This window comes from Macaca mulatta, chromosome 5, assembly GCF_049350105.2.
Source record: "Macaca mulatta isolate MMU2019108-1 chromosome 5, T2T-MMU8v2.0, whole genome shotgun sequence".
Classification (NCBI taxonomy): Eukaryota; Metazoa; Chordata; class Mammalia; order Primates; family Cercopithecidae; genus Macaca; species Macaca mulatta.
This window is the reverse complement of record NC_133410.1, coordinates 64,743,715-64,887,893: the sequence shown is the minus strand read 5'-3', so window position 1 is coordinate 64,887,893 and position 144,179 is coordinate 64,743,715. Positions and strand designations below refer to the sequence as shown.

The 144,179-nt window shown below is 36.2% G+C and overlaps 2 protein-coding genes, 3 long non-coding RNA genes and 1 pseudogene across 6 annotated transcripts; 3 read left to right on the top strand and 3 right to left on the bottom strand.

Annotated features, from left to right (window-relative positions):
• Window positions 1-6,544: 6,544 nt before the first annotated feature.
• LOC708989 (UDP-glucuronosyltransferase 2B18) lies at window positions 6,545-34,686 on the bottom strand. Its single transcript, XM_028848543.2, has 6 exons — window positions 33,866-34,686; window positions 32,414-32,562; window positions 15,898-16,029; window positions 12,306-12,393; window positions 11,249-11,468; window positions 6,545-7,079 (listed from the first exon to the last, which is right to left on the bottom strand). The coding sequence occupies exons 1-6, from the start codon at window positions 34,584-34,586 to the stop codon at window positions 6,800-6,802; spliced, it is 1,590 nt and encodes a 529-aa protein (XP_028704376.1). The 5' UTR covers window positions 34,587-34,686; the 3' UTR covers window positions 6,545-6,799.
• On the top strand, window positions 24,840-25,297 carry LOC144341198 (18S ribosomal RNA; annotated as a pseudogene).
• Window positions 34,687-40,455: 5,769 nt separating the features above from the next.
• Window positions 40,456-42,367, bottom strand: LOC144341175 (uncharacterized). The gene is made up of 3 exons (XR_013417959.1): window positions 42,159-42,367; window positions 41,465-41,596; window positions 40,456-41,165 (listed from the first exon to the last, which is right to left on the bottom strand). It is a non-coding gene; the product is annotated as an uncharacterized LOC144341175 (long non-coding RNA).
• A 37,202-nt stretch (window positions 42,368-79,569) lies between these two features.
• On the top strand, window positions 79,570-84,450 carry LOC144341174 (uncharacterized). Of its 2 annotated transcripts, none has more exons than XR_013417958.1 (2): window positions 79,570-80,639; window positions 82,621-84,450. It is a non-coding gene; the product is annotated as an uncharacterized LOC144341174 (long non-coding RNA). The 2 variants fall into 2 exon arrangements; XR_013417957.1 differs by having other exon boundaries at window positions 82,582-84,450.
• Window positions 84,451-96,620: 12,170 nt separating this feature from the next.
• On the bottom strand, window positions 96,621-119,700 carry UGT2B9*2 (UDP Glucuronosyltransferase 2 family, polypeptide B9*2; the record flags this gene model as incomplete). The annotated part of the gene is given in 6 exon segments (NM_001033027.1): window positions 96,621-96,918; window positions 106,823-107,042; window positions 107,877-107,964; window positions 112,228-112,359; window positions 117,526-117,674; window positions 118,960-119,700. Coding segments are annotated over 6 exon segments (1,590 nt in total). The 3' UTR covers window positions 96,621-96,638.
• Window positions 97,351-107,683, top strand: LOC144341173 (uncharacterized). Its single transcript, XR_013417955.1, has 2 exons — window positions 97,351-97,412; window positions 107,166-107,683. It is a non-coding gene; the product is annotated as an uncharacterized LOC144341173 (long non-coding RNA).
• Window positions 119,701-144,179: the final 24,479 nt, after the last annotated feature.

Sequence of the window (144,179 nt, the reverse complement as noted above, 5' to 3'; positions counted from 1 at the left end):
GAATGGGAGAATGTGACATGACTATCTAATGGGTACAAATCTTCCTTTTGAAGTGAAAAAAATTACTTTGGATCTAGATAGTAGTGGTAGTGGCAAATGTGTTAAATGCCAATGAATCATACACACTAAATGGTTTAAGTGTATAATTTTGTGGTGTGAAATTCCTATATCAATTATTCTTTAAATAAACAAGTGGCTGACCGGATTTGACCAAGAAGCCATAGTTTGTCAGCCCTTGGTTTATGCTACAAATTTAATTCCCATATGCTTGAAATAGTAAATGCTGTCATTTTTATCATTTACATTAGAAACATAGTATGTTTTGAAACTAATATATTATGCAATTATATGAACACTAAAATTATTACCGTGGAAATTTTTTAATTTAATTATAATAGTGCCAATTTTATTTTGCTGTACACACAATTGTTAGTGCTTTGCAATATTAATGATTTCATTCTTTCAGCAATCCCATGATACTGATAATGCAATGACAACCATTTCCATTTCATTGGTGAGGAAGCTGAGGCAAATAAAGTCCCCATAACTTGTCGAACCCCACGTCATTATATAGTGATTTCTAAGACTTGAATAAAGGCCATCTTGATCCAGAGTGCCAGCTCTCAACTACCATGTTATGTTGACTCTCTTACTCTGGGTGCAGATATTTTCAAAGTGTAGGTATTAGGTGGGCTCAGTTGTGTGTTCCTTCCACAGTTTCTTATTTCCTATGGTGCCTGGGTCTTTAATTATCTGAAGATCATTCACTTAACATACTTAGTGATTCGTGTTGAAAAGCTGAGAGTGCTAGTGGGCTACCAGGATTTCTTAGGCATATATTTATGTCTCTACAAAATTGTCATTTGTTATGGGGACTACAGATTGAGTTGTTGTGTAATAGTGAGAGAAAAAAAGACAAGAAAGGAAGAAACTGAAAGAGAGAAAGAGAAACAGAAAGAGAACGTGCTGTGTTTCCACCAGAGCTTTGAAAGTTTAGCTGCATTATTTCCATTACATTCTTTGTGTTGAGACAGCTAGAAAGTTTGCCAGACTTCAAAGGGAGGGGATATTACTTGATTGGAAAATTGTCAATGTATTTATAGTCATGTCTCAAAATAACAACAAATAAAACCTTTCGAAGAAGGCAGCAGAAGTTATTTATTTATTTATTATTTTTATTTTTTTTTTTTGAGACGGAGTCTCTCTCTGTCACCCAGGCTGGAGTGCAGTGGCCACCTCGCCCGGCTAGTTTTTTGTATTTTTTTTTTAGTAGAGACGGCGGCGTTTCACCGTGTGTTAGCCAGGATGGTCTCGATCTCCTGACTTCGTGATCCACCCGTCTCGGCCTCCCAAAGTGCTGGGACCACAGGCTTGAGCCACCGCTCCCGGCCCGGCAGCAGAAGTTATTAAACTATTGTATGATTCATAAAATATTAAAAATAGTTATAGAAAAAATATTAAAATTACATGAATTTAGATTTCTACAATTATTGCAATTTTTAAACATTGTATCAGTTATTCATACATATTTTTTAAAATAGAACAAACGTCCTAAAAACAAGCTACAAGTGGATAAAATAGATGATATATGAGAAACATTATCAAGTTTTTGAATGACACTAGTGAATTAATAACATGATGCTACATTTTGGAACTTCTTGTCCTGAATTGATGTGTTTATTTCACTAATTAAATTTTAAATCTCATAATTAATACATGAAAACTTTGTGGAAAGTTAAACATTGCAGAATTGTATGGAATAGAAATTTAAATTATCATCCTTGGAATTACATGTATTTTTTGAGATTCTTTCTTCTTCATACTAGCTTACGTATATTTTATTTCATTGCAAAAACTACTTTTTTGTTTTTCTGGAAACTTCTTTTTCTGTTTAGTAATGTGATAATCAGCCTGTTATCTGCAGTGGCTACATTCAAACACTTGTTGGAGGTACATGTGTTCATTGACTGAAAGCCATTTAAGTGCTGGAGAAATTTGGTTCATTCATGTGCTTGTATGCAAGGATTTCTACATGATAAATTTCTAGATGTAAAACTTCAGTTTCAAATGGCATATTTACATTTTATTTAAGAGTGTTGGCTCAAATTATACTCCCTCAAAAATAGATTTCTCAGGTTTTTATGGGGTGCAAATCTTCTCTATGGCATTAATTTGTTGGCATTAGTTCTATTTTTATGAGCATGAGTAAATTTTTAGTCTTTTATATCTTATTGGCCATTTTGAATTACTTCTTTATATTTTCATCAATTTTTTATTAGATTGTTAGTCTCTTTTCGTTGGTGATTTGTAGTTCTCACTGAACAATGGATACCAATCTTTTGTTATGTGTGTTATAAGATAGGTTTTATGTGAAATAATTCAGGTTTATAATCATGATAAAACATTAATCTTTGGCACTATATAAGTTCTGTTTATCTTTATACCTGTATTAATTCCTGGATGATTTGTATGAAATTTTGTATAGTTTCTCTATCTCATTAATGTTTTAGTGCATACGTGTCTATAGATTACATTATTTATCTATGTGTATACAATTATAAACATGCATATATATCTGTTTTTAATCACACCTTACCCTGGAGAATATTTTTTTTGTGAGAATTAGTTAATGGTAAGACATTTAAGTGATAAAGACAAGTAGATTTCTGTCAATCTGGGCTAGTTTGATCATAAAGTGCTTCCCTGATGTGTAGATTAAAGGAGGGTTATGACTTGATTTAGCTATTTTCCACAAAATTTATAAACTTTTTAATTCTTTGTATATATTTTTTGACATGCTAAAAAGTTTATATTTCCATATTATATTCATAGGAGAGATGAATCAAAAGACTGTGGAAAATAAGAAAAAAGATACGATTATTTAAAGTATAGTTATGTGGAATAATAATAAGTATTTCAAGCTGTCTTCAAAATACAAATTGAATTTCACAACATATCTGTTAGCTAGTTAATTGATGATGTGTCTTGTTTAAAAGAAATGGGCATGTATATGTACATGCATGTTTAGCAAGATAGAAAATTCACTAAGTCCCTTTAGAGTGCAATTTCTATATGATCATAATCTAAAATTAAGGACTTAACGATTGTTATTAAAGGTCAAAAATGATAATAAAACCCATATGAAATTTAGGATTGTTTTTTCTCGTTTTATTAAGAATGATGATGGTATTTTAATGAGAATTGAATTAGATTTATAGATTTCTTTTGGCAAATGCTCATTTTCACAAAATTGATTCTACCCATCCATGAGCATGGGCTGTATTACCGTTTGTTTATGTCATCTATGACTTTTTTCGCAATGTTTTGTAGTTTTCTTTGTAGAGATCTTTCACCTTCTTGGTGAGATATATTCATGAAATTTTCTATAATTTCTCTATCTCATCAATGTTTTAGTGTGTATGTGTCTATAGATTACATGATTTATCTATGTGTATAAAATTATAAATATACATATATATATATATCTGTTTTTAATCACACCTTAAGCTGGAGAATATTCTTTTGTGAGAATTGGTTAATGGTAAGACATTTAAGTGACAAAGACAAGTAGATTTCTGTCAATCTGGACTAGTTTGATCATAAAGTACTTCCCTCATGTGTAGATTAAAGGAGGGTTAAAGGTAGATTAAAGGTGAGAAAAAAGTGTTTTTTCTTTTTTTTTTTACAGCTATTGTGAAAATGGATGAGTTGTTATTTGATTCTCAGCTTTGAACCCAGCATAGCCAAAGCAAGACTAAGAAAAAAGAACAAATCTGGGGGCATCACATTGTAACGCCTAAGGTTCTTGCCAGCCACGCCAAAAACTGGTGGTGTGGCTGACCACGGCAAGTGAAAGAGACCTGGACTGAGAGTGAGCAGTAGGTTTTATTGAGCAGAGCAAGAGTACAAAGCTTCCACAGTGTGGAAGGGGTCATGAATGGGTAACCAGAGCTGGATTACATGATTGCCTTTTAAACTCTTTAAGGGGGGAAATATGTGCAGCAAGAAGATGTTACCAGAGCCAGAAACAAAGGCAATTAACCATTTGTAACATGTCTTAGTCTTAGAACTTGAGGAAAACCGGAATCGAAACCTAGGTTTTATCTACTTTATGACCTTGCCGTGGCATGGCAAAGGAGACAGGATCTTACAAGACTTTACAAAGAATGTTTACAAGGAATTGGAATTAGGAGTGTAGATAAGGTCCACTGGTTACAAAAAAACAGGCAGTTAACATTTCTTTCACTTTAGTTTTGGGGAAGGGGGAAGGGAGAGAGGACACAGGGAAACTTACAGCAAAATTTTCATTGTTTATAGCTTTCTTGGGGAAGGAAACACATGCACAAATCCTGTAGTTAGTAATATTTTAAGCATATATCTTCAATATTATTCATCCAGGATCGAAGTAAGTCCTCATGTAGTAAATGAGTGAGTTTCACAGCTTTCTGGGTCCCTGCTTGACCCAGGAAGCCCAGCTGGCACCTCCTCTCAACATTACCCAACATATTGCAAGGCATATTCCAAGTTACCAAAACAACATGGCATCGGTATAAAAACAGGCATGGAGACCAATGAAACAGAATAGAGAATCCAGCATTAAAGACAAATACTGACAGCCAACTGATGTTTGACAAAGTAAACAATAATATAAAGTGGGGAAATGACACCTTATTCAACAAATGGGGCTAGAATAATTGGCAATCCACAGGTAGGAGAATGAAACTGCATCTTCTTCTCTCACCATATAAACAATCAACTCAAGATGGATCAAATAATGAAATCTAAGACCTGAAACAATAAAAAATTATAGAAAGTAACATTTCAAAAACTCTTCTAGACATTGGGTTAGGCAAAAACCTCGTGACGAAAAATCCAAAAGCAAATGAAACTAAAACAAAGATAAATAGTTGTGATTTATTTAAACTAAAAAGCTTATGCCAGCAAAAGAAATAATCAGCTGTGTAAATAGACAACTCACAGAGTAATCAAAAATATTGATGAACTATGCATCTGACAAAGGACTGATGTCCAGAATTTACAAAGAACTAAAAAAAATCCACAAGAGAGAAATAAACCCCTTCAAAAAGTAGGTTAAGGTAAGGGTAACTAGATAATTCTTAAAAGAAGATGTATAATTGGCCAACACATACGAAAATATACTCGACTTCACTAATTATCAGTAAAATGAAAATCAAAAGCATAATGCAAAACCACTATACTCCTGCAAGAATGGCCATAATTTTAAAATCCAAAAATAATACAATGTTGGCATGGATGTGGATAAAGGGGGACACTTTTATGCTGCTGTGGGAATGCAAACTAATACAAATACTATGAAAAACCATATGAAGATTCCTATAAGAACTAAAAGTAGAAGTACTATTTGATCCAGCAATCCCACTACTGTGTATCTTCCCAGATACATAGTAGATACAAAGAAGTTTTATATGAAAAAGATCCATGAACATACACGTGTACAACAGCACTATTAGCAATTTAAAAAATATGGAACCAAACTAAATGCCCATCAACCAACCAACAGGTGGATAAAGAAAATGTGGTATACATAAATATATACACACACACACACACTCACATATACCTATGTACATACACGCACATACACGCACATACACATACTATATTTATACACCATGGAATACCACTAAACCATAAAAAGAAACAAAATAATGGCATTAACAGCAACTTGTATGGAGTGGGAGAGCATTATTCTAAGTGAGGTAATTCAGGAATAGAAAACTGAACATCGTAAATTCTCACTTATAAGTGGGAGCTAAGCTATGAGGATGCAAAGGCATAAGAAAAATATAATGAGCTCTGAGGATTCAGAGGGGAGGTTGGGAGGGAGTAAGGGATACAAGACTACACATTGAGTGCAGGGTACACTGCTCACATGATATGTGCACCCAAAAATCAGAAATTACCACTAAAGAACTTATCCATCTAATCAAACACCACCTATTCCCAAATAACTATTAATATAATTTAAAATATTATAATAAAATCAACCAGATGAATATTTTTAAATATCTAGAAAAATAGAATTGGCTCATGAAACCAAAGACGTTACAAAATAGTTCAATTTTACAGTAGGAAGAAGGTTAAGAGTTGCTGTATTTCTAATTCCACATAATTTCCACTGATAAATGACTTAAGCTCTAAAACAGTAAACATTTGGCTATAAATTTTAGGAAAAATGTGAAAATAAAGCTGCATGCATTATAAAAGCCAAGCAATACTACTCATCTTAAAATATCCAAAGGAAGAGAGACTTTCTATATAATATAACTATGTAATAGTTTCCTTAGCAGCAGTTAAAACAATACAATCCCATTCAAAATGAAGCCAAATTATTCTGAGTATGTGCAAAACAGCACTGATACTGTCAGTGGACTTCTTAATGTTCTTGTGTTTAAGTAGATGTGTGAAATATAGTTAAGCTGAGTAAAAATTTTCTTGTGTAAACTGTGAATTAGAACACAAATTTCAATATAAGTTCAACAAATTTCAATACAAACTCATATGGATTTATATTATTTTTTATTTTCCCGAGTGTTTTCTTCATTTCCAAAAATATTTCTAACCATTAACTGGGTGGTAAATCTCTGAAAAACAAATTTTTATTTGACAAAGTACATTTTGAAAAGATTTTTATTTTTATTTTTTATTTTTCTTTTGGTCACAGGAAGAAAGAAATCTTGTATCATAACCTTTCTTGCTGGAATAAACTGAAGTAGTCTCATCTATCAGGTTTTCCAGCTTCAAATCTCAGATACAACTAATCACTTTTTCCCTTCTTTCCTTTTCTAGCAAACTTCCAGAAACAAAACAGACAACATTTCATGATGATAAATATCACAGTTGCCACACAGGCCAGCAGGAACCCAATCACATCCAAAGAGTGATACTGGAACCAGGTGAGGTCATGGGCTGCAGGCCGAAGGTGTTTAGCTCCTTTGTGGCGCATGACAAATTCAATCCAGAAGACTGCTCGATCCAGGGGCTTCACTGGTTGATCATGTTGAATTCTTGATAATTTCATAACATTCTCTTTATATCTGAAGGATAAAAAAAAAAAGACACCAATGCAGCAGGAACAGACGTTTACAAAACCCCTCAGACACCGAGTTAAAGAAGGAAGGGGTTTATTCATTAGGGAGCATCAGCAAGACTCCTGTCTCAAGAGCTGAGCTCTCCAAGTGAGCAATTCCTGTCCCTTCTAAGGACTCACAACTCTACAGGGGTCCATGTGAGAGGGTCATGATCAACTGAGCAAGCAGTGGGTACATGACTGGGGGCTGCATGCACCAGTAATCAGAACGGAACAGAAGAGGACAGGGATTTTTGCAATGCTTTTCCATAAAATGTCTGGAATCTATAGATAATCAGTTAGGTCAGGGGTCAATCTTTAACTACCAGGCCCAGGGTGTGGCACCAGGCTGTTTGCTTGTGGATTTCATTTCTGCCTTTAGTTTTTACTTCTTCTTTCTTAGGAGGCAGAAATTCGGCATAAGACAATATGAGGAGCGGTCTTCTCCCTTACTAACACTGAAAGTAAGTTAATGTGTCTGTGCATATCAAGTTTATGAAAGGCTTTTAAAGTGCCAAATAATTCAAAGTAAATGTCACAGAATTGACATAGAATTTATGTATTTTTATTTGAGTCATCATAGAAAGTTTGGCTTTTAAATTTGATTTTTCTCATTGACAAATATTTTTAAAGTAGAAATTGAATGTTAGGTGAGAAAGTTAATTTTTTTTGAAGCAGAGAAAATATGAGGCATTTTAATTTGCCTTTAATTGTTTAATTTTAAGTTTTTGTGGGTACATATTAAGTGTATATATTTATGGGGTATATGAGTTGTTTTGATACAATGTGAAATAATCACATCATGGAAAATAGGATATTCATCCCTTAAGCATTTATCCCTTGTATTATGAACACATTACAATTATACTGTTAGTTCTCAAACAGACATATGAGAACGTGCTCAACATCATGAACCATTTTAAGTGCTGTAAGAAAGATCGTGAAAGTGCAATATGAGAATTATCATCTCTAAGTTCCTAAAAAGTAATTGTGTCATGGTGAGTGACATGCCTCATAGCTAGCCACTTTGCTTCTACATTACTCTTTTGTTTCCTACTGTTTCCCAACCTGTAGCCCGATTGACTTTTTGCAATTAAAGTCAGTTTATAGCACTCCCCTGATTAAGACTTTGGCCTGGCTTCTCATTATTTAGAGAATAAAATCCAACTCTGTTATTTGGTCTACAGAACCCTACATTATTAGACACTGGCACGTTCTTTTTCTAACACTTTTCCCCTGCACACTGTCTTCTAGATTGGCCTTCTATTTTTCTTTAAGCTCCCAAAGGTGTTCTTAGCACCTTACACATTTTTTTTCCCTCTCTCCTGCTCTTGGAGTATTCTCTCTTGCTACAACCCAAGGCATGCTTCTCTCCCTTTCTATGGCTTCCTTCTAATGTTACTTCTAAGAGAGGCTTTTACTGACCACACTATCATAGAAACTCTAGGATTTTCTCTATTTTCTGTGCTTATTTTGCTATTTGATTCCTAGAATTTTAAAATGCATTATATATCTCATAATATAAACATTTAAATATTAAATACAAAAGATAAATATACATACACTAAGTGAATAGTTCAAAAATGTAAGATCATCTTGAACATTATTTACAGGTGAAGATATCTATTTACCTACTCTTCAGATCACGGTATAGGATATCACAACCTGTCTAGAATCACTCTCTTTTTCTGAACCATTTAGTCACTACTTTTGTCCTCCAATTAAGTATTAGCCTGACTTCGAAAAGCATACATTATTTTTCCTTGTTTATGTAATTGAATTATATAGTATGTATTCATTAGTGTCTTTTTTTAATGTAGCAGTTGTTGGGTAATTCCATTGCTGTGTAGTATTTTGTTGATTGATAAAGCACAGACTACGCCTTTATTTTATGATTAATACATATTTGGGTTGCTACCAATTTTTAGACACTATTGATAATTCTGTCATAAACATTCTTCTAGATGGTATTATATTTATATATTTATACATATCTCTTGGGTATATAGTTGAGAGTAGAATTGCTGAGATAAAACTGGATGCATAATTGTGATTCACTTCTTGACTTTAAAATTTTTTGAAGTTTGTTTTTTTGATCTCTAAAATTTAAAGATATGTTAGTTATAGTTTTTATAACTTCCCTTACTTCCACTATGACTGAATCATACAGTTTCTATGACATTGAACCTTATTATATTTACTAAGTCTTGAGTTTTTGCCCACCACATATCACTTCAAATAACTATTCGACATCCTCTAAGAAAATGTGTCTTCCAGTTGATATATATAATACATACATGTGTATTGTGTATGCACATATGTGCATGTGTGTGCATCATTTACATTATAAGATTCCATTCATTAATGGTGTTCTTCAAATATTTTATGTCTTTACTCACTATTTGCTCTTTTTTTAAGTCTGTTTAGGTTGAGTGAAACTATTTGTATAATCACTTTTAAATCTACTAGTTTGCTTTATATATTTTTTTTCTATTTGTCCAAGCTGGTTTGTGTTTCTTTTCAATTATTTTCCATCTTCTTTAAAGGTATTTTTATTATTCATTAATCTTCTTTTTTTGTGATAAATTATTTTTAAAGTATTCCTTTAGATGATACCCTCCTTACATAAAAGCATTATTGATAGTAGTTATAAATGCTGAATTGATGGTAGCTCGACTCGGCAAGGAATTTTGCACGTTGATATCTTTGGGTGTGAAAAAATCAATTACTAAAAATTTAACTTAAAATTATATTTTTTGTGCTTCAAAGACCATCATCAAAAAGGAAAATTTAGTGCACCCAGAATAGGACAAAATATTTAAAAATTATATATCTGACATGACCCATAATATATAAATAGTTCTTAAAACTTAATAATAAGACAAATAACAAAGTTTTAAAATGTTCCAAGGATTGCAGTAGGCATGTTTTCAAAGAAGATATATGAATGATCAGTAAGCACATATAAAGATTCTCAACATCTTTAGCCATAATGAAAATGCAATCTGAGACCAGAGATTATTTTACACCCACTAAGAAGGCTGTAACAAAAAGACAGATAATTACAGGTTTGGCAAAAATATGGAGGAATTGTAACCATGTTGTACTGCTGGTGGTAGTGATGAATGAAACAAGTACTTTGGAAGACAGTTTAGCAGTTCTTCATAAACATACAGTTCCCACATGAGCCAGCAATTCCACTTGTAGTGTCAACCCCAAAGAAAGGAAAACAGGTTTATGCAAAAACTTGTGTAGCAATATTCCTAGTAACCACAATTGGAAACAATCAAAAGGCCAATGAACTGAGAAGTTAACAACTAAAATATGATATATCCTTACTGAAAAATATTAAACTGCTGTAAAAAGAAATGAAGTATTAAAACATACAACAACATGAATAAAACTAACAGGATAAAAAACAACAAAAAATTAATCTAGGTGAAATGTCATTTACACAGCACCCTAAACTGTATGATTCCATTTATATGAAATTTCTCTAGAGAGAATAATCTCTAGAGAAAGAAAATAAATTAATGTTAGACTGGGGCTAAGCGGTCAGAGGAAGTGACTTCTGTGTCATTGCAGTATTTGTGCTGATATAAATATTCTAAAATTATGTGATAGCAATGGCTTCACAGCTCTGTAAACCTAGTAAATATATTTGGATTTTATGTCATAAACAGGAGGATTTTATGGTATCAAAATTAAATCTCATTTTCAAGTCCATTACAATAATGATGATAATAAAAGTTAATATTTCAGTGGGAAAATAGTCATGTTCTGAGGCATTTTAGATATCGAATTAAAATATTTATTATATTATTTAAATTATTGTTCCTTTCTACTATGGATTCATTATGTCAAAGTTTTAAGAAATGTATTTTTTATATTCACTATATCATTTTAAAAGTATTTTTGTGTAGAAAATTGTTTCACTAACTGGCTATTCATTAGATGTATGGGTCTCAAATACAATTTTTAAATAACTGATGCAAAATAAAAACAGATTTCAGATTGGTTAAATCATTTAAATTCTTTCAGAATTACTCTCTTATAAAAAGGATGAAGCTCACACTCACTATTGACAAGAGAAGCTATCTATAAATACCACCTAGTGAAAAATATTGTTCTACTCACAAAGGATCATTAATTACTGTCTTCAGGGCATTCACCAAGTCTGTACTCGACATTGTGTCGAAGTCCAATCTAACAGCTGCTCCTTTGGCTTTCATGTGAGCAATGTTATCAGGTTGATCGGCAAACAATGGAATGCCCACCATAGGGACCCCATGGTAGATTGCCTCGTAGATGCCATTGGATCCACCGTGAGTTATAAAAGCTCTGGTTTTTGGATGACCTAGGATTGGATGAATTTTAGAAAACTTATTCATAGGAATAAAATGAGACACACAATGAAAGGCTCTGAAACTGACAGTGTTCTCTAAATAATACATTGAACTAATTTGCTATTACTTTTCAGACTTCAGAGAAAAAGACACGTACTTGTGCTGGGTATGTAAGTGAAGGCTGCATGGTGTGTGTGACTTCAGACTGCAAAACAATACAAGAGTTCCAGTTGGACTAATGAAAAAGTGCGATCTAGATTTTTAAAATGTGCAGTAAAGAAGACAGCAAGAGATGGGCATGATGTGAACTGCTATTTTAAGTGCAGTCACAGAGTGTGATATGTGGGGTGTGCAAGGCAGCAGGCAGTGGGTTGGTGGTGGTGCTAGGATTCAGGAAGGACAGGTCACACTTCATCATGACCTATCATCACTTTATGATTAGGATTAACAATTTAATCCTTCAGAAAATACAGAATCACTGGTGATAGAAGAGCTATTATTTTTGGTGGCATTTGAAATAACCCTGCAAGAGAGGAAACAACAGGTGTAAAGTTGTAGAAATAGGAGACAGAGAGATACCTCAGGAAGTTATTGAAAAATTCTGTGAGATATATTAACACCTGAAATAAAGATTTTTGCTGATTCTGACCATAAAGAATGTGAGTGTATATCATAAAATGCCAATAATTATAGCGTATTCTTTTTCCCCTAGGACTGGTAAATAAATATAAAGAAGTTACATTTTGTTTTTCCTAAACAAATACTCAAAAAGCTTGTTTCATGATTAACTATTAACACTCTAATGTACTGTAACTAATATATCCAGTATTTGTTCACCCGAGTCTTACCTAGAAGATCATTCTGGGGTATCCACTTATAGAGCCGAGTATTGAGACCTAAGGTATCTGGTTTTTTTCCATCAAATCTCCACAGAACCTGTTACAGTGAAGAAAATATCTTATTCCATGAGTGGAATTCAAAAGTTATAGAATGTTCGAACTGTAAAAAGAGTAGGAATGAGATCAAGGGATGTTAGTAAATCAGAACTACTCAAAGACTGATGTAAACAGAATACTCACATTTAATTTTCTCAACTTTCATAATTAGTTAGGCACGTAAGGAAATCATGATTTTCCAAAATAGTACCTTAGAAAAAATCGGATTATCAATGAAAAGTTCAAGTATTTAAAAAATTGTTACACTTTTTAAAAGAAAACCTACGTGCAGCCAGTCATCATATGAAAAAAGAAAAAAAAGCTTAACATCACAGATCATTAGAGAAATGCGAATCAAAACCATGATGAGACAGCATCTCACACCAGTCAGAACATCACGATGTGGGCGAGGTTGTATAGAAAAGGCTTGCTTATACTCTGTTGGTTGGAATGTAAGTTAGTTCAAACATTGTGGAAGACAGTGGCGATTCTTCAAAAACTCAGAGGCAAAAATACCATGAAACCCAGCAATCCCATTACTGGGTATACAGCCAAAGGACTGAAAATTGTTCTTTCATAATGACCCATGCACAAGTATAGTAATTGCAGTACTATTCACAATAGCAAGGACATGGAATCACCCTAAATGCCCATTGATTATGGGCTGAATAAAGAAAATATGGTACATATACACTACTGAATATTATGCAGCCATAAAAAAAGAACAAAATTATGTATTTTGCAGGGATATGGATGGAACTGGAGACCACTATCCTTAGCAAACTAACAAAGGAATGGAAATAAAAATATGGCATAGCCTCACTTATAAGTGGAAGGTGAAAGATGACAACATGTGGACACATAGATAGGAACAACATACACTGCTATGTATTGGAGGGTGGAGGGTGGGAGGAGAACGAGGATCAGGAAAAGTAATTAACTGATATTAGCCTTAATATCTGGGTGATGAAATGATCAGTACAATAAACCCCCATGATGCAAGTTTACCTATGTAAGAAAACTGTACATGTACCCTTGAACTTAAAAGTTAAAAATAAAATTAATTTTTTAAAAAATAAAAATATTCTAAGAAATGTATAAGAAATTTTTACTATTCATTTTAATTCTAGTGTAAAACACTAACAATTTCATAATGACCTGAGTGCTTCTTTCGTTTTATGTATTTTATACTAGTTTTCATCTTCCAAATTTAATTTTAATGTATTCATTTCTTTTTGAGTAATTTGACAAGTAGTTCACATGTACCTACTTGTGTGTAGGTTAGAGCCCGTTGTCCTTTGATTGACAAAATAGCAAGAACATAACTAAGCTACTTATAAGAAAGAGATTAATGCTGCAAGGGTAGTATGCATAACTTCATTGGAATTATAAATTATCAAGCACTACTTCCAAAATAAATTTCAAGTGACCATTTTTGACACAAATTCAGAGTATTATCAGTGTTTCTAACTTTGGATACTTTTTGGCATAGAAACGAGGAACCTGTTGGTATCATGCATACAAATACAGCTGTTGAATAAACTCAAAATTGTAGTTTGCTGAATTTGGTCAACTGATTATTAACACCAAGACAACGTGCTACAAAGCTTTGACAACAGTGATTAATATGTTTTGCTATAGCCAAGACATTTTATGTTTAAGTTACTAATTTTGAAACTCCCAAGCAATCCTCATAAACTGAACAATAATTTACAGTGTTTAACTTTTATTTGCTACATCAGTGTTAAAGTAACTCAGGTTTCAGCAAAAGGTTGGAAGAGGTCATTACAGAAAGCTTTATCAGGCAGGAAATTAAAAGGTAATTGATAAATACACAAAGGTCACTGGCTTATTCTATATAGAAGAAAATAAATTTTTACTATGTTTTATAGAGTGGGCATCTGAACTTGTTTCTGTGCCTGGCTACCTTTTGTTTGACTCCTTTCTATATTTCCTTCTGCTTCCTCCATTGAGAGGGGTTGTTAATCTGATAGTGCAGAGTCCTTGTCCGGCCACATTTTATACTGCGCAGTGTCCACCTTCAGGGCAGGATCCATCTCCACCCTTTCTCTTTCATCTTCCTCCTTCAGACATTGGCTGGGTGCAGTCCAGCAGGGCTGGCTGCTTTTTTTCTTTCTCTAAATCTATCTGGCTGTGTGAATACTTGGACAAGTTTTCTGTCAGCCTAGGCTGTTCTTTCTCTGAATAGTACCCTGAACATTACTCAGGTACACCTTTTACAGTGATTCTCCTGCACCAGCCTCCCAAGTAGCTGCGATCACAGGTGCATGGCAACATGCCTGGGTAATTTTTTGTATCTTTAGTAGAAATGGGGTTTCGCCACATTGGCCAAGCTGGTCTCGAACTCCTGACCTCGTGATCCGCCCGCCTTGGCCTCCCAAAGTGCTGGGATTACAGTCGTGAGCTACCGTGCCTGGCCTACAGTTTACACATTTAATCACAGGATTGGAATTCATTTTCCTTACTCCCCTACTCTCCACATGTGGCAGTTATTCTTCCTAAATTAATAACATTCGATCATGTTATACTACCACAGATCTTTAAATAGAGTATGTACCGCATAATTACTAACAGAGCCAATCTTCTCCATTTGTTGTCAGGTATTTTATATAAGCATTTGACTTAAAGTGCAAATAGAAATACTGCATCCCATAATTGTAAACATTCACCAAGAGCTTCCAGAGTGCAATAAGTAATAGAGGTGGTTCAAGAGTCAGTCAATTCTTCACTCATTGGATACTGCTGAGATTAGGAAAACTGTTCTGAAGCAAATGATCATAAGTCTTACTTGTATTTCTACAAGGATACAGTTCTGGATATACATTTTTTATGAAAACACCTGAAAGTCATTCTAAAGACTACATTAAGCACAATTTTCACTTACCTGTAATATATTGAGTTAAATTCAGCTGTATGTATGAGTGTTAATATCAGAAAGTAAAAATAATTGTGGGTCTCAAGTTGCCTTTGGTGGATACATATGGAGTAGTGAGTTCCCACTGATGCTAATAGAAACCACTCATGCATACCAAGGGTGGAAACTCCCCCAGGGCCACATGCAACCTCTAAGGCTGAGGCACAACTATGACTTCTGTCGGTGGATGCTATACAAGCACATTTAAGGCTATATTCGGCTATAAAGAGTTCAATCTACTCTTTAATATTCTTTCCATGTAGATCACATACACAATTCAAAATTTTATGGGATACGAGCTGAAAAGTCTCCAAACACTTTTTAAATACCTTTCTCCATACAATTTATTGTCAGCATATTTACATAGGGGAATGTTCATACTTAAAACCATTTTTTTAAATGCAACTACAATTTTCAAACTTATCACAGTCTCTCCAGGATTATCCTTGTTCTCATTTTTCAACTTTTGGTCAACTTCACATTTGTCAGAAGTTTCTATAATTGGATTACTTACAAACTTTAACTGCCTCTTTCAGTAGTTTTCCACACCAGTAAGGCACTTCATCTTACCTTTTGTGGGATCTGGGCAAGGGCTGATGCAATTACGTTGGCCCTTTCTTCTTTCATGTTAGTGACCATTGACCCCAGAGAAAACACCACAACACCATTTTCTCCAGAGCTCTGTACAAACTCTTCCATTTCCTGTGAAAAAAGAATTTGTTTCATCACAAAAGAATATCAGCATAGCGGGCACTACTGAAAGAAGTGGTACAAGTTACTAAAGAGAGAAAATCAGGTATTTTGAGTAATCATTGGAGTAAATAATATTTTCTAACTGACTCAATCACTCAGGTTTTTTGCAATTAGATATATAATGTGAGATAAGTGGACTCTGTTAAGGATATTTGTGTAACTATGTGTGTATGTGTATGTATTTATGTGCGTGTGTGTAAGGGAGAAAAGAAATGGAGCTATTACGTTGTAGTCAGGGAGATAATGTTAAAAATATTATACCCAGACTCTTCTCTTACAATACTAAAATTACTAATATAGGTTCTTGGAAAGTGGCACCACTCAGCTTTAGTTCTATATTGTTGTTCTACTAAATAACTTGTGTTGATTTCAGGCAGGTTTTCTGTAGGATTCTTTTATTAGGAAGCCATTAGTGTTTACTTCCCTCACTATGAGCTTTGAGGATAAGCTACTCACAGTTGGGATAATTTTATATCTATGTTTATGTTTCTCTACAATGCTTTATACTTCACTTAAAGTTTGTCAGAGTTTTCTGGTAGTTTTTGAAAAATTAAGCAAAAATAAAAGCTGATGGTTAAGAACCACTGACATTCTGGAGTTGGGTATTGTAATTTGGAATTTCTGTGAATTAGTCCAGGAGTCTTATTTATAATACAGAATGGTACACTATACAGTTACATAGTTGAATGATCATATTTTCAGGTTATTGTTTAGGTGGAACACCAATTGACCTGAGATCACACTGTTAAATTCATGTACTACTTATAACTGCATATGAAGAACTCTCATCATCACTTTGTTGTGTTTCAGAAGCAGCACTTGCACCAGAATAGAAGAAGCCACCAGGCCTTTCTGCAGGGGAGGGCTTGTCTCTCTTTTGAGCAGCTCACTCACACCACGTAACACTCCTGGTGAAGATGTGCTTGGCTGCAATCGATTGAGAATTATTCTGAGTTGCATTTTCCTATGTATGCCAATATTTAAATTTAAATACTTTGAGATTTAATCATTGTGGTCAAACTTTTCCTAATGGTCCTTAACAAAACAAAGAAAAAATGTCCAAATGTTAACTGTGCAGACCGCATATTACAGAGTGTTTTTTAAAATACAATTTTTAATCTTAAGGTAAGAGTCATTGTACTGCTATTCCAGGTAATACTTGGGGCATCTAGGTATTGTGTGTGATTGCCGTTGACTGTAGCCATATTTACTGTAACTGGTGTTCAGTGTTTCACCTCACTAGCTTGATGCCGAGAGCCCTGTTTATCCATGCAGTGTTGAAGGAATCTAATCTCTGTCTACAGATTCATCACGGATATGGACTGGTTGTTTCTTCTGCTGTGATAACATAATAAAAATAATACAAAATTAATGTAAGAAATTTTATAAAAGCATGAAAAAAATTTTTAAATAAAATTTTTCTAAAATTTTATGTTGTGATATTATTCATGCAAAATATATTTTTTCATCATGGCTTTTGTCCTATTTATATAGCTCAATGCACACATGTGACACTTATGTAGAAAATTGTGTATACATTTTCCTCCTGCAAAAACTTGTCATCTTGTCACATTTATCATTTTCTAACTCCCTTTATTTGTATTATGGTTGACAGTGTAATTGAATATTTCATTGATAAAATTATTGTAATGCTATTGTATGTGCATAGTATAAGTTTTTAATCATTCCTTCATTTAAGATGTTGGACTACTTCCAATGTTAATTTTATGCATATTTTCCATAATGCTGAATAGGTACACCTTGATTAATTTTTTTCTCTGTATGATTTCATATGAATATATTATAAAACTCATAGCAAATTTCATCTTTTAAAACACTTGATACATTTTGTCAAGTGTCTTATTCTCTTATATAGAAATTATCTGAGAATCTAATATTTAATTGAAATGAAAGCAACCTGGATTAGCAATTATTTTACAAAATAAACAAAGAACTGGTTTCACAACCACTGACTTGCATTCAAATCTTTCTGCAAGTTAGTAACAACAGCTAATAGTAGTAATTATCACTATTGTACTACTAGCCCTCCTTTTTCTTGTCCTTCTACAAGTCCTACTCTCTTCCCCTTCCTACTGACACTATCGGTTTCCCTTAGTGTGAGTGGGAAAATCTTTCAAGAGTAGGGCAGGGTGGCATAGATTTTTCATTAGTCTTACCTCAGCTTTTGTCTCTTGAGAAAGTTATCATATAAAGCCCATGCAATTTGCATTCAACATAGATACTGAGTTTTAACAATGGAATAAAATCTCAGTTTTATGTACACAAAAATGGTCTTTTAAGAGATTACTTAATAATGTAATAAAGAATGCTTGCTTTGTACACATGTTTCAAAAGTGTGATATGAATTTAAAATATATGAGTTTATTGTGTTCTTTCATAAAGAATATAATCTTATATGCCGACAGAATTTTTTTGGTACTGAAACTAAGGGCACTATTCTGATACAAGTGGTATAAATTATTTGGTCTTTATTATACATGCATTGTTCATTACCTCTGTGCTTCTCTGTCAGGCAGCTATGATGTTGAGACAAGTTGCCACAGGAAACTTTAATGAGTTGCTTGTCATATGGCAAAAATCATCTGCTTTCATAGGGTATGTTTATGCTATAGTATGTAAACCTCTGGGGTCTCAACGAAGAATGATTTAAATGCTTTAGTGAGATCAAATGAACACTGAATTTGTTTGCAAATGTTAAAGGAACACATTTATATTGTTGAGAAAGTGTTTTAAGCTGCAATACTGGTGAAGATCCTTATTACCTGTGGTAGAATTTTAGAATTTCAACTAGCCCATCTTAACTGTCAAAACTGATATGTCTACTTTTAATCAAGTCCACAAGGTATCTGTCAACTATGACTTTGCAAGATAATATAATTTTGATGTACTAAACAATCTGGTTCTATTAAATGAAGAACGATATCTCAAGTGACTTGCACATGTTAAGTAATTAGTAGTGTTAGTAATAATAAAATAATAATTGCAAAATTAATGATATTTCTGAGTAACTGACTATAGGCCAGAGATAAATTACTAATATAAAACCCTCCCTCACGCAGGAAAATACACTAATATTTATACACCTTTCCCCCATCCTCCCCCTATCTCTTAACCCTAATATTATGCTATCTTGTAAATATAGTTTAACCAAACATTAGATTATGAATCTAACTATAGAAGCCTACTACTTCTTATTTACTGCGAAAGTTCGCAGAAATTGCTAATTCATGCCCCCATGTTTAACAACATGGCTCGCTTAACTTTTAAAGGATGAAAGTTATCCATTGGTCTTAGGAACCAAAAATATTGGTGCAACTCCAAATAAAAGTAATAACCATGTATACCTCCATTACCATAATAACCTTGACCTCCTTAATTTCCCCTGTCCTCATTACCTTTATCAACCCTAGCAAAAAAAAACCTATACCCATACTATGTAAAAATAATTATTATATCCACCTTCATGATCAGCCTTCTCCCTACAACAATATTTATACGCCTAGACCAAGAAACCATCATCTCAAATTGATGTTGAACAACAATTCAAACACTAGAGCTGTCACTAAGTTTTAAACTAGACTACTTTTCCATAATGTTTACTCCAATTGCACTATTCATCACTTGATCCATCATAGAATTCTCACTATGATACATAAACTCAGACCCCAAAATTAATCAATTTTTAAAATACCTACTCATTTTTCTCACCACTATACTAATTCTAGTTACTGCCAACAATATCTTCCAACTCTTTATTGAATGAGAAGGTGTAGGAATTATATCCTTCCTTCCAATCAGCTGATGATATGCCCAAACAGACGCTAACACTGCGACCATCCAAGCAATCTTATATAACCACATCGGCGATATTGGCATCATCCTAACCCTAGCCTGATTCCTCTTACACTACAACTCATGAGACCCTCAACAAATACTTATCCTAGACTCCAATTCAAATTTCCTCCCACTAATAGGCCTCCTCTTAGCAGCAACAGGAAAATCAGCCCGACTCGGTCTCCACCCCTGACTTCCCTCTGCTATAGAAAGTCCAACCCCGGTCTCAGCTCTACTCCACTCCAGCACTATGGTTGTAGCCAGAATCTTCCTACTCATCCACTTTCACCCCTTAGTAGAAAGCAACACAACAATTCAAAGTCTCACACTATGCGTGGGAGCCATTACCACCCTAATCACAGCAATCTGTGCCCTAACACAAAATGATATCAAAAACATTGCAGCCTTCTCCACCTCAAGTCAACTAGGCCTAATAATAGTTGCTATTGGCATTAATCAACCATATCTAGCATTCCTACATATCTGCACTCATGCTTTCTTCAAAGCCATACTATTTATAAGCTCCAGATCTATTATTCATAACCTCAACAATGAACAAGATATTTGAAAAATAGGAGGATTATTTAAAACAATACCCCTCACCTCAACCTCCTTAATCATTGGTAATCTAGCACTTACAGGCATGCCTTTTCTCACAGGCTACTCCTCCAAAGACCTCATCATCGAAACTGCAAACACATAATATACCAACACCTGAGCCCTATCTATTACTCTCATTGCCACCTCCCTAACAAGCGCCTATAGCACCTGAATCATCCTTCTCACCCTAAAAGGACAACCCCACTTCCCAACCCTAATCAACATTAATGAAGGCATTCCTACCCTATTAAACCCAATTAAACACCTCACAATCGGCAGCATAATCGCAGGGTTGCTTATTACTAACAGTATCTCTCCCACTTCACTCCCTCATACAACAATTCCACTCTACTTAAAACTCTCAGCCCTAAACGTAACTGCCCTAGGATTCCTAGTAACCTTAGACCTTAGCCTCATAACCAACAAACTTATAATAAAAACTCCACTATACATGTTCAATTTCTCCAACATACTAGGATTTTATCCTACTACAATCCAACGCATAACCCCCCACCAAAACCTGCTTATAAGCCAAAGCCTAGCTTCTATCTTACTAGACTTAATTTGACTAGAAAAATCTATATCCAAAACAATCTTACAAACCCAGGTTGCCGCCTCCATTGTCACCACCACTCAACAAGGTATAATTAAACACTATTTCCTCTCCTTCCTCATCCCGCTTACCCTAGCCTTGCTTGCAATTATGTAGTCTGTTACCCCAAGCAATCTCAATCACAATATACATACTAAAAATAATGTCCAACCAATAACCACCACCAACCAAGGGCCATAATCATATAAAGCACCCGTGCCAATAGAATCCTCTCGAATCAACCCTAACCCTTCCCCCTCAAAAACCACTCAAACCCCATGTTATTAAAATTAACCACTACCACCAATCCATCATACTCTGATGCCCATAAAACTAAACCCACTTCCATTACTAACCCCACCAAAGCACTCCCCAAAACTTAAGTCCCTGAGCTCCATGTCTCAGGGTACTCCTCAATAGTCATTGCCGTAGTATAACCCAAAACAACCATTATACCCCCCAAATAAATAAAAAAGATCCACTAAACCTATATAAGCTCCCCGTAATTCAAAACAATAACACAACCAACCACAGCACTAACAACGCCAATCCCCCATAAATAGGAGAAGGCTTAGAAGAAAAACCTACAAAACTCATAACTAATAGTGCACTTAACAAGAATAAAGCGTATGTCATCATTCCCACATGGACTGTAACCATGAATAATGATATGAAAAACCATCGTTGCATTTTAACTACAAAAACACTAATGACCGCAACATGCAAATCCAACCCACTAATAAAAATAATCAACCACTCCCTCACTGATCTCCCCACTCAATCCAACATCTCCATGTGATGGAATTTTGGTTCACTTCTCGGTACCTGCCTAACCCTCCAGATCATCACAGGCCTCTTCCTAGCAATACACTATTCGCCAGATATCTCCTCCGCCTTCTCCTCAATTGCCTATATCACCTGAGATGTAAATTATGGCTGAACCATCCGCCACCTCCACACCAACGGCGCCTCAATATTCTTCATCTGTCTTTTTCTACACATTGGCCAAGTCCTATACTATGGTTCATTCCTCCTCTTAGAAATCTGAAATATTGTCATTACTCTGTTACTCACAACCATAGCAACAGTCTTCATAGGCTATGTACTCCCATGAGGCCAAATATCATTCTGAGGTGCCACAATAATCGAAAATCTCCTATCAGCCATTCCATATATTGGAACCAACTTTGTCCAATGAGTCTGAGGTGGATATTCAATTGACAACCCCACCCTCACACAATTCTTCACCCTCCACTTCATCCCACCCTTCATTATCACAGCCCTAACAATCTTACACTTATGATTCCTCCATTAAATAGGGTCCAACAACCCCTCAGGAATCTCCTCCTACTCCGACAAAATTACCTTCCACCCCCACTATACAATCAAAGATATCCTAGGCTTGATACTCCTCTTTCTCACTCTAATAACCCTAGTGCTATTCTCAGCTGACTTCCTAAGCAACCCAGACAACTATACCCTGGTTAACCCCTTACATACTCCCCCTTATATTAAACCCAAATGATACTTCTTATTCACATACGCAATTCTACTATTCATCCCCAACAAACTAGGAGGAGTATTAGCACTTCTACCACCAATCCTTATCTTAGCACTCATCCCCACACTTCATATATCTAAATAACAAAGCATAATATTCTGCCTACTCATCCAATTCCTATACTGACTCCTAATTGTAACACTACTAACCCTCACATGGGTCGGAGGACAACCAGTAAACCACCCATTTACGATTATCAGACAAATAGCATCCATAACATACTTCACCACAATCCTAACCCTAATGCCACTTGCTTCCTTAGCCGAAACCAAACTACTCAAATGAATCTGCCCTTGTAGTATAAACTAATACACTGGTCTTGTAAACTGGTGATGGAGACCCTCTCCCCAGGACAACTCAGAGAGAAAGCACTTAACTTCACCATCAGCACCCAAAGCTAAAATTCGAATTTAAACTACTCTCTGTATCCTGATGGAGCATCAACTTTAAGTAAAACTTAAGTATTGATCCGCCCCGTAATTCTATGTATATCGTGCGTTACTGCTAGCCAACATGAATATTATATTATACTATAAATACTTAACTGTATATAACACATACAAATACATAAGTACAATAAATGCTCGAAAAACATGCTCACAAGCAAGTACCATACCCGTTTATCTAACTATAGAACATAACACCACCCTTCAAAGTCAACTCCTGTCCCCAGGGATATTGATCAGTACTTTATATCCTTAATAGTACATAGTACATTTGATCGTTCATTGAACATAGCACATTTAAGTCAAATAAATCCTTGTCACCACGAATACCTCCTCAGTTAGTGGTCCCTTGTTCACCATCCTCTGTGAAATCAATATCTGGCACAAGAGTGCTACTTTCCTTGCTCCGGGCCTGTAACACTTGAGGGTAGCTATAGTGAACTGTATCCGGCATCTGGTTCTTACCGCAGGGCCATGAAATTAAGATTGCCCACACGTTCCCCTTAAATAAGACATCTCGAAAGATCATAGGTCTATCACCCTATTAACTAGTCACAGGAGCTCTCCATGCATTTGGTATTTTATCTTTTGGGTGTGAATGCGACCCCATTGCAGAAAGCTGGCCCCCCTACACTGTATGTCGCAGGATCTGTCTTTGATTCCTAATACATAATATTGTTGATCACACCTACATTCCATATTCCAGCCTTGCATAACTACCACAAGGTGTTAATTAATCCAAGCTTGTAAGACATAACAATAACTAAACACACTAGCAACTGCCTTTCACACCAAATACTACAATAAAATTTCACAACCCTCCTCCCCCATCCCCAACTTCACTTCCCTGGAAAAAAGATACCTTCACCAAACCCCCAAAACAAAAGCCTCAATCCAACTTAGCCAGAGCCTAAATTTTTATCTTTTGGCTGCACACAACTTTAACAGTCACCCCTCAACTAACACAATTTTCTTTTCAGCTTTGCTCTGCTGCCTCCCAAATTTAATTTCTTTACCCTGATTTTACTCAACTTACATACCCACCCACTCACTACTAAACCCACAACTCCCACTATCACAACCCCAAAGACAGTACTTCATAACTATATATATATATATATCTAAAATCCAACTAATCCCTGTTTATATAGCTTAACTTATCTAAAGCAAGATACTGAAAATGTCTAGACGGACTTACACCACCCCATAAACAACAGGTTTGATCCCAGCCTTTCTATTAACTCTTAGCAAGATTACACATGCAAGTATCCAAACCCCAGTGAAATAACCCTCTAAATCGCTACAATCAAAGGACTAAGTATCAAGCACCCACTAATGTACTTCAAAACACTTAGCTCAGCCACACCCCGACGGAAAACAGCAGTGATAAACCTTTAGCAATAAATGAAAGTTTAACTAAGCTATGCTAGTATAGTAATTAGAGTTGGTTAATTTTGTGCCAGCCACCGTGGCCATATGATTAACCCAAGCTAATACAGACTGGCATATAAAGAGTGTTTTAGATATGACCTCCATAAAGCTAAATTCCATCTAAATTGTAAAAAACCATAGCTGATATAAAATAAACTATGAAAGTGGCTTTAGTACTTCTGAACACACAATAGCTAAGATCCAAACTGGGATTAGATACCCCACTATGCTTAGCCCTAAACCCTAATAGTTAAATTAACAAAACTATTCGCCAGAATGCTACAAGCAACAGCTTAAAACTCAAAGGACTTGGCAGTGCTTCACATCCTTTTAGAGGAGCCTGTACTATAACTGATAAACCCCGATCTACCTCACCACCTTTGCTCAGCCTATATACCGCCATCCTCAGCAAACCCTAGTAAAGGCCACAAAGTAAGCACAAGTATACTCATAAAAACGTTAGGTCAAGGTGTAGCCTATGAGGTGGTAAGAAATGGGCTACATTTTCTACCTCAGAAAATTCCACGATAGCTCTTATGAAATCTAAAAGCCTAAGGAGGATTTAGCAGTAAATTAAGAGCAGAGGGCTTAATTGAATAAGGGCATAAAGCATGCACACACTGCCCATCACCCTCCTCAAGTATATTTAAGGACTAACTTAACTAATCACCCCTCTTATTTATATAGAGGAGATAAGTCATAACACGGTAAGTGTATGGGAAGGTGAACTTGGATAAACTAAGGTATAGCTTAACACAAAGCACCTGGCTTACATACAGAAGATCTCAATATAATTTGATTACCTTGAGCCAACTCTAGCCCCAAACCTAACCAATATTATTATCAAATAAACCTAACTAAATCATTTACCCAAATAAAAGTATAGGCGATAGAAATTTTACCCTGGCGCAATAGATACAGTACCGTAAGGGAAAGATGAAAAAACTGACCAAGCACAAAACAGCAAGGACATACCCCTGTACCTTCTGCATAATGAACTAACTACTAATAACTTCGAAAAGAGAACTATAGCCAAAACCCCCCAAACCAGACGAGCTACCCAAAAACAGCTAAAAGAGCACACCCATCTATGTAGCAAAATAGTGGGAAGATTTATGGGCAGCAGTGACAAACCTACCGAGCCTGGTGATAGCTGGTTATCCAAGATAGAATCTTAGTTCAACCTCAAATTTACCTACAGAATCACCTAATCCCCTTGTAAATTTAATTGTTAGTCTAAAGAGGGGACAGCTCTTTAGACACTAGGAAAAAATCCTTACACAGAGAGTAAAAAAACCCAGCTTCCACAGTTGGCCTAAAAGCAGCCACCAATTAAGAAAGCATTCAAGCTCAACATCCAAACACCTAAAAATCCCAGACGTATCACTGAACTCCTCACATCCCATTGGATTAATCTATTATTTTATAGAAGCAATAATGTTAATATAAGTAACATGAACAATTTTCTCCACTGCATAAGCCTACATCAGATCGAAATACTTCACTGATAACAGTCTAATAAAAACAAATAACTAATAAAATCATTACTACTCGTACTGTTAACCCAACACAGGCATGCTCTTAAGGAAAGGTTAAAAAAGTAAAAGGAACTCGGCAAATCTAACCCCACCTGTTTACCAAAAACATCACCTCTAGTATTACCAGTATTAGAGGCACAGCCTGTCCAGTGACACATGTTTAACCGCCACGGTACCCTGACCATGCAAAGGTAGCATAATCACTTGTTCCTTAAATAGGGACTTGTATGAATGGCACCACGAGGGTTTAATTGTCTCTTACTTTTAACCAGTGAAATTGACCTGCTTGTGAAGAGATGGGCATAAAACAATAAGACGAGAAGATCCTATGAAGCTTCAGTTTACTAATGCAATAAAAACTATATAGACCTATGGACTTTAAACTACTGTACCTGTATTAAAAATTTTGGTTGGGGTGACCTCGGAGCATAACCCAACCTCCGAACAACCTATGCCAAGTCTACACCAGACAAAGCAAATCAGCACACAATTGACCCAATAACTTGACCAACGGAACAAGTTACCCTAGGGATAACAACACAATCCTATTCTAGAGTCCATATTGAGAATAGGGTTTATGACCTTGATGTTGGATCAGGACATCCTAATGGTGCAGCAGCTATCAAGGGTTCGTTTGTTCAACGATTAAAGTCCTACGTGATCTGAGTTCAGACTGGAGCAATCCAGGTCGGTTTCTATCTATTTTACATTTCTCCCTATATGAAAGGATAAGAGAAATAGGGCCTACTTCACAAAGCACCCTCTCTCCAAAGATGATATCATCTCAATCTAACAGAACATTACACACCCAACCCAAGAACAGGGTTTGTTAAGATGGTAGAGCCTGGTAATTGCATAAAACTTAAAACTTTACAATCAGAGGTTCAATTCCTCTTCTTTACACCATGCCTGTAATCAACCTTCTGCTTCTTGTTGCACCCGTACCAGCCGCCACAGCATTCCTCACACTTATTGAATGAAAAATGTTAGGCTACATACAACTACGCAAAGGACCTAACACTGTGGGCCCCTACGGACTATTACAACCCTTCGCCAATTCAATAAAACTCTTCACCAAAGAACCCTTAAAACCCTCAATATCCACCATTACCCTGTATATTACCACCCCAACCTTAGCCCTTTCTATCGCCCTTTCCAACCTTGGCCTTTTATTCATTCTAGCCACATCCAGCTTAGCTGTCTACTCAGTCCTATGGTCAGGATGCACATCAGACTCAAACTACGCACTAATCGGTGCATTACGAGCCATCGCCCAAACAATTTCATAGGAAGTTACCCTAGCCATTATCCTACTACCAGTTCTGCTAATAAGCGGCTCATTTAACCTACAAACACTCTTCACAACACAAGAACACCTCTGACTTCTCCTACCATCATGACCCTTAGCCATAATATGGTTTATCTCCACACTAGCAGAAACTAACCCAGCCCCTTTCGATCTCACAGAGGGTGAATCAGAACTAGTCTCAGGCTTCAACATTGAATATGCCGTAGATCCATTCACTCTATTCTTTACAGCTGAGTACATAAATATTATTATAATAAATGCTCTAACAACCATAATTTTTCTAGGTCCATTATACACCATCTATTCTCCAGAATTATTCACAATATGCTTTACCATCAAAACACTCCTCTTAACCTCCCTATTTTTATGAATTCGAACAGCATACCCCCGATTCCGATACGATCAACTTATATATCTACTATGAAAAAATTTCCTCCCACTCACACTGGCACTTCTCATGTGGTATATTTCAATACCCATTGCAATCTCCAGCATTCCCCCCCAAACCTAGAAATATGTCTGACAAAAGAATTACTTTGATAGAGTAAATAATAGAGGTTTCAATACTCTTATTTCTAGAATCATAGGAATTGAACCTATCCCTGAGAATCCAAAATTCTCCATGCTACCCATCACACCCTATCCTAAAGTAAGGTCAGCTAAATAAGCTATCAGGCCCATACCCTGAAAATGTTGGTTTCACCCTTCCCGTACTAATCAACCCACTAGCTCAACTTATCATCTACTTCACCATCTTCACAGGCACCCTCATCACATCACTAAGCTCTCACTGATTTTTCACCTGAACAGGCCTAGAAATAAATATACTAGCCTTCTTTCCAATTATAATCAAAAAAACAAGCCCCCGTTCCACAGAAGCAGCCACCAAATACTTCCTTGCACAAACAACCGCATCCATAATTCTTGTAATAGCCATCCTCTCCAACAACCTGTTTTCTGGATATTGAACCATAACAAACAACACCAACCAATACTCATCCTTAATAATAATAACAACACTTACCATAAAGCTAGGAATAGCCCCCTTTCACTTCTGAATCCCAGAAGTCACCCAAGGAACCCCCCTAATCTCCAGTCTGCTCCTTCTTACATGGCAAAAATTAGCTCCCATCTCAATTATATACCAAATCTCACCATCAATAAATATAAGCATCCTTCTTACCCTCTCAATTTTATCCATTATGGTGGGCAGTTGAGGAGGGCTCAACCAAACATAGCTATGTAAGATCTTGGCATACTCCTCAATCATCATATGGGCTGAATAATAACAACATTAACATATAACCCAAACATTACCAACTTCTACCTAACCATCTATATCATCCTAACAGCCACTGCATTTATAGCACTCAACCTAAATTCAAATACCACAACCTTACTGCTATCCTGCTCCTGAAGTAAACTAACCTGACTAATACCTTTAATATCATCTACTTTATTATCCCTAGGAGGCCTACCCCCACTAACCGGCTTCCTACCTAAATGAATTATTATTCAAGAACTCACAAAAAATAACGACTTTATTATTCCTATTACCATAACCATTATAACCCTCCTCAACCTATACTTTTATATACGCTTAATCTACTCTACTTCTGTGACATTGTTTCTCACATCCAACAACATAAAAATAAAATGACAATTTGAAAGCACAAAACCTACACGACTACTCCCCCAACTTATTACCCTCACCACCTTCCTCTTACCAATCTCCCCATTAACCCTACCTATCTCCTAGAAATTTCGGTTAAGCAAGACCAAGAGCCTTCAAAGTCCTTAGTAAGTAAATCATACTTAATTTCTGAAATACACAAGGACTGCAAAATTTCACTTTACATCAACTGAATGCAAGTTAATCACTTTAATTAAGCTAAGCCCTTACTAGATTAATGGGACTTAAACCCACAAAAATTTAGTTAACAGCTGAATACCCGAATCAACTGCCTTCAATCTACTTCTACTACAAAAGGGAAAAAAAGGCAGGAGAAGCCCCGGCAGAACTGAAGCTGCTCCTTCGAATTTGCGATTCAACATGAAAATCACCTCAGGACTGGTAAAAAGAGGCCTAACCTCTGTCTTTAGATTTACAGTCTAATGCTTACTCAGCCATTTTACACCCCCCAGCTATGTTCGCCAACCGTTGACTATTTTCAACTAACCATAAAGACATCGGAACCTTATACCTACTATCGGCGCATGAGATGGGGTCAGAGGTACAGCTTTAAGCCTCCTTACCCGAGCTGAATTGGGTCAACCCGGCAACCTCCTAGGCAACGACCATATCTATAATGTTGTCATAGACCACGCATTCGTCATAATCTTCTTCATAGTAATACCCATTATAATTGGGGTCTTTGGGAACTGACTAGTGCCCCTAACAATTGGCGCCCCCGACATAAGATTCCCCTGAATAAATAATATAAGCTTCTGACTCCTTCCCCCCTCCTTCCTACTATTGCTCTCATCTACCATAATAGAGGCTGGTGCTGGAACCGGTTGAACAGTTTACCCTCCCCTAGCAGGAAATTTTTCCCACCCAGGAGCCTCTGTAGACTTGACTATCTTTTCATTCTACCTAGCAGGTATCTCCTCCATTCTAGGAGCTATTAATTTTATTACCACTATTATCAATATAAAACCCCCTGCCATATCCCAATACCAAACCCCCTTGTTTGTCTGATCAGTCTTAAAAATTACTGCAGTCCTAATCCTCCTCTCCCTCCCAGTCCTAGCCGCTGGCATTACCATATTACTAACAGAGGGAAACCTTAACACCACCTTCTTTGATCCAGCTGGGGGAGGTGACCCCATCCTATATCAACATCTATTCTGATTCTTCGGCCATCCCAAAGTCTATATCCTTATCCTGCCAGGGTTCAGAATAATCTCCCACATTGTAACATATTACTCTGGAAAAAAAAGAACCATTTGGGTACGTGGGTATAATTTGAGCTATAGTATCAATTGGTTTCTTATGGTTTATTGTATGAGCCCATCACACGTTCACAGTAGGTATGGACGTAGACACACGAGGCTACTTCACCTCTGCCACTATAATTATTGCTATTCCCACTGGCGTTAACATCTTCAGTTGACTTGCCACACTTCATGGAAGTAACACCAAGTGATCCTCCGCAATACTTTGAGCTCTGGGCTTTGTAATTCCTCTTTACAGTAGGAGGCCTAACCGGTATTGTATTAGCAAACTCATCATTAGATATTGTATTACATGACACATACTATGTTGTAGCCCACTTTCACTATGTCCTATCAATAGGAGCCGTATTCGCTATTATAGGGCGTTTTATTCACTGATGTCCCTTATTTTCAGGCTATACACTCGACCAAACCTATGCCCAAACCCACTTTGCTTTATATTTATAGGCATAAATTTAACTTTCTTTCCACAGCGCTTTCTCGGTTTATCCAGTATACCCTGATGTTACTCCGACTACCCTGATACATACACTGCATTTTATGTATGGATGATAAAATGTCCCATTTTATTTCCCTAACAGCAGTAATATTAATTTAATAATTTATATAACCTGAGAGGCTTTCACCTCAAAACGTAAAGTCTCACTAGTTTTGGACAACCCTCTACCAATTTAGAGTGATTGTACGGCTGTTCCCCACTCTATCATACATTTGAAGAAACAACCTATAAAATCTAGACGAAAAAGGAAGGAATCAAACCCCCTAAAACTGGTTTCAAGCCAACCTCATAACCTCTATGACTTCTTCAATAAGATATTAGAAAAACTATTTCATAACTTTGTCAAAGTTAAATTATAGGTTAAATCCTGTATATCTTAATGGCTCACCCAGTTCAATTAGGCCTTCAAGATGCCACATCCCCTATTATGGAGGAATTAATCACCTTTCATGACCATGCACTTATGACTATTTTCCTAATCAGCTTTCTAGTCTTATATAGTCTCTCTCTAACACTTACGACAAAACTAATACCAACATCACAGATGCCCAAGAAATAGAAACCATCTGAACTATCTTGCCCGCACTTTTCCACACAACACAATATGAAGTTGTCAGTATTTTTGTAAATGTGAGCATAATTATTTCTATCAACATTCTAGTCCACTTTTCATCACCTGCTACCTGAATCCATGCAAAATTTCCTGATGGTTGGTTCTTCACAGTCTGGCCCTCCTGCAATTTAATCCATTGAATATCTTGAAAGTTCTTCTTAAAGAAGAGAATCTTTTCATATATCTTTATTTCTTAACTCTTTTTCATAGTTTTTCAATATGCTTAATAAATATTTCAACTCCTAATATGTATCCGGCTCTAATTTGCCTCTCAGCATCATCTGATTCTTAATCTCTCCCTGCAAACTAAACCTGAGGACTTGAGAACTGTCCTGACCACTTTACCTGCTTTCCTTCTTTTGTCTGTCTCTCCCCGTCATTCTTTCACTTATTCTTGCATATTGTTCAGCTCTCATCTTAGTAATCAGTGACTCCAGGATACTTTTTATTATCTCCACTGATGCTTTCTTGTCATTGGGTTTTTCCTTGAGATAATAGATTTTATATAGTTTTTATTACTTGCACATATTCTATCTTTTGAAGTAGAATGTAAGTTATGTGGAGACAGAAACTCTGTCCAATTTTTTTCTCTGAAAATTCTGCACTTACCTGTGTTTTGTGCTTATCCCTTTGCAAATATTATTTGAACGAATGATCAATACATTCTTAGGTGTTGCATAATGAAGACTTTAATTTAACCAACTCTATTTTCAAAGTCTCCTTAGTATTCTCCTCTATTTGTAATACTCATAAAACTCATATACGTGTGATGGTATCAATATGTACATGACTTTCTAATTGGTATCTGCTTTACCCAACCTACTTCCCATCTTTCTTTCAGGGTAAGTCAAACACTCTGAGTGAAGACTATAGAGTCATTTCTACTGAAACTTCAAAGCCAACAAAATAAAACCAATGAAAGTATGTTTACCTTAGGTAGGGGTTTGGCAGGTTTGCAGTGGAGTCCTCCAACAAAATCAACATTTGGTAAGAGTGGATGTGGAAACTGAAAATTCCAGGAGTTTCGAATAAGCCATATGTCAGCTTTCCCCATTGTCTCAGATAATGTAGTGGGTCTTCCTAACAAGAATAAGAAAAAGAAAAGTGGATGAGACAAGATAATTTCATTAGGTTATTTTCTGAAAGGAGTTAGAATAATGTAGGCAAAAATATAGGCAAAGTGTCTGTGCTTTGAAAAATATATACATATATTCATCTATAGACATAATTTAATTTTATGTATTATTTATTTTGCCTATGTATAATTATAAGAAAGACAAAGTAGTAGGAGAAATGTGAGGTTAAGCTACATCTCTAATATCACATCAGTATACTCACAATCATAAACAATTATTAAAATAAGCCATAGAGAACTAAACATCAATTTCTTTTCTTTTTAAAGCTTCAATAGTAGCATATGGACATTTAAACAACTCTTTGAGCTCCATAGTCAATTAATTCTACTGTACCCATAAAAATAATTTTCTAAGAAATAGTCTAGTTTACACAACTCATTAAGCCAATCCTTTTTATCTTTGGTTCTTCAAGTGTACTATGGACTATGTGGAGAGTATGGCTGAAAACCTTGTACTCTTTTAGATTCAAGCTAATATCTTAATAATATTATTTTTAAGTAAATATATTTGTAAATTATAGCTAGAAATTTTTGAGAAATTATTGAAATAAAGACTTGTACTCAACCTTAATCTGTCTTATATTTTTTAATAAAGAGACATAGTTTGAAAAAAACTATGTAGATATAACAATCTTCACATTTCAACAAGATGATTGGACTTTAAATGAATGGTTTCCAATTCTTTAATGAAAGAGTATAGAAACATTAGAAACTTCAAATTATCTTTGATGATTTTTGCATCTGAGATATGGACATTATCTCTCTCTACTGTGAAGGAAATCTGGTAACATGGGAACACCTTTTGATTTCTAAATAAGAAAACTAAGCTTTACAAGAAAAAATAATTTCTGCAGTTATATAGATAGTTGTAGAAAAATGTGTAACTACTCATTCTAAATCCATGCATTCAGTAAGATGTTGATGGGTTTTACCATTTTTAAGATGTAAAGCAATGCATAGTAAAACAGATGTGTAATTGCTTAAAGTCTTAGATGCACTAATATGTAGGTTTATGATTTCCTGGGGTGTTCAGTGTGAGTGATGGCCACAGGGTTTTAACTGACCCTGTAATTTAAGCTTTTCTATAATATTTGTGAGATTGATAGATCATCTTGTATTTTCGTTTTATAAATTCACTTACCAAAACCCCGCTACCCTGACTTTAAGGCTTTATATAAGCTCTGCTTCAAAGATACAAATAACTTAGATCTTCATGTTACAGATTGAAAAAAAAAAAAAAAAACTTACCTAGAACTTCACTATAAAACTGATCCCACTTCTTCATGGCATATATTTGGAAACAAAAGTCAAAATAAAGCATATAGATCATATTTTTTACCCTCTCCATGAAAGTCATGTGATCACTTAATTCTGACATAACAACAGGTACGTAGGAGGGAGGGAAAAGAAATCCTCCACAATGCTTTTCAAAATTGTAGCCAGGAGTGAAGCGGAGACTGTACACAAGGGGTGTGTTAAGTAGCTCAGCCAGCAACTCACTACAGGGAAAAATAGCATCTGCAAAAACGACGTCAAATCTTGACTTTTGTAGTTTCTTCATTAATTTCTTATTTGAAACTACATCTTTACAGAAATTTCTAGTTATGTCACCAAACTTCCACATGATTTCTTGTATTTGTGAAAAATATAACCAAAATGTATCTTTTGGAAGTTCTGACCATCTCTTAATCTGTTGCCTGATGATATTCTCAAACTCAGTTTTAGTTAAAGATGTAGGAAAAACTTCAATTTTAAGAGCGGATGAGTTGTTGGGATCAAAAAGAATGGAAGCTGAAGATGCCAGTACAGTCACCTCATGACCTCTCTGGACAAGCTCTTCCAGGATTGTCTTCATATTCATCCAATGGCTATATTCTGCCGCCCACACCAGCACCTTTCCACAACTCCCAGAGCTAAAGTAAAAGCTCAGTTGTATTAGCAGAATTACTGAAGTCCATTTCACAGACATCCTGGTGCAATGCAATGCTTGTTTTCCAGTTGCTGTTCTTTCTGGCTTTTCTCATGGTTATATCCAAAGATAAATTAACCAAGAAGTTAAAATGTAACCCTTATACTTCAAAGTACATACAATATCATTAAATCAACAATCCGAGCATGTGGATGACAAGGAGACAAATGAAGGTAAATGACCTGTTTACACAGAAGTGATTAATTTCCCGTTTATGTTTCTGAGTGCTATCCTTCAGCTAATATCAAGGATCTTGTATGGGCATGCCATCTGTCTTATGCAATATATTTTAGAAGAGTGTCCAGAATGGTAGCAGTGAAAGGTCATGTTTCTGCAGTCCATTTGACACAAAAATAAAGATAAAATGACTAAACATGGTCCATACATTTTTGTACACTTTGTTGACGTATAATTTAAAAATCATACAATTTATCAATTATTGTGTAAAATTTACTGTTTCATAGTATATTCACACAATTGTGCATCTACCACATCAATCTATTTGACAGCCCCTTTATCTCCCCAAAATAAGCCCTATAGCCTTTAGCCTTTTCCTCTCCACCTCTAGTTTCTGCATTTCCCCTGTCCTGGGTAATTGCTAATTGAATTTCTATCTCTATAGATTTGCCTATTCTGGATGATTTTTAATACATGGAATCATACAATATGTGGTATTTCGTGAGTGGCTTCTTTTATGTAACATAATATTTTAAATGTTCATTTATTATATAGCATATACAAGTTGATTCTTACAACCATGATGTAAGATATTGAGAGTTTCAAGATGACACTATCTTTATAAACTTTGTTAAGGTAATCAAAGATAAAGAGAGAAAAAGAGAAAAGTAAATCAAGCTTGTAGTACATTCAGCATTAATCATTAGGTTAGCTTGTTCTCTGACTCACTTCCTCATAGTTATTTGGCTATTGTCGTGGAATTCTGCAGACCTTGTTACGAGATTGTAGTTCCTCTTAACTCTTCTATAGATAATAACTTAAACATTATGAAATGATCAACTTTCCTTCTGAGGTATTCCTTCAGATAAAACTACTGACTCAGCAGGTCTGAAGGACCTCACTGATGCCAGCTGATCTGAGGAACTTCACTGATGCCACCTGATCTAGAGGTCCCCACAAGGAACTGACTCAGCAAATAATGTTGTTTCTTGTTCTGATACCTTTGTCCCTATTACCCTGACCAATCAATTACCCAAATTTTCCAGTCTATCACCGTCTATGATCTCCTTAAAACCTCCAGCCCAGAACTCCTTGAGGAGCTGGATTTGAGGTTCTCTTCTCATCTCCTTGCTCAGTGCCCTGCAATTATTAAACTCCTTCTTTGCTGCAAACCTGACATCTCAGTGTAATCGGACTATTATTGGACAGTAAGCATATGAACCTGTTGGTCCTATAACAAAACTTCAATGGAATAAGTAGCTGCAAATATAATAAAACTAGAAAGATAACTATAATTAGAAGTGGAACTTAATGATGTAACAGAACTGATGAAATCTCATGATAAAACAAATAAGTGAGGAGTTACTTCTTAGGGAAGAGCAAAGAAACTGGTTTCTTGAGATGGAATCTACTCCTGGTGATAATGCTATGAACATTGTTGAATGACAACAGGAGATTTAGAATATTACTTAAACTTACTTTATAAAGCAGCATTAGAGTTTGAGAGGATTAATTCCAATTTTGAAAGAAGATCATCTATGGGTAAAATGCTATCTGATCACATTGCATGCTGAAAAAAATCTTTTGTGAAAGGATGGGTTAAAGTATATGGCAAATGCCATTGTTGTCTTATTTTTAAGAAATTGCCACAGCCATGCCAACTGCTAGCAGCCACCACTATAATAAGTTATCAACCATCAACATTGATGCAAGACTCTCCGTCAACAAAAGTTGCACTCACTGAAGATTCAGACGATCATTAGCACTCTTTAGCAATTAAGTGTTTTTTAATTAAGGCATGTACTTTGTAGACTTAATATTATCGCAGACTGAATACACTACAGCATTGTGTAAACATAACTTTTTATATGCCTTAGAAACCAAATTGTGTGACTCACTTCATTACAATATTTGCTTTTTTGTAGTATTCTAGAACCAAATCTGCAACATCTCAGAAGTATGCCTTGTATTAGTGAAAACACTTAATATGAGATATACTCTAAAAATATTTTAAGCTGGAGGAGTGGCCAAGATGACTGACTGAAAGTAGGTAATATGCATGGCTCTCACAAAGAGGAACAGAAAGGGTGAGTAAATAGAGCCCCTTCAACTGAAACATACACACACTCACATTGGGACTATTTAAGGAAACAACTTGATCCACAGAGAATGAAGAAAAGCAAGGCAGGATGACAGCCAACCTAGTAGCAACACAGAACCAAGGAAAATTTCCTCACCCAGGGAAGTGGTGAGTGCATGTGCTACTCCAAGTAACAGGCTTCCTTCACAGATCTTTGTAACCCTCAAGTCACGAGCTCCCCTCATGAACCCACTCAACCGGGCCTTCAGTCTGACACACAGAAGTATGCGGAATCTCAGCAGAGCAGCCACTCAGGCACATGTATAGACATGGTGTCTAGATACTCTGGCCTCCAGGGCTTCCTGGCAAAAGTAGCTGTAACTCTTGCAAAGTGGAAGGTTAGAATTGCAAAGTGGAAGGCTGAATTCAGGGGGCCGAGAAGTGACAGTCTGTGGGTCCCATTTTCACAGTACCTCACAGGATAAGATTCACAGGCTTGGAATTTCAACCAGCCATGATAGGAGTGTTGGGCCTCCCTAGAATGGAACTCTCAGCCACGCTGGGTACCCGGACCACTATCTTTGCTGCTTGTGCAACTTAGCTGTCCTGGCATTTGAGTTTTGGACAGTCCAAATCGACCAGGGGAAGGAAGGAATTCCCTAACACAACACAGCTACTCTACCAAAACATGGCCAGACTGCTTCTTCAGGTAGGTTGCAAATGCTGTTCCACCTCACTGGGTGGGACCTCCCAGCGGGGGACTCCAGGCACTTCCACCATTGTTCTTGGGCCCACAGAGATTTGAAAACTCCCTGGGACAGAGCTCACAGAGAGAGATATGGGCCACCATCTTTGCTGTTTGGGCGACTCAGCAATTCCAGCCCGTGGGCTTTCGAGATTATGTATGATGAACCATACATCTTCCAAAGTATTAATGTTGTTTTTTATTTTTATTTTTATTTTTGACATGACTCTAACAAGTATCAAGAAAAATGGTTAACTGTCTGTAAAGAAAGTGTAACTATTTTAAGACGTGTATTACTTCTATTCCCAATTAGATTTTGATTAGTCTTTCATTGGTATCACTGTTAGAGTTTTGCATGTAGGACAGATATATAAAAATGTATTATTTATATTATAAAAGACCCTTATCTAATGCCTCACTATAAAATGATTACCAAAATGAAAGTCATAATCCTGGATATAAAAGGTAAAGAAAACTTAAAGCATTTTATATTTTACTTTTTCCAGAAAGGTCATTCTATCTGTTAGTCCTACAATGTGCACAGGTACATACGAAGGTGGAGTTAGAAGTTTCCTGCAGCATCACTCTGATTTGCCTCCTAAGTGTGAGCACAAAAGGGACTGCAAGCAGCTCAGCCACTAGCTCCCCAGAGAAAACTATAGGGTCAGTGAACATTTACGCTGTAATGATTCAATTCCTGCAGCTTCTTCATGAGTGTCTGTCTGTAGACAACACTCACATAGTGGTTTAAAAATTCCACCCAATTCAATTAAAAAATATATTTAGTTTTACCTTTGATTACCAGATGCTAAGCCAGGAAAGATATTGAGAACTGGGTCTAGGAGCCAAATGTAGTAGCTCAACCTGTAATCTCAGAAATTTGGGAGGCCAAGGTGAGAGGATCATTTAAGGCAAAGAGTTTGAGACCAGCCTGGGCAATATGGCAAGACCCACTCTGTAAAAACATTTTACAAAAAAATTGACCAGGTGTGCTAGGGTGTGACTACAGTCCCAGCTACTTGGGAGGCTTTGGTGGGGAGGATCACTTGAGCCTGAGAGTTCAAGGCTGCAGCAAGCCATGATTGCATAATTGCACTTCAGCCTGGGTGACAGAGCAAGACTTTGTCTCAAAGAGAAAGTAAAATAAAATATTAAGCTAGGTCAAAAATTCATCATTTGCATTCTCAAGATTATCTTTGTCATATGCCACATGGACCTCCTTGAAATTCAATGAATAAGTCTTATAGTCAATGAGAAAAGCCTGCAGTAAGTAAACACTGTTACTTTGTGGCCCCTTTCTATGAATTTCTCTAGAATGTTTTTGACATTAAGCTAATGGCTCACATCACAAGGCCAGCCAGGACTTTCCCACAGAATGCACAACCAGCACAGCAGAGCTGCCAGTGGAGAATAGTTAAAGCCCACTCTCAAACAGCGTGATGGTAGCTCCCAGATACAATGCTCACAGAGACTCAGAGTTTACAGGGCTCAGAATTGAAAGAGATATACACAGATGTTAAACATTAAATATTAAGTATAAATAGCCACTGTTTATATTTTGAAGCTTGATGTTTATTATGGGAATCAAAAAATAATGTATCCAGAAAAATTTGTTCCAACCTTAAAAAAATAAAAATACATGAAATATAACTGTACTCATCTATATTTTCAATGACAGGGGAAAAAAACAAATATAATTTTTAAAGTTTCTAATTCACACTAAACACAAACATATACACACTTTCTGTCATTCCACACAAAGCCCAAATGTACAAGGTGGTTTTGGAAAACAAATATTTTACATCACCTTACCTATGTGGACCCTCACTAATTAGCTGTTAATACATTGAATAGCTATAATATAAAGGCTATTTTGATATGAATCACATGAATAATAAGGATGTTTAGAGTTCCAGAGAAAAAACGCAAGTACTTCTATATGAAATAATTAGAAAAACTTAATGAGGCAGGTAACATATGATATAAGATGAAAACTTTGATTGGACCTAGGTAGTGTGTGGCCAAGAAGGGATTTTCCAATAAAGAACAGAAAGAGTAAAGGTTGTGGACATATGGAGAGCATCCCAATGTGTATGGATCACAGAGAATGTTGAGGGCAGGAGATTACAAAAGACAGTTAATTTGGAATGAAGACATTAGGCAGTCTTACTTGTCACACTATGGATTTGGATTTTAATACACTACCAAAATTTACTTACACAACTTTTAAAGAATGACGGTTATGGAATCAAGATTTTCCTTTAGCAAGCAACTGTGTCAACTAATATTGTCATGTAAAGTCAAGACCTTAAAATTAGAAAGGATTATTAAAAATGTGCATTTGTAACCAAAACAGGAGATCATAATGGCCTGATATGGTTGACTGTGTCCCCACAAAAATCTCATCTTGAAGTGTAACTACCACAATTCCCACATGTTGTAGGAGGGACTTGATGGAATTAATTGAATCATGGGGATGAGTCTTTTCCATGCTATTCTCTTCATAGAAAAACTTTGCTTTAGATTTTGCTATTTGTTTTTGGATAGTTAGTTGTCTTTACTTTCTGCTTTTCTTCATGCCTCCTTAGCTCCTTGATTTTATATATTAATTTATTTTAATTAAAAAAAAGAAGTTACTTATAATTTATGTTCAATGTTGAATTTTGTTCATCTTTATGCCTTTTGTCACATACTTCATTTTTTTATGGGAAACCTATATGAAAATATTGCATTTGAAAACATAGGAATACATAGATATTCCAATTTCATAAGCAAAACAAATTTCACAATCCTAATTACCATACTTGCTTTTATTGAGTTTTATGAAATTTAATTAACCATTAATTTTTTAAAAACTCCTTGGATAGTGTATAAATAGTAGTCCCTAAAGAGTGGAAATCTAGAATTACGGTAAGAAGAAAGTTAAAATTATCTGATTGCTAAACTGTAATATCAAAATTGCAATTCCCTTTTAATTCTAGAAAAGTCTAATTCATAAGGAAGACTACATGAATCTAAGCTTCTACTTTTATGCCCAAGTACACTGGGTGGAGTTCTGACACAATCAAATATGTTGAGGAGATTCTTGGGCATAATTCTTTTCTACCTTTTTTATATCTGCCCTCCCTTTATATGTTCCTTGGAGTTAGTACACTTCAGGGTTGCTTTTGTTTGTTTGTTTTTTGGTTTGTTTGTTTTTGAATAGTAAGCACAGAACTTAAGATTTAAAATCTTGGCCGGGCGCAGTGGCTCACGCCGGTAATCCCAGCACTTTGGGAGGCCGAGCTGGGTGGATCATGAGATCAGGAGATTGAGACCATCCTGACTAACATGGTGAAAACCCTTCTCTACTAAAAATACAAAAAAATTAGCTGGGCGTGGTGGCAGGTGCCTATAGTCCCAGCTACTAAGCTACTAAAAATACAAAAAATTAGCCAGAAGTGGTGGCAGGTGCCTGTAGTCCCAGCTACTCAGGAGGCTGAGACAAGAGAATGGCGTGAACCTGGGAGGGCGGAGGTTGCAATGAGCCAAGATCGAGCCACTGCACTCCAGACTAGGTGACAGAGCGAGATTCCGTCTGAAAAAAAAAAAAAAAAGGATTTAAAATCTCAAAATGTGAGATAGGAACTTATTATTTTATTTTCATTTTGTCAGAAGCAAATAACAACAAAGATAAGTATTTTCAAAGTTACTTCTAGAATTCATAGGCAAATGATTAGTTGAGCCCACATACACTACTATAATGCTTTAAAATTTTTTATGTAGAAGTAGTGCCTGTTAATGCAAAGCAGAAAATGAGATTCAAGTTCTAAATGGAAAGCCACACTTTCTTCACTGTGTAAATGGCTGGTTATAAGGATTGGAGGTTGTACTCACCTTCTGTGGAATCTGGGCCAAGTCTGAAGCAATGAGATCAGCCTTCTCTTTTGTAAGGTTTTGCACAACTGGCCCCAGAGAAAACACCACAGTGCCATCTTTGCCAGAGATATGGACAAATTATTTCATTTCCTACAAAGAAAATAATTTCTGCATCATAAGATGCAATATTATGTAGAATAATGTAGTTTACTTCTGCTTTAATAAAAATCTAAAGAAGTTTCCATATGTATAGTTATATTGTCCCTATATTCTGCCATATACTTCCAGTCTCTACAAGAAAGTTTGTGTTAGAAACACATGGCTTCAATACATAGTAATCAATTACTAGAAACAGTGCCCAATCAAATAATTATACAGAACACTTAAGTACTAAATATATGGCTCTTTTAATATTTGGTAAATATCTAATTCTAAAATCACAATAGTTTGCAAACTCATAAAAATATTCTTTGAGGAGTGATGTCAGTAAAATGATGAAATAACACCCCCCAACATTCATTCCCACACAAAAATATTGCTAGTAAACTATGTAAATACAAAAAGCCACTCTGAATTCACCAGAGCTAAAAAGAGAAGAAAATCCCAAGACTCATAGACATGGGAAATCTCATGATCTGTAAGATGAATCATTCTTTTGGATTGTGACACCCCTTCCACACACCAAGAAGACACCACTGTGAGAGAACTTTACCTGAAGTTACCAAGATCAGAGGAGGAAATTTGAAGTGAATGCTCAGTTTCTTCATGGATCTGTGATTTTTTTTTGGGAAGCCCATTTTTGTCCTACCCCAGGAGAGGCATTAGGAGTGGCTAGACAGTTGAATGACCTGGGTTGAATTGGAAACAAGAGTGGGAGTACTAATCACAGTGACAGGCACACAGATCTCAGCAACTGCTTGGTGTTCCTATTAGCAGGAATGCCATACTGCGGGGTCTGACCAGTACCATAACACTGCAGGGGCCAAAATCCAAAAGAAGGTCTGAATCTTTGGCACGTATTTTTTACAATTCTTAGGTCCTCATACGGAGCTTTTCTATGACCTGCAAACAAGTATAACATTTGAGATTAAGTTTCAGTCATTGCTTAAGTCTCTGCAAGAACTAGAAATCACTGCAAGTCTGGTTTTCAGTTATAATGCAGAATTAAAGTTCAGATGCTCCATAAAATTTTTGATAAGACATTTAGTGCACCACTATTTTAAAAATTCAGAAATCACAGTACATATGATTAGAAAGTTGAAAAAAACACACTTTAGAGAATAATCTAGGAAAGAGATGATAAATTTTGCAAAGAAGTAGAAATGTTTTAAAAATAAAAAGAAATCCAATTAATAAAAAATAAGTGAAGTGAATTGAAAAACTCATTAGAAAACTTCAACAGCAGACTTGGTCAAACAGAGTAAGAAATCAGCAATCCTAAAGGTAAAACATATGTAATTACCCAGTCAGAAGACCAAAAAAAGACATATAATTAAAATTAGTGAAGTAAGCCTATGACAATATCAAACATTATTAAGCAAACTACCTCCGTATAATAGGAGTTCTTGAAAGAGATAAGAAATAAAAAGGTCTAGAAAACATAGTTAAGAAAATAATGATGGAACATTTTGTAAATCTAGAGAAAGATGACAGTATCCAGGTACCCTAATCAAATTTAATCCGAAGAGTATTTCCCAAAGGCACATCCTATTTAAATGGTTAAAAGGCAAATACAAAGAAACAATAGTGATAGCAGTATAAGGAAAGGTTTATACCACATTAAACAATGTTCCAATTCAAGTTTCATCAAATTTCTCAAAAAAATAAATCAAACTGTGAGCAAGAAGACAATAAGATATACATTTAAAGTGCTGAAAAAAATCTGCCATGCAAAAATACTGTGCCTACCAAAGCAATTCTTAAAACCTGAAAGAGTGATAAGATTTTCCCAGACAAACAAAAGCTAAGGCATACATAAACACCAGACCAATCTTATAAGAAATAATAAGAAAGAAAATTTTTTTATTGGAAAGAAAAGGACACTCACATGTAATAAGAACATATCTGAAGGCAAAAAAAGCACTAGTAAAAGCAATTATAAAGACAAATTCAGAATACTCTAATACTATAATTGTGGTATATAAGACATTTATATCTTTATCATGAAGAAAAAAGATAAGGTTATTAAAGAAAATAATAACTCAAATGGTTAAGAGATGAAAATTTGAAAGGATATAAATTGAGACATCAAAAAGTCATTATGTAGAAGACAAAATTATGTCAAAATACAGTTTTGTTTGTTTTTCTCTGTGCTCAAAGTTGTCATCAGTTTAAAATATCTAACAATAAAGTATCCTTGTAAATCTTTCATTAACTAAGAAGCCAAACATAGACACAACAAACAAAAATGGCGTGAAATGAAAGCATACTACTAGAGACAATTACTTAACCATAAAGGAAGACACAAAGAGAGAGAGACAGAGAGAGAGAAAGAGAGAGACAGAGCATAGAAATACCATTTGATCCAGCAATCCCATTACTGGGCATCTACCCAAAGGATTATAAATCTACTACTATAAAGACACCTACAGAGAGAGAAAGGATATACAAAAATAACCCAGAAAACAGTTAACAAAATGGAGGTAGTAAATCTTTATCTGTTAATAATATTACAGAATGAAATTGATTGAATGATCCAGGTAAAAGACATAGAATGACTTAACGGATGAATAATTAAAACTCAACTCTATTGTCCACACAGGAAACTCACTTTCCCTATGAAGGCATACACAGACTAAAAGGAAAGAAATAGAAAATTTTGTTTCTTGTCATTGTAAACAATAAAAGAATTACAGTATTAGCCATACTTAGTTAAAATATATTTTATCAGAATTGATAAGAAGTTGGCCATTATATAATAATCAAGAACAAAATAGAGCAACAAAATAAAATTGTAAATATATATGGTCTTAACACTGGAACATCCAAATATATAAAGCAAAATTTATAGAGCTGAAGAGAGAGATTTATTGCAATATGATAATAGTAGAAGACTTCAGCACTTTACTTTCAATATAAAAATATAATTCATTCAGAAAATCAAAGAAGAAACCTCAGAGTTAAACTGCACTCTAGGTAAGATAAACCTAACATGGACATTTACAGAACATTCCATCGAACAGCTGCAGAATATGTAATCTTCTCAACAGTACATGAGACGTTTTCTAGAATAGACCATATTTTAGGTCAAAATAGGTCATAAAATTTTTTAAAATCAAAATTAGATCAATTTTTTTCCACAACAGAATAAAACTAGAAATCGATAAAAGAAAGAATATGGGAACATGTACAATTATACGGAAATTAACTGTGCTCATAAACAACCATTAGGTATATAGATAAATCATTTTAAAATATATGAGAAAAATAAAAATGGAAAGACAATATAACAAAACCTAGAAGATATAGAAAAAAATAAGTTCTAAAACAACAAATATATACCAGTAAATGTCTTCATTAAAAATGCAGAAATGTCTTAAATAAACAACCTATACCACCTCAAGAAACGTGAAAACAGAAACTAAACTAAAAAATAGTAGAAAAGGGATATAACAAAGATTATAGTGGAAATAAATAAAACAGACATTTTTGAAATATTTAAAAATCAACAAGACAGAAGTTGGTTTATTGAATACATAAAATTGAAAAATCTTCAGCTAGATTAACTACAAAAAGTGATGACTCAAATAAATAAAATGAGAGATGAAAAAGATACATAACAACTGATACATAGAAATACAAAGGATAATAAGATACTATTATAAACAAGTTCATGCCAACAAATAAAAAAATCTAAAGGATATAGAAAAATTTTTGGACACGTGCAACCAACCATGATTGAATTTAAAAGAAATAGAAACATGAACAGGGAAATAATGAATAAAAAGACTGAAACAGTAATAAGAACTCACATCAAAAAGCAAAAACTAAAAACCATGAACTGATGGCTTCAGTACTAACTCAAGATGGATTAAAGACTTAAACATAAAATCTAAAACCATAAAAACCTTAGGAGAAAACCCAGGCGATGCCATTCAGGACATAGGCATGGGCAAATACTTCATGACCAAAGCACTAAAAGCAATTGCAAAAAAAGCCAGAATTGACAAATGGGATCTAATTAAACTGAAGAGCTCCTGCACAGCAAAATAAACTATCATCAGAGTGAACAGGAAAGCTACAGACAGGGAGAAAATTTTTGCAATCTATCCATGTGACAAAGGGCTGATATTCAGAATCTACAAAGAACTTAAACAAATTTACAAGACAAAAACAAACAACCCCATAAAAAACTGGGTAAAAGATATGAACAGACACTTCTCAAAAGAAGACATTTATGCAGCCAACAAACATATGAAAAAAAATGCTCATCATCACCAGTCATCAGAGAAATGCAAATCAAAACCACAGGGAGATATCATCTCACATCACTCAGAATGGCGATCATTAAAGTCAGGAAACAACTGATGCTGGAGAGGATGTGGAGAAATAGGAATGCTTTTAAACTGCTGGTGGGAGGGTAAATTAGTTCCACCACTGTGGAAGACAGTGTGGTGATTCCTCAAGAATCTTGAACTGGAAATACCATTCGATCCAGGAATCCCATTACTGGGCATCTACCCAAAGGATTATAAATCATACTACTATAAAGACACATGCACAAATATGTTTATTGCAGCACTATTCACAATAGCAAGGACTTGGAACCAACCCAAATGCCCCTCAATGATAGACTGGATAAAGAAAATGTGGCAATATACCCCATGGAATACTACGCAGCTATAAGAAAGAATGAGTTCGTGTCATTTGTGGGAACATAGACCAAGCTGGAAACCATCATTCTCAGCAAACTAACACAGGAACAGAAAGCTAAACACTTCATGTACTCACTGCTAAGTGAAAGTTGAACAATGAGAACACGTGGACACTTGGAGGGGTACATAACACACTGGGGCCTGTCGTGATGGGTGGCAAGGGGAGGGGGTGCATTAGGACAAATACCTAATGCATGTGGGGCTTAAAACCTAGGTGACTGGTTGATGAGTGCAGCAAAGCACCGTGGGACATGTATACCTATGTATCAAACCTGCATGATCTGCACATGTATCCCAGAACTTAAAGTATAATTTAAAAACTTAATCAATTTTTTCTCAAATGTTTTTCCCAAAACATTAAAGTAAACACTTTAAAAATAATTTTTCAAGAATGTGATTATGTTGTTACTAAAACCAGAAAGGAGGAGTCAGAGAGAGAGAGGGAGAGAGAGAGAGAGAATTTATAGACCAACAATCCTGAAGAACATAGATGCAAAAATGCTCAACAACTGCTAGCCGACCAAATCGAAGAGCACATCAAAGAGATTATACACAATGATGAACTAGGATTTATCCCATGGATGCAGAGAAGGTTACATATATGCAAACCAATAAATGTGATACATTACATCAAGAGAATTAAGAAAAAACATATAATTTTATCAGTAGATGTACAAAAAGGATTTGATAAAATTTACATTTCTTCATGAAGAAAACGTTAAACTTTCAACAAATAAAGTATATTAAAAAACACTTCAAACTTATAAAGGCCATATATGAGAAATGCACAGGTAACATCACACTAGAAAAAGAAAGTTAGAAAGCTTTATCTCTAAGATCTGGAACAAGAAAAATATGTCCACGTTGACCACTCTTATTCAATAAAACATTAGAATTTCTAGCCAGAGCAATTAGCCAAGAGAAAGACATTTAGGGCTTCCATCGGAAAGGAGAAAATCAAATTATCCCTCTCTGCGTATGACATAGTTTTATACACAGAAAATCCTAAAGACTCCACCACAAGCTCTTAAAATTGATCAACAAATCTGGTAAAGGCAGAAGGCACTAAATTATCATCCAACAACTCAGTTGTGTGTCTGTATTCCAATATCTAAATGAAAAACAAAGAGTGTAAAAAAGAAATCACATTTACAAAGCTACAAAAATGAAATATGTAGGAATGGATTTAGCCATGAAGATATAAGATATTATAAAATGACAAAACATTGATGAAAGAAATGGAAGAAAACACATCTGAGTTCAACACATCTTGAACTCCTCAAGTCACCCATGAAGATTAGAATCAAGTTCTTCCAAACTCCTGTTAATGTTGATATGCTGACCTGCTCCTATGAATTGCAAATGTTTTAGTTTCTAATATGGTAAATTATTTACAGAAGGTTTACAATTTACTCTGTTCATATGAATCACAGAAATCACAATCTAAGACAACAATATCATTACAAAATGTATTTCTTAAATGATAAAACTTGAAAGTAAATCACCTTTATTAGTGGGCCGCAGAATAGATGTAATATTGGTGGGCGTGAAAACAACATTAATCTCTTTGTACATTTTCATTGGAACTTTTGGGTGTCCATGTGCATTGTCATTGAGCAGTAATATTTTGAAATAAATTTTATTTTCTCAGGAGTAGATCTCAAGAGTCAGCTTAAAATATTCAGTGAGTCATGCTTTAAACGGATGTGCTGTCATCTAGGCATTGTTTTTCTTTTTATAATACACAGGCAAAGTAGATTCTCAAGGGCTCTCAATGCATAATTCTCAAGGACTCTAGGACTTTCAAAATAATAAATAAACGTTGTCTTTAACTTAAAGTCACTAGCTGAATTAGCCACTAACAAAAGAGTCACCCTGTCCTTTAACGCTTTAAAGTCAGGCATTGACTTCCCCTCTTTAGGTATTAAAGTCTCAGATGACACATTTTTTCAATAAAGGACTGTTTTGTCAACATTCATATTCTGTTGTTTAGTGTAATCATCATCATCAATGATCTTAGCTAGATTGTCTGGATAATTTTCTGCAGCTTCTACATTGACACTTGCTACTTTACTTTGCACTTCTTTGTTATAGAGGTAGATTTTTTTTTTTTTTCCCTCAGCCTCATGGACCAATGTCTGCTAGCTTTCCAAATTTTTCTCTGTGAATCCCTCACCTATTTCAGCCTTCATAGAATAAAAAGAGTTAGGGTCTTCTGCTGGATTAGAGTTAGACTTAAGTTATGATTATTGCTGGTTTGATACATCCAGATTAAAACTTCTTCACATCAATGACAATAGGGTTTTACTTTTTTTTTTTTTTTTTTTTTTTTTAACCATTTGGGCATTCACTGGACTTACACTTCCAATTTCCTTCATGAACTTTGTTCTATCTTTTTTTTTTTTTTTTTTTTTTAATTCACAGTTTGGCCGTTTGATGCAAGAGGCCTAGCTTTAAGTCTTTCTAAGCTCTTAACATGCGTTCCTCATGTTTCTTAATTATTTCTAGCTTTTGATTTAAAGTGAAAGATGTGGTACTCTCCCTTCTAATTGGAGACCTTTGTAAGTTTATTAACTGGCTTAATTTCAATGCTGTTGTGTCTCAGGAAACAGGCCTGAGGGGTGGGAGAGAGATTAAGAAACAACTGATATGTGGGGCACTCAGTAGACACCCATTTATTATGTTAGACATCTTTTGTGGGCTTAATTTGTGATGCCTGAAACCAATTAAAATAGTAATATGAAAAATCACCAATCACAGATCACCATGACAGATATAATAATAGCGTAAAAGCTTGAACTTGTGAAAATTAACAAAATGGGTCACAGAGATATAAATTAGTTATTTGCAGTTTGAAAAATGATATCAATAGACTTGCGTGATGTGCAATTGCCAAAACCATTCAATTTGTAAAAAAAAAAAAAAAAAAAAAAGAAACTAAATATGGGCAAACCATAATAAAGCAAAGTGCAATAAAGTAAGGTATGCTTGTACTCTGAAGAATATTGTGATATGTGATATAAATGGTGCAATATGATCAGAAACCCAGAGAAAACCATCAGTCATCTATGGAGCAATCAGAAAAAGTTGGTGTGACAGATCACATATACGGTGAGGTGAAAGCTTTGGTAGGTTCTAGACAGAGAGTGGCTAAAGGAAACAAATCAGAAAATGAGAGAAAATCCTGATATTTGGAAACTATTCCCACAAGTATGAATTTTAGAGTAAATCATATACCAGAGATTATAAAAGAAAATTTTCGGTTGAAATTGGAGGCCTTGTGTAGCTTTATGTGATGTATACGAGTTTCTATTTTAATTTACAGGCAAAATAATTTAATCTAGTATTAAGGAAAAGCAGTCAAAAGGTCATTATTGTTTTGTTTTGTTTTGTTTCTTTACCAAGGTAGTCTGGCAGCTAAACAAAGATTGGCAAGTAAATAGAAGAGTGTAAATGTAGGGAAAATAATTAAAAGTATTTATTAGGAAACCAAGTATGAGACTATAGGGCTGTGGCTTGCATTGATAATAGTAAATGTGAGGAATATAATTTGAATTTGTGATTACTGATCGACTACATCTGAGGGTGAAAGTATTGTATCAGCAAAGACACTGATATGGTTTCTACCTGAATGTTCAAAACATTGACAATGCCATTAGGTAAAATATATACAAAAAAATGAGTGATATGTTTGGGAAAAATATTATCTTTCTGCAACTAGTTTTTCTTCAGTGATTAATTTAGTAATAATACTTCTCTATGTAAATAATTATAATTTCCTAGAAGACTCATTGTTGGGTAAAGTGATAGAGTTTCATAATATGATTTAGATAATAATTTCTCTATCTATTCAGCTATATATGCTTCTGTTTTTTTTTTCATGTTACACATTTAATGCACAATTTACAGCACTTACATAATCCACTCATGAATGGTATATAGAGAATAAAAGAGAATGTGATATAGTTGCTATGCTCAAGTAGCTTACATGTTTATATTTAAGGAATTTGAATGGCATTTATTTCTATATAAAAGAAAGGGCTCCATTAGAGATAGTCCATGGTAAGGAGTGTGTAGAGAAGAATGTTTAGTACAGAAAGCCAAATGCATTTAATTTTTTTCAGATGAAATTATGCTTCAGCTGAGACTTTTCAATAGGTGCTCAGAAAGTCAAAGGAATGTTATTTAAAACCCCAATCAACTTTAGTAGCCTCATTTTGCTGAGAAGAGAACCACAAGCAAATTTGGAAGTGTAATCATTGACAGATTTTTTTTTTTTTTGAGACGGAGTCTTCCTCTGTTGCCCAGGCCAAAGTGCAGTGGTGTGATCTCAGCTCACTGCAACCTCTGCCTCCTGGGTTCAAGCAATTCTTGTGCCTCAGTCTCCTGAGTAGCTGGGATTACAGGCATTTGCTACCATGCCTGAGTAATTTTTGTATTTTTAGTAGGGACGGGGTTTTACCACGTTGTCCAGCCTGGTCCCAAACTCCTCACCTCAGGTGATCCAACCTTCTCATCATCCCAGAGTGCTGGAATTACAGGGGTGAGCCACCACACCTGGCTGACAGAATTTTTGAGAGAGGGAGAAAGGATCAGATATTTCATATTTCCCAATATTTTTGTTTTACTGTTAATGTTGTTGTACTTTGATACAACAGATGTCTCAGAGATTCACGGTCATTTATTTAGCAGAACCTATTTGAGAGGAAGGATTAGAGTCAACAGTTGGAGAATGATTTGCTTTGCATGAATAGGCAAGGTGACAATAGCTTTTGTGGTAGTAATTGATAGAGTGAATGGCACTTCACAGGGAAAATATGCAAAAAAAAAGATGTTGAGATTAATAAATATCTTAGAAGAAAGTTAAATTTTTAAAAATATTTGACAATAAATATTATTTCCAAGCTATATACAAAACTCAGGCATGCTAGGATTACAGTATGGCTGTATCACTTCTATAAAAAACACAAATTGGATTAAAAACCTTATTAATAACACCAAAAGCCAAAGTCAGATTTTAAGATTATGTTCACATTGTAAATGCCAAATAAAAGTAAATTTTGCTTATGTGAGAAACTTGACCTTATCCAGAGAGGCCAAGCAGGTGTTCATATGATTTGATGACTACAATGATTTTAGAATATAATTACCGATTTCTAGAAAATATGGTAGTTTACAAAAATTAAGAATGAATGCAAAGTTAATGGAAGACCGAAGCTTAGGTAAAATTCAGGCATAAAAATATACTTCAGAGGATAATAAGTAAATGTAATAAATCAAGAAAGACCTGTCACGATATGCTATGTTGTGAAAAATGAATATGTCTATATTTTTAAAGTCTGAGAGATTTAATGGTGTTTGTCTTTTTGGATCGGCTCCTGCATGTGCTTTAATTAATTAAGAATCAACTTGTATTACTATCATCCTTGCTAGAGCTTCCAGCCCAGCAGTCTCACTTCTGTTTGAATGCAGCAGAAGGATGCAGCTTCCTGTTGTTCCAGGAAACACCCAGATGGCATGGCACACAACCTCATTCATTCTGCTGCTGTTAGCCAGATGGGCAATGCTTGCTAGATCTTCCAGCCAAGTGGCCTCCTTTTTGTGTGAACTCAGCTGGAGGGCTCAGATTCCTATTGTACCAGGAAACACCTGAACAGCAGAGCATGCTCCACGTGAACCTGTCACTGGTAACCAGACAGGTAATACCTGACAGAGCTTTCAGCTCAGTAATCTTGCTTTGTATGAGTTCAGGTAAAGTGTGCAGCCTCCTGTTACCCCAGGAAACACTCGTATGGCAGGATGTGTGACATTCCAACCACCACCCTCACTTGTCACTAGGTGGTGCAGACTCCTATTGCCCTAGTAACACACCGATAGCATGGCAAATAACTTCACTTGTCCTCACCTTCCATAGCCAGATGGGCCACATCTGCAAGAGATTCCAACCTACCTAGTATTCCCACTTTCATCTGTCTTCAGGAAGCACAAAGACAGCAGATTAGGTCTGACAGGTCAAAGTTATGGTTTTGTGTGCCAACTGTGGCCCCTTCCTGAGGAGGACATGTAGCCAGAACATTTAACAAAAGACACACAGACATGGAGAAAGTGATCAGAAGGGGCTACTCTAAGACCCAGGAGTGGACTAGAATCAAAAATAGTCAAATCAATTCATCTTATTTCATAATTAAATCCCTAAGAGCATCAAGAAAGGAGAAAGAAAAAACAAGTTCTGAAATTGAGGCAGTAATTAATAGCCTACCAACCAAAAAAAGTCCAGGACCAGATGGATTCACAGCTGAATTCTACCAGAGGTACAAAGAGGAGATGGTACCATTCCTTCTGAAACTATTCCAAACATAGAAAAAGAAGGAATCCTCCCTAACTCCTTTTATGAGGCTAGCATCATCCTGATACCAAAACCTGGCAGAACCACAACAAAAAAAGGAAATTTCAGGTGAATATCCCGGATGAAGATCGATGTGAAAATCCTAAATAAAATACTGGCAACACAAATTCAGCAGCACATCGAAAAGCTTATCCACCATAATCAAGTCGGCTTCATATATGAGATGCAAGGCTGGTTCAACATATGAAAATCAAAAAACGTAATGCATGACTAAAACAGAATCAATGAAAAAAAAAAAAAAACCATGATTATCTCAATAGATGCAGAAAAGGCCATTGACAAAATTCAACACCACTTCATGCTAACAATTCTCAATAAACTAGGTATTGATGGAACATATCTCAAAATAATAAGAGCTACTTATGACCAACCCACAGCCCATATAATATTTAATGGGCAAAAGCTGGAAGCATTCCCTTTGAACATCGGTACAAGACAAGGATGCCCTCTCTCACCACTTCTATTCAACATAGTATTGGAAGTTCTGGACAGGAAAATCAGGCAAGATAAAGAAATAAAGGGTATTGAAATAGGAAAAGAGGAAGTCAAATTGTCTCTGCAGATGACATGATTACATGATAAGAAAACCCCACTGTCTCAGCCCCAAATCTCCTTAAGCTGATAAGCAACTTCTGCAAAGTCTCAGGATACAATGTCAATGTGCAAAAATCACAAGCATTCCTATACACCAATGATAATAATAATTTAAAAACCAGATAGCCAAATCATGAGTGAACTCCCATTCACAATTGATACAAAGAGAATAAAATATCTATGAATACAACTTACAAAGGATGTGAACGACCTCTTCAAGGAGAAGTACGAACTACTGCTTAAGAAAATAAGATAGGACAGAAATAAATGGAAAAACATTCCATACTCATGGATAGGAAGAGTCAATATAATGAAAATGGCGATACTGCCCAAAGTAATTTATAAATTCAATGCTATTGACATCAAGCTATCATTGACTTTCTTCCCAGAACTGGAAAAAAGAAAAACTACTTTAAACTTCTTATGGAACCAAAAAAGAGCCTGCAGAGCCAAGACAAACCTAAGCAAAAGAAACAAAGCTGGAGGCATCATGCTACCTGACTTCAAATAGTATTACAATGATACAGTAACCAAAACAGCATGGTACTGGTACCAAAACAGATATACAGACCAATGGAACAGAACAGAGGCCTCATAAATAACACCACACATACAACCATCTGATCTTTGACAAACCTGACAAAAATAAGCAACGGGGAAGGCATTCCCTATTTAATAAATGGTGCTGGGAAAACTGGCTAGCCTTATGCAGAAAACTGAAACTGGAACACTTCTGTACATCTTATACAAAATTAACTCAAGATGGACTAAAGACTTAAACGTAAGACCTAAAATCATAAAAATCCCAGAAGAAAACTTAGGCAATACTATTTAGGACATAGGTGTGGGAAAGGCTTCATGACTAAAACACCAAAAGCAATGGCAACAAAAGCCAAAATTGACAAATGGTATCTAATTAAACTAAAGAACTTCTGCACAACAAAATAAACTATCATCAGAGTGAACAGGCAACCTACAGAATGTAAAAAAGTTTTGTAATCTATCCATCTGACAAAGGACTAATATCCAGAATCTACAAATAAGTTAAACAAATTTACCAGAAAAAAAAAAAATCAAACAAACAACCCTATCAAAAAGTGGGTGAAGGATATGAACACTTCTCAAAAGAAGACATTTATATAGCCGACAAACATATGGAAAAAAGCTCATTATCCTTCGTCATTAGAGAAATGCAAATCAAAAGCACAACGAAATGCCATCTCATGCCAGTTACAATAGTGATCATTAAAAAGTCATGAAACAACTGATGCTGGAGAGGATGTGGAGAAATAGGAATGCTTTTACACTGTTGGTGGGAGTGTAAATTTGTTCAGCCATTGTGGAAGACAGTGTGGTGATTCCTCAAGGATCTAGAACTAGAAATACCATTTTACCCAGCAATCCCATTACTGGGCGTATACCCAAAGGATTATACATCATTCTATTATAAAGACACATGCTTACATATGTTTATTGTGGCACCGTTCATAAGAGCAAAGACTTGGAACAAACCCAATGTCCATCAATGACAGACTGGATAAAGAAAATGTTGGACATATATACTATAGAATAGTATACACACATAAAAAAGATTGAGTACATGTCCTTTGCAGGGACATGGATGAAGCTGGAAACCATCATTCTGAGCAAACTATCACAAGAACAGGAAACCTAACACCGCATGTTCTCACTCATAATTGGGAGTTGAACAATAAGAACACGTGGACACAGGGAGGGAAACATCACAAAATGGGGCCTGTCATGAGGTGGGGGGCTAGGGGATGAATAACATTAGGAGAAATACCTAATATAGGTGATGAGTTGATGGATGCAGCAAACAACCATGGCACATGTATACCTAGGTAGCAATCCTGGACATTTGCACATGTACCCCAGAACTCAAAGTATAATAAATATAATACAGTAAAGAAATATCCTTGCAGCTATTTATCACTTTATAATAAACTACCCTCAATTGTGGGCATTTGGAAAAACAGCAAGCATTTTATTACAACTCCCATAGCATGAATGTTGGGTAGCCTCAGTCAGGTGGTTCATACACAGTATTTCTCAGGTCATTACATTCATATGGTGGCTAGGGATGTAATCATCTGAAGGTCATTCATTCACATACATGATGATTGATGTCAAAAGACTCGAATTCCTGTGAGAATGAATAATCATGACTTCTTAGTCTCCTCTTTGCATCTCTCCTTGAAATTGTCCTTTATCATCAGGACTTTGTGTGTGACACTGGGCTCCAAAGTGTATACAGGGAGAAAAAGAGAAACAGGGAGAAGGAGAAAGAAAGAGAGAAAAAGGTATAAGTAGAAGACAGAGACAGACAAACAGAGACAGAGAGATGAAGATAATGTACTGCCTTTTCTAACAGTCTTCAAAATTATGTTGTCACTTTCACTATAATTTATTTGCAGAGCAAGTCGCAAGCCTTGCCACATTTCAAGGGGAGGGACCACAGTTTAATAAGAATGTCAAAATATTTGCAGTGATGTCTCAAAATTCCACAAATTTGAGGTATTGATTTGGTCAACAGAAGACCCTAAGCAACTATGAAATTCATTACATATGCTGTTGGGGTCTGCGTGTTTCCTAAACAAAGGAATGAACACACAAGACAACACAAGACAAGACAAACATGGCAGCCACCTGGAATGGCACACTCTGCTTTATTTTATACAGTCGTTTGTGCAATGTTGCCAAGTCACAAGACACATTGTTGTTTTTCTGACGTTTCCCTGACTTTCTGGATTTTCAAGATGTTTACCCATAAACAAGCCCCCAACGCCCTGCTTCGTTTGCAAGAGCAGGACTTATCGGTAATGCCCTGCTTTGTTTGCAAGAGCAGGACTTATCAGAACGTCCCATTTGCGAGCACATAGTCCTCTACATTTCCCCTTTCCTTATTTACAAGTTTGAATTTCTTTTAAAACCATCATTACATGTTGGGCTCACTGGGATTCGGTGTTTGCCCTTTGGCACCATCTCCAGCAGACTGTGAAAATGACAAAGGCAAGAACAACAATCAATACATTACTAGAAACAGAGGTCAGCAAAGCTTTTACAGGGCTCATAGGGTTCAAAGATGTCAAATTTTGTGCAATACCAGTCATCAAATCTGCACCAGTCAGCAACGGTAACTGATTGCAAAATATTTTAGAAATATTGTGTGTTAATTCTTGTATTTCTAGGGAAATATTATTATGACCAATTAAAAGTCTCTTTATCTCAGTCTGGTTATGTACAGTGCTGTTAAAAGGAGCAGGAGTAATACAAAATTGGGTAGTGTTCCAATCACATTTCAACAAAGCTTGGGTATTCAACACCGTTAGCTGATCTCCCAAACAGAAAACCACTTGCTCCAGATTATCCACTCGTTCAGTCAAATGAGCATCTATGTCTCATTGCTGCTGCCACAACAAATGTGATTGTTCATGCCATTGTTGCACAAATTCTGCATTTTGTATACTCTGGTGTGGAGCTAATCCAGCAACAGTGGCGGTGGAAGCAATTGCTGCAAGTCCTATCACCATGGTCACGATGATTCCAACCATCCTCCGACTGCGGTGGACAAGATCTTGCATAACCTTGTAAATTTGAGTAACCCCAGCAGATTCACTCCAAGTACATGTTAAGTTTACAGGTAGCCAGGTTTCTTTTCTGGCTCTTAGTACATATAAATCAGAACGAGACTCATTCCAATTATTATTCCAACAAGTAGTATTTATACAACTTAAGAATGTGCAATTGTTTGTACAGTTAACTACTCCTGTATAATTATCACATTTAAAAATTTCTGTCAACAACAAGTAAGGCTTTCTTACACATGCAATAACATATCTAGAACTATTTTAATGCAAAGATATATGGAAAGAGTTAGCAATATTAGTAAGATTTAAGGACATGTTTCCCGTGAAAGTGAACATTGGTTTACCAGCAGCTAGCAACTTCCAAATATGACCTTGTATTTGTGAGGTATTAGCCAAATGTGGCATAGGGGGTGATAGACCACCATCATGCCAAATAATAGTTTCATTGTCATCTGCAGAAATGCTGTGATTACCTTTATGCCAACGCAGGTTTATGACTCTTCCCTTTTACTTCTAACAACAATCGTGGTCCACTACCTCTACATCTAGTCCACTCTAGTTGGGAAACACCTCCAGACACATCGAGGATAGGGCATAAATATAATGTACTTGGCAGAGTTACATTAAGTACTGCAGTATGATTATACTTAAAACTTTGAGCCACAATAATCATAGTAAAGGCAGAGATATGACTATGGTTATAGCGAACAGCCCAAGCCTCATGAGAAAGATGCAGACAATTTGGACTACCCCCAAGACATGTAGGTAACCCTTCAACCCCAAATTGATACGAACTCTTTACTGTGCCAGTGTTTAATTCAGGATCCTGGTTTAAAAAAGGCGATGACATCCAAGCAGTATCATCAGTAAATACTGGGACTTCTGTCTCCCCAGGCCACACCTTGATATAAGGGTGGAAAAGGAAAATAAGCCCAGTATGTAAATTCTCCAGCTGTTACCTGACAATTTACTACGGCCAGCATAGCCAGGAACAAAGTCAGTGGGGTTTTGGGCTGCCCAGCTTGTTGAACAACCCCTTCAGCCTCTTAACCTTTTCAGTCGTCCCCATGTTGGGGGCTCTACACATCGAGTTCTGAAGGTGAATGTTCTCTGAGCGCTCAGATTCAGCTCCTGGAATTCCTTGAGGAATTCTTCGAATCGGCTCCTCTTCGCCATGGCACTGTTTCAACGGTCGAGATGGAAACCACTCGTCTCTGGCACCTGTACGGACAAGAGCATAGCCTCGGCCCCATTGTAAAACTTTTCCTTTTAAATATTGCCCTTGTAATGAAGGATAATACACCCACTGATTACTGTTTTGCAGCTTTTCTAAAGGCTGTTGAAAATGTTTCACCACTGCAGACTGCTGTAATTGGCGCCAATGGTCGAGAAAATTTAAAGTAAAAAGGGTTTTCAAAATTTGATGTATTGGGGAATCTCGTCCATCTCCCCCTTTTAGTTTTAAAAGTTGTAATTTTAAGGTAGCATTGGCTCTTTCAATAATTGCTTGACCTTGACTGTTAAATGGAATACCAGTGGAATGATGAATATGGTATAAAGAGAGGAAGGCAGCCAATTTGCGAGAGCAATAAGCAGGGGCATTATCAGTTTTTAATTCAGCAGGGACTTCCATAACTGTAAAGCAAGTAAGTAAATGAGTAATAACAGAGTCAGCCTTTTCAGAGGGTAATGGCATAGCCCACTGGAAAGGTGACCACGTATCAATAGTGTGATGAACATATTTTGAATGACCAAAGGAAGGAACATAGTTACATCCATTCACCAAATGTGATTTTGTTGAGTGCCTTGAGGATTAATACCTGGACTTTAAAAAGGTGCAATAATAGGAGCACAAAATGGGCAGGCTCTGACAATAACACGGGCTTGATGGCGTGTTATAGAAAATGGCCGTTGTAATCCTAAACTATTAGTATGATTTAGTTGGTGCTCATCCTGAGCCCATTGGCCACTGCCAATAAGTAAAGAATCAATCTGACTATTGCCAAAAGATAAAGGTCCTGGCAAAGCTGAATGAGAATGAATATGAGTGATAAAAAGGGGGGCAGTGCGGGAGAAATTTTTAAATTGTCTGAAGTCCAGTATCCAGCCTTTCCATTGCTTGAAGCATCAGTAAAAAAGGTGGGACCTTTAACCAGAGTGTAAGAGATAGGATTATATGACAGTAAAGAATATTGTTGCAGAAAAGCAAATAATTTATTACTAGGATAATGCTGAGAAAAATAACCAGTATACTCAGTGCAAGCCACTTGTCAACCCTTATGAATTTCCAACAGAGATTCAATTTATTGATTAGATAATCAGGTAATAATTTTTATAGGGTCAGCACCAAGCAACTGACGAACTCGATGTCATCCTTTAATAATTAATTTAGCCAATTTATCAATGTATGGATGAATTTTTTTAATGGCTTTATTAGCCAAAAACCACCACTCCAGAATATTATTATCTTGGTGTAAAATGGCCGTTGGTGAATGGGGAGTATGAAAAAGACACAACGAAAGTGGAAGATTGGGTGCAATATAATCAAGGTGAGCTTCACTAATTTTATTTTCTACAAATGACAATTCTTCTACTGCTACAGGGGATAAAGTCCCCATAGGTTGAATACAAGTATTTACAGCTCTAAGATCAGTTAATAAGTGCCATTTTCCTTTTTTTTTTTTTTTTTTTTTAACAAGACAAACACAGGGGAATTCCATGCAGAAGTACTTGGCTCAATATGCCCCTTGGCCAATTGTTCCTTAACTAAATTCTTTAAAGCCTTAAGTTTTTCTTTAGATAATGGCCACTGTTCCACCCAAATAGGAGTTGTAGTTTTCCACTTTTTGTAAAGTTTGAGGCTTGTGGACAGTGGCTGAGAGTTTAAAGGATTGTAGCCCATTTTGAACATCATATTTTTGGCAGCTGAAGAAATATGAGGAATGCTTAAAAAGGCACCAAATTTGTTGTAAAAGATCACGGCCCCAAAGGTTAATATTAATGAGAACAATATAAAAGAACACTTTTCCTTGTTGTCCTTCAGGTCCTACACAGCTCAGGGGCTCAACACTTTGATAGACTATAGAAGCAGTACCTAGGCCAGATAGAGTAACCGATACTTGTTTCTTTTTCCAATGATCAGGCCATTGAGTCAAACATATAATAGATACATCCGCTCCTGTGTCGACTAATCCCTCAAAAAGTATCCCATTAATTTGCAATGAACATAAAGGTTTTTGATCAGAAACTAAAGTTTCCCAGAAAACAATTTTCCCAGTACTACCAAAACCTCCTTGACGAGACACATCTCTAGATAAGAAAGGAAAAAAAAAGGCAATAAAAGCAATTGTGCAATACGTTCCCCTGCCTCTAGGTGCATAAATTGTGAGACTTGTACCATCATAAGGATTTCATCAGTAAAATCAGGATCAATAATTCCTGGGACCACCATTAACCCCCACATAGCGCTACTGCTTCCACCTAGTAAAAGTCCTACATGTCCCTTTGGCAAAGGACCACACCCTCCGGTAGCCAACTTATATATTCCTCCATTAGGAGATAAAGTATAAGGTTGGACAATAGCTAGGTCAGCAGCGGCATTCTGCTTAGTGGCAGCATAAAGCTGAGAAACTGGGGTAGGGCAAGATGTCTTTAAGGAGGACTCGAGGTCATTCCTTGATGTTGTAAGCCACTGCTCACTGGGTACTGGGGTAGGCCTGCATTGTAGTTGTTGGGGTCCCAAGCCTGTGGGCCCCAGCTCCCATTTCCCAAGAGGGGTGACAATACATTCCCACTTTTATCAGTTTTTGAACGGCATTCGTTGGTCCAATGTCGACCCTTGCCACATCGTTTACACATATCAGATGGTAACTTTTTTTCTTTTAGAGCAGAAGAGCCTAATTTTTTCCGGCATTCCTTTTTAAAATGACCCAGTTTCCCACATTGATAGCATATATCTTGTTTAGAATTGCCTTTTAAAGCCTTAGAAAGTGCCCCAGCAAACAATTGAGCATTGTAAATTGCTCCTCCAACACCTGCACAAGCCCAAATGTATTCAGCTAAATCAGCTCCACTAGCTTTTAGAGGACGCAGCAAGTTTTGGCACTCGGGATTAGCACTCTCAAAAGCCAGAGTATCCAAAAGAATTTTAGCAGCAGGGCCTGAACCTACAGTCTTTAATACAGCATCTTGAAGACGGGCTACAAAATCTGGATACGGCTCAGTGGCTCCTTGTAGGATCTTTACAAAAGATAAAGAAGTTTTACCTGCTATTTCAACCTTAGTCCATGCTTTTATAAACAAGGCTTTAATCTGAGTGAGAGCAATATCATCTAGGCCTGTCTGAGCATTAAGAGTGGCATATTGTCCTGAACCCGTAAGCTGCTCTTCAGTAGGTCCTGGGGGATTTTGGGTAGCATTTTTTTAAGCTTGTACTCTTGCTTCCTCCCACCACCAACTTTTTAATTGAAGCCATTGCGAATGATCAGGGACAGCGTGTCCCAACGTTTCCCAGTCAATAGGAATCATCATATGTTCTAAAGAGAAGGAATCGAGAAAGCCAAGAACAAACGGTGACTGAGATCCATAATTAGAAATTGCAGCTTCCATTTCTTTCAAAAATTTAAATTGTGGGGCTGTAAAAGTCACGTTCTGGCCACCATTTGGGAACTGAGCTTTGGGGCCGAAAGCAGCCCATGTTATTGGGAATAAATATAATTCCTCAAAATCATCCTTTTCCTTCAATTCCTTATTTTCTCCTACAGGAGGAAGAGGCACAGAGAAAACCTGACCTAACATAGGCAAAAATTTGGAGGTAGAGGCAAAGGGAAATCCTTTTCCAAAGGAGCAGAAGGGAAGGTAACAGGGAAGGCTCATGGCGGACAGATAGGAGAAACAGGAGCAGCGGTACCTTGCAATTTTAACAACTGTTGTAACATCTCTAAAATGTGCTGCAAATCAGAATTTCCTTCAGATGAAGGAGGCATTAGCTCTTTTTCCAATTCCTTGTCCTCAACAACCAGGGCGTAAATATGTTCCTCTCTAGGATCATTCCTCTCTAAAGCTTCAGATGCCTCACCTCCTGTGGCAGTATCGCCATGCTCTGAGTCAGTTTCAAGTAACTCTAATGCCTGAGTAATGGAACTACACAAAGTCCACATTGTCGGAGGAATCATTTGCCCTCACTGATGAGCTTGACGCAGGGCTTTAACCACTTGTAACCATTCCTTTCGATTTAACTCACTTTGGTTTGATATTGAAACCTATAACAATGTTGTTCAACATGGGCAAACAATCGCTTCAAAGTCTTATGTTCCTTAACTAACCTCTACTCCTATAGACATCAACAGTCCCTGGAGTAACCGCAAATATTCAGAGGCCAGAGAGGTGGAATTCCCCATAATTTTCCTGTGGGTCCCCCTTTCTTTATTTACCTGCCCGGGGTGTTCCCCCTCCGGTTCCTTGCTCTCGTGGAGCCACGGACCCTGCTCACTGCACCAGATGTTGGGGTCTGTGTGTTTCCTAAACAAAGGAATGAACACACAAGACAACACAAGACAAGACAAATATGGCGGCCGCCTCGAATGGCGCACTCTGCTTTATTTTATACAGTCGTTTGTGCAATGTTGCCAAGTCACAAGACACATTGTTGTTTTTCTGACCTTTCCCTGACTTTCTGGATTTTCAAGATGTTTACACATAAACAAGCCCCCAACGCCCTGCTTCGTTTGCAAGAGCAGGACCTATCGGTAATGCCCTGCTTCGTTTGCAAGAGCAGGACTTATCAGAACATCTCATTTGTGAGCACGTAGTCCTCTACATATGGACATTAAAAACACAATAAAATCATAAAAAGTGTGTGAATTTATATTTTTATAACCACTGAATCATCCATTAAGCATTTTAAAATATTTACTTGTAGATTTTTATATATGAAATAGGTGTCCTAAAAACTAGACTCAAATAAATTAAACGACATAGTATACTGAGGCGATCATAAGTGACTCAACTTTTTCCAACTTATTCTGCTCCAGACACATATACATGCATTAAAAAATGATGTCAAAAGACAAATATAGCCTAGTATAAAATGAAGGAAGAATGTCCACCAATTGTTAAAATTGGAAGGAATTCTATGAATAGATGCTTGTGAAAACTATGAAAAAATGACTTTTGTGAGGAAACCAAATGAGACATAGTACCTTGAAGCAAGGAACAAAAATTTAGAGTGCAGTGACTTTCGTTAAAAGATAAAATAAAACATGTGTGTAACTGGAGATCTCCCTAGACTGCAGCAGAGGAAATTTTAAATATTGTGAAGGGTTTCTATTACAATAGAGAATATGAGGGATGTTGCAGAAATCCACACATGTTGAAGATTTCCTCAAGAAAACCATATGAGGAAATAACCAGTGATACGCAGTTGGAAGATTTTCACCCAAGGATTGTAGATAGAGGACACAATCAGAATGAGGCTTTGATTTTTAATTATATATATATATATTTTAAGGTAAGGTGGTATTCCATTGTCCAGGCTGAATGAAATGCAGTGGTGTGTTCAGGGCTCACTGCAACCTCAACCTACCAAGCTCAAGTGACTCTCACTTTGCTGTCCAGGCTGGAGTACAGTGGTATGATCACAGATCACTTCAGCCTCAACCTCCGAAGCTCAAGTAATTCTTTCACCTGTCTCCCAAGTGGCTGGGACCACAGGTGCATGAGACCACACCCAACTAGTATTTTAAATTTTTGTAGTGATAAGCTCTCATTATGTTATCCAGACTGATCTCAAACTCCTGGGGTCAATCCTCCTATTTCAACATCCCAAAGTGTTGGGATTACCAATGTGAGCTACCATGGCTGGACAAAATGAGATTTTTAAATAAGCATGATTCAAATGTTCAGAGGTGCAAGAGTCACGGGATGAGGTGAGAGGGATGAATAAAAAATAAATCAGATGTTTCTGAAATCAGAAATGGGCTCCCTAATTATATACAAAATGGTAGTTGAGTACATGAAATAAAATGAAACCAAATGCTTGACTGACAGAGTCCCCCAGAGAAATCACCTAATGTTCTAGAAATTGTCAGTAAACAGATTAAAACCTAAAAGCATTGCTTGTTAACATCTTAGATTAGAAATTTCCTGATTATCTGTTTTTTTCCAAAGCTCTCTTGTTTCTAGTTGTTTTCTTGGTCTTAACTACTCATTACATGCTTTGTTCAAACATTTATAACCTGATTCAATGTGTTTGTCTCAAGTTGTACTTCATTATGTCTTAACTCTTGCAACCTACATGTCCTCATTATGACAGATTAATCCAACTGTAAAGTTCACCTTGTCTGACTGAGGATTATTCATTAATTTTTACTTGTTTTTCTGACCTTTATCAATCTTGCTTTTGACAATCACTCTGAGTCACTGTCATTATGAGTCAGGATTCTAGATCTTCTATGAAGAACAAATTCATCCTTAAATAAAGTCTCTATACCAAAGAAGAATCTATAGAAAAACGGCACTTGAAGAAATCAGTGCAGCACATGAACAAAATTCTCACTGGATCATAAATCCAAAAAGTGATTAATCAGACTAATAATTAGGAACTTGCAATGAAATCAATGAGACATCTTGATATGCTTTGAATTGGTGACGGTTAATATCCATTATAGGTAAAGCACCAAATACCTGGCTACTCCAGTGTTGATTTGTTGGGAGTATGAATAGAGTGGTGATAGGCTAAGAGTATGCATGGGTCCAGCATGACAAAACTTCCTCTAACCAAGTCTGAGCTAGCTACTACTGAAACAAAAAATCCAACCTGCTAGTACATCAATTCCTATTATACATTTGGACATTAGAGAAGTGACCACCAGCGGGGTGGTGAATCCAGTGGGCCAACTCTAAATGCATCTTTCTCAGAACCTCTACATGCCCCCACTTTCAAAAATGATATTTTCAAAAGAAAACCATGCCTCCTACTCAACCAAATTTTTCCAAGATTCAGTGTCCGAAGGAACACAACTTTTAGAATGATAGCAAATGAAAAATTTGAAAATTTATGCTTTACAAGTTTTCAGTTTCTTATCCCCTGGGTACAAATATCACTTTATGATACTGAATCAGGATCCTGTAAACATTCCTCCTTCACCAGCTAGTTGAGTATTAAGCTTCATCAGTAGAGAACACTGGGGGTGGTTGTGAGGTGTTAGATGCTGGAAGACATATCCCTTCCAAGAGCCTACTCTTTACTGTTATTCAGTAATTTTTACGATTATTATTGGGTTTTAAGAATTTGTATGTTAAAGAATATATTTAAGACTATTGAAGAATATACTTAAAGAATATAAGAAGGAAATTTCTAATTAGCACATTTGTTTTATCTTTAAGAAACGTTGCATTCTGCATAGATATTAATTCAGAAAACTACATAAACCATTTTTCCTTGACATAAACAGAATCAACTTCTTATGTTACTTTCACCATTAAATTCACCATTATTTTATTTTTGTCTTCAACTTCTGTGGTACTTCATATTCCAGTCTTTAAGCAGTATATTCAAAATTTTATAGAAAAAGATTATCATGAGGATGAAGCATGTTATTTCAATTCAATGATTCCAGGTGATTAGAGTTTTTGTGTTTAAATTTTGTTAACTCCTGAGATATTTAAAAGTTTTAGAATCAATCTCAAAGAAACAGACACAAGCACAATACTGGAATTTTTGGAATTTAATATACTATGTGATTTTATGAGTCTCTATCAAGTCAACCTTCATATTCACATACTTTCTTAACTATATGTATACATAGCATTTTATGTGAAAACATTTCTCAATATGAAAACAAATGAAAGTATCCTTTGATAACTCATGAATAGACATACATTTTTGTATCTGGCTATATGGTCTATGAATTGCAAAGAAGATCTATCTTGGCAAGGTCCTTGATGCATTTTCAGAAGTTGTTTCATTAAAAAAATATAAATAGACTAAAATTTAGTTTGTGTAGTACACGTTGAGTTACATTATTTCCTAGGGTAATATTTATCTATAAGGTTTCCCCTTTTATAAAGAAGGCATTTGTATAATAGCACTAATACATTACACTTTTTTTTTCTTGTACTTTGCTATTTTTTTTCTTTCTAGTGGCATGACTATATGTTCAAAGTTTAGTAAAAGAAAATATTTGGTGTATATTTCTTTTCTAGACATTATAATAATTCATTTTATTATCAATTATTGCTACAACATTTTCTCCTAGAGAAGAGTACTATAAAAATCTATTTCATGTGTCAGAAATAATCATTATGCTTCTCTTTCTTTCAACTGTTTTAGACACAACTCTTGTCAGACAGAAGAACTGCTCTCATGTTGGTTCCCTTCTTCTCTACTATTTGCTTTTCAAATCTTGTTCTGAGTCCAAAGGCTGTAATGAACAACAGTTGAATGTAAGTATCAGAGAGCTTTTTGCCATTTACTACGTTTACTCCAGCATAGAATTTAAAAATTGTTGCACGTGATATTTGGCTCTTTATTCCACCTATAATTTAGTTTTTGATATGTTATGAAAAGAGAATAAATAAAATAATTATATACATTTCGAGTTTGTATATCCTCAGTATTCCAGGCATTAAAGTAGGTGGAAATATCATACTTGACAAGGTAAGGACAAGAAATGTGAGATCTTATTGCAGGAGAGAAATCATGTAACATTATAATATAGAGGGACTGGACTAAACCTGCTGGACCATATCTATAATTCCTAACTAAAGGGAACTAGCCTTTTCTTTTCATTTATGTATTACTATCCAATTACAAATTGTCATTACTAAAGCAAAAATAGTAACTCAACGGTATTCAAGGTCTCATGTGGAAAATATCTTCAGTTTTTCTAAACAAGCATTTTACCAGGTTGCATAGTTTTACCTAGGAAGCCAGTTATGACCATCTAGAGTTTTGAAATAAAGAAAGTTTTCATGAGAAAATGTGCTGTATTTCATGAAAGATATGAATTGGAAATACCCATTTAACACAAATAACTTGCCTAAACACCATGCTAAGAGAGTTGGCTAAGTTTAGTCCAGCTTATATGTGGACTATGTCATGGGTTTGTCCTGGAAGGTGACCCTAGCCTTCATGCTGAGGCTTTGTTCAATAAAATGTGATCCTGCCAAATTGCAAAATTACCCTGTCTAACTCTCTTGTCTAATAATCAATTATTTACGCTTAATTTCTATGTAATATTCTACTTCCATATAGCCAACTGCTCTCTTTTTGGTTTCCTTATTTTTATTTCCTCATATTCCCATTTTATTCACAAACAGATTTTCTTTAAAAGTCTCAGTTAACCATTGTCTTAGTTGGAGTTGAGTTCAGTTCATACTGTAGTCTCTATCCCCTACTTCAGTAGTCAAAATAAAATTTGTCTTGCAATTTTTAACAAGGATCTTTCTCAGTTTTTCTTTTCTTTTCTTTTCTTTTTTTCTGACAGGCACACATATATTCCATATAATTGTATCTGTTTATATAGAAGAGGTTTCTTTACCTATGTAATAAACATGAACATCCTGCACATGTATTTCTGAACTTGAAATAAAAGTTGAAATAAAACATTAAAAATACAATATATAAATATATTTATTTTATATATTATATGAATGCATAATATATGAATTTATTATATATTATATAAATATATATATATAAGAAGAGATTTCTTAAAATCCAAAGTATATCTAGTCTTTCTGGCCTTCTCAAGGAAACAGACTGAGTTCCTAGTGAATCTCTTTTTATTTTCAGTTTAAAAATATACATAGATTAGCCTTAAGAGTGAATTATTACAGGTTTTCTGAAATTAAAATTGCACATTACTTAATGTTTAACAAAGATTAAAATTTTCAAACAAATCAAGAAGGCACAGGTCTTGTAAAATGCAGTAAAGAATTTAGTCCATACCTTGATACATAGTGGTGGCATTAAATGGCATGATTTTCTGTATCATGCCTGCCTGCCTTAGCTCTCAAACAGATCTACTCTCTTTTCTTTCTTTCTTACCTTAACAAACAGTTGATAATCAAGCCACATATTATGACAAAGAGAGTAACAATTGCCATGCAGACCAGCACATCCATAGAGCAGTACTGCAACCAGGTGAGGTTGTGGGTAGGTGACAGCAGGTACTTGGCTCCATTGTGGTGCATGACAAACTCAATCCAGAAGAGTTTTTGGTCCAAGGGCTTCAGAGACTGATCATAATGAATGATTGATAACTACATCACATTCTTTTTACAGCTAATGGAAAATCAAAGAGACATCAACTTATATAATTAACCAGAAAAGACAAATATGTGAAATTTTTGTGTAGATGTTAAAAATGAGTGCCCCATAAAAGTGGATGAAAAATAAAATATTTTATTTCATGGTGGTTATAGAGATTTTGGTTTATGGGCTAGAATTTGTTTCATGCATAAGATTTCAAGATGTAAAGAGATAATTTAGAGAGAACAAGTATTTTTAGCCTAGAAATTGAAATCAGATAAGTCCAAAGGGTTAAAAAAATCATTTGAGAGTACAGAAATTGAATTATCCAGTAAAAAAAAAATTAATGGACCTGGTGTACAAGTTTCAAAATAATATCAAAGTCTAGAGATAGCAGAGATGAGGTCAGGTACATGTCAGGGCAAAGCTCATACGAAGTTGGCACTGACCAAGAGTTGGAATTAACATTCCATCAGTGGATTCATGGTTAAAAGTATGAAAGTAGATGGCCTTAGTTTGAATCCTAACCTGATATCTACTGGTCCTTTTTTAAAAAATGTATCCAATCCAAGTTTTTTTTTTTAATTGTTAAATTGAATGAATAAGAATTGTATCTTTCTTGCCTGATTATTGTGAGTCATCATGTAATGATTCTCAGAATACTTGGTAGAATTATTGTCATCATAAAGTGATTGTCAGTAAATGTTCACTGTCATTACTCTTTTTCTCGTATTGGGATTTTAGAATCTAAGTGGCTTTCAATATTTTACTTTGAGGTGTTGCAGTTCCATTTGTTTCTAGTGTTGAAATAATTATGGACTAATAGGCAAAGAATAAGGATGCATATAAGTATATTGCTTACCAAGTCAAAACCAAAAAGTGCTAAATCATGGCACTGTAGCAATAGCAATGGAGGTAACTTCTCTCCTTGCTATTTAAAAAAACACGTGGTGGACTGGGTTTTTCAGAAGAGGGCACTAATTCTGATGTATTTTTTCATACAATTGGGTTATATAATACAAAGAACCAATACAATGTGTGTCACACACATTCAGTATGTATCAACTAATTAAAAATTGTCATTTTTCAATACCAGAGCTATGTTTATTAAAAATTATTGCTATTACTAATATAAGAGTAATAGCATAACTGAAATTAATGTATGTGCTGAAATAATTTTTCAACCTCATATTTCTGGTTTCATACATTTTGGCTATTAAACAGAAATATTCCAACTTATCTATTTCAAGCCAACTATTTTTTGATTTTATAATTCTTCCAAATAAGCAAATCAACCACCACTGTAAAAACAAAGAAATGGCTACATTTATACTAATATCTCCTCTTTTCAATAATTTTTAAAAGGAAAATTTGAAAGTTGTTTACAAATTATCAATGATAGGATCAAAATGTAGTGTGAAAATTTGTAAAATATTGAATATAATGGAAATTAGAGATTGATTATGTCATGCTGATTATTGAAAATAAATCATCTTAGGAATGCTTTAGGCCGAGACGGGTGGATCATGAGGTCAGGAGATCGAGACCATCCTGGTAACACGGTGAAACCCCGTCTCTACTAAAAAATACAAAAAAACTAGCCGGGTGAGTTGGCGGGCGCCTGTAGTCCCAGCTACTCGGGAGGCTGAGGCAGGAGAATGGCGTAAACCTGGGAGGCGGAGCTTGCAGTGAGCTGAGATCTGGCCACTGCACTCCAGCCCGGGTGACAGAGCGAGACTCCGTCTCAAAAAAAAAAAAAAAAAAAAAAAAAAAAAAAAAAAAAAAAACTAAAGAAGGCCGGGCGCGGTGGCTTAAGCCTGTAATCCCAGCACTTTGGGAGGCCGAGACGGGTGGATCACGAGGCCAGGAGATCGAGAGACGATCCCGGCTAACACGGTGAAACCCCATCTCTACTAAAAAATACAAAAAAACTAGCCGGGCGAGGTGGCGGGCGCCTGTAGTCCCAGCTACTCGGGAGGCTGAGGCAGGAGAACGGCATAAACCCGGGAGGCGGAGCTTGCAGTGAGCTGAGATCCGGCCACTGCACTCCAGCCTGGGTGACAGAGCAAGACTCCGTCTCAAAAAAAAAAAAAAAAAAAAAAACTAAAGAAATGTATAACTAATATGAGATCATGAATATGTTTATTTGCTTTATTATGGAAACTTTTATAAATATGTATTTGTATTCCATAATATCATTTTTATACCTTCAATATACACAAAAATATTTAAAAATGAACATTTGATGAGTTCTCATGCTGAAAGACAACATAAGTGTGCTGAAAATTAGTCAGTACTGTAATAATATTTATAGTTTTGTGCTTCAATTTTGTCCTCAATCTTCCTTATAATCCTTCTGTTACCATCTTTAGCAATTCCTCTTATTTCACTTTTTGGCTATTTTAGAACTTATGCACTATCCTATAACCTCTGAAAAAATGTTTTCACTAAATCAAACAAACAAAAAAAATATTGTGATACAATGATGTATTGATCATGGCCTTTAAGTGTTACAAAAAATATATGTACTCAACACTGTGTTCATGTTCAGAATCACTGCTATTCCCTTGGCCTTCATGTGAGAAAGTATGGATACATGCTATGAGCTTAAAAAATTTACATTCGTGTAGGGTCATTAATGCCTGCCTTTAATGCATCGAGCAAATGTGTAATTTGCATTGTTTTTGAGTCCAATCTAACAGCTTCCCCCTTAGCAAAGTTGAGGCAAAGTTGTCAGGTTGCTCTGCAATAAAGGAAGGCCCACCATAGGGATTCCATGGTAGATTCCCTCATACATTCCGTTGTATCCATCATGAGTTATAAAAGCTTTAGTTTGTGAATGACCTAAGATTAGATGATTTTTTGAAAAAGTATGCATTATAAGTCTTAGAACTAAAATGAGCAATGCACAATATGAGTCAATGAAACAGGCAGTGTTCTCTAGATCACAAATTATTGTAACAGTAAAACTGCATTAAAATCGGTTTCAGATCACAAAGGAAGAAGCATCAAGTCCTCTGGGGCAGTAAGTAAAGGCTACTCATTAAGACATGGTATGTGACTTGAGACTTGAAGAATTAATACAAGATTGTCACACGGACAAATAGAGAACACTGTGGATAAAGATAATTGTGTATCACCCATTTCTCATTACCACCCTCCCCCACAAAAGAAGCAGGATACATGCTCAGACTTCTTCTCTTAGAGAAATGATGAAGTCACTGAGTATGATAGGGCACAGTATCCAGTGCAGCAGGCAGTGGGGTGGTGGTGGTGCTTGGATAGAGGAAGGACAGGCCACCCTCCATCATGAAATGTGTTATCAACACTCCAAGATAAAGACCGGGGATTTACTCCTATAGAAAATGCAGCAGCTCGTAATGAAAGAAGAGCTGTCATTTTTCAGTTGCATTTGCAACATCTATACATTAGGAGAAAGGGTAGGTGTAATGATCAATTAGGAGACAGAAAACCCAGAGAATCGTTGAAAAAGAACTTTGTGAAAGGTAACTACACTTGAAATAAAGATAGTTTGTTTCTGGCCATAAAGAATGTGACCGAGTATAATAAAATATCAACCCCTTTTAGTTTAGTATATTTTCCATAGGACTGGAAGATAAATGTAAAGAAGTTAGATTTTATTTTTGACTTTTTAAATAATAAATGGTGAATCGTTTATTATGTCAACAGTGTGTTTTCTGTTGAACCATTTTCATCCTCGGATGCTGTTACCCAAGTTTTCAATATTTGATCCTCAGAGTCTTACCGGGAAGGTGATTCTGGACTATCCACTATGTAGTTGAGTATTGGTAATAAGGTATCTGATTTCCTGTCATCAAGTTTCTATAGAACTATGTAGATAAGGGAGCAAACTGATGAGAACACGTGGACACATAGAGGGCAACAATACACAAGGCCTTTCAGAGGGTGGAGGGTGGGACAAGGGAGAGGAGCAGAAAAAATCACTAATGGGTACTAGACTTAATGCCTGTGTGATGAACTAATCTGTCAAACAAACCCCCATGACACAAGTTTACATATATAACAAACTGGAACATGTACCCCTGAACTTAAAGATTTTAAAAACAAGTTAGCCTAATGTACGTTGTTCTGTGAGTAAAATACAAATTTTAACATTTCTGTTAGAATTCTAAAAAGATTGAGATCACCTAGTCAAATGCCTTCCTTATGGCTAATAAGGAAATGAGGACAAGTTAAGTAATGAGAACTATTAGAAGACTGAAGTAAATAGAACAACGATATTATCTTGACTAATTTTTACATTGTCATGTTAAATGCAATCATGATGTTTCACATGTAGTGACTTAGAGAATTGTGATAATAAATTAAAAATTTAAATAAGTAATTTTTAGGCAGATATAATTCTAGTGTAAAGAAGAGTACAAAGTTACTAATGGCGTATACCTATGTTACTAATGTATTTACTACATACATATTCATCTTACAAATTTAATATTAAGCTTTTCATTTGTAAAAAGAAATGAAATGGGAGGGAGTTTACTTATATTCACTCATTCCACAAGTTAGAGTCTGATATTTGATAATTTACTAGAAAAGCGAATCTATGCCATCATCTATGTATGAGAAATAGATTAATCTACTTAGAAAGTACATATAATTTGTTTCTGATTACAAATTATTAAGCACTTCTTCCAAGAAAAAATTGTAAGTGACATTTTTCACATATATCCAGAATATTATCACATTTACTACAACTGCAAATTATTTACATATAAAAATGCTGATTGGCAGTTTATAAATAATAGGGCTGTTGAAAAACTTCTAAAATTGTGATGATGCTAAATTTTGTTCTGCTGACTGTTAACTATTTGATGGTATACTCTAAAGCATTGACAGATTCTGCCTACCTTAAGGGCAGGATTTGATCTCCCTCTTTTCTATTGCATCTTCCTATCAGATATTGGCCAAGTCTAGTCCACCAAGGTAGTTTGTTTTTTCTGTATCTCTAAATCTACGTGGCTAAGTGGGCACCTAGATTCAAGGTTGGTGAGTTTGGGCTTCCTTTCTTCTAAATAGCTCTCTGAACAATGCACTGAATACACCTATTTCAAAATTTGGTTAAGTAAAGAGGCCCAGATTACATGGAAAGCCGAAACTCCATGATACATTTCAATTTTTTTTTCAATACCTACTTATTGTTATTGTGCTAGTGAAGTAATCCATAAAGTATAACTCCTTTCTGATGACATTTGTAGAGAGTACAGTGAACTTAGAAATCCTAAAAATAATATAATTGAATGGCAGGGCAGAATTTGGTGACATCCATTACCTGCCTCCACTATAGTAATAATACCAAAACACCACACTAGACCTCCTAATTATGAATTTTTAATAACTGTCTTTGTGCTATTTTATCATCTATTACGTATATTGTTTTTAAACTGACATATTTTTTGGGAATCAGGAGGACCAGAGAGAGACTTTGGGTTATATACAGGAGGATATCTTTATTGAGTGCACTCAGACTCAGCGGACTTAACATCCAAAGATTGGTCCCGCAACAAAGACAGCACTTGACTTTTATACACACTTTCCAAAAGGGATGGGCTAACCTGATGCAGGCTTACAGTGGAGCAAAAGCAGGGATACAGTGGGAGAACAATTGATCAAATTGTGACAGCTCATAAGTCAGGATTACCCATGACTGTTGCTGTGCAACCTAGATGATTGTTATCTAGGTTTTGCTCAAAACAGCCTTGCACTGGTTTACCTTCTAATCTTCAATATGGTGCCCAGACAGCTGTAGTTCAGGCCTGCTCAGGCTTCTCATGACTTTCACTGTACTTTTTAGACAAAACAGAATACTTGAAGTTACTAGTTACAGAATCTATAACTATAACAGAGAACAAGAATCTATAAACTCATACCACAAAACAAAGGAAAATTTGTTTTTCTTCTTTCTTTGTTGAAGGAGTGCTGGGAGAGTCTCTGGACCACATTTTTTCTGTGTGTTTTCTGGCTTTTTAGATAGTATTATCAAGACTTTCCCTGGGTCTGCGCTGCACCCGTTGCTGCCTTTGGGACAAATTAGTCTAATACAGGAAAGCTTATTTCTCCTTTTTAATTTTATTTTTCTTTTTTTCTTTAGTTTCCCACCTTATCTTCCCCTTTGATGCCTCCTGTAAATGGAGTTTAATAGAAGGCATCACTATCATTTGGTTCCTTATTACAAATCAGTTCTTCTCTGGTACAGGTTGAAACTTGGTTAGAGCTGTCAGTCGAGTGGAGGTGGTTCTGTTAACTATGGATTCTATGGTTGATTGGAGGCTTATGATGAGGAGGGGTAAAAGGCAAGGGAGCATTAGGCAATGCTTTAATACAGCCAACACAACTCCTAATGTTTTAAAACCACCAAAGGATGAAAATCAACCTCCTAAGACGGAATCTGGAGACCATCCAAGTTCCAGGTCTGAAGTGGGACATGAGCTCTCTTCCACATCCTTGCAGTTATTTCTATGATGACTTTCCTGTTATCATTAATTTCTAGGCAGCAATTCATCAGGCTCAACTTTCCACATACTCCTTCTTTCTGGGCTAGGAGGTAGTCTGAAGCCAGTCTATTCTAATAGATGGTGTTCCTTATTTCTGTGGTGTGCTGGGCCAGCAAGTCTAACGTATTTGCTGTCTCATTAGTGATGATTTCAAGTACTGCCTGCAATCTTATGATGCAATTAAGCATGCAAATAAGGGTACAGTACCCCCTGACCTCTCTTGTGTCCAGGTACCTATAGTATGTATGGTACAATAAAGTCTTCACTACTGTATTTCTTATCCATGTAATGAGCACGCAGTGAGAGCATCCTAATATGGGTCCTCCTCCTTCTAGCACAGATATGGGGATCAGCACAAACAAAGCAAATAGTAGCATTCTTATGGCCAGAATGAGCAGTAAAGCCATGTAGGGGATTGGTTAAAGCAATAGCACAAGAGCAATATAATGAATAATACAAAGAAGATAACTGGGCCTAAGATTTCTGGCCATATTTACTCATTTGGTGATAATTCTTCAAGCTTTGGCCATGCATAGACTAGTCAACTCTTGTTGTGACTAGAGCAGGGCTTGCTGTTTTCTCAAGCTTCCACCGTGCATAGACTGGTCATCTTCCAGAGTGACCAGAGCAGGGCTGTTGTCATCTCCACTGGCACCGTCGTCTCATTGCAAGATCAGCCAGGTCGGATGGTCTGGGTCCTGCTGGCTTGTCCACTGGTCCTGGGCCGATGGTTTCAGCTGACTGTGGTGGATCCAAGGCACGACACCTGCAACTTTAACAACAGTAGGAGTGGACAAGATCACAGTATGGGGCCCATCCCATATGGGGCACAGAGTAGTTGGATTCTATTTCTTAACCTAAACAAAGTCTTCAGGTTTGAAAGGGTGCACTGGGCCTGTCAGACTTATAGGCATTCTTTCCTGTGCCCAAAATAAACCTTTTTCATGGCCATACCTAAAGCCTGCATTTGCGTCCTTAAAGTTAGTTTTTGTAGCTCATGGAGATTACCTTTAATCTGACTTATGATTGGGGGTGGCCGGCCGAACAAAATCTCACAGGGCAAATACCCAGTGTGGTTTGTTTTGTGGGGGTGCACCTGACTCAGAGAAGGACCATGGGCAAGACCTGGTCCCGCCTCAGATGAATTTTCTAACAAAATTTCTTCAGCAGCTGCTTGAGTGTCTGTTCATGCACTCCATCTTTCCTGAGCTCTGAGGCTGGCAGGCTGTGTGCAACTTCCATTTTATTTCTGATAGTCGAGTTAATCCTGAACTATTTCAGCCACAAATGCTGGTCCATTATCTGACCCCAAAGTTAGGAGCAGTTCAAATCTGGGAATAACATCTCTTAACAACACCTTGGTCACCTCTCATGCCTTCTCAGTCTGGGTGGGGAAGGCCTTGAGCCATCCTGAAAACATACAGACAAGCACCAAAATGTACCGATATCCCCCTGCTCGGGGCAATTCAGTGAAGTCCATAAGCAGGTTTTCACAGGGCACGGCTCCTGTTTCCTGAATTCCCGGGGGCTGAGTGGGCCCTTTTCGGGAGTTGTTCTGAGCACAAGTTAAACACTGTTTACAAATGGCTCAAGTAATAGCGGTGAGTCATAGCACATAGAAATGATGCCCTAATCGTGTCTCTAGTGCCATTTTTTCTCCTGTGAGTTCCTCGGTGGAAATGTTTTACAAATCTGGGGGCCAACATTTCTGGTATGGCTAGACTCCCATTGGAGAATTTCCACCATCCTTCTTCAAAGTCATTCCCATTTTCCTGGGCAAACCAAGCCCTTTTATTTGGAGTGTAGGTTGGGGGTCCCTGGAAGGGAAATCTCTGGGAGGAGGGGCATAGCTAAGGTTTCTTCTTAAGAAGGTGGAGTCACCATTGCAGCTTGCTTTGCCTCTTTGTCTGCTTTTCTGTGTCCTTTAGCCTCTAATGTTCCTGCCTTTTGCCTACATTGCATTACTGCTACCTGTTTGGGGGTCCATACCATATCTAAGAGCCTTAGAATTTCTTCATTGTACTTTATTTCTTTACCTCCAGGAGTTGAGTCCTTTTTCTTTGTAAGTAGCCCCATGAACATGCAAAGTGGCTAAAGCATATTTAGACTCTGTGTAAATATTTGCTGCTATGAGACCTATCAGCTCTGCTTTCTGAGAGGAAGTTCCTGTAGACAAAGACTGTGCCTCTACTACTGAGTCCCAAGTCACCACTGCATACCCAGTGTGGCAGACCCCTCTAGTATGAAGCTGCTCCCATCAGTAACATATTCAATGTCCAGGTCTCCGAAGGGCTGGTCTGTCAAATCTCTCTGGCTTGAGAACACTTCATCTACAACATCCACTCAGCAATGAAGGGGGTTTCCTGACATTGATTCAATGGGGAGCAAGGTAGCTGGGTTTAGGGTATTCACAGTTTCTAAATTTATGCAGGGATTTTCACATAGGAGCCCTTTTTATTGAGTTATTTTTGGATTTGATAACCAATAGTGCCCCCTTTGGTCGGTCAAAGTTATAATTGAGTGTGGTACCTGGATTGTCAGCTGCTGTCCTAAAGTCAGTTTATTAGCTTCCTGCACCAGCAAAGCAGTGACAACTAGTGCCTTAAAACAAGGAGGCCATTCAAGTGCCACAGAATTCAAATGCCTGGATAAGTGTGCCACCGGGTGATGTCATGACCCTATGGCTTGAGTTAGAACTCTTATGGCCATTCCCTTTTGCTCATGGACATATAAAAAAAAGGCTTAGTTAGATCTGGCAGTCCTAAAGCTGGAGCCTGAGTCAAGACTTCTTTGATTTCCTTAAAGGCCTTCTCCTGGTCGGCCTCCCAGAAGAGGGACTCCTTTTTCCTGTCTTTTTGGCTTCATATAATGGCTTAGCCACGAGCGAGAAATTTGGGATCCAGATGTGGCAGAACACTGCTGCCCCTAGGAATGCTCTTGTCACCGGGTGATAGGAGTAGAAAGCACATAAACAGCCTGCTTCCATTTGCTACCGAGCCATCTTTTCCTTTGGCTTATATAGAAGCCTAAATACTGGTCACTTTTAAGGCAGATTTGAGCCTTTTTCCCTGATACTTTATATCCTGCCTTCCATAGCAGGTGCAGGAGGTCTTGGGTCCCTTGGAAGGAGTCCTCTCTGGTTGGGCTGCTGGAAGATCATCAATGTACTGGAGCAAGATACAGTCACTATTTGGTGGGGTGTATGCTTTAAGGTCTGAGGCCAGTGCCTCTTCAAAGATCGTAGGAGAGTTTTTAAAGTCTTGTGGGAGTCTTGCCCAAGTGTACTGTGATTCACCCCATTGAAAAGCAAAAATAGACTGACTGATTGGTGCAAGCCAGAGACAGAATAATGTATCCTTTAAATCTAGGACTGTAAACTAAGTGGCTCTTACTGGACTATGTCCCCTTAAAGTAGACGGGTTTGGCACCACTGAGTGGATGGTCACCATGGCCTGATTTTCCACACAAAAATTCTGTACTGGTCTATATTCACCAGACGGCTTCCGCCCTGGCAAGAGAGGGGTGTTCCATGGTGACTGGCATTTGACTATGATTCCATGCTTATGAAGCCGCTCTAAGTGTTTGCGGACACCCCGTAGGATCTTGCGGAGTATCGGGTACTGTCGGACCAGAACCAGAGTTGCTCCCGGTTTTAACTCTACCACCACTGGTGCCTGACTTACAGCCAGTCCAGGTGGGATACTTTAGCCCAAACTCCGGGAATTTTAGTGAGCAACCCATGCGTTTCATTTACTGCTGGTTCCAGAGTCTTTTTTTCATATAATCTCCATTCTGCAGCTTACGGAACAGTAAGGGTTAACATCATAGCCTCTGGGCAAGGTAGGTTTAAAGTTACATTCCCTTTTGGCTAAAATATAATCTGTGCCTGCAGTTTTTGAAGTGGGTCTCTTCCCAGCAAAGGAACTGAACAGTTTGGGAGGTATAGGAATTCATGATGGACTTCTCATCCTCGTATAACACACCTCTTTGACCGACAGGTGGGCCTCTTTTCAGAGACCCCAGTGCTTCCTACAATAGTTACACAGTTCTTGGATAGTGGCCCTATAGGTTGAGTCACTACTGAGTGTTTAACTCTGGTGTCTACCGTAAAGTCCATTAGCTGGCCTCTCTCTTCTAATCTGACTGTGGGCTCCTCCGGGCCCAAAGTGAAGCAGCCTGGTCTGTCCTAGTCCTCATATCCTTCAGCCCCTGCCAGTCTGATCAGATCAGTGTCTGGTTTCTCCTGGGTGTGGCAGCCCCCAACTGGTGGCCTTACTATACCATGGCCCTGACACTTCTCCTTGATATTATTCTCTGGACACTCATCCTTCCAGTGTCCTTGTCTTTTGCACCGTGCACACTGATTTCTTTCCAGCTTCGGTGGGCTCTCAAATCCCTGTCCATACTGGCCTCTTCCCTGCCCACGTCCCTGCCCACATCACGACCCCGCCCACATCACGACCCCTTGCAAAGCCAGCTTCCCTCCCTGTGAGGGCTGCTGCCAGCAAATAGGCCTTTTTCTTAAGCCTTCAATGAGCCTCCCTCTTTGCCTCCTGATCTCGGTTAATGTACACCTTGTGGCCACTTCAGTAAGCTGAGTGGCATTCATGCCTGCAAAACCTTCCATTTTCTGCAATTTTCGCCTGATATCCCCCTAGGCCTGCAATACAAATGCCCTGTTCACCATGCGCTGGCCTCAGTAAGTCTTTTATAAAACTGACTGGGGCTTTCATCTGAGCCCTGGAGCACCACTGAGATTTTCCCGAAATTGATTGTCTTTCTCCTGCCTTCCCTTAAACTTTGCAGGGGTGCCTCTTAGTATCTGGGCAGCTGCTGTAGCTGGGCTGCCTCATTTGGATCGTATGGGGGTCCCTTGTTTCCAGAGACGCATTTGCATAGCCGGAACACGACCTGACTGGAGACAGCTTGCTTGACTTCCTAGCATTTCACCTTAACTTCCTGGAGGGAGCGCTCAGATTTTTTCATCTCAGGAGAGACTGGGGGCGTGTATCCTTTTGAGCTTGACTCCTCAAAGTCAGTAACTCTGTGTAAAGGGAGGTAGATAGGAACATATGGAGGAGGGGTCTCTTTTCCCTCCAGTGGTTCTTGCAAAACCGGTTTTTCCTGCGACTTTCTTTCTGTCTCCGTGTTTGCCAGAGAAGCTTTCACTTTTCACTCTGCTCATGCTACAAGCTCCTATGACTTTCTTTTTAACTCTGTGTTTACAGGCGAAGCTTTCACTTTGTCTTTGTAGCTGCCAGCACAGCTGATTTCTCTGCTCCACTGCGAGCATTCCGCAATAAGCTGCTAAACAGGGCTGCATTCGGCCGTGAGTTAGTATAAGGAAATTTGGTCTGAACGCCATGACTGTCCTCCGACTCTGGTCACCACCTTAAACACGTGACCAATGGTCTCCCTATCTGTGGTACATTCGGCGGCCAGCCAACACCAAAAGAGGGCTATTCTAATTCACAGAGAGCTCTCAGGATTCGATGGGTTAACTCGACTTCCTAACCCGCCCCCCCCCCCCCCCACCCCCAGCAAAACCTTTCTTAAAGTTCTTTAACATGCATTCCAATGGGTTGGGTTTCGACAGTTTTCCTCCCATTCCCTCCTGGTTATGACACAGCACATGCACCTTTCCTTTCATTTTAGACCAATCGGCCTCGGTTGGTCCTACACTTTGCTTGGATAGATGCTGGGATTGCTTCAGGGTCTGAGTTTTCATAATAGTGCTGTTATGAATATGGATGTGCAAATATCTCTTTGAGATCCTGATTTTAATTCTTATGGATAAATATCCAGAAGAGGGATTGCTGCATCACATGGTAATCTTATGTTAATTTTTTTGAGAAACCTCCACACTGTTTTCAGTAGTGCCAAGTTTTTAAACAAACCTCATCACTCAGTTCCTTTGGAAGGAGGTATGTGCCACAAGATACATTTCCTCTATTATTAATGCATAGTCATGCAAGTGTGCGTGTGTGTGTATTTGACTTAGTACATATAATAAGAATTAAAATAACATCTTTGCACAGTAGTGGAGAAAGATACTGTTAAAAAATATGGAAACCAGACTCTTCATTTATAATATTTTAATCACTAGTATGGATTCTTAGGAAGACTAGTGTTATTTGTTTATGTATCTTTAATTTTATATTGTTCTAGTTCTGCTAAATAACTTGTATTTATTCCAGGCAGCTTTTCTGTTTAGTCATGAGGATTTATTTACCTGACTATGAGCACAAAGGAAAAGTTACTTGTTATTGGGAAGACGTTATATATTTCTCTCAACTATATAATCTAACATAAAACATTTTTTTATGTTCTTATTGGACATTTACATATTCCCTGGTAAATTCCTGTTTAGAACTTTTAAACATTTTTTGATTAAGCTATTTGTCTTTTTAACATTGAGCTGTAAGCTTTCTTTATATATTTTTTATATAAGTCACTTATCAGGTATGTAACTTGTAAATATATACTTTAAACTCGGGTTTCTCTTTTGACTTCATTAATGGTGTTCTTTGATTTTGAAAATCTTAATTTTGATGAAACTCTGTTTATCAATTTTATTTTGGTTGCTTCTGCTCCTGGCGTCATATCTAAAAACCTTGCCAAATTCAGTGTTCCAAAAATTTTTACTTTTCTGTATATACAGTTGTTTTTGGTGCTTTGAAATATTAATGAATTCATCCTGTCATCAACCCCATGAGGTTGATAATACTATGACCACCACTGCCATTTCATTGGTGAGGAAGTTGAAGCAAATAAAGCCACCTTATTATTCCTACTTTTCTTTATAAATGTCTCAATACCTGGATGATTTGTATAAAATATTCTGTTGTAAACGCTTCCTATAACTTTTTAACATCAATGTTTTAGTGTAGGTGTGTCTGTGTATGACATGATTGATATATATGTATACAAATACAAATCTATGTATTTGGTGATCTATATATAGTGATATATATGTGTGTGTGTATAGACACATACACATCTATATATAGTGATATATGTTTAAATCATGCCTTAGGCTCAAGAATATTTGTTGGGAGACTTGTTTAATGATGAGACTTCTGGTTAACAAAGACAAATAGGTTTCTGTTAGTCTGGACCACTGTGATCATAAAGTGCTTCACTGATGTGCAGATTAAAGGTGTATGGCTTAATTTAGCTATTTTCCCAAACTTTATATACTTTTTGTATTCCTTGTATATATCTTTTTGTTATACTAAAAATTTAATGTTATATTTATAGGAGGGAACGATCAAAAGACTGTGGAAAAGAGAAAAAATTAGACATGATCATTTAAAATATAGTTATGTAGAATAATAATTATTATTTCAAACTGTCTTCAATAAACACATTGAATTTCCCAACATACCTATAAGATAATAAAGTGATACTGTGTCTTGTTTCAAAAGAAATGGACATATATATGTGCATGTATGTTTAGCAAGATTGAAAATTCACTAAGTCCTTTTAGAATGCATTTCCTATATTATCACAAACTAAAATTAAGAAGTTACATTTGCTATTAAAGGTCATAAATGAGAATAAAACCAATATGAAATTTAGGATTGTTTTTCCTAGCTCTGTTAAGAATGATGATGCTATGTTGATGAGAATTGCACTGAATTCATAGATTGCTTTTGGCTGTATGGTCATTTTCATAAAATTGATTGTACCCATCCATGAACATAGGACATGTTTCCATTTGTTTGTGTCATCTATGATTTGTTTTGACAGAATTTTGTAGTTTTCTTAGTGGAGGTCTTTCAGCTTCTTGGTTGAGTATATTTCTAAGTATTTTATTTTATTTTATTTTATTTTATTTTATTTTATTTTATTTTCTTGATTCAGCTGTTGTGAAAAGGGTTGAATTCTTGATTTGATTCTCAGATTGAAGTCTGCATAGCCAAAGCAAGACTAAGCAAGAAGAACAAATCTGGAGGTATCACATTCCCCAACTTCAAACTACTACAAGGCTGTAGCTACTGAAACAGGGTGGCACTGGTATAAAAACAGGTATGTCGACCAACGGAACAGAATCCAGAATCCAGAAATAAAGCCAAAAACTTATAGATAACTGATCTTTGACAAAGCAAACAAAAACATAAAGTGGAGAAAGGACACCTTATTCAACCTATTCAACCAATGGTGCTGGGATAATTGACAAGCCACATGTAGTAGAACGGTACTGAATCCACATCTCTCGACTTATTTTAAAAAATCTACTTAAGATGGATGAAAAAGGCCGGGCGCGGTGGCTCAAGCCTGTAATCCCAGCACTTTGGGAGGCCGAGACGGGCGAATCACGAGGTCAGGAGATCGAGACCATCCTGGCTAACACGGTGAAACCCTGTCTCTACTAAAAAATACAAAAACTAGCCGGGCGAGGTGGCGGGCGCCTGTAGTCCCAGCTACTCGGGAGGCTGAGGCAGGAGAATGGCATAAACCTGGGAGGCAGAGCTTGCAGTGAGCTGAGATCCGGCCACTGCACGCCAGCCTGGACGACAGAGCCAGACTCCGTCTCAAAAAAAAAAAAAAAAAAAAAAAGATGGATGAAAAAATTAAACCTAAGACCTGAAACAATAAAAACTCTACGAGATAACATCAGAAAGTCTCTTCTAGACATTGGCTTAACAAGGACTTTATGACCAAGAACCTAAAAGCAAATGCAACAAAAACAAAGATAAATAGATGTGACTTAACTAAGTCACATCTATTTAGTTTAATTAAACTAAAAGGCTTCTGCACAGCAAAGAAATAATCAGCTGAGTCAACAGACAACTCACAGAATGGGAGAAAATATTCACCAACTGTGCACCTGACAAAGGACTAATATTCAGAATGTACAAAGAGTTCAAGCAAATTAACAAGAGAAAAACAAATAATACCCTTAAAAAGTAGGCCGATCAAGAATTGACAATTCTCAAAAGAAAATATACAAATGTCCAACAAACATAAAAAAAAATGTGCTCAACATCACTAATTATCATGGAAATGCAAATGAAAACCACAGTGCAATACCACTGTCCTCCTGTAAGAATGAGCATCATTAAAATCCCTCAAATAATACAATACTCGCATGGATGTGGTAGAAAGGAAACACTTTTACACTGCTGGTGGGAATGTAAACTAGTAGAACCACTATAGAAAAGAGTATGGAGATTCCTTAAAGAACTAAAAGTAGATCTACATTTTTACCCAGCTATCCTACTACTGGGTATCTACACAGAAAAAAAGAAGTCATTATATGCAAAGAGTCGTGCACTCACATCTTCACAGCAGCACAATTCCCAACTGTAAAAATATGGAACAAACCTAAATGTCCAACAACCAATGGGAGGATAAAGAAAATGTGACACACACACACACACACACACACACACACACACACACACACAGTCATACACCTTGGATTGCTACTCAGCTACAAAAATAACAAAATAATGCCATTAACGGCAACCTGGATAGAGTTGCAGACCATTATTCTAAGTGAAGTAATTCAGGATTAGGTAGTCAAACATTGGATGTTCTCACTTGTAAGTGGGAACTAAGCTATGAAAACGCCAAGGCGTAAGAGTAATATAATGGACTCTCAGCACTCCGGGAAAGGTCGGAATGGGAAGAGGGATAAAAGACTACACTTTGGGTGCTGTGTACACTGCTTGGGTGATGGGTGTGCCGAAATTTCAGAAATCACAACTAAATAAATTATCCATCTGATCAAACACCACCTGTTCCCTAAAATCTATTGAAATAATTTAAAATATGAGAATAAAATCAACCAGATGAATATTTTTAAGTGACCAGAAAAAATGGGTAAACTGAGGCTCAGGGTGAAAGATTGGCTCAAAAGAAGCATGGGACTGGACCCCAGCTCTCCTGACTTTTAGTCCAGTGTTCTCTCCACCACTCACTCACTCATTTCTACATTTCTAATTTTTTTTGGACAAAGATGTCTTGATTTTGTTGATATCACATGGAAAGTCTGAATTGGCTCATAGAACCAAAGACTTTGTAAAATAGTTCAATATTACTGTAGGAAGCAGGTAGCAGTAGCTATATTTCTAATTCCACATACATTCTATTGGGGAAATGAATATAGCTCTAAAATAATAAACATTTTGCCACAAGTTTTGGGAAAAAAATGACGCTGAAGCACTGTGCTTCAGTGTAAAGGCCAAGTAGCACTACTCATCTCAAAATATTAAAAGGAAGAGAGAGTTTTTTAATACAATTCAATTGTTTAATAATTCCTTTAACAACAGTTAAAATATGAAAATCCTGCTCAAAATGAAGCCAAAGTAATCTGAGTATTTGCAAAACAGTACCAATACTGTCAGCGGACTTCTTAATATTCTTGTGTTTAAGTAAAATGCGTGAAATGTACTTAAGCTCAGTAAAATTTTTTTCATGTAACCTGTAAATGGGAGCAACGAATTTCAATATAAACTCTACAAGTTTAAATATCAGTTTGTATGACTTTATACTATTTAACAGTTTTGCCAGTATTTTCCCTCTTGACGAAAACTGTTTCTAACCATTAAACAGGTATTAAATCTCTGAAAAACAAATTTTTATTTGACAAGGTAAGTAAGTTTTAAAGAGATTTTCTGTCACAGAAAGAAAGGAATCTTGCGCCATAACCTTTCTTGTTGGAATAAACTGAAGAAGTCCCATCTATCTGGTTTCCCAGCTTCAAGACTCAAATACAGCTAATCTCTTTTCCCCTTCTTTCCAGTTCTAGCAAATTTCCAGAAATAAAACATACAACGTTGTATGATGGTAAATGTTACAGTTGCCACACAGGTCAGCAGGAACCCAATCACATCCAAAGAGTGGTACTGGAAACAGGTTAGGTCGTGGACTGCAACCTGAGGGTGCTTGGCTCCTTTATGGTGACTAAAAAATTCAATCCACAAGACTGCTCAACCTTTACTGGTTGATTATGACAAATTCTTGATAACTTCATAGTGTTCTCTTTATATCTGAAGGATAAACATAGAGATACCAAAATTGAAAGTAAGTTTATTTTCTTGAGCATATCAAGTCCATGTAAGGTTTTTATTTTAACTAATTAATTAATTAATTAATTAATTGAAACAGAGTCTTGCTGTGTTGCCCAGGCTGGAGTGCAGTGGTGCAGTCTCGGCTCACTGCAACCTCCACCTACCATGGTGTCAAGAGGTTTTCCTGCCTCAGCCTCCCAAGTAGCTGGGATTACAGGCACAAGACACCATGCCTGGCTACTTTTTGGATTTTTAGTAGAGACAAACAGGGTTTTTCCATGTTGGCCAGAGTGATCTCGAACTCCTGACCTCAGGTGATCCACCCACCTCGGCCTCCTAAAGTGCTAGGATTACAGGCATGAGCCACTGCACCCAGAACATGAAAGGTTTTTAAAGTTCTAAATGATTCAAAGTAAATGACATAAAATTGACATAGAATTTGTGCAATTTAGTTTGAGTCATCATAGAAACTTTGGCTTTTACATTGGAATTTTATCATTGACAAATTTTTTAAAGTAAAATGGAAAGTCAGGAAAATTAATTTCTTACAGGAAAAACAAATATAAGCCATTTTATTATTACTTTTTAGTTTGTTAATTTTTAGTTTTTGTGGGTATTTACCAGGTATATATATTTATGGGTTGCATGAGATGTTTTGATACAGGCTGCAATGTGAAATGATCACATCATGGAGAATAAGGTATCCTTCCCTTAAAAGGATAACTTTGTGTTGTGAACAATCCAATTATACTCTTTTAGTTCTCAAACAGGCATATGAGAACGTGCGCAACATCATGAGCAATTTTAAGTGCTTTAGGAAAGATAGTGGAAATACAATTTGAAAACTATCATGTTTAAGTTCCAGAAAGGAATTGTGTCATGGCGAGTGAAATGCCTCATAGCTAGTCACTCTGCTTCTACCCTACCTTTTGTCTCCTACTGTTTCCTACCCAGTAGCCAAAATTATATTTTTGAAATAAAAGTCAGATTTTGCCACTCCCCTAATTAAGATTTTTGCCTGACTTCTCATCATATTAAGAATAAAATCCAACTCTGTTATTTGGCCTACAGGACCCTGCAATGTCAAACACTGGCAAACTGTTCTCCTAACACTTTTGCCATACACGCTAGGTCTTCTAGAGACATTGGCCTTCTATTTTTCTTTAGGGCGCCAAAAGTGTTCTCACCATAGCATCTTTACACATTTTGCCCCCTCCTTGTGCTCTTGGAACATTCTTTCTTGCAACAACCCAAGGCATACTTCTATCTCTTTTTGAGGCTTCCCTTTAAGTATTCCCTCTAAGAGAGGCTTTTCCTGGCCACACTATTTTCTCTACGTTTTACGCTTATTTTGATACTTGATTCTTACAATGTTAAATATATTATATATCTTATAAAATAAACCTTTAAATATTAAAGTCAAAATATAAATATACATACACTAAGTGAATAGGTCAAAAGTGTAAGATCATCTTGAACATTATCTTGAAGAGAAGATACCAATTTACCTACTCTTCAGATCATGGTGTAGGATGTCACAACCTGCCTAGAATAACTCTCTTGTCCTGAAAGATTTAGTCACTACTTTTGTCGTCCAATTAAATAGTAGCCTGACTTCAAATATCATACATTAGTTTTCTTTGTTTATCTAACTGAATTATATAACATATATTCATTAGAGTCTATTTTTTAAAACTTTTGTGTAGCCGTTGTTGGTTAATACCATTGCTGTGTAGTATTTTGTTGATTGTTAAACCACAGATTATGTCATCATTTTATGACCAATAGACATTTGGGCTACTAACAATTTTTAGACAATATTAATAATTCTGTCATAAACATTCTTGTATATGAAGTGCAAAAGTTCCCCCCCCCCCACAAGATGTGTGACAGCTGTGTGGCTCATCTGTTCAGTCGCCATGCACGTTCAAGCCCCTTACGGGAGAGGGAGCAGGCAGACAGGCAAGTGCAGGAGCCTGGGCGAGCGCCCCTGGGCTCTGGCGCCACGGCAGCATACAGGGGTGGGAGTCTGCAACTCCTGAAGCCCAAGTGGGCATGTGTTAGTGTACTCTTTTAGCCTTGCCATATACTGATGGCTTAAGTGTTAACCAGTTCAGCGTCCTGTTAGTACTCAGGTCCTTGTCCAGCATCCAGGAAGAATCAAGTTGCACATGGACTTGGAGGACAAATGCAGGGGTTTCACTGAGTGGTGGAGGTGGCTCTTAGTGGGATGAATAGGGAGCTAGAATGGTGATGGAGTGGGAAGATGATCTTCCTCTGGAGTTTGGTCATCCAGCATCCAATCTCCTCTCGTCTCCAACCGTCTTCAGCTGAACTACTCTCGGCATTCAGAAACTCCTTCTCTTCTCTCTGTTGCAGCATTCTGCCATTCTTCTGCTCTTCTGTTCATGCCAGGCGGTTGGGGTTTATATGAGTACAAAATGGGGGGTATGGTGGGCCAAAAGGCAACTTTGGACCTCAAAAACAGAATGTCTCTTCTCATTTAAGGCCAAGAGTTTTCAGGCTTGAGGGTGGGACCTTTGCAGGGGAACCAACAACTTCTACCCAGTATTTTCCTGTTTCCTGTGTGGAAGAATTGGAACACTCTTGCATTGTTGGTGGTAATGACAAATGGAACAAGTACTTTGGAAAACAGTTTAGCAGTTCTTCATAAACATATTTCCCACATGAGCCAGCAATTCCACTTATAGTATTAATCCCAAAGAAAAACATGTTTATGCAAAAACATGTGTAGCAATGTTCCTAGAAGCCACAATTGGAAACAATCAAAAGACCAATGAACTGAAAAGTGAACAAAGAAAATATGGCATATCCATACTCTAAAATAATATACTGCTGTAAGAAGAAATGAAAATACACACTACAACGTGAGTGAATCTAAAAACTATTTTTAAAAAAACCCAAAAAATTATTCTCAGTGAAAGAAGTCACTTATACAACACCCTAAATTGTATGATTCCAGATGGATTCATGACTCGTAAGCATTCTAAATATATTGGGATTTTACACCTTAAATAGGTGGCTTTTAAGTCATGGAAATTACATGTAATTATCAAGCCTGTTACAATAATGCAAACAATAAAAATGAATTTTTCATCAAGAAAATAGTTATGTTTTTAGAGATTTTAGTTATTTAATTAAAATATTTTATCATATTTCTTTAAGTTTATCCTTCCTTTCTACTGTGGACTGATCATATGATTTTTTAAAAAACTGTTTTTTTTAGGAAAAGAAGTCGTCAAATTGTCCCTGTTTGCAGATGACATGATTGTATATTTAGAACAACCCATGGTCTCAGCCCAAAATCTCCTTAAGCTGATAAGCAACTTCAGCAAAGTCTCAGGATACAAAATCAATGTGCAAAAATCACAAGCATTCTTATACACCATAACAGACAAACAGAGAGCCAAGTCATAAACGAACTCCCATTGACAATAGCTTCAAAGAAAATAAAATACCTAGGAATCCAACTTACAAGGTATGTAAAGGACCTCTTCAAGGAGAACAACAAACCACTGCTCAGTGAAATAAAAGAGGACACAAGCAAATGGAAGAACATACCATGCTCATGGATAGGAAGACTCAATATCATTAAAATGGCCATACTGCCCAAGGTTATTTATAGATTCAATGCCATCCCCATCAAGCTACCAATGAGTTTTTTCACAGAATTGGAAAAAACTGCTTTAAAGTTCATATGGAACCAGAAAAGAGCCCGCATTGCCAAGACAATCCTAAGTCAAAAGAACAAAGCTGGAGGCATCACGCTACCTGACTTCAAACTATACTACAAGGCTACAGAAACCAAAACAGCATGGTACTGGTCCCAAAACAGATATATAGACCAATGGAACAGAACAGAGTCCTCAGAAATAATACCACACATCTATAGCCATCTGGTCTTTGATAAACCTGACAAAAACAAGAAATAGGGACAGGATTCCCTATTGAATAAAAGATGCTGGGAAAATTGACTAGCTATAAGTAGAAAGCTGAAACTGGATCCTTTCCTTACTCCTTATATGAAAATTAATTCAAGATGGATTAGAGACTTAAATGTTAGACCTAATACCATAAAAACCCTAGAGGAAAACCTAGGTAATACCATTCAGGACATAGGCATGGGCAAGGACTTCATGTCTAAAACAACAAAAGGAATGGCAACAAAAGCCAAAATTGACAAATGGGATCTAATTAAACTAAAGAGCTTCTGCACAGCAAAAGAAACTACCATCAGAGTGAACAGGCAACCTACAGAATGGGAGAAAATTTTTGCAATCTACTCATCTGACAAACGGCTAATATCCAGAACCTATAAAGAACTCAATCAAATTTACAAGAAAAAAACAAACAACCCCATCAAAAAGTGGGCAAAGGATATGAACAGACACTTCTCAAAAGAAGACATTCATACAGCCAACAAACACATGAAAACATTCTCATCATCACTCGACATCAGAGAAATGCAAATCAAAACCACAATGAAATACCATCTCACACCAGTTAGAATGGAAATCATTAAAATGTCAGGAAACAACAGGTGCTGGAGAGGGTGTGGAGAAATAGGAACACTTTTACACTGTTGGTGGGATTGTAAACTAGTTCAACCAGTGCAGAAAACAGTGCGGCAATTCCTCAAGGATCTAGAACTAGAAATACCATTTGACCCAGCCATCCCATTACTGGTTATATACCCAAAGGATTATAAATCATGCTGCTGTAAAGACACATGCACACATATGTTTATTGCAGCACCATTCACAATAACAAAGCCTTGGAATCTACCCAAATGTCCATCAGTGACAGACTGGATTAAGAAAATGTGGCACATATACACCATGGAATACTATGCAGCCATCAAAAAGGATGAGTTTGTGTCCTTTGTAGGGACATGGATGCAGCTGGAAACCATCATTCTTAGCAAACTATCACAAGAACAGAAAACCAAACACCACATGTTCTCACTCATAGGTGGGAACTGAACAATGAGATCACTTGGACTCAGGAAGGGGAACATCACACACCGGGGCCTATCACGGGGAGGGGGGAGGGGGAAGGGATTACATTGGGGTTGATGTAAATGACGAGTTGATGGGTGCTGACGAGTTGATGGGTGCAGCACACCAACATGGCACAAGTATACATATGTAACAAACCTGCACGTTATGCACATGTACCCTAGAACTTAAAGTATAATAAAAAATAAAAAATAATAAAATAAAATAAAATAAAATAAAAACAAAATCCCTGAAGCCAACAGAGATCGGTGGCCAATATTCAATATTCTTTTTTTTTTTCAATTTTTTTTTTTAAATTATACTTTAAGTTCTAGGGTACATATGCACAATGGGCTGGTTTGTTCCATATGTATATATGTGCCATGTTGATGGGCTGCACCCATTAACTTGACATTTACATTAGGTATATCTCCTAATGCTATCCCATCCCCCACCTCCCCACAATGGGACCCGGTGTGTGATGTTCCCCTTCCTGTTTCCAAGTGATCTCATTGTTCAGTTCCCACCTATGAGTGAGAACATGCGGTATTTGGTTTTCTGTTCTTGTGATAGTTTGCTGAGAATGATGGTTTCCAGCTGCATCCATGTCCCTACAAAGGACACAAACTCATCCTTTTTTATGGCTGCATAGTATTCCATGGTGTATATGTGCCACATTTTCTTAATCCAGTCTGTCACTGATGGACATTTGGGTGGATTCCAAGTCATTGCTATTGTGAATAGTGCCACAATAAATATACGTGTGCATGTGCCTTTATAGCAGCATGACTTATAATGCTTTGGGTATATCCACAGTAATGGGATGGCTGGGTCAAATGGTGTTTCTAGTTCTAGATCCTTGAGGAATCGCCATACTGTTTTCCACAATGGTTGAACTAGTTTACACTCCCACCAACAGTGTAAAAGTGTTCCTATTTCTCCACATCCTCTCCAGCACCTGTTGTTTCCTGACTTTTTAATGATTGGCATTCTAACTGGTGTGAGATGGTATCTCATTGTGGTTTTGATTTGCATTTCTCTGATGGTGAGTGATGATGAGCATTTTTTCATGTGTCTTTTGGGTGTATGAATGTCTTCTTTTGAGAAATGTTTGTTCATATCCTTTGCCCACTTTTTGATGGATTTTTTTTTTTTTTTTTGTAAATTTGTTTGAGTTCTTTGTAGGTTCTGGATATTAGCCCTTTGTCAGATGAGTAGATTGCAAAAATTTTCTCCCATTCTGTAGGTTGTCTGTTCACTCTGATGGTATTTTCCTTTGCTGTGCAGAAGCTATTCAGTTTATTTAGATCCCATTTGTCAATTTTGGCTTTTGTTGCCGTTGCTTTTGCTGTTTTAGACATGAAGTCCTTGCCCATGTATATGTCCTGAATGGTATTACCTAGGTTTTCCTCTAGGGTTTTTATGGTTTTAGGTCTCACATTTAAGTCTCTAATCCATCTTGAATTAATTTTCATATAAGAAGTAAGGAAAAGATCCAGTTTCAGCTTTCTACTTATGAGTAGTCAATTTTCCCAGCACCATTCATTCAATAGGGAATCCTGTCTCATTAGTTGTTTTTCTCAGGTTTGTCAAATATCAGATGGCTGTAGATGTGTGGTATTATTTCTGAGGGCGCTATTCTGTTCCATTTGTCTATATCTCTGTTTTGGTAGCAGTACCATACTGTTTTGGTTACTGTAGCCTTATAGTATAGTTTGAAGTCAGGTAGTATGATGCCTCCAGCTTTGTCCTTTTGGCTTAAGATTGTCTTGGCAATGTGGGGTCCTTTTTGGTTCCATATGAACTTTAAAGCAGTTTTTTCTGATTCTGTGAAGAAAGTCATTGTTAGCTTAGTGGGGATGGCATTGAATCTATAAATTACCTTTGGCAGTATGGCCATTTTAATGATATTGATTCTTCCTATCCATGAGCATGGTATGTTCTTCTATTTGTTTGTGTCCTCTTTTATTTCACTGAGCAGTGGTTTGTTGTTCTCCTTGAAGAGGTCCTTTACATCCCTTGTAAGTTGGATTCCTAGATATTTTATTCTCTTTGAAGCAATTGTGAATGGGAATTCATTCATGATTTGGCTTTCTGTTTGTCTGTTATGGTGTATAAGAATGCTTGTGATTTTTGCACATTGATTTTGTATCCTGAGACTTTGCTGAAGTTGCTTATCAACTTAAGGAGATTTTGGGCAGAGACAATGGAGTGTTCTAAATATACAATTATGTCATCTGCAAACAGGGACAATTTGACTTCTTCTTTTCCTAACTGAATACCCTTTATTTCTTTCTCTTGCCTGATTGTCCTAGCCAGAACTTCCAACACTATGTTGAATAGGAGTGGTGAGAGAGGGCATCCCTGTCTTGTGCCAGTTTTTAAAGGGAATGCTTCCAGTTTTTGCCCATTCAGTATGATATTGGCCATGGATTTGTCATAAATAGCTCTTATTATTTTGAGATGTGTTCCATCAATACCAAATTTATTGAGCGTTTTTAGCATGAGGGGATGTTGAATTTTGTCAAAGGTCTTTTCTGCATCTACTGAGATAATCATGTGGTTTTTGTCTTTGGTTCTGTTTATATGCTGGAATATGTTTATTTATGTGCGAATGTTGAACCAGCCTTGCATCCCAGGGATGATGACCACTTGATCATGGTGGATACACTTTTTGATGTGCTGCTAGATTTGCTTTGCCAGTATTTTATTGAGGATTTTTGCATCAATGTTCATCAGAGATATTGGTTTAAAATTCTCTCTCTCTTTTTTTTTTTGTATCTCTGTCAGGCTTTGGTATCAGGATGATGTTGGCCTCATAAAATGAGATAGGGAGGATTCCCTCTATTTCTATTGATTTGAATAGTTTCAGAAGGAATGGTACCAACTCCTCCTTCTACCTCTGTTAGAATTTGGCTGTGAATACTCTGGTCCTGGACTTCTTTTGGTTGGAAGGCTATTAATTATTGCCTCAATTTCAGAGCCTGCTATTAATATATTCAGGGATTCAGCTTCTTCCTGGTTTAGTCTTGGGAGAGTGTAAGTGTCCAGGAAATTATCCATTTCTTCTAGATTTTCTAGTTTATTTGCACAGAGGTGTTTATAGTATTCTCTGATGGTAGTTTGTATTTCTGTGGGGTTGGTGGTGATATCCCCTTTATCATTTTTTTGCATCTATTTGATTCTTCTCTCTTTTATTCTTTTTAGTCTTGCTATTGGTCTATCAATTTTGTTGATCTTTTCAAAAGATCTGCTCCTGGATTCATTGATTTTCTGGAGGGTTTTTTGTGTCTCTATCTCCTTCAGTTCTGCTCCGATCTTAGTTATTTCTTGCCTTCTGCTAGCTGTTGAATGTTATTGCTCTTGCTTCTCTAGTTGTTTCAATTGTGATGTTAGGGTGTCAATTTTAGATCTTTCCAGCTTTCTCTTGTGGGAATTTAGTGCAATAAATTTTCCTCTACACACTGCTTTAAATGTGTCCCAGAGACTCTGGTATGTTGTATCTTTGTTCTCATTGGTTTCAAAGAACATCTTTATATCTGCCTTCATTTTGTTATGTACCCAGTAGTCATTGAGGAGCAGGTTGTTCAGTTTCCATGTAGTTGAGTGGTTTTGATAGAGTTTCTTGGTCCTGAGTTCTAGTTTGATTGCTCTATGGTCTAGGAGACAGTTTGTCATAATTTCTGTTCATTTACATTTGCTGAGGAGTGCTTTACTTCCAACTATGCTGTCAGTTTTGGATAAGTGTGATGTGGTGCTGAGAAGAATGTGTATTCTATTGGTTTTGGTTGGAGATTTCTGTAGATGTCTATTAGGTATTCTTGGTGCAGAGTTGAGTTCAATTCCGGGATATCCTTGTTAGTTTCTGTCTCGATCTGTCAAATGTTGACAGTGGGGTGTTAAAGTCTCCCATTAGTATTGTATGGGAGCCTAAGTCTCTTTGTAAGTCTCTAAGGACTTGCTTTATGAAGCTGGGTGCTCCTGTATTGGGTGCATATATATTTAGGTTAGCTCTTCCTGATAAGTTGATCCCTTTATCATTATGTAATGGCCTTCTTTGTCTCTTTTGATCTTTGATGGTTTAAAATCTGCTTTATCAGAGACTAGGATTGCAACCCCTGCCTTTTTTCTTGTTTTCCGTTTGCTTGGTAGATCTTCCTCCATTCCTTTATTTTGAGCCTATGTGTGTCTCTGCATGTGAGATGGGTCTCCTGAATACAGCAAACTGATGGGTCTTGACTCTTTATCCAATTTGCCAGTCTGTGTCTTTTAATTGGAGCATTTAGTTCATTTACATTTAAGGTTAATATTGTTATGTGTGAACCTGATCCTGGCTTTATGATATTAGCTGGTTATTTTGCTCGTTAGTTGATGCAATTTCTTCCTAGTATCAATGGACTTTACATTTTGGCATGTTTTTGCAATGGCTGATACCTGTTGTTCCTTCTTTCCATGTTTAGTGCTTCCTTCAGGATCTCTTGTAGGGCAGGCCTGGTGGTGACAAAATCTCTAAGCATTTGTTTGTCTGTACAGGATTTTATTTCTCCTTCACTTCTGAAATGTAATTTGGCTGGATATGAAATTCTGGGTTGAAAATTCTTTTCTTGAAAAATATGGAATATTGGCCCCCACTCTCTTCTGGCTTGGAGAGTTTCTGCTGAGAGATCTGCTGTTAGTCTGATGGGCTTCCCTTTGTGCTTAAACCGATCTTTCTCTCTGGCTGCCCTTAAGATTTTTTCCTTCATTTCAACTTTGGAGAATCTGACAATCACATGTCTTGGCGTTGCTCTTCTTGAGAAGTATCTTTGTGGCGTTCTCTGTATTTCCTGAATTTGAATGTTGGCCTGGCTTATTAGGTTGGGGAAATTCTCTCGGATCATATCCTGCAGAGTGTTTTCCAACTTGATTCCATTTTCTCCAGCACTTTCAGGCATACCTATCAGACATAGATTTGATTTTTTCACATAAAGCCATATTTCTTGGAGGCTTTGTTCATTTCTTTTTACTCTTTTTTCTCTACACTTCTCTTCTCCATTCATTTCATTCATTTGATCTTCAATTGCTGATACTCTTTCTTCCAGTTGATCGAGTCAGTTACTGAAGCTTATGCATTTCTCATATAGGTCTTGTGTTATGGTTTTCATCTGTATCAGTTCTTTTAAGGTCTTCTCTGCAATGATTATTCTAGTTATCCATTCATCCATTTTTTTTAAAGGTTTTTACTTTCTTTACACTGGTTACGTAGTTCCTCCTTTAGCTCTGAGAAGTTTGATTGACTGAAGCCTTCTCTCAATTCATCAAAGTCATTCTCCATCCAGCTTTGTTCTGTTGATGGCAATACTACTCATCTTAAAATATCAAAAGGAAGAGAGACTTTCCATACAATTTCACTATGTAATAGTCTCTTTAGTAGCCGTTAAAACAATACAATCTTGTTCAAAATGAAGCCAAATTATTCTGAGTATGTGCAAAACCGCACTGATACTGTCAGTAGACTTCTTCATGTTCTTGTGTTTATGTAGAATGTGTGAAATACAGTTAAGCTGAGTAAATATTTTTTTGTGTAAACTATGAATTAGAACAACAAATTTCAATATAAGTTCAACAAATATCAATACAAGCTCATATGGATTTACATTATTTTGTGTTTTCTGAAGTGTTTTCTTCATTTCCACAAAATATTTCTAACCATTAACTGGCTGGTAAATCTCTGAAAAACAAATTTTTATTTGACAAAGTAAATTTTAAAAATATTTTTATTTCTATTTCTATTTTTATTTTTTGGTCACAAGAAGAAAGAAATCTTGCATCATAACCTTTCTTCCTGGAATAAGCTGAAGTAGTCTCATCTATCAGGTTTTCCAGCTTCAAATCTCAGATACAACTAATCACTTTTTCCCTTCTTTCCTTTTCTAGCAAACTTCCAGAAACAAAGCAGACAACATTTCATGATAACAAGTATCACAGTTGCCACACAGGCCAGCAGGAACCCAATCACATCCAAAGAGTGATACTGGAACCAGGTGAGGTCATGGGCTGCAGGCCGAAGGTGTTTAGCTCCTTTGTGGCGCATGACAAATTCAATCCAGAAGACTGCTCGATCCAGGGGCTTCACTGGTTGATCATGTTGAATTCTTGATAATTTCATAACATTCTCTTTATATCTGAAGGATAAAAATAAAGATACTAATGTTGCAGGAAGAGACTTTTACAAACCCCCTCAGACACCGAGTTAAAGAAGGAAGGGTTTTATTCATTTGGGAGCATCAGCAAGGCTCCTGTCTCAAGAACTGAGCTCCCCAAGCGAGCTGTCCCTTTTAAGGGCTCACAACTCTACAGGTGTCCACATGAGAGGGTCGTGATAGATTGAGCAAGCAGTGGGCACGTGACTGGGAGCTGCATGCACCAGTAATCAGAACGGAACAGAAGAGGACAGGCATTTTTACAATGCTTTTCCATAAAATGCCTGTAATCTATAGAGAAGATAACCAGTTAGGTCAGGGGTCAATCTTTAACTATCAGGCCCAGAGTGTGGCACCAGGCTGTTTGCTTGTTCATTTCATTTCTGCCTTTTAGTTTTTACTTCTTTTTTCTTTAGAGGCAGAAATTGGGCATAAGGCAATATGAGGAGTGATCTCTTCCCTTGCTAACACTGAAAGTAAGTTAATGTGTCTGTGCATATCAAGTTTATGAAAGGCTTTTAAAGTGCCAAACAGTTCAAAGTAAATGTCAAAGAATTGACATAGAATTTGTGTACTTTAATTTGAGTCATCATAGAAAGTTTGGCTTTTAAATTGGACTTTTCTCATTGACAAATATTTTCTAAAGTAGAAATTGAATGTTAGGTGAGAAAGTTAATTTTTTTTGAAGCAGAGAAAATATAAGGCATTTTAATTTGCTTTTAATTGTTTAATTTTAAGTTTTTTTGGGTACAGATTAAGTGTATATAATATGGGGTATATGAGTTGTTTTGATACAATGTGAAACTATCACATCTTGAAAAATAGGATATTCATCCCTTAAACATTTGTCCTTTGTATTATGAACAATTCAATTACATTGTTAGATCTCAAACAGACATATGAGAATGTGCTCAACATCATGAACCATTTTAAGTGCTAAGAAAGATCGTGAAAATGCAATATGAGAATTATCATCTCTAAGTTCCTAAAAGTAATTGTGTCATGGTGAGTGACATTCCTCATAGCTAGCCACTTTGCTTCTACATTACTGTTTTGTCTCCTACTGTTTCCCACCCTGTAGCCAGAATGATTTTTTGCAATTAAAGTCAGTTTATAGCACTCCCCTGATTAAGACTTTTGCCTGGCTTCTCATTATTTAAAGAATAAAATCCAACTATGTTATTTGGTCTACAGAACCCTACATTGTTTGACACTGGCAAGCTCTTTTCCTAACACTTTCCCCCTGCACACTGTCTTCTAGATTGGCCTTCTATTTTTTTCTTTAAGCTCCCAAAGGTGTTCTCGTCTTAGCACCTCACACATTTTTTTCCCTCTCTCCTGTTCTTGGAGTATTCTCTCTTGCTACAACCCTAGGCATGCTTCACTCCCTTTCTATGGCTTCCTTCTTATGTTACTTCTAAGAGAGGCTTTTACTGACCACACTATGATGGAACCTCTAGGATTTTCGTCATTTTCTGTGCTTATTTTGCTATTTGATTTCTAGAGTTTTAAAATGCATTATATATCTCATGAAATAAACATTTAAGTATTAAATACAAAAGATAAATATACGTACACTAAGTGAATAGTTCAAAAATGTAAGATCATCCTGAACATTATTTTGAGGTGAAGATATCTACTTACCTACTGTTCAGATCGTGGTATAGGATATCACAACCTGCCTAGAATTATTCTCTTTTTCTGATCCATTTAGTCACTGCTTTTGTCCTCCAATTAAATATTAGCTTGACTTTGAATAGCATACCTTAGTTTTCTTGTTTATGTAATTGAATGATATAATATGTACTAATTAGTGTCTTTTATTAATGTAGCAGTTCTTCTGTAATTCCATTGCTGTGTAGTATTTTGTTGATTGAGAAAGCACAGATTGTTTCATCATTTTGTGATTAATACATATTTGGGTTGGTAATAATTTTTAGACTCTATTGATAATTCTGTCATAAACATTCTTCTAGATGGTATTATATTTATATATTTATACATATCTCTTGGGTATATAATTGAGAGTAGAATTGCTGAGATAAAAGTAGATGCATAATTATGATCCAGTTCTTGACTCTAACATTTTATGAAGTGTATTTTTTTTATCTCTAAAATGTAAAGATATGTTAGCTATAGTTTTTATAACCTCCCTTACTTCCACTATGACTGCATCACACAGTTTCTATGACATTAAATCTTATTATATTTACTAAGTCTTGAGTTATTACCCACCACATATCACATCAAGTAACTATTCGACATGCTCTAAGAAAATGTGTCTTCCAGTTGATATATATAATACATATATGTGTATTGTATATGTACACATGTTCGTGTGTGTATCACTTTACATTATAAGATTCCATTTGTTAATTGTGCTCTTCAAATGTTTTATGTCTTTACCCATTATTTGCTCTTTTTTTAAGTCTGTTTAGATTGAATAAAAGTATTCATATAATCACATTTATATCTACCAGCTTGCTTTATATATATTTTTTCTATTTGTCCAAGTTGGTTTGTGTTTCTTTTCAATTATTTCCTATCTTCTTTAAAAGTTTTTTTTAATCATTCATTAACCTTCTTTTTTTGTGATGAAATATTTTTAAAGTATTCCTTTAGATGATACCCTCCTTATTTAAAAGCATTATTGATAGTAGTTATAAATGCTGAATCGATGGTTGCTGGACTCTGCAAGGAATTTTGCACATTGATATCTTTGGGTGTGAAAAAATAAAATATTAAAAATTTAACTTAAAATTGTATTTTTTGTGTTTCAAAGACCATCATCAAAAAGGAAAATTTAGTGCACCAATAATGGGACAAAATGTTTAAAAATTATATATCTGACATGACCCATTATATATAAATAGTTCCTAAAACTTAATAAGGCAAATTGCAAAGTTTAAAAATGTTCCAAGGATTGTAGTAGACATGTTTTCAAAGAAGATACATGAATGATCAGTAAGCACATATAAGGATTCTCAATGTCTTTAGCCGTAATGAAAATGCAATCTGATACCAGGATGAGAGATCATTTTACACCCACTAAGAAGGCTTTAACAAAAAGACAGATAACGACACGTTTGGCAAAAGTATGGAGGAATTGTAACCACGTTGTACTGCTGGTGGTAGTGATGAATGAAACAAGTACTTTGGAAGAGAGTTTAGCAGTTCTTCATAAACATACAGTTCCCACATGAGCCAGCAATTCCACTTGTAGTATCAACTCAAAAGAAAGGAAAACAGTTTTATGCAAAAACTTGTGTAGCAATATTCCTAGTAACCACAACTGGAAACAATCAAAAGGCCAATGAACTGAGAAGTTAACAACTAAAATATGACATATCCTTACTGAAAAATATTAAACTGCTATAAAAAGAAATGAAGTATTAAAACACACAACAACATGAATAAAACAAACACCATAAAAAACAACAAAAAGTTAAGCTAGGTGAAACATCATTTACACAGCACCCTAAACTGTATAATTCCATTTATATGAAATTTCTCTAGAGAGAATAATCTCTAGAGAAAGGAAACAAATTAGTGTTAGACTAGGGCAGAGTAGTCATAGGAAGTGAGTTCTGTGTCTTTGCAGTTTCTTTTGTGCTGATAAAAATGTTCTAAAATTATGGGATAATGATGGCTTCATGGCTCTGTAAACATAGTAAATATATTTGGAGTTTATACCACAAAGAGGAGGATTTTATGGTATCAAAATTAAATCTCAATTTCAAGTCCATTACAATAATGATAATAATAAAAGTTAATTTTTCAGCAGGAAAATCATCATGTTCTGAGGCATTTTAGATATTTAATTAAAATATTTATTATATTATTTAATTTATTCCTCCTTTCTACTATGGATTCATTATGTCAAAATTTTAAGAAATGTATTTTTTGGAACTGAGTGGCGCTCACAGCAGCTCAAGGAAGCCTGCCTGTCTCTGTAGACTCCACCTCTGGGGACAGGGCACAGCTAAACAACAACAATGACCACCACAACAACAACAACAATGACGACAACAACAACAACAACAACAACAAAAGCAGCACAAACCTCTGCAGGCGCAAACGACTCTGTCTGACAGCTTTGAAGAGAGCAGTGGATCTCCCAACACGGAGGTTGAGATCTGAGAAGGGACAGACTCCCTGCTCAAGTGGGTCCCTGACCCCTGAGTAGCCCAACTGGGAGACATCCTCCACTAGGTGCAGACCGACACCACACCTCACACAGCGGAGTATGCCCCTGAGAGGAAGCTTCCAAAGTAAGAATCAGACAGGTACACTCACTGTTCAGCAGTATTCTATCTTCTGCAGCCTCTGCTGCTGACACCCAGGCAAACAGGGTCTGGAGCGGACCTCAGGCAATCTCCAACAGACCTACAGCTGAGGGTCCTGACTGTTAGAAGGAAAACTAACAAACAGGAAGGACACCTACACCAAAACCCCATCAGTACGTCACCATCATCAAAGACCAGAGGCAGATAAAACCACAAAGATGGGGAAGAAGCAGGGCAGAAAAGCTGGAAATTCAAAAAATAAGAGCGCATCTCCCCCGGCAAAGGAGCGCAGCTCATCGCCAGCAACGGATCAAAGCTGGACGGAGAATGACTTTGATGAGATGAGAGAAGAAGGCTTCAGTCCATCAAACTTCTCAGAGCTAAAGGAGGAATTACGTACCCAGCGCAAAGAAACTAAAAATCTTGAAAAAAGAGTGGAAGAATTGATAGCTAGAATAATTAATGCAGAGAAGGTCATAAACGAAATGACAGAAATGAAAACCATGACACGAGAAATTCGTGACAAATGCACAAGCTTCAGTAATGGACTCGATCAACTGGAAGAAAGAATATCAGCGATTGAGGATCAAATGAATGAAATGAAGTGAGAAGAGAAACCAAAAGAAAAAAGAAGAAAAAGAAATGAACAAAGCCTGCAAGAAGTATGGGATTATGTAAAAAGACCAAATCTACGTCTGATTGGGGTGCCTGAAAGTGAGGAGGAAAATGGAACCAAGTTGGAAAACACTCTTCAGGATATCATCCAAGAGAACTTCCCCAACATAGTAGGGCAGGCCAACAATCAAATTCAGGAAATACAGAGAACGCCACAAAGATACTCCTAGAGAAGAACAACTCCAAGACACATAATTGCCAGATTCACCAAAGTTGAAATGAAGGAAAAAATCTTAAGGGCAGCCAGAGAGAAAGGTCAGGTTACCTACAAAGGGAAGCCCATCAGACTAACAGCAGATCTCTCGGCAGAAACTCTCCAAGCCAGAAGAGAGTGGGGGCCAATATTCAACATTCTTAAAGAAAAGAATTTTCAACCCAGAATTTCATATCCAGCCAAACCAAGTTTCATAAGTGAAGGAGAAATAAAATCCTTTACAGATAAGCAAATGCTTAGAGATTTTGTCACCACAAGGCTTGCCTTACAAGAGACCCTGAAGGAAGCACTAAACATGGAAAGGAACAACCGGTACCAGCCATTGCAAAAACATGCCAAAATGTAAAGACCATCGAGGCTAGGAAGAAACTGCATCAACTAACGAGCAAAATAACCAGTTAATATCATAATGGCAGGATCAAGTTCACACATAACAATCTTAACCTTAAATGTAAATGGACTAAATGCCCCAATTAAAAGACATAGACTGGCAAACTGGATAAAGAGTCAAGACCCATCAGTTTGCTGTATTCAGGAGACCCATCTCACATTCAGTGACATACATAGGCTCAAAATAAAGGGATGGAGGAAGATTTACCAAGCAAATGGAGAACAGAAAAAAGCAGGGGTTGCAATACTAGTCTCTGATAAAACAGATTTTAAACCATCAAAGATCAAAAGAGACAAAGAAGGCCATTACATAATGGTAAAGGGATCAATTCAACAGGAAGAGCTAACTATCCTAAATATATATGCACCCAATACAGGAGCACCCAGATTCATAAAGCAAGTCCTTAGAGACTTACAAAGAGACTTAGGCTCCCATACAATAATAATGGGAGACTTTAAGTAGGATATCCGGGAATAGAACTCATCTCTGCAGCAAGCAGACCTAATAGACATCTATTGAACTCTCCACCCCAAATGAACAGAATATACTTTCTTCTCAGCACCACATCACACTTATTCCAAAATTGACCACATAATTGGAAGTAAAGCACTCTTCAGCACATGTACAAGAACAGAAATTATAACAAACTGTCTCTCAGACCACAGTGCAATCAAACTAGAACTCAGGATTAAGAAATTCTATCAAAACCGCTCAACTACATGGAAACTGAACAACCTGCTCCTGAATGACTACTGGGTACATAACAAAATGAAGGCAGAAATAAAGATGTTCTTTGAAACCAATGAGAACAAAGATACAACATACCAGAATCTCTGGGACACATTTAAAGCAGTGTGTAGAGGAAAATTATTAGCACTAAATGCCCACAAGAGACAGCTGGAAAGATCTAAAATTGACACTCAAACATCACAATTAAAAGAACTAGAGAAGCAAGAGCAAACACATTCAACAGCTAGCAGAAGGCAAGAAATAACTAAGATCAGAGCAGAACTGAAGGAGATAGAGACACAAAACACCCTCCAAAAAATCAATGAATCCAAGAGTTGGTTTTTTGAAAAGATCAACAAAATTGACAGACCACTAGCAAGACTAATAAAGAAGAAAACAGAGAAGAATCAAATAGACACAATAAAAATTGATAAAGGGGATATCACCACCGACCCCGCAGAAATACAAACTACCATCAGAGAATACTATAAACACCTCTACGCAAATAAACTAGAAAATCTAGAAGATATGGATAATTTCCTGGACACTTACACTCTTCCAAGACGAAACCAGGAAGAAGTTGAATCCCTTAATAGACCAATAGTAGGCTCTGAAATTGAGGCAATAATTAATAGCCTACCAACCAAAAAAAGTCCAGGACCAGATGGATTCACAGCTGAATTCTACCAGAGGTACAAGGAGGAGCTGGTACCATTCCTTCTGAAACTCTTCCAATCAATAGGAAAAGAGGGAATCCTCCCCAACTCATTTTATGAGGCCAACATCATCCTGATACCAAAGCCTGGCAGAGACACAACAAAAAAAGAGAATTTTAGACCAATATCCCTGATGAACATCAGTGCAAAAATCCTCAATAAAATACTGGCAAACCGGATTCAGCAGCATATCAAAAAGCTTATCCATCATGATCAACTGGGCTTCATCCCTGGGATGCAAGGCTGGTTCAACACTCGCAAATCAATAAACATAATCCAGCATATAAACAGAACCAAAGACAAGAACCACATGATTATCTCAATAGATGCAGAAAAGGCTTTTGACAAAATTCAACAGCTCTTCATGCTAAAAACGCTCAATAAATTCGGTATTGATGGAACGTACCTCAAAATAATAAGAGCTATTTATAACAAACCCACAGCCAATATCATACTGAATGGGCAAAAACTGGAAAAATTCCCTTTGAAAATTGGTACAAGACAGGGATACCCTCTCTCACCACTCCTATTCAACATAATGTTGGAAGATCTGGCTAGGGCAATCAGGCAAGAGAAAGAAATCAAGGGTATTCAGTTAGGAAAAGAAGAAGTCAAATTGTCCCTGTTTGCAGATGACATGATTGTATATTAAAAAACCCCATTGTCTTAGCCCAAAATCTCCTTAAGCTGATAAGCAATTTCAGCAAAGTCTCAGGATACAAAATTAATGGGCAAAAATCACAAGCATTCTTATACACCAGTAACAGACAAACAGAGAGCCAAATCAGGAATGAACTTCCATTCACAATTGCTTCAAAGAGAATAAAATACCTAGGAATCCAACTTACAAGGGATCCAACTTACAAGGGATGTAAAGGACCTCTTCAAAGAGAACTACAAACCACTGCTCAGTGAAATAAAAGAGGACACAAACAAATGGAAGAACATACCATGCTCATGGATAGGAAGAATCAATATCGTGAAAATGGTCATACTGCCCAAGGTTATTTACAGATTCAATGCCATCCCCATCAAGCTACCAATGAGTTTTTTCACAGAATTGGAAAAAACTGCTTTAAAGTTCATATGGAACCAAAAAAGAGCCCGCATCTCCAAGACAATCCTAAGTCAAAAGAACAAAGCTGGAGGCATCACACTACCTGACTTCAAACTATACTACAAGGCTACAGTAACCAAAACAGCATGGTACTGGTACCAAAACAGATAGATAGACCAATGGAACAGAACAGAGTCCTCAGAAATAATACCGCACATCTACAGCCATCTGATGTTTGACAAACCTGAGAGAAACAAGAAATGGGGAAAGGATTCCCTATTGAATAAATGTTGCTTGGAAAATTGGCTAGCCATAAGTAGAAAGCTGAAACTGGATCCATTCCTTACTCCTTATACGAAAATTAATTCAAGATGGATTAGAGTCTTAAATGTTAGACCTAATACCATAAAAACCCTAGAAGAAAACCTAGGTAGTACCATTCAGGACATAGGCATGGGCAAGGACTTCATGTCTAAAACACCAAAAGCAATGGCAGCAAAAGCTAAAAGTGACAAATGGGATCTAATTAAACTAAAGAGTTTCTGCACAGCAAAAGAAACTACTATCAGCGTGAACAGGCAACCTACAGAATGGGAAAAAAGTTTTGCAATCTAGTCATCTGACCAAGGGCTAATATCCAGAACCTATAAAGAACTCAAACAAACTTCCAAGAAAAAAACAAACAACCCCATCTAAAAGTGGGCAAAGGATATGAACAGACATTTCTCAAAAGAAGACATTCATACAGCCAACAGACACATGAAAAAATGCTCATCATCACTCACCATCAGAGAAATGCAAATCAAAACCACAATGAGATACCATCTCACACCAGTTAGAATGCCAATCATTAAAAAGTCAGGAAACAACAGGTGCTGGAGAGGATGTGGAGAAATAGGAACACTTTTACACTGTTGGTGGGAGTGTAAACTAGTTCAACCATTATGGAAAACAGTATGGCGATTTCTCAAGGATCTACAACTAGAAACACCATATGACCCAGCCATCCCATTACCTGGTATATACCCAAAGGATTATAAATCGTGCTGCTATAAAGACACTTGCACACGTATGTTTATTGCAGCACTATTCACAATAGCAAAGACTTGGAATCTACCCAAATGTCCATCAGTGACAGATTGGATTAAGAAAATGTGGCACATATACACCATGGAATACTATGCAGCCATAAAAAAGGATGAGTTTGTGTCCTTTGTAGGGACATGGATGCAGCTGGAAACCATCATTCTTAGCAAACTATCACAAGAACAGAAAACCAAACACCGCATGTTCTCACTCATAGGTGGGAACTGAACAATGAGTTCACTTCGACTCGGGAAGGGGAACAGTACACACTGGGGCCTATCATGATGAGAGGGGAGGGGGGAGGGATTGCATTGGGAGTTCTACCTGATGTAAATGATGAGTTGATGGGTGCTGACGAGTTGATGGGTGCAGCTCAGCAACATGGCACAAGTATACATATGTAACAACATATGTGCACGTTATGCACATGTACCCTAGAACTTAAAATATAATAATAATAATAATAATAAATGTATTTTTTATATTCTCTATATCCTTTTAAAAGTATTTTTGTGTAGAAAATTGTTTCACTAACTGGCTATTCATTAGACATATGGGTTTCAAATACAATTTTTAAATAACTAATACAAAATAAAAGCAGATTTCTGTTTGGTTAAATCATTTAAATTCTTTCAGAATTACTCTCTTATAAAAAGGATGAAACTCACACTCACTATTGACAAGAGAAGCTATGTATAAATACCACCTAGTGAAAAATATTGTTCTACTCACAAAGGATCATTAATTACTGTCTTCAGTGCATTCGCCAAGTCCGTACTCGACATTGTGTCGAAGTCCAATCTAACAGCTGCTCCTTTGGTCTTCATGTGAGCAATGTTATCAGGCTGATCGGCAAACAATGGAATGCCCACCATAGGGACCCCATGGTAGATCGCTTCGTAGATGCCATTGGCTCCACCGTGAGTTATAAAAGCTCTGGTTTTTGGATGACCTAGGATTGCATGAATTTTAGCAAAATTATTCATAGGAATAAAATGAGATGCACAATGAAAGGCTCTGAAAGTGACAGTGTTTTCTAGATAACACATTGAACTAATTTGCTATTGCTTTTCAGACTTCAGAGGAAAAACACGTACTTGTGCTGGGTATGCAAGTGAAGGCTGCATGGTGTGTGTGACTTCAGACTGCAGAACAATACAAGAGTTCCAGCTGGACTAATGAAAAAGTGCAATCTAGATTTTTTAAGTGTGCAATAAAGAAGACAGCAAGAGATGGGCATGATGTGAACTGCTGTTTTAAGTGCAGTCACAGAATGTGATATGTGGGGTGTGCAAGGCAGCAGGCAGTGGGTTGTTCGTGGTGCTAGGATTGAGGAAGGACAGGTCACACTTCATCATGATGTCATCACTTTAAGATTAAGATTAGCAATTTAATCCTTCAGAAAATACAGAATCACTGGTGATAGAAAAGCTATTATTTTTGGTGGCATTTGAAATAACCCTGCAGGAGAGGAAACAACAGGTGTAAAGTTGTAGAAATAGGAGACAGAGAGATACCTCAGGAAGTTATTGAAAAGTTCTGTGAGATGTAGTAACACCTGAAATAAAGATTCTTGCTGATTCTGACCATAAAGAATGTGAGTGTATATCATAAAATGCCAATAATTATAGCGTATTCTTTTTCCCCTAGGACTGGTAAATAAATATAAAGAAGTTACATTTTGTTTTTCCTAATCATATATTCAAAAAGCTTGTTTCATGATTAACTCTTAACACTCTAATGTGCTGTTACTAATATATCCAGTATTTGTTCACCGGAGTCTTACCTAGAAGGTCATTCTGGGGTATCCACTTATAGAGCCGAGTATTGAGGCCTAAGGTATCCGGTTTTTTCCCATCAAATCTCCACAGAACCTGTTACAGTAAAGAAAATATCTTATTCCATGAGTGGAATTCAAAAGTTATGTAATGTTAGAACTGTAAAAGGATAGGAACGAGATCAAGGGATGTTAGTAAATCAGAACTACTCAAAGAGTGATATAAATAGAATACTCACATTTAATTTTCTCAACTTTTATAATTAGGCACATAAGGAAATCATGATTTTCCAAAATAATACCTTAGAAAAAATCGGATTATCAATGAAAAGTTCAAGTATTTAAAAAATTGTTACACTTTTTAGAAGAAACCTACGTGCAGCCAGCCATCATATGAGAAAAAAAAAAAAAAAAAAAAAAAAAAAAAAAAAAAGCTTAACATCACAGATCATTAGAGAAATCCGAATCAAAATCATGATGAGACAGCATCTCACACCAGTCAGAATATCATGCTGTGGGCGAGGTTGTACAGAAATGGCTTGCTCATACTCTGTTGGTTGGAATGTAAGTTAGTTCATCCATTGTGGAAGACAGTGGTGATTTCTCAAAAACCTAGAGGGGAAAATACCATGAAACCCAGCAACCCCATTACTGAGTATGTAACGAAAGGACCATAAATTGTTCTTTTGTAATGACCCTTGCACAGGTATATTAATTGTAGTACTATTTACAAGAGCAAGGACATGGAATCACCCTAAATGCCCATTGATTACGGGCTGAAGAAAGAAAATATGGTACATATACACTACTGAATATAAAAAAAAGAACAAAATTATGTATTTTGTAGGGATACAGAAGGAGCTGGAGACCATTATCCTTAGCAAACTAGCAATGGGATGGAAATAAAAATATGGCATATCCTCACTTATAAGTGGAAGATGAAAGATGACAACATGTGGACCTATAGACAGGAACAACATACACTGCTGTGTATTGGAGGCTGGAGGGTGGGAGGGGAATGAGGATCAGGAAAAATAATTAACTGATATTAGCCTGAATATCTGGGTGACGAAATGATCAGTACAATAAACCCCCATGACACAAGTTTACCTATGTAAAAAAAACTGTACACGTACCCTTGAACTTAAAATAAAAGCTAAAAATAAAAGTGCAGCACACCAAGTCTTTGCTATTGTGAATAGTGCTGCAATAAACATACGTGTGCATGTGTCTTTGTAGCAGCATAATTTGTAGTCCTTTGGGTATATACCCAGTAATGGGATGGCTGGGTCATATGGTACATCTAGTTCTAGATCCTTGAGGAATCGCCATACTGTTTTCCATAATGGTTGAACTAGTTTACAATCCCACCAACAGTGTAAAAGTGTTCCTATTTCTCCACATCCTCTCCAGCACCTGTTGTTTCCTGACTTTTTAATGATCGCCATTCTAACTGGTGTGAGATGGTATCTCATTGTGGTTTTGCCCTACAACTTAAAGTATAATAATAATAAATAAATTTAAAAAAAAAATGCAGCACACCAACATGGCACAAGTATACATATGTAACAAACCTGCACGTTATGCACATGTACCCTAGAACTTAAAGTATAATAATAATAAATAAATTAAAAAAAAATAAAAATAAAAAATAAAAATAAAAATATTCTAAGAAATGTATAAAAATTTTAACTATTCATTATAATTCTAGTGTAAAAAACTAATTTCATAATGACCTGCGTGCTTCTTTTCTTTTATGTATTTTATATTAGTTTTCATTTTCCAAATTTAATTTGAATGTATTCATTTCTTTTTGAGTAATTTGACAAGTTCACACGTACTTGCTTGTGTGTAGGTTATAATGTTAGAGCCTGTTGTCCCTTGATTGACAAAATAGCAAGAACATAAATAAGCTACTTATAAGAAAGAGATTAATGCTGCAAGGGTAGTATGCATAACTTCATTGGAATTATAAATTATCAAGCACTACTTCCAAAATAAATTTCAAGTGACCATTTTTGACACAAATTTAGAGTATTATCAGTGTTTCTAACTTTGGATACTTTTTGGCATAGAAATGAGGAACCTGTTGGTATCATGAATAAAAATACAGCTGTTGAATAAACTCAAAATTGTAGTTTGCTGAATTTGGTCAACTGATTATTAACACTGAGACAACGTGCTACAAAGCTTTGACAACAGTGATTAATATGTTCTGCTATAGCCAAGACATTTTATGTTTAAGTTACTAATTTTGAAACTGTGTGGGTACTTGGACAAGTTGTCTGTCAGCCTAGGCTGTTCTTTCTCTAAATAGTACCCTGAACATTACTCAGATACACCTCTTCAAAAATGTACAGGAAGTACAAAAGGCTGGATTACACAGCAAGCCTAAACTGCATGATGTATGTGAGACTTTTTGAAATACCTGCTATTGTTATTGTGCTAGTGAAGTTACCTATTAAAATGTAACCTTTTCTGATAACACCAGTAGTGTGTACAGTGTCCTCAGGAATTCTTAAACGAAAGGGTCAAATGACAGGGGGAGAATTTGGTGGTATCTCTTACCTGACCCCAATATCATGGTAATACCAAAACTTCACCTACATTTCTTGAATAAATTTATTCCTGATTATGCTATTAATGCCAAATTTATTATCAATGAACAACAACCTCTGTATTATTTTAGCATTGTTCATGTATATTTTTGATTTTGAACTAATATCTGAGATAATTAGTGCTTACTCAACAGCTAAATTTTTAGTCAGGATGTTTCTTTTTTAATTTTTCATATCCATAAAGTTTATTTTAAAAATGTATAAAAGTAACTATATGGGAATATTTATTAATATACTTAAAAAGTTTGTTCCATAAGTTGAAGTAAATTACATTAGCAATATCTTCCAAACTCCATCTTTACAAAAATAAAACTTCTAGATCCTGAAATGTACTACAGTGGAGTCTATAGTTTAAATTTTTTTTTTTTTTTTTTTTTTTTTTTTTTTTTTTTGAGATGGAGTCTCACCCTGTTGACCAGGCTGGAGTGCAATGGTGCAATCTTGGCTCACTGCAACCTCTGCCTCCTGGCTTCAGGTGATTCTCCTGCCCTAACCTCCCAAGTAGCTGCGATCACAAGTGCATGCCAACATGCCTGGGTCACTTTTTGTATCTTTAGAAGAGATGGGGTTACACCATGTTGGCCAAATTGGTCTCGAACTCCTGACCTCGTGATCCGCCCACCTTGGTCTCCCAAAGCGCTGGGATTACCAGCGTGAGCTACTATGTCTGGCCTATAGTTTACACTTTTAATCACAGGATTGGAATTCATTTTCCTTACTCCCCTGCTCCCCACATGTGGCAGTTATTATTCCTAAATTAACGACATTCAATCGTGTTATACTACCACAGATCTTTAAATAAAGTATATACCGCATAATTACTAACAGAGGCAATCTTCTCCACTTGTCAAGTATTTTATATAAGCATCTGACTTAAAGTGCAAATAGAAATATTACATTCCATAATAGTAAACATTCACCAAGAGCTTCCAGAGTACGATAAGTAATAGAGATGGCCCAAGAATCAGTCAAGTGTTCTTCACTCATTGGATACTGCTGAGATTAGGAAAACTGTTCTGAAGAAAATGATCATAAGTCTTACTTGTATTTCTACAAGGAAACAGTTCTGGATACACATTTTTTTATGAAAACACCTGAAAGTCATTCTAAAGACTATATTAAGCACCATTTTCACTTGCCTGAAATATATTGAGTTAAATTCAGCACTATGTATGAGTGTTAATATCAGAAATTAAAAATAACTCTGGGTCTGAGGTTGCCTTTGGTGGATACATATGGAGCAGTGAGTTCCCACTGATGCTAATAGAAACCACTTGTGCATACCAAGGGTAGGAACTCCCCCAGGGCCACATGCAACCTCTAAGTCTGAGGCACAACTATGACTTCTGTCGGTGGATGCTATACAAGCATATTTAAGGCTATATTTGGCTATAAAGAGTTCAATCTACTCTTTAATATTCTTTCCATGTAGATCACATACACAATTCAAAATTTTATGGGACAGGAGGTGAAAAGTCTCCAAACACTTTTTTAATACCTTTCTCCATACAATTTATTGTCCGCATATTTACATAGGGGAATGTTCATACTTAAAAACATTTTTTTTTTAAATGCAACCACAATTTTCAAACTTATCACTGTTTCTCCAGGAATATCCTTGTTCTAATTTTTCAACTTTTGGCCAACTTCACAGTTGTTAGAAGTTTCTATAATTGGATTACTTACAAACTTTAGCAGCCTCTTTCAGTAGTTTTCCACACCAGTAAGACACTTCATCTTACCTTTTGTGGGATCTGGGCAAGGGCTGATGCAATTACGTTGGCCCTTTCTTCTTCCATGTTAGTGACCATTGACCCCAGAGAAAACACCACAATACCATTTTCTCCAGAGCTCTGTACAAACTCTTCCATTTCCTGTGAAAAAAGAATTTGTTTCATCACAAAAGAGTAACAGCACAGCAGGCCCTACTGAAAGAATTGGGACAAATTACTAAAGAGAGAAAATCAGGTATTTTGAGTAATCATTGGAGTAAATAATATTTTCTAACTGACTCAATCACTCAGGGTTTTTGCAATTAGATACAAAATGTGAGATAGGTAGATGCTGCTAAGGATATTTGTGTAACTATGTGTGTATGTGTATGTATTTGTGTGCATGTGTGTAAGGGAGAAAAGAAATGGAGCTATTACATTGTAGTCAGGGAGATAATGTTAAAAATATTACACACAAACTCTTCTCTTATAATACTAAAATTACTAATATACGTTCTTGGAAAGTGGCACCACTCAGCTTTAATTCTATATTGTCGTTCTACTAAATCACTTGTGTTGATTTCAGGCAGGTTTTCTGTAGGATTCTTTTATTAGGAAGCCATTAGTGTTTACTTCCCTCACTACGAGCTCTGAGGATAAGCTGCTCACTGTTGGGATAACTTTATATCTACATTTATGTTTCTCTACAATGCTTTATACTTCACTTAAAGTTTGTCAGAGTTTTCTGGTAGTTTTTGAAAAACTAAACAAAAATAAAAGCTGATGGTTAAGAACCACTGACATTCTGGAGTCGGGTATTGTAATTTGGAATTTCTGTGAATTAGTCCAGGAGTCTTATTTATAATACAGAATTGTACACTATACAGTTACATAGTTAAATGACCATATTTTCAGGTTATTGTTTAGGTGGAGCACCTATTGACCTGAAATCACACTGTTAAACTAATGTACTATTTATTACTGCATATGAGGAACTCTCATCATCACTTTGTTGTGTCTCAGAGGCAGCACTTGCATCAGAATAGAAGAGGCCACCAGACCTTTTTGCAGGGGAGATCTTGTCTCTCTTTTGAGTAGCTCATTCACACCACATTACAATCCTGGTGACCATGTGCTTGGCTGCAATCGGTTGTGAATTATTCTGACTCTTGTTCTCCAATGAATGCCAATATTTAAACTTAAATACTTTCAGATTTAATCATTGTGGTAAAACTTTTCCTTATGGTTCTTAACAAAACAAAGAAAAAATGTCCAAATGTTAACTGTGCAGACCACATATTACAGAGCATTTTTAAAATATGATTTTTAATCTTAAGGTAAGAGTCATTGTACTGCTATTCCAGGTAATACTTGGGGCATCTAGGTATTGTGTGTGATTACAGTTGACTGTAGCCATATTTACTGTAACTGGTGTTCAGTGTTTCACCTCACTAGCTTGATGCCAAGAGCCCTGTTTATCCATGCAGTGTTGAAGGAACCTAACCTCTGTTTACAGATTCATCACGGATATGGACTGGTTGTTTCTTCTTCTGTGATAACATCATAAAAATAATATAAGATTAATGTAAGAAATTTTATAAAAGCATGAAAAATTTTTTTAAATAAAATTTTCCTAAAATTTTTATGTTGTGATATTAGTTATGTAAAATATGTTTTTTCATCATGGCTTTTGTCCTATTTATATAGCTCAATGTACACATGTGACACTTATTTAGAAAATGTTAATCTTATTGTGTATGCATTTTCCTCCTGCAAAAACTTGTCATCTTGTTACGTTTATCATTTTCTAACTCCCTTTGTTTGTATTACAGCTGACAGTGTAATTGAATATTTCATTGATAAAATTATTGTAATGCTATTGTATGCACACTGTATAAGTTTTTAATCATTCCTTCATTTAAGATGTTGGACTACTTCCAATGCTAATTTCATGCATATTTTCCATAATGTCGAATAGGTGTACCTTAATTAATTTTTTCTCTGTATGATTTCATTTGAATATAGTATAAAACTTATAGCAATATTCATTTTTAAACACCTGATACATTTTGTTGTGTATTATCCTCTTATATAGAAATTGTCTGAGAATCTAATATTTAATTGAAATGAAAGCAACCTGGGTTAGCAATTATTTTACATAATAAACAAAGAACTGGTTTCACAACCACTGACTTGCATTCAAATCTTTCTGCAAATTAGTAACAACAGCTAATAGTAGTAATTATCACTATTGTACTACTAGTCATCCTTTTTCTTGTCCTTCTACAAGTCCTACTCTCTTCCCCTTCCTACTGACTCTATCGGTTTCCCTTAGTGTGAGTGGGGACATCTTTCAAGAGTAGGGCAGGGTGGCATAGATTTTTCATTAGTCTTACCTCAGCTTTTGTCTCTTGAGAAAGTTATCATATAAAGCCCATGCAATTTGCATTCAATATAGATATTGATTTTTAACAAAGGAATAAAATCTCAGTTTTATGTGGACAAAAATTATCTTTTAAGAGATTACTTAATAATGTAATAAAGAATGCTTGCTTTGTACACAGGTTTTAAAAGTGTGATATGAATTTAAAATTTATGAGTTTATTGTGTTCTTTCATAAAGAATATAATCTAATATGCCGACAGAATTTTTTTGATATTGAAACTAAGAACACTATTCAGATACAAGTGGTATAAATTATTTGGTCTTTATTATACATGCATTGTTCATTATCTCTGTGCTTCTCTGTCAGGCAGCTATGATGTTAAGACAAGTTGGCACAGGGAGCTTTAATGAGTTACTTGTCATACGACAAAAATCATCTGCTTTCATAGGGTATGTTTATGCTGTAATATGTAAACCCCTGGGGTCTCAATGAAGAATGATTTAAATGCTTTAGTAAGATCAAGTGAAACTGAGTTTGTCTGCAAATATTACAGGAACACATTTATTTTGTTGAGGAAGTGTTTTAAGCTGTGATACTGGTGAAGATCCTCATTACCTATGAGAGAATTTTAGAATTTTAACTAACTCATTGCAGTGGGAAGTCAGGGACCCCAGAGGGAGGGACTGGCTGAAGCTGTGGCAGAAGAACATAAATTGTGAAGATTTCACGGACATTTTTTAGTTCCCCAAATTAATACTTTTATAATTTCTTACACCTGTCTTTACTGTAATCTCTGAACATAAACTGTGAAGATTTCATGGACACTGATCACTTCCCCAATGAATATCCTTGTGATTTCCTATGCCTGTCTTTACTTTCATCTCTTAATCCCATCATCTTCTTCGTAAGATGAGGAGGATGAATGTCGCCTCAGGACCCTGTGATTGTGTCAACTGCACAAATTGTTTGTAGAGCCTGTGTGTTTGAACAGTATGAAATCTGGGCATCTTAAAAAAAGAACAGGATAACAGCGATGTTCAGGGAACAAGAGAGGTAACTTTGAACTGGCCACCAGTGAGCTGGATGAAAGAAAGCTATATTTCTCCTCTTTCATGAGCAAATAGGAGAAATATTGCTGAATTCTTTTTCTGAGCAAGGAACATCCCTGAGAAAAGCATGCGCCCTGAAGGCAGGCCTATAGACAGCCCCTTTTTAAGGCATTCCGTCTTTTATGGTTGAAGCCTAAGGGATGAAATAAGCCCCGGTCTCCTATAGTGCTCCCAGGCTTATTAGGTGGGGGAAAATTCCCACCTAATAAACTGTGGTCAGATAGGTTATCTGCTCTCAAACCCTGTTTCCTGATAAGATGTTATCAATGACAATGCCCAAAACTTCATTAGCAATTTTAATTTTACCTCATTCTTGGTCCTGTGATCTAGCCCTGCCTCCATTTGCTTTGTGATATTTTATTACCTTGTGAAGTCTGTGATCTCTGTGACCCACATCCTATTTGTGCACTCCCTCCCCTTTTGAAAATCGCTAATAAAACTTGCGGGAACATCACGGATCCTGATGGCATGTGATATCTCCCCCGGACACCCAGCTTTAAATTTCTCTCTCTTGTGCTCTTTCTCTTTATTTCTCAACCCAGCCGAGACAGGAAATAGAAAAGAACCCACGTTAAACATCAGGAGCGGGTTCTCCTGATAGCTCATCTTACTGTCAAAACTGATAAACTGATATGTCTAGTTTTAATCAAGTCCACATGGTGTCTGTCAACTATGACTTTGCAAGATAATATAATTTTGATGTACTGAAAAATCTGGCTCTGTTAAATGAAGAATGATATCTCAAGTGACCTGCACATGTTAAGTAATTAGTACTATTAGTAATAATAGCAAAATAATAATAATTACAAAATAAATACTATCTCTGAGTAACTGACTACAGGTCAGAGACATTTCAAGTGTTTTTCTGTGTTAATATTTTTCCACACAACACAACATAAATTTGTCGCTATTTTTTAAATGTAGATATCATTATTTCTATCAACATACTCGTCCACTTCTCCATCATCTGTTACCTGAATCCATGCAAAATTTCCTGAATGGCTGGCTCTTTATTCTGACCCTCCTGCAATTTAATCATTGAATATCTTGAAAGCTCTTCTTAAAGAAGAGAATCTTTTCATATAGCTTTCTTTGTTAACTCTTTTTCACAGTTTTTCAATGTGCTTAAAAAATATTTCAACTCCTAATATGTATCTGGCTCTAATTTGCCTCTCAGCATCATCTGATTCTTAGTCTCTCCCTGCAAATAAAACCTGAGGACTTGAGAACTATCCTGATGACTTTACCTGCTTTCCTTCTTTTGTCTATCTCTCCCCATCATTCTTTTACTTATTCCTGTGCATTGTTCAGCTCTTATCTTAGTAATCAGTGACTCCAGGATACTTTCTATTATCTCCACTGATGCTTTCTTGTCATTGGGTTTTTCCTTGAGATAATAGTTTTTATATAATTTTTATTACTTGCACATATTCTATCTTTTGAAGTAGAATGTAAGGTATGTGGGGACAGAAACTGAGTCCATTTTTTTTTCACTGAAAATTGTGCACTTACCTGTGTTTTGTGCTAATCCCTTTGTAAATATTATTTGAATGAATGATCAATACCTTCTTAGGTGTTAAATAATGAAGACTTTAATACAACCAACTCTATTTTTGAAGTCTTCTTAGTATTCCCCTCTATTAGTAGTACTCATAAAACTCACATACGTGTGATGATATCACTATGTACATGAGTTCTAATTAGTATCTGCTTTACCCCACCCACTTCCCATCTTTCTTTCAGGGTAAGTCAAACACTCTGAATGAAGACTGTAGAATCATTTCTACTGAAACTTCAAAGCCAACAAAATAAAACCAATGACAGTATGTTTACCTTAGGTAGGGGTTTGGCAGGTTTGCAGTGGAGTCCTCCAACAAAATCAACATTTGGTAAGAGTGGATGTGGAAACTGAAAATTCCAGGAGTTTCGAATAAGCCATATGTCAGCTTTCCCCATTGTCTCAGATAATGTAGTGGGTCTTCCTGACAAGAAAAAGAAAAGAAAAGGTGGATGACACAAGATAATTACATTAGGTTATTTTTTGAAAGGGGTTAGAAAAATGAAGTCAAAAATATAGGCAAAAGCGTCAGTGCTTTGAAAAATATATGCATATGTTCATTTACAGACATAATTTAATTTATGTATTTTTTATTTTGCCCATGAATATTTATAAGAAAATAGTAGGAGAATTGTGAGGTTAAGTTACATCTCTAATGTCACATCAGTATACTCACAATCATAAATAATTATTAAAATAAGCCACAGAGAATTAAACACCAATTTCTTTTCTTTTTAAAGCTTCAATAGTAGCATATGGACATTTAAACAACTCTTTGAGCTCCATATTCAATTAATTCTACGGTACCTATAAAAATAATTTTCTAAGAAATACTCTAGTTTACACAACTCGTTAAGCCAATCCTTTTATCTTTGGTTCTTCAAGTGAACTGTGGACTATGTGGAGATTATGGATGAAAACTTTGTACTCTTTTAGATGCAAGCTAAGATCTTAATAATATTATCTTTAAGTAAATATATTTGTAAATTATAGCTAGAAATTTTTGAGAAATTATTGAAATAAAGATTTGTACTCAATCTTAATCTGTCTTATATCTTTTAATAAAGAGACATAGTTTGAAAAGCAACTATGTAGACATAACAACCTTCACATTCCAATAAGATGATTGGTCTCTAAATGAATGGTTTCCAATTCTTTAATGAAAGAGTATAGAAACATTAGAAACTTCAAATTATCTTTGATGATTTTTGCATCAGAGATATAGACATTCTCTCTCTCTACTGTGAAGGAAAACTTCTGGTAACATGGGAATATCGTTTGATTTCTAAATAAGAAAACTAAGCTTTACAGAAAAAAATAATTTTGGCAGTTATATAGATAGTTGTAGAAAAATGTGTAACTACTCATTCTAAATCTATGCATTCAGTAAGATGTTATTTGATGGGTTTTACAGATTTTAAGATGTAAAACAATGTATACTAAAACAGATGAGTAATTACTTAAAGTCTTAGAGGCACTAATACATAGGTTTATGATTTCCTGGGGTTTTCTGTGTGAAACATGGCCACACAGTTTTAACTGACCCTGTAATTTAAGCTTTTCTATAATACTTGTGAGATTGATAGATCATCCTGTATTTTCGTTTTATAAATTCACTTACCAAAACCCCACTACCCTGACTTTAAGGCTTTATATAAGCTCTGCTTCAAAGAGACAAATAAGTTACAGATTGAAAAAAAAATACTTACCTAGAACTTCACTATAAAAATGATCCCACTTCTTCATGTCATACATTTGGAAATAAAAGTCAAAAGAAAGCATATAGATCATATTTTTTACCCTCTCCATGAAAGTCATTTGATCACTTAATTCTGACATAACAACAGGTACGTAGGAGGGAGGGAAAAGAAATCCTCCACAATGCTTTTCAAAAATGTAGCCAGGAGTGAAGCGGAGACTGTACACAAGGGGTATGTTAAATAGCTCAGCCAGCAGCTCACTACAGGGAAAAATAGCATCTGCAAAAACGACGTCAAATCTTGACTCTTGTAATTTCTTCATTAATTTCTTATTTGAAACTACATCTTTACAGAAATTTCTAATTATGTCACCAAACCTCCACATGATTTCTTGCATTTGTGAAAAATATAACCAAAATGTATCTTTTGGAAGTTCTATCCATCTCTTAACCTCTTGCATGGAGATATTCTCAAACTCAGTTTTAGTTAAAGATGTAGGAAAGACTTCAATTTTAAGAGCGGATGAGTTGTTGGGATCAAAAAGAATGGAAGCTGAAGATGCCAGGACGGTCACCTCATGACCTCTCTGGACAAGCTCTTCCAGGATTGTCTTCATATTCATCCAATGGCTATATTCTGCCGCCCACACCAGCACCTTTCCACAACTCCCAGAGCTAAAGTAAAAGCTCAGTTGTATTAGCAGAATTACTGAAGTCCATTTCACAGACATCCTGGTGCAATGCAATGCTTGTTTTCCAGTTGCTGATCCTTTCTGTCATTTCTCATGGTTATATCCAAAGATAAATTAACCAAGAAGTTAAAATGTAACCCTTATACTTCAAAGTACATACAATATCATTAAATCAACATTCCAAGCATGTGGATGGCAAGGAGACAAATGAAGGTAAATGACCTATTTACACAGATGTGATTAATTTCCCATTTATGTTTATGAGTGCTATCCTTCAGCTAATATCAAGGATCTTGTATGGACATACCATCTGTCTTATGCAATATATTTTAGAAGAGTGTCCAGAATTGTAACAGTGAAAGGTCATGTTTCTGCAGTCCATTGGACACAGAAGTAAAGATAAAATGACGAAACATGGTCCATATATTTTTGTATCATTTGTTGACGTATAATTTAAATATCATACAATTTATCAATTATTGTGTAAAATTTAATATTCCCTAGTATATTCACAGAATTGTGCATCTACCACAACAATCTATTTGACAGCCTTTTTATCTCCCCAAAATAAGTCCTATAGCCTTTAGCCTTTTCCTCTCCACCTCTAGTTTCTGCATTTCCCCTGTGCTGGGTAATTGCTAATTGAATTTCTATCTCTATAGATTTACTTATTCTAGATGATTTTTAATACATGCAATCATACAATATGTGGTATTTCGTGAGTGGCTTCTGTTATGTAACATAATATTTTAAATGTTCATTTATGATATAGCATATACACGTTGATTCTTACAACCATCATGTAAGATATTGAGAGTGTGAAGATGACACTATCTTTATAAACTTTGTGAAAGTAATCAAAGAGAAAGAGAGAAAAGGAGAAAAGTAAATCAAGCTTGCAGTACATTCAGCATTAATCATTAGGTTAGTTTGTTCTCTGACTCTCTTCCTCATAGTTATTTGGCTATAGTCCTAGAATTCTGCAGACCTTGTTACGAGATTGTAGTACCTCTTAACCCTTCTATAGATAATAACTTAAACATTACGAAATGATTGACTTTCCTTCTGAGATATTCCTTCAGGTCCAGCATACTGATAAAACTACTGACTCAGCAGGTCTGAAGGACCTCACTGATGCCAGCTGATCTGAGGAACTTCACTGATGCCAGCTGATCTAGAGGACCCCACAAGGAACTGACTCAGCAAATAATGTTGTTTCTTGCTCTGATAACTTTGTCTCTATTACCCTGACCAATCAATTACCCAAATTTTCCAGTCCATCACCATCTATGATCTCCTTAAAACCTCCAGCCCAGAGCTCCTTGAGGAGCTGGATTTGAGGTTCTCTTCTCATCTCCTTGCTCAGTGCCCTGCAAATATTGAACTCCTTCTTTGCTGCCAATCCTGACGTCTCAGTGTAATCGGACTATTATTGGACAGTAAGCATATGAACCTGTTGGTCCTATAACAAAACTTCCATGGAAAAAGTAACTGCAAATATAATAAAACTAGAAAGATAACTATAATTAGAAGTGGAACTTAATGATGTAACAGAATTGATGAAATCTCGTGATAAATAAGTGAGGAGTTACTTCTTAGGGAAGAGCAAAAAAAATTGGTTTCTTGAGATGGAATCTACTCCTGGTGAAGATGTTATGAACATTGTTGAATGGCAACAGGAGATTTAGAATATTACTTAAACTTACTTTATAAAGCAGCATTAGAGTTTCAGAGGATTAATTCCAGTTCTGAAAGAAGATCCTCTATGGGTAAAATGGAATCTGACAACATTACATGCTGAAAAAAATCTTTTGTGAAAGAGTGGGTTAATGTATATTGCAAATGCTATTGTTGTCTTATTTTTAAGAAATTGCCACAGCCATGCCAACTGCTAGCAGCCACCACCATAATAAGTTATCAACCATCAACATTGATGCGAAAGTCTCCATCAACAAAAGTTGCACTCACTGAAGATTCAGATGATCATTAGCACTCTTTAGCAATTAAGTGTTTTTAATTAAGGTATGTACTTTGTAGACTTAATATTATCGCAGACTGAATACACTACAGCATTGTGTAAGCATAACTTTTTCTATGCCTTATAAACCAAAGCAAATTGTGTGACTCACTTCATTGCAATATTTGCTTTATTGTAGTATTCTAGAACCAAATCTGCAACATCTCAGAAGTATGCCTTGTATTAGTGAAAACACTTAATATGAGATAAACTCTAAAATATATATTGCGGTTGAAGGGGCTCTATTTACTCACCCCTTCTGTTCCTCTTTGTGAGAGCCATGCACATTACCTACTTTCAGTCAGTCATCTTGGCCACATACATTGACCCACTCTTTCACAGAAGATTTTTTTAAAGTTTCTAATTCACACAAAACACAAACATACACAACAAACACACACTTTCTGTCACTCCCCACAAAGCCCAAATTTACAAGGTGGTTTTGGAAAACAAATATTTTACATCACTTTACCTATGTGAACCCTCACTAATTAGCTGATAATATATTGAATAGCTATAATATAAAGACTATTTTGATATGAATCACATGAACAATACAGGATGTTTAGAGTTCCAGACAAAAACACAAGTACTTCTATATGAAATAATTAGAAAAACTTAATGAGGCAGGTAACATATGATATAAGATGAAAACTTTGATTGGACCTACACAGTGTGTGGCCAAGAAGGGATTTTCCAATAAAGAACAGAAAGATTAAAAGTCATGGAGATATGGAGAGCATCCCAAAGTGTATGGATCACAGAGAAAGTTGAGGGCAGGAGATTACAAAAGACAGTTAATTTGGAATGAAGACCTTAGGCAGTCTTACTTGTCATACTATGGATTTGGATTTTAATACACTACCAAAATTTACTTACATAACTTTTAAAGAATGACAGTTATGAAATCAAGATTTTCCTTAAGCAAGCAAATGTGTCAACTAATATTGGCGTGCAAAGTCAAGACCTTAAAATTACAAAGGATTATTAAAAGTGTGCATTTGTAACCAAAACAGGAGATCATAATGGCCTGATATTGTTTGGCTGTGCCGCCACCAAAATCTCATCTTGAAGTGTAACTACCACAATTCCCACATGATGTAGGAGGGACTTGATGGAGGTAACTGAATCATGGGGATGAGTCTTTTCCATGCTATTCTCTTCATAGAAAATCTTTGCTTTAGATTTTGCTATTTGTTTTTGGATAGTTAGTTTTCTTTACTTTCTGCTTTTCTTCATGCCTCCTTCGCTCCTTGATTTTATATATTAATTTATTTTTAATTAAAAAAGAAAAAGACAGAAGTTACTTCGAATTTATGTTCAATGTTGAATTTTGTTCATCTTTATGCCTTTTGTCACATACTTTTTTTTTTTAATCGGAAACCTATATGAAAATATTGCATTTGAAAACATAGGAATACATAGATGTTCCAATTTCATAAGCAAAACAAATTTCACAATCCTAATTAGCATACTTGCTTTTATTGAGTTTTATGAAATTTAATTAACCATTAAATTTTTAAAAACTCCTTGGATACTGTATATATAGTAGTACCTAAAGAGTGGAAATCTAGAATTGTGATAAGAAGAAAGTTAAAATTATCTGTTGCTAGACTGTAACATCAAAATTGTAATTGCTTTTTAATTCTAGAAAATTCTAATTCATAAGAAAGACTACATTAATCGAAGCTTCTACTTTCATGCCTAAGTACAGTGGATGGAGTTCTTACACAATCAAATATACTGGGGAGATTCTTGGGCATAATTCTTCTCTATCTTTGTTATATCAGCCCTCCCTTTATATGTTCCTTGGGGTTAGTACACCTCAGCGTTGTTTTTGTTTTTTTGTTTTTTGATTTGTTTGTTTTTGAGTAATCAGCACAGACCTTAAGATTTAAAACCTTGGGCGGGAGCCGTGACTCAGGCCTGTAATCCCAGCACTTTGGGAGCCTGAGGTGGATGGATCACGAGATCATTAGAGAGACCATCCAGGCTAAATGGTGAAACCCCCTCTCTACTAAAAATACAGAAAATTAGCAGGTCGTGGTGGTGGGCGCCTGTAGTGTCAGCTACTAGGCTACTAAAAATACAAAACATTATCTGGGTGTAGTAGTCCCAGCTACTCGGGAGGCAGAGGCAGGAGAATGGCGTGAACCAGAAAATGTGGAGTTTGCAGTGAGCCGAGATCATGCCACTGCACTCCATACTAGGTGACAGAGTGAGACTCCGTCTTAAAAAAAAAAAAAAAAAAAAAAAACAAGATTTAAAATAACAAAATGTGAGATAGGAACTTAACATTTTCTTTTCATTTTGTCACAAACAAATGACAACAAAGAGAAGTATTTCCAAAGTAACTTCAAGAATTCATAGGCAAATGATTAGTTGAGCCCACATACACTACTGTAATGCTTTAAAATTTTTTATGTAGAAGTAGTGCCTGTTAATGCAAAGCAGAAAATGAGATTCAAATTCCAAATGGAAAGTCACACTTTCTTCACTGTGTAAATGGCTGCTTATAAGGACTGGAGGTTGTACTCATCTTCTGTGGAATCTGGGCCAAGTCTGAAACAACGAGATCAGCCTTCACTTCCATAACTGCCCCAGAGAAAACACCACGGTGCCATCTTTGGCAGAGATCTTGACAAATTCTTTCATTTCCTACAATGAAAATAATCTCTGCATCATAAAGATGCAATATTATGTAGAATAATATAGTTTACCTATGCTTTAATAAAAATCTGAAGAAGTTTCCATATGTATAATTATATTGTCTCTATATTCTGCCATATACTTCCAGTCTCTACAAGAAAGTTTGTGTTAGAAACACATGGCTTCAATACATAGTAATTATTTACTAGAAACAGTACACAACCAAATAATTATACAGGACACTTAAGTAATAAATATACACCTTTTTAAATATTTGGTAGATACTCTAAATTCTAAAATCATAATGGTTTGAAAACTCATAAAAATATTCCTTGAGGAGTGATGTCAGTAAAATGATGCCCCCCAAATTAATTCCCACACAAAGAGACAGCTAGTAACTATGTAAATAAAAAAGCCACTCTGAATTCACCAGAGCTAAAGAGAGAAGAAGAAAATCCCAAGACTCATAGACATGGGAAAATTCATGATCTGTAAGACAAATAATTGTTTTGGATTATGACACCCCTTCCACACACCAAGAAGACACACCACTGTGAGATAACTTTACCTGAAGTTACCAAGATCAGAAGAGGAAATTTGAGGGGAATGTTCAGTTTCTTCATGGATCTGTGATTCTTTTTGGGAAGCCCATTTTTATCCTACCCCAGGAGAGGCATTAGGAGCGGCTAAAGGGTTGAATGACCTGGGGTGAATTGGAAACAAGAGTGGGAGTACTAACCACAGTGACAGGCACACAGATCTCAGCAACTGCTTGGTGTTCCTATTAGCAGGAATGCCACGCTGCGGAGTTTGACCAGTACCATAACACTGCAGGGACCAAAATCCAAAGAAAGGTCTGAATCTTTTGCCCGTATTTTTTACAATTCTCAGGTCCTCATACGGAGCTTTACTATGACCTGCAAACAAGTATAACATTTGAGATTAAGTTTCAGTTATTGCTTAAGTCTCTCCCAGACCTAGAAATCACTGCAAGTCTGATTTTAAGTTACAATGCAGAATTAAAGTTCAGATGCTCTGTAAAATTTTTGATAAGAAATTCAGTGCACACCTATTTTAAAAATTCAGAAATCACAGCACATATGAATATAAAGTTGAAAAAAACACATTTTAGAGAATAATCCAGGAAAAAGATGATACATTTTGCAAAGAAGTAGAAATGTTTTAAAAATAAAAAGAAATCCAATTAATAAAAAATAAGTGAAGTGAATTGAAAAACTCATTAGAAAACTTCAACAGCAGACTTGGTCAAACAGAGTAAGGAATCAGCAATCCTATAGGTAAAACATATGCAATTACTCAGTCAGAAGAGCCAAAAAAGAGAAATAATTAAAATTAGTGAAGTAAGCCTACGGAAAGTATCAAATATTATTAAGCAAACTACCTCCGTATAATAGGAGTTCTTGAAGGAGATAAGAAATAAAAAGGTCTAGAAAGCATACTTAAGAAAATAATGATGGAACATTTTGTAAATCTAGAGAAAGATGACAGTATCCAGGTACCCTAATCAAATTTAATCCAAAGAGTATTTCCCAAAGGCACATCCTATTTAAATGGTTAAAAGGCAAATACAAAGAAAGAATAGTGATAGCAATATGAGAAAAAGTTTGTACCATATTAAACAATGTCACAATTCAAGTTTCATCAAATTTCTCAAAATAAAATAAAATAAAATAAATCAACTCGTGAACAAGAATAAAATAAGATATACATTTAAGGTGCTGAAAATAAATCTGCCATGCAAAGATACTGTGCTTACCAAAGCAATTCTTAAAACTGGAAAGAATGATAAGATTTTCCCACACCAACAAAAGCTAAGGCATTCATAAATACCAGACCAATCTTTTAAGAAATAATAATAAAGAAAATTTTTTTATTGGAAAGAAAAGGACACTCACATGTAACAAGTACACGTCTTAAGGCATTAAAAAGCACTAGTAAAAGCAATTATAAAGACAAATTCAGAATACTCTAATACTATAATTGTGGTACATAAGCCATTTATATCTTTATCGTGAAGAAAAAAGACCAAGATATTAAAGAAAATAGTAACTACAATTGGTTAAGAGATGGAAATTTGAAAAGATATAAATATAGACATCAAGAAGTCATTATGTAGAAGACAAAATTATGTCAAAATACAGTTTTGTTTAGTTTTCTTTGGGCTGAAAGTTGTCATCAGTTTAAAATATCTAACAATAAAATATTCTTGTAAATCTTTCATTAACTAAGAAGCCAAACTTAGACACAATACACAAAAGTGACATGAAATGAAAACATACTACTAGAGAAAATTTCTTAACCATTAAAGGAAGACACAAAGAGAGATAGAGAGACAGACAGAGAGAGAGAGAGAGAGACAGAAAGAGAGACAGAGAGAGAGAGAGACAGAGAGACAGATCGAGAGAGAAAGGAGATACAAAAAGTAACCCAGAAAAGAATTAACAAAATGGAGGTAGCAAATCTTTATCTATTAATAATATTACAGAATGAAATTGATTGAATGATCCAGGTGAAAGATATAGAGTGACTGAATAGATAAATAATTAAAACTCAACTCTATTGTCCCCACAGGAAACTCACTTCCCCTATGAAGGCATACACAGACTAAAAGGAAAGAAATAGAAAACTTTGTTTATTGTCGTTGTAAACAATAAAAAAATTGTAGTAGTAGCTATACTTAGTTAAAATATATATTAAGTCGAGATTGATAAGAAATTGGTTATTATATAATAATCAAGAGCACACTAGAGCAACAGAATAAAATTGTAATATGTATGGTCATAACACTGGAACATCCAAATATATAAAGCAAAATTTACAGAGCTGAGGAGAGAGATTTACCGTGATATAATAGTAGAAGACTTCAGCACTTTAGTTACAATAATAAAAATATAATTCAGACAGAAAATCAAAGAAGAAACCTCAGAGTTAAACTGCACTCTAGGTAAGATAAACCTAACATGAACATTTACAGAACATTCCATCGAACAACTGCAGAATATGTAATCTTCTCAAGAGCACATGAAACATCTTCTAGAATAGACCATATTTTAGGTCAAAATAGGTCTTAAAATTTTTGTAAATCAAAATTAGGTCAATTTTTTTCCACAACGGAATAAAACTAGAAATCAATAAAAGAAAGAATTTGGGAACATATACAGCTATACGGAAATTAACTGTGCTCATAAACAACCATTGAATATATGAATAAATTATTTTAAAGCATATGAGAAATATAAAAATGGAAAGACAATATACCAAAACTTAGAAGATATAGAAAAAATAAGTTCTAAAACAACAAATATATACCAATAAACGTCTATGTTAAAAATGCAGAAATATCTTAAATAAGCAACCTATACCACCTCAAGAAATGTGAAAACAGAAACTAAACTAAAAAAAAGTAGATAAGGGATATAACAAAGATTATCGTAGATATAGATAAAACAGACTTTTAAAATATTTAAAAATCAACAAGACAAAAGTTGGTTTATTGAATACATAAAATTGAAAAATCTTCAGCTAGATTAACTACAAAAAGTAATGACTCAAATAAATAAAATGAGAGATGAAAAAGATACATAACAACTGATACACAGAAATACAAAGGATTATAAGATACTGTTAAAAACAAGTTCATGCCAACAAATAAAAAAACTAAAGGATATAAAAAATTATTTGGACACACACAACCAACCAGTATTGAATTAAAAAGAAATAGAAACATGAGCAGGGAAATAATGAGTAACAAGATTGAAGCAGTAATAAGAACTCACATCAAAAAACAAAAACTAAAAACCATGAACTGATGGCTTCAATACTAACTCAAGATGGATTAAAGACTTAAATGTAAAACGTAAAACCACAAAAACCCTAGGAGAAAACCTAGGCAATGCCATTCAGTACATAGGCATGGGCAAATACTTCATGACTAAAGCACCAAAAGCAACTGCAATAAAAGCCAGAGTTGACAAATGGGATCTAATTAAACTGAAGAGCTTTTGCACAGCAAAATGAACTATTATCAGAGTGAGCAGGAAACCTACAGACTGGGAGAAAATTTTTGCAATCTATCCATGTGACAAAGGGCTAATACCTAGAATCTCCAAATAACTTAAAGAAATTTATAAGACAAAAACAACCCCATCAAAAACTGGGTAAAGGATATGAACAGACACTTCTCAAAAGAAGACATGTATGCAGCCAACAAACATATGAGAAAAAGATCATCATCATTATCATTAAAGAAATGCAAATCAAAACCACAATGAGATACCATCTCACAGTAGTTAGAATTGTAATCATTAAAAAGTCAGAAAACAACTGGTGCTGGAGAGGATGTAGAGAAATAGGAATGCTTTTACATTGTTGGTGGGAGTGTAAATTAGTTCAACCATTGTGGAGGAGGTTGTGGCGATACCTCAAGGATCTAGAACTAGAAATACCATTTGATCCAGCAATTCCATTACTGGGCATCTACCCAAAGGATTATAAATCATTCTACTATAAAGACACATGTACAAATATATTTATTGCAGCACTATTCACAATAGCAAGCACTTAGAACCGTCCCAAATGCCCCTCAATGATACACTGGATAAAGAAAATGTGGCAATATATCCCATGGAACACTATGCAGCTATAAGAAAGAATGAGTTCGTGCCACTTGTAGGAACATAGACCAAGCTGGAAACCATCATTCTCAGCAAACTAACACAGGAACAGAAAACCAAACACTTCATGTTCTCACTGTTAAGTGCAAGTTGAACAATGAGAACACATGGACACATGGAGGGGTACTAAACACATTGGGGCCTGTCGTGGTGGGTGGCAAAGGGAGGGAGAGCATTAAGACAAATATCTAATTCATGTGGGGCTTAAAATCTAGGTGACTGGTTGATGGGTGCAGCAAAACATCATGTGACATGTATACCTATGTATCAAACCTGCATGATCTGCAAATGTATCCCAGAACTTAAAGTATAATTTAAAAATTAATCCATTTTTTCTCTAATGTATTTTCCAAAACATTAAAGTAAATGCTTTAAAAATAATTTTTCAAGAGTGTGATTACCTTGATACTAAAACCAGAAAGAAGGAGCCAGAGGCGGGGTTGGTGGTGGGGAATTTATAGACCAATAATCCCGATGAACATAGATGCAAAAATGCTCAACAACTGCTAGCCAACCAAATCCAAGAGCACATCAAAGAGATTACACACTATGATGAACTGGGATTTATCTCATGGATGCAGAGAAGTTTAAGCATATGCAAATCAATAAATGTAATACATTACATCAAGAGAAGTAAGAAAAAACATAATTTTATCAGTAGATGCACAAAAAGCATTTGACAAAATTTGCATTTCTTTATGAAGAAAATGTTAAACTTTCAACAAATAAAGTATATTACAAAACACTTCAAACTTATAAAGGCCATATAGACAAATGCACAGGTAACATCACACTAAATAGGAAAATTGGAAAGCTTTGTCTCTAAGATCTGGAACAAGACAAAGATGCCCATGTTGACTACTCTTATTCAATATAACATTAGAATTTCTAGCCATAGCAATTAGCCAAGAGAAAGAAATAAAGGACATTCATTGGAAAGGAGAAAATCAAATTATCTCTCTCTGCATATGACATGGTTTTATACACTGAAAATCCTAAAGACTCTACCAGAAACTCTTAAAATTGATCAACAATCCAGTAAAGGCAGATGGTACTAAATCATCCAAAAAATCAGTTGTGTTTCTGTATTCCAATATCTAAATTAAAAAAAAAAAGAGTGAAAAAAAGAAATCACATTTACAGAGCTACAAAAATGAAACATGTAGGAATAGATTTAACCATGAAGATATAAGATCTCTATAATAAAAATGATAAAACATTGTTGAAAGAAATTGAGGAAAACACATCTGTACTTACAAAATCTTGAACTCCTCAAGTCATCCATGAGGATTGGAATCAAGTTCTTCCAAACTCCTGTTAATGTTGATATGCTGTCTTGCTCCTATGAATTGCAAATGTTTTAGTTTCTAATATGGTAAATTATTTACAGAAGGTTTACAATTTACTGTGTTCATATTAATCCCGGAAATTACAATCTAAGACAACAATAGCATTACAAAATGTATTTCTTCAATGATAAAACTTGAAAGTAAATTTACACTTTTATTAGTGGGCTGCAAAATAGATGTAATATTGGTGGATGTGAAAACAATATTAATATCTTTGTACATTTTCATCAGAACTTTTGGGTGTCCATGTGCATTGTCATTAAACAGTAATATTTTGAAATAAATTTTATTTTCTAAGGAGTAGATCTCAACAAACAGCTTAAAATATTCAGTGAGTCATGCTTTAAACAGATGTACTGTCATCTAGGCATTGTTTGTCTGTTTAAAGTACACAGGCAAAGCAGATTCTCAGATTCTCAATGCATAATTCTCAAAGACTAGTACTTTCAAAATAATAAGTGAACATTATCTTCAACTTAAAGTCACTAGCTGAAATAGCCACTAACAAAAGAATCAGCCTGTCTTTTAATGCTTTAAAGTCAGGAATTGACTTCTCCTCTTTAGCTACTAAAGTCTCAGATGACATATTTTTTCAATAAAGGACTGCTTTGTCAACATTCAAATTCTGTTGTTTAGTGTAATCGCCATCATCAATGATCTTAGCTAGGTTTTCTAGATTATTTTCTGCAGCTTCTACATTGGCACTTGCTACTTTACTTTGTACTTCTTTGTTATAATGATAGATTTTTTTTTTCTGTCACAGCCTCATGAGTCAATGTCTGCTAGCTTTCCAAATTTTTCTCTGAGGCTCCCTCACCTATTTCAGCCTTCATAGATTAAAAAGAGGTAGGGTCTTGCACTGGATTAGGGTTAGACTTAAGTTATGATTGTGGCTGATTTATATATATCCAGATTATATCCAGATTAAAATATATCCAGATTAAAAGGTCTTCACATCAATGATAATGGGCTTTTAATTTTTTACCATTTGGGCATTCACTGGACTATCACTTCTAATATCCTTCATGAATTTTGTTTTATCTTTTTGTTTTTTTGTTTGTTTGTTTATTCACAAATTGGCTGTTTGATGCAAGAGGCCTAGATTTAAGTCTTTCTAAGCTTTTAACATGCATTCTTCATGTTTCTTAACTATTTCTAGCTTTTGATTTAAACTGAAAGATATGGTACTCTCCCTTCTACTTAGAGACCTTTGTAAGTTTATTAACTGGCTTACTTTCAATGTTGCTGTGTCTCAGGAAATAGGCCTGAAGGGTGGGAGAGAGACTAGGAAACAACCGATGTGTGGGGCACTCAGTAGACACCCATTTATTAAGTTGGACATCTTATATGGGCATAATTTGTGATGCCCCAAACCAATTACAATAGTAATATGAACAATCACCAATCACAGTTTACCATGACAGACATAATAGTGAAAAAGCTTGAACATTTGTGAAAATTAGCAAAATGGGTCACAGAGATATAAATTAGTTACTTACAGTTTGAAAAATGATGTCAATAGACTTGCATGATGTGCAATTGCCACAAACATTCAATTTGTAAAAAAAAAAAAGAAAAAGAAAACAAACAAACAAAAAGAAACTAAATATGGGCTAACCATAATAAAACAAAGTACAATAAAGTAAGGTATGCTTGTACTCTGAAGAATATTGTGATATGTGATATAAATAGTGCAACATGATCAGAAACCCAGAGAAAACCATTAGCCATCTATGGAGCAATCAGAAAAAATTGGAGTGACAGATCACATATACGGTGAGATGAAAGCTTTGGTAGGCTCTAGACAGAGAGTGGCTAAAGGAAACAAATCACAGAATGAGAGAAAGTCCTGATATTTGGAAATTATCCCCACAAGTATGAATTTTAGCGTAAATTGTATACCAGGGATTATAAAAGAAAAATTTTGGTTGAAATTGGAGGCCTTGTGTAGCTTTATGTGATGTATACAGGTTTCTATTTTAATTTACAGGCAAAATAATTTAATCTAGTATTAAGGAAAACCAGTCAAAAGGTCATTGCTGTTTTGTTTTGTTTTGTTTCCTTAACAAGCCAGTCTGGCAGCTAAACAAAGACTGTCAAGTAAACAGAAGAGTGTAAATGTAGGGAAAATAATTAAAAGTATATATTAGGAAACCAAGTATGAGACTATAGGGCTGTGGCTTGCATTGGTGAAAGTAAATGTGAGGAATATAATTTGAATTTGTGATTACTGACTGACTACATCTGAGGCTGAAAGTATTGTATCCGCAAAGACACAGATATGGTTTGTACCTGAATGGTGAAAACATTGACAATGCCTTTAGGTAAAATATATACAAAAAAAATGAATGTTATGTTTGGGAAAAATATGATCTTTCTGCAACTGGTTTTTCTTCAGTGATTAATTTAGTAATAATACTTCTCTATGTAAGTAATTATAAATTCCTAGGAGACTCATTGTTGGGTAAAGTGATAGAGTTTTATAATATGAATTAGATAATAATTTATCTACTCAATTATCTATGCTTCTGTTTTTTTTTTCATGTTACACATTTAATGCACAATTTACAACACTTACATAATCCACTCATGAATGGTATGTAGAGAATAAAAGAGAACGTGATATAGTTTCTGCTCAAGTAGCTCACATGTTTATATTTAAAGAATTTGAATGGCATTTATTTCTATATTAAAGAAAGGGCTCCAATCAGAGGGTTAAGAAGGCCGAATAGGAATGGCTCCAGCCGCCAGCTCCCAGCGTAAGTGACACAGAAGATAGGTGATTTCTGCATTTTCAACTGAGATAGTGGGTTCATCTTGCAGGGGCATGTTGGATAGTCAGTCCTGGTCAGTGGGTGAAGCCCAACCAGCGATAGCTGAAGCAGGGTGAGACATCCCCTCACCTGGTAAGTGTAAGGGGAATGGGAATTCTTTTTCCTAGCCAAGGGAAACTGAGACACACAACATCTGGAAAGTCAGATAACTACCACCCTAATATTATGCTTTATCAAGGGTCTTAGTAAATGGAACACCAGGAAATTATATCCCACGCTTGGCCCAGATGGTCATATGCCCGAGGAGCCTCCCTCATTGCTAGCACAGCAGTCTGAGATCTAACTGCAAGGTGGCAGTGAGGCTGGGGGAGGGGTGCCCACCATTGCTGAAGTTTAAGTAGGTAAACAAAGCCACTGGGAGCTGGAACTTGGTGAAGCCCGTGCAGCTCAAGGAGGCCTGCCTGCCTCTGTAGACACCACCTCTGGGGACAGGGCATAGTTAAACAAAAAGCAGCAGAAACTTCTGCAGATGTAAATGTCCCTGTCTGACAGCTTTGAAGAGAGCAGTGGTTCTCCCAGCATGGAGATTGAGATCTGAGAATGGACAGACTGCCTGCTCAAGTGAGTCCCTGACCCCTGAGTAGCCTAACTAGGAGAAATCCCCAACTAGATGCTGACTGACACCTCACACCTCACATGGCTGGATACACCTCTGAGACGAAGCTTCCAGAGCAAGAATCAGACAGCAACACTTGCTGTTCAGCAATATTCTCTCTTAGTAGCCTCTGCTGCTGATACCCAGGGAAACAGGGTCTGGTGTGGACCTCAGGCAAACTCCAACAGACCTGCAGCTGAGGATCCTGATTGATAGAAACATAATCAACAAACAGAAAGGACAACCACACCAAAACCCCATCAGTGCATCACCATCATCAAAGATCAAAAGCAGGTAAAACCAAAAAGATGGGGAAAAAGTAGTGCTGAAAAGCTGGAAATTCAAAAAATCAGAGTGCATCTCTGATTGCAATGAAGGAAAATATGTTAACGGCAGCCATAGAGAAAGGTCAGGTTGCCCACAAAGGGAAGCCCATCAGACTAACAGCAGATCTCTCGGCAGAAACTCTGCAATCCAGAAGAGAGTGGGGGTCAATATTCAACATTCTTCATGAAAAGAATTTTCAGCCCAGAATTTCATATCCAGCGAAACTAAGTTTCATAAGTGAAGGAGAAATAAAATCCTTTACAGACAAGCAAATGCTTAGAGACTTTGTCACCACCAGGCCTGTTCTACAAGAGATTCTGAAGGAAGCACTAAACATGGAAAGGAATAACTGGTATCAGCCATTGCAAAAACACGCCAAAATTGTAAAGACCATCAATGCTAGGAAGAAATTCCATCAACTAATGAGCAAAATAACCAGCTAATATCATAATGACAGGATCAAGTTCAAACATAACAATATTAACCTTAAATGTAAACGGACTAAATGATCCAATTAAAAGGCACAGACTGGCAAATTGGATAAAGAGTCAAGACCCATCAGTTTACTGTATTCAGGAGACCCATCTCACATGAAGAGACACACATAGGCTCAAAATAAAGGAATGGAGGAAGATCAACCAAGCAAACGGAAAACAAAAAAGGCAGGGGCTGCAATCCTAGTCTCCAATAAAACGGACATTAAACCATCAAAGATCAAGAGACAAAGAAGGCCATTACATAATGGTAAAGGGTCAACTCAACAGGAAGAGCTAACTATCCTAAATATATATGCACCCAATACAGGAGCACCCAGATTCATAAAGCAAGTCTTTAGAGACTTACAAAGAGACTTAGACTCCCATACAATAATAATGGGAGACTTCAACACTCCACTGTCAACATTAGACAGCTCAACGAGATAGAAAGTTAACAAGGATATCCAGGAATTGAACTCATCTCTGCAGCAAGCAGACCTAATAGACATCTACAGAACTCTCCACCCCAAATCAATAGAATATACATTCTTCTCAGCACCACATCACACTTATTCCAAAACTCACCACATAGTTGGAAGTAAAGCACTCCTCAGCAAATGTAGAACAGAAATTATAGTAAACTGTCTCTCAGACCACAGTGAAATCAAACTAGAACTTAGGACAAAGAAACTCAATCAAAACCGTCTAGCTACATGGAAACTGAACAACTTGCTCCTCAATGACTACTGGGTATATAATGAAATGAAGGCAGAAATAAAGATGTTCTTTGAAACCAATGAGAAGAAAGATATAACATACCAGAATCTCTGGGACACATTTAAAGCAGTGTGTGGAGGGAAATTTATAGCACTAAATGCCCAGAAGAGAAAGCAGGAAAGATCTAAAACTGACACCCTAACATCACAATTAAAAGAACTAGAGAAGGAGGAGCAAACACATTCAAAAGCTAACAGAAGGCAAGAAATAACTAAGATTGGAGCAGAACTGAAGGAGATAGAGACAGAAAAAACCTTCAAAAAATCAATGAATCCAGGAGTTGATTTTTTGAAAATATCAACAAAATTGATAAACCGCTAGCAAGACTAATAAAGAAGAAATGAGAGAAGAATAAATAGACACAATAAAAAATGATAAAGGGGATATTACCACCTACCTCACAGAAATAAAAACTACCATCAGAATAGTATAAACACCTCTATGCAAAAAAACTAGAAAACCTAGAAGAAATGGATAAATTCCTGGACACATACACTCTCCAAAGACTAAACCAGCAAGAAGCTGAATCCCTCAATAGACCAATAGTAGGCTCTGAAATTGAGGAAATAACTAATAGCTTACCAACCAAAAAAAGTCCAGGACCAGATGGATTCACAGCCAAATTCTACCAGAGGTACAATGAGGAGTTTGTACCATTCCTTCTGAAACTATTCCAATCAATAGAAAAAGAAGGAATCCTCCCTAACTCATTTTATGAGGCCAACATCATCCTGATACCAAAGCCTGCCAGAGATACAACAAAAAAAGAGAATTTTAGACCAATATCCCTGATGAACATCGATGCAAAAATCCTCAATAAATTAGTGGCAAACCAAATCCAGGAGCACATCAAAAAGTGTATCCACCATGATCAAGTGGGCTTCATGCCTGGGATGCAAGGCTGGTTCAACATACACAAATCAATAATGCAATCCAGCATATAAACAGAACCAAAGACAAGAACCATATGATTATCTCAATAGATGCAGAAAAGGCCTTTGACAAAATTCAGCAGGATGAGTTCATGTCCTTTGTAGGGACGTGGATGCAGCTGGAAACAATCATTCTCAGCAAACTCTCGCAAGAACAGAAAACCAAACACCACATGTTCTCACTCATAGGTGGGAATTGAACAATGAGATCACTTGGACACGGGAAGGGAACATCACACACCGGGGCCTTTTATGGGGAGTGGGGAGTGTGGAGGGATGGCATTGGGAGTTATACCTGATGTAAATGACGAGTTGATGTGTGCTGACGAGTTGATGGGTCCAGCACACCTACATGGCACATGTATACATATGTAACAAACCTGCGCGTTGTGCACAAGTACCCTAGAACTTAAAACATAATAAAAAAATATATAATAAGGACAGGGCTCCATTAGAGATAGTCCATGGTGACTGTGTAGAGAAGTATGTTTAATACAGAAAGTCAAATGCATTTGATTTTTTTCGGATGAAGCTGTGCTTCAGCTGAGACTTTTCAATAGGTGCTTAGAAAGTCAAAGGAATGTTACTTAAAACCCCAATCGGCCGGGCACGGTGGCTCAAGCCTGTAATCCCAGCACTTTGGGGGGCCAAGACGGGCGGATCACGAGGTCAGGAGATCGAGTCCATCCTGGCTAACACGGTGAAACCCCATCTCTACTAAAAAGTACAAAAAAAAAAAACTAGCTGGGCGAGGTGGCGGGCACCTGTAGTCCCAGCTACTCGGGAGGCTGAGGCAGGAGAAGGGCGTAAACCCGGGAGGCGGAGCTTGCAGTGAGCTGAGATCCGGCCACTGCACCCCAGCCTGGGCGACAGAGCGAGACTCCCTCTCAAAAAAAAAAAAAAAAAAAAAAAAAAAAAATCAACTTTAATAGCCTCATTTTGCTAAGAAGAGAACCACAAGCAAATTTGGAAGTGTAGTCATTGAGAGATTTTTTTTTTTTTTTTTTTTTTTTGAGACAGAGTCTGGCTCTCTTGCCCAGGCCGATGTGCAGTGGTGTGATCTCAGCTCACTGCAACCTCTGCCTCCTTGGTTCTAGCAATTCTGTGCCTCATTCATCCGAGTAGCTGGGATTACAGGCATGTGCTACCACGCCTGAGTAATATTTGTATTTTTAGTAGGGACGGGGTTTTACCACGTTGTCCACCCGGGTCCCAAACTCCTCACCTCAGGTGATCCAACCGTCTCATCATCCCATAGTGCTAGGATTACAGGTGTGAGCCACCACACCTGGCTGACAGAATTTTTGAGAGAGGGAGAAAGGATCAGATATTTCATATTTCCCAATATTTTTTGTTTTACCGTTAATGTTGTTGTGCTTTAATACAACAAATGTCTCAGAGACTCAGGGTCGTTTATATAGCAGAACCTATTTGAGAGGAAGGATTAGAGTCAACAGTTGGAAAATGATTTGCTTTGCATAATTAGGCAAGGTGACAACAGATTTTCTGGTAGTAATTGATAGAGTGAATGGCACTTCACAGGGAAAAAATGCAAAAAAAAAAAAAAAGGATGCTGAGATTAATGAATATCATACAATAAAGTTAAATATTTAAAATTATTTGACAATAAATATTACTACTATGCTATATACAAAATTCAGATATGCTAGAATTACAGTATGGCTGTATCACTTCTGTAAAAAACACAAATTGGATTAAAAACCTTAATAACACCAAAAGCTAAAGACAGGTTTTAAGATTATATTCACATTGTATATGCCAAATAAAAGTAAATTTTGCTTATGTGAGAAACGACCCTATCCAGAGAGGCCAAGCAGGTATTCATATGATTTGGTGACAAAATGGTTTTAGAATATAATCACCAATTTCTCGAAAATATGGTGGTTTACGAAAATTAAGAATGAATGCAAAGTTAATGGAAGACTGAAGCTAGGTAAAATTCAGGTATAAAGATATACTTCAGAGGATAATAAGTAAATGTAGTAAACCAAGAAAGACGAGTCATAATATGCTATATTGTGAAAAATGAATATGACTATATTTTTAAAGTCTGAGAGATTTAATAGTGTTTGTCGTTTTGGATCAGCTCCTCCATGTGCTTTAATTAATTAAGAATCAACTTGTATTACTATCATCCTTGCTAGAGCTTCCGGCCCAGCAGTTTTACTTCTATTTGAATGCAGCGAAAGGGTGCAGCTTCCTGTTGTCCCAGGAAACACCCAGATGGCATGGCACACAACCTCACCCATTCTTCTACTGTTAGCCAGATGGGCAATGATTGTTAGAGCTTCTAGTCAAGTGGCCTCCTTTTTGTGTGAACCCAGCTGGAGGGCTCAGATTCCTATTGTCCCAGGAAACACCTGAGTAGCAGAGGATGTTCCATCTGAACCTGTCACTGGTAACCAGGCAGGTAATACTTAATAGAGGTTCCAGCCCAGTAATCTTGCTTAGTGTGAGTCCAGGTAAAGTGTGCAGCCTCCTGTTACCCCAGGAAACACTCATATGGCAGGATGTGTGACATTCCACCCACCACTGCCACTTGTCACTAGGTGGTGCAGACTCCTATTGCCCTGGTAACACACCGACAGCATGGCAAATAACTTCCCTTGTCAACATTTAACAAAAGACACACAGTCATGGAGATAGTAATCAGAAGGGGCTCCTCTAAGACCTAGGAGCAGACTAGAATCAAAGATAGTCAACTGAATTCAACTTATTTCATAATTAAACCCCTAAGAGCATCAAGAAAGGAGAAAGCAAAAACAACTTCTGAAATTGAGGCAGTAATTAATAGCCTACCAACCAAAAAAAGTCCAGCACCAGATGGATTCACAGTTGAATTCTACCAGAGGTACAAAAAGGAGATGGTAAAATTCCTTCTGAAACTATTCCAAACGTAGAAAAAGAAGGAATCCTCGCTAACTCATTTTATGAGGCCAGCATCATCCTGACACCAAAACCTGGCAGAACCACAACAAAGAAAGGAAATTTCAGGTGAATATCCCTGATGAATATAGATGTGAAAATCCTAAATAAAACGCTGGCAACACAAATCCAGCAGCACATCAAAAAGCTTATCCACCACAAGCAAATCGGCTTCATACTTGGGATGCAAGGCTGGTTCAACACACGAAAATAAAAAAACATAATCCACAGCGTAAATAGAACCAATGGAAAAAAAATGATTACCTCAGTAAATGCAGAAATGGCTACTGACAAAATTAAACACCAGTTCATGCTAACAACTCTCAATAAACTAGGTATTGAGGGAACATATCTCAAAATAATAAGAGCTACTTATGACAAACCCCACAGCCCATATCATATTTAATGGGCAAAAGTTGGAAGCATTCCCTTTGAACATCGGTGAAAGAGAAGGATGCGTTCTCTCACTACTTCTATTCAAAAGAGTATTGGAAGTTCTGGACAGGGAAATCAGGCAAGATAAAGAAATAAATGTTATTGAAATAAGAAAAGAGGAAGTCAAATTGTCTCTGCAGATGACATGATTATATGTTAAGAAAACCCCCCTGTCTCAGCCCCAAATCTGCTTCAGCTGATAAGCAACTTCTGCAAAGTCTCAGGATAAAAGTCCATGTGCAAAAATCACAAGCATTCCTATACACCAATAATAATAATAATTTAAAAACCAGAAACCCAAATCATGAGTGAACTCCCATTCACAATTGATACAAAGAGAATAAAATATCCATGAATACAACTTACGAGGGATGTGAATGACCTCTTCAAGGAGAACTACAAACCACTGCTTAAGAAAATAAGACAGGACACAAATAAATGGAAAAGCATTCCATGCTCATGGATAGGAAGAGTCAGTATCATGAAAATGGCCATACTGCCCAAAGTAATTTATAAATTCAATGCTATTAACATCAAGCTATCTTTGACTTTCTTCCCAGAATTGGAAAAAAGAAAAACTACTTTAAACTTCATATAGAACCAAAAAAAAGCCTGCAGAACCAAGACAAACCTAAGCAAAAGGAACAAAGCTTGAGGCATCATGGTACCTGACTTAAAACCATATTGCAATTGTACAGTAACCAAAACAGCAGGGTAGTGGTACCAAAACAGATATATAGACCAATGGAACAGAACAAAGGCCTCATAAATAACACCACACATATACAACCATCTGATCTTTGACAAACCTGACAAAAACAAGCAATGGGGAAAACGTTCCCTATTTCATAAATGGTGCTGGGAAAACTGGCTAGCCATATGCAGAAAACTGAAAATGGAACCGTTTTGTACATCTTATACAAAATTAACTCAAGATGGACTACAGACTTAAACGTAAGACCTAAAATCATAAAAATCCTAGAAGAAAACCTAGGCAATACTATTTAGGACACATGTGTGGGAAAGGCTTCATGACTAAAACAGCAAAAGCAATAGTAACAAAAGCCAAAATAGACAAATGGGATCTAATTAAACTAAAGAGCTTGTGCATAGCAAAAGTAAGTATCATCAGAGTGAACAGGCAACCTACAGAATGGGAAAAATTTTTGTAATCTATCCTCCTGACAAAGGGCTAATATTCAGAATCTACAAAGAACTTAAACAAATTTACCAGGAAAAAAACCAAACAACCCTATCAAAAAGTGGGTGAAGGATATGAACAGACACTTCTCAAAAGAAAACATGTATACAACTAACAAAAATATGAAACAAAGCTCATTATCACTTGTCATTAGAGAAATGCAATTCAAAACCACAATGAAATACCATCTCACGCCAGTTAAAATGCTGATCATTAAAAAGTCATGAAACAACTGATGTTGGAAAGGATGTGGAGAAATAGGAATGCTTTTACACTGTTGGTGGGAGTGTAAATTTGTTCAACCTTTGTGGAAGACAGTGTGGTGATTGCTCAAGGATCTAGAACTAGAAATACCCTTTGACCCAGCAATCCCATTACTGGGCATATACCCAAAGGATTGTACATCATTCTGTAAGATACATGCATACATATGTTTATTGTGGCACTGTTCACAAGAAGAAAGACTTGGAACAAACCCAAATTCCATCAGTGATAGACTGGATTAAGAAAATGTTGTACATATATACTATAGAATACTATGCACACATAAAAAGGATGAGTACAGGTCCTGTGCAGGGACATGGATGAAGCTGGAAACCATCATTCTCAGCAAACTATCACAATAATAGAAAACCTAACACTGCATGTTCTCACTCATAAGTGGGAGTTGAACAATGAGAACACATGGACACAGTGAGGGGAACATCACAAAATGAGGCCTGTCACGAGGTGGAGGGCTAGGGGAAGAATAGCATTAGCAGAAATATCTAATATAGGTGACAGGTTGATGGGTGCAGCAAACAACCATGGCACATGGTATACCTATGTAGCAATCCTGCACGTTTTGCACATGTATCCCAGAACTTAAAGTATAATAAACATAATACAATAAAGAAATATCTTTGCAATTATTTATCACTTTATAACAAACTACCCTCAATTGTCGGTATTTTGAAAAACAGCAAGCATTTTATTACAACTCCCATAGCATGAGTGTTGGGTAGCCTCAGTCAGGTGGTTCATACACAGTGTTTCTCAGGCCATTACTTTCATATGGATGTAATCATCTGAAGGTCATTCATTCACGTACATGGTGGTTGATGTCAAAAGACTTGAATTCCTGTGAGACCGAATAATCATGACTTCTTAGTCTCCTCTTTGCATCTCTCCTTGAAATTGTCCTTTATCATCAGGACTTTGTGTGTGACACTGAACTCCAAGGTATATACAGGGAGAAAAAGAGAAAGAGGGAGAAGGAGAAAGAAAGAGAGGAAAAAGTATAAGTAGAAGACAGAGACAGACAGACAGAGACAGAGAGACAGAGATAATGTACTGCCTTTTCTAACACAGTCTTCAAAATTATGCTGTCACTTTCACTATAATTTATTTGCTGAGCAAGCCAGAAGTCTTGCCACGTTTCAAGGGGAGGGACCATGGTTTAATAAGAATGTCCAGTTATTTGCAGTGATGTCTCAAAATTCCACAAATTTAAGCTATTTATTTGGTCAACAGAAGACTAAGCAACTATGAAATTCATTACATATGGACATTAAAAACACAAAAAATCCTAAAAATTGTGTGAATTTATATTTTTACAACTACTGAATCATTCATTAAGCATTTTAAAATATTTACTCATAGATTTTTATATATGAAATAGGTATCCTAAAAGCTAGACTCAAATAAATTAAATGACATGGTATACTGAGGTGATCATAAGTGACTCAACTTTTACCAACTTATTCTGCTCCAGACACATATACATGCATTAAAAAATGATGTCAAAAAACATATATAGCCTAGTATAAAATGAAGGAAGAATGTCCACCAATTGTTAAAATTGGAGGGAATTCTATGAATAGATGCTTGTGAAAACTATGAAAAAGTGACTTTTGGGAGGAAAACAAATGAGAAATAGTACCTTGAAGTAAGGAACAAAAATTTACAGAGTGCAGTGACTTTCGTTAAAAAATAAAATAAAATATGTGTGTAACTGGAGGTCTCCCTAGACTGCAGCAGAGGCAATTTTAAATATTGTGAAGGGATTCTCTTACAATAGAGAATAGAGTAAGGGATATTGCAGAAATCAACACATGTTGAAGATTTCCTGAAGAAAACCGTATGAGGAAATAACCAGTGATACGCAGTTGGAAGATTTTCACCCAACGATTGTAGATAGAGGACACAATCAGAATGAGGCTTTGATTATATATATATATATATATATATATTCAAATATATATACATATATATTTTTATATATATTTTATTTTTATATATACAAATATATACATATATATTTTTTAAGATAAGGTGTTATTCCATTGTCCAGGCTGAATGAAATGCAGTGGTGTGTTCAGGGCTCACTGCAGCCTCAACCTACCAAGCTCAAGTGACTCTCTCACTCTGCTGTCCAGCCTAGAGTGCAGTGGTGTGATCACAGCTCACTTCAGCCTCAACCTCTGAAACTCAAATGATGCTTTCACCTCAGTCCCTCAAGTGGCTGGGACCACAGGTGCATGAGACCACAATCAACTAGTATTTTAATTTTTTGTAGTGATGAGTTATCATTATGTTATCCAGGCTGATCTCAAACTCCTGGGGTCAATCCTCCCATTTCAACATCCCAAAGTGTTGGGATTACAGATGTGAACCACCATGCCTGGACAAAAGGAGATTTTTAAATAAGCATGATTCAAATGTTCAGAGACGTAAGCGTCACTAATATAAAACAAGAATGGGATGAAGTGAGAAGGATGAATTAAAAAAATCAGATATTTCTGAAATCAGAAATGTGCTCCCTAATTATATATGAAATGATGGTTGATTACACAAAATAAAATGAAACTAAATGCTTGACTGACAGAGCCCCCAAGAGGCATCACCTAATGCTCTAGAAATTGTCGGTAAACAGATTAAAACCTAAAAGCATTGCTTGTTAGCACCTTACATTAGAAATTTCCTGATTATCTGTATTTTTCCAAAGCTCTCTTGTTTCTAGTTGTTTTCTTGGTCTTAACTAGTCATTATATGCTTTGTTCAAATATTTATAACCTGATTCAGTGTGTTTGTCTCAAGTTTTTTTCATTCTGTGTTAACTCTTGCAACCTGCATGTCCTCATTATGATGGATTAATCCAACAGCAAAGTTCACCTTATCTGACTGAGGATTATTTATTAACTTTTACTTGTTTATCTGACCTTTATCAATCTTATTTTAGACAATCACTCTGAGCCACTGTCATGATGAGTCAGGATTCTAGATCTCTTATGAAGAACAAATTCATCCTTAAATAAAGTCTCTATA

Coding starts and splice junctions, on each gene's coding strand:
- LOC708989 (XM_028848543.2), bottom strand. CDS start 34,586: ATGTCTGTGAAATGGACTTCAGTAATTCTGCTAATACAACTGAGCTTT. Junction 32,563..33,865: donor GTTTTATAGTGAAGTTCTAG/GTAAGTTTTTTT, acceptor TATTCTTGTTAG/GAAGACCCACTACATTATCT. Junction 16,030..32,413: donor CTGCCAAACCCCTACCTAAG/GTAAACATACTT, acceptor CTTTTTTCACAG/GAAATGGAAGAGTTTGTACA.